General features: G+C 39.5%; 1 protein-coding gene across 1 annotated transcript; it reads right to left on the reverse strand.

Annotated features, from left to right (window-relative positions):
* Positions 1-36,453: 36,453 nt before the first annotated feature.
* Positions 36,454-119,113, reverse strand: LOC124285308 (GRIP1-associated protein 1-like). Its single transcript, XM_046721518.1, has 23 exons — positions 119,006-119,113; positions 117,901-117,954; positions 117,694-117,764; positions 116,927-116,974; positions 116,605-116,636; positions 116,379-116,426; positions 114,730-114,829; positions 114,181-114,258; positions 112,785-112,919; positions 111,815-111,910; positions 111,177-111,323; positions 108,911-109,024; positions 108,307-108,450; positions 107,929-108,003; positions 107,406-107,462; positions 105,142-105,241; positions 103,896-103,953; positions 103,362-103,431; positions 102,299-102,353; positions 102,134-102,192; positions 98,366-98,459; positions 79,916-80,076; positions 36,454-37,786 (listed from the first exon to the last, which is right to left on the reverse strand). Exons 1-23 carry the CDS (start codon positions 119,088-119,090, stop codon positions 37,658-37,660), a joined length of 2,010 nt encoding a protein of 669 aa, XP_046577474.1. The 5' UTR covers positions 119,091-119,113; the 3' UTR covers positions 36,454-37,657.
* Positions 119,114-124,463: the final 5,350 nt, after the last annotated feature.

Genomic DNA, 124,463 nt, shown 5'->3' on the forward strand with positions numbered 1-124,463 from the left:
ATAAATTAGATTTAGAAGGAAGGAGGGATTAAGGATAATCTTTGTTTTGTTTGGTGATGAACACCGCACTCAATATTCCGACTGTAAGACACCATGGGATATGATGACATGCATCAGGTAAGTCAGTGATCCAGACCACAGATCCCGTTAGTCACCTTAGTGACAGACATGGGTTGTGGAAGGCAAATTCTAACCTGGATCTTCTCTGGAAAGTTTGTAACTTCCGCGCTGTGGTCAAGATAAATTCTTGAGAGACAGGTAATCCGTGACTTACTCCATTATTTCTTTAATTACTTTTAGTCCTAGTGCCCGGGTTTCTGGTGACATGCGCAAACGCGTGTTAGGAAGACTATTTACTGGAATGACGTAACCTTAACCATTTAGACGTGAACAGCGTTATGCGTTTGTATGACGTTACGTTGTGCCTCTTTGGTGAAAACAACGGACAGAACTGACCACTCACCATGAAGCAAACATTACAACTCTCAGTACGAATATAACCGATTTAAACCATACCTATTTCCCTCTGGGTGACAGTTATGAAAATAAATTCCGCTGGTAATAGTATTTAAAATTATGGACAATTTCAATTTTTGTTGAGGTCTTTTGTAAAAGTCCAACACGACAGCAACAATACTGGGCGTCACACTTTGTTTGTCTTCATGTTAAAGCAGCACTGTTCCTTACATCCAGTGGTTGATGTTATGAACACTAAGTTACGCCAAGGAATCTGATGTCCATACAACTAATATTGTTCAATAGGGTCCACTTGCCAAAATCATTGATTATAAAAGAACTACTTTCAGTACCACACTACACCGACGGAATCGCATATTGAACCAAAAACAAGATGAGAAACACAAATGGAAAATATTTATGAACCATTTTTCACCAAAGAACAAGACCACAATGTTTTCAAAATCAAAAACGTGTTTATTCGTATTTTTAACCATACCGTAACGTTATAACTAATGACTTCGTTTAGACTTAATAATACGATTGATTTGTAATTGAGTCCCACAAGTTATTTCTAAAGTAATACTACGATCTGAAAATGTGCTGGCATTTCCTTCATCCTGTTTCAAGGTTGAATTGTTTGATGTAAAAAAATATCGAGTGTTCATAACGAATTAATCAACAAAACTTTGATGTTTAATACCGAGCGGAGTAGGTCAGGCCAAACCAACAAAGCCAGCCAGTCGTCGCTAAATCGGGTCTTGGATGTTGGCCGCTTCATCTCGGTCTATAAACCGCGAGAAGACCTTCATCAGCATCTCTCATCAGATGCTGGAGATTTTATGTGGAGAAGAAAAACTGACTGGCTCTGCTGCCATCACCGGACACGAAAACTGAAATAAAGATCATGATTAGATTACTAACATAGGTCAACAGTACTTTAACAGTAACCGTGTTCTTCTTATAGAGAGGGATAAGATGGAAAGGAGTTTAATGTCGCGTTCGAGATAATTATACCTATATAGCGAGTGTATGGCTTCTTGTACTATGGTCCGTTTGCTGCAAAATCGTACTGATGAAATGGCAAAGACTGACTGACTGACTGAGTTTGGTTTTACGCCGCTTATAGCAATATTCCAGCAACATCACGGCGGGGGACACCAGAAATGGGCTTCACACATTGTACCCATGTGGGGATTCGAACCCGGGTCTTCGGCGTGACGAGCCAACGCTTTAACCACTAGGCTACCCCACCGCCCCAAATGGCAAAGAAATATACATTCATAAGCAACAAATATTCATTAATGGCATGAAAGTTAGCCATTTTTCCATTGCATTGACAAAGTTGAGACCGAAATCGAAGCTTCATATTGGGAAAATGACGGTTTACATCATTCAAGCGGTCAGTCAAATTGTTATTTCAGTTGACAGTCACAATGAAAATATTTTAGACTAAAAGTTTTGAGACTCTCCCTGTGTTCCGCGATACCCTTCAGCTGTTCTGTTTATTGTGCATACCCCCTTGTTACAACAGTCAATTACATGATCGTTTGTTAACAAGTTTTCCTCTTCGTCATGCCAATGTCTGAAATTATAGTTCCGATTTGGTATGAACTTTCATGCCTTTTAAGACGATTTGTTGCTTTTGAATGTATATTTCTTTGCCATTTCATCGTTACGATTTTGCAGCAAACGGACTAGTCCTGACTTATGTCGGTTTCATGGTGCTAGCCAACTGAGATACCATGGGTCAGTCGAACTAGGATATCCCATACAGCTGACGAGACCTTGTTTTATCCCGATACACTCGAGCACCAGGCAGGGTGTCAACAAGTACCATGTTTTGGTATGAATATGTTTTTACGCCGCTTCTAGCAATATTCCAGCAATACCCAACTCCAGATTCCAGAAATGATCTTCACACATTGTACCCATGTAGAGAATCGAAACCGGGTCTTCGGCGTGATTAGCGAACAATGTAACCACTAGGCAACCCCCAACGCCCCCGTTTTGGTACGACGAGGGATAGAACCGACCTTCCGCTCTCCTGGCAAACGCACAATCCATCAAGCCATAGAAAACCGCCCTTTTGTACGTAGAGGCAGATATGGCTGATAGTCGTTTGCGTCATGTCATAAATTGGCCAAAATATAACGTTCAAATAAATTGATGTAGACTACTCCCATTCCACATCATTGTATTCGATCTCCAGCTGCTGGCTTGAGATACGAGCTGCCGATGTTGAGACCACGTATGTGCCGCAATCCGCTGTGCAGAGTTGCGTCCCTTAGGCAATCTGTGATTGTGGTTCGAAGCTAAGATTATGATTCTTGGTTTGTCAGCACCAAACGTCTGTGAAATTCACTACATCGGGCTGGTCCCCGACCGCGTCATACCAAAAGACGTTAAAATATGGTACTTGTTGGTCCCTGCCTGGCGCTCGGCATTAATGGGTACAACAAGGACTGGTCGGCTCGGAGTCAGTATAATGTGTCTGCGTGGGGTATCCATGCTTCACTGCGGCATGGTATCTCAGTGGGCTAGCACTATAAAACCAGCTTAAGTCTGGGCTAGTACAAGCAGCCGCACATACACACACACACGCATGCACGTGGTCATATGAGCGAAATATTCTCAAGCACGACGTTAAATCCAATTTCACCTCACCTCACTACATCGGGCTGTCCCACGTTCAGCTAACAGGTCGTATTAGAAACAAAGTACAGTAACAGTAAAAAACAGCGCTAAACCTAGACTTGCTCCAAGGCTGTGCTGATTGCTGAGCCCATGCATGTATTAGTAAGTCTACCCTTTAAAGATACAAGTCTAGATAAGGGCACAGTAAAGTCGCCAGTCTGTTAGAGGTATATTATGGTAGGGTTTTTATAAATTATCTTTTAAACTATTAATTATTACCTTAGAGACGTATGCAAGTCTACGCTAAACCCAACTCACTAACTCACCAGCTCTCGCCTGGCGCCTTGCTAAGAACGCTATAAAGAACACTCATGGTCATTGTTTTATGGGACGGACGATGTGTCAAGATTAGGCCTCTACCGTCACGTTTTTACTAATATTGACCAGGCGTACTTGACTTCCAAAATAGAACGAGACATCTTGCATCACACTCTCCTTGCGAAGATATATGAAGGTGTTTGACGCTGTCTCGGAGGTTAGCTATTATCGTGCTTCCCTGCCGACTAATCAAGAACTAAGCGAAATATCAGTGGCTGTAAATACGAACACCAGCCCGCGCCACGCAAACATCGAGATAAGACAAATTAACACATACAGACTATGTGCTCCTATCAGAAGTCGATAGGAAAACAGTAGGTCGTTAGCGGGGCATATCGCTCACTGATACTGTCCAAATGTTAGCCATGTTGATTGTATCGGTAGCTGATAAGGAAATTACACCATATAGACGTTCTATAACGATCTACGTTCTACGATCCCGTCAAGTTATTCAGCCCGCTAGTGGCGAATGAATGTCAACTAATTACGATGACATAGGGTGTACAGTTGGCTTTTAGCATAATTCAGTTTGCCTTAATAGACTTGAGGCTTTTTTTCCCTTATTTTTTATCGTGGCAATTTGACATTCACGAAATGAGGGAGTCACTTGGATGAATGAAGGCTTTGCTGCTTACATTCTCACATAACACATGCGTTAGTTGAGGGTTCGTGTAAAGGTATATTGTCCAAATGCTTTTAACTGTGTCAAATCCAAATGTTTGTGATACCGTATTGTCCAAATGTTTGTGGTATTATATTATCTAATTGTTTGTGATACTCTATTGTCCAAATGTTTGTGGTATTATATTATCTAATTGTTTGTGATACTCTGTTGACCAAATGTTTGTGGTATTATATTATCTAATTGTTTGTGATACTCTGTTGACCAAATGTTTGTGGTATTATATTATCTAATTGTTTGTGATACTCTATTGTCCAAATGTTTGTGGTATTATATTATCTAATTGTTTGTGATACTCTATTGTCCAAATGTTTGTGGTATTATATTATCTAATTGTTTGTGATACTCTATTGTCCAAATGTTTGTGGTATTATATTATCTAATTGTTTGTTTGATTATATTATCTAATTGTTTGTGATACTCTATTGTCCAAATGTTTGTGGTATTATATTATCTAATTGTTTGTGATACTCTATTGTCCAAATGTTTGTGGTATTATATTATCTAATTGTTTGTGATACTCTGTTGACCAAATGTTTGTGGTATTATATTATCTAATTGTTTGTGATACTCTGTTGACCAAATGTTTGTGGTATTATATTATCTAATTGTTTGTGATACTCTGTTGACCAAATGTTTGTGGTATTATATTATCTAATTGTTTGTGATAATCTGTTGTCCAAATGTTTGTGTGTATTATATTATCTAATTGTTTGTGATACTCTGTTGACCAAATGTTTGTGGTATTATATTATCTAATTGTTTGTGATACTCTATTGACCAAATGTTTGTGGTATTATATTATCTAATTGTTTGTGATACTCTATTGTCCAAATGTTTGTGGTATTATATTATCTAATTGTTTGTGATACTCTATTGTCCAAATGTTTGTGGTATTATATTATCTAATTGTTTGTGATACTCTATTGACCAAATGTTTGTGGTATTATATTATCTAATTGTTTGTGATACTCTGTTGACCAAATGTTTGTGGTATTATATTATCTAATTGTTTGTGATACTCTGTTGTCCAAATGTTTGTGGTATTATATTATCTAATTGTTTGTGATACTCTATTGTCCAAATGTTTGTGGTATTATATTATCTAATTGTTTGTGATACTCTGTTGACCAAATGTTTGTGGTATTATATTATCTAATTGTTTGTGATACTCTATTGTCCAAATGTTTGTGGTATTATATTATCTAATTGTTTGTGATACTCTGTTGACCAAATGTTTGTGGTATTATATTATCTAATTGTTTGTGATACTCTATTGACCAAATGTTTGTGGTATTATATTATCTAATTGTTTGTGATACTCTATTGACCAAATGTTTGTGGTATTATATTATCTAATTGTTTGTGATACTCTATTGTCCAAATGTTTGTGGTATTATATTATCTAATTGTTTGTGATACTCTATTGTCCAAATGTTTGTGGTATTATATTATCTAATTGTTTGTGATACTCTGTTGACCAAATGTTTGTGGTATTATATTATCTAATTGTTTGTGATACTCTGTTGACCAAATGTTTGTGGTATTATATTATCTAATTGTTTGTGATACTCTATTGACCAAATGTTTGTGGTATTATATTATCTAATTGTTTGTGATACTCTATTGACCAAATGTTTGTGGTATTATATTATCTAATTGTTTGTGATACTCTGTTGACCAAATGTTTGTGGTATTATATTATCTAATTGTTTGTGATACTCTATTGACCAAATGTTTGTGGTATTATATTATCTAATTGTTTGTGATACTCTGTTGACCAAATGTTTGTGGTATTATATTATCTAATTGTTTGTGATACTCTATTGACCAAATGTTTGTGGTATTATATTATCTAATTGTTTGTGATACTCTGTTGACCAAATGTTTGTGGTATTATATTATCTAATTGTTTGTGATACTCTATTGTCCAAATGTTTGTGGTAAATGTTTGTTTGTGATACTCTATTGTCCAAATGTTTGTATTATATTATCTAATTGTTTGTGATACTCTATTGTCCAAATGTTTGTGGTATTATATTATCTAATTGTTTGTGATACTCTATTGACCAAATGTTTGTGGTATTATATTATCTAATTGTTTGTGATACTCTATTGACCAAATGTTTGTGGTATTATATTATCTAATTGTTTGTGATACTCTATTGACCAAATGTTTGTGGTATTATATTATCTAATTGTTTGTGATACTCTGTTGACCAAATGTTTGTGGTATTATATTATCTAATTGTTTGTGATACTCTGTTGACCAAATGTTTGTGGTATTATATTATCTAATTGTTTGTGATACTCTGTTGACCAAATGTTTGTGGTATTATATTATCTAATTGTTTGTGATACTCTATTGACCAAATGTTTGTGGTATTATATTATCTAATTGTTTGTGATACTCTATTGTCCAAATGTTTGTGGTATTATATTATCTAATTGTTTGTGATACTCTGTTGACCAAATGTTTGTGGTATTATATTATCTAATTGTTTGTGATACTCTATTGTCCAAATGTTTGTGGTATTATATTATCTAATTGTTTGTGATACTCTATTGACCAAATGTTTGTGGTATTATATTATCTAATTGTTTGTGATACTCTATTGTTTGTGATACCAAATGTTTGTGGTATTATATTATCTAATTGTTTGTGTGATACTCTATTGTCCAAATGTTTGTGGTATTATATTATCTAATTGTTTGTGATACTCTGTTGACCAAATGTTTGTGGTATTATATTATCTAATTGTTTGTGATACTCTATTGTCCAAATGTTTGTGGTATTATATTATCTAATTGTTTGTGATACTCTGTTGTCCAAATGTTTGTGGTATTATATTATCTAATTGTTTGTGATACTCTATTGACCAAATGTTTGTGGTATTATATTATCTAATTGTTTGTGATACTCTCTATTGACCAAATGTTTGTGGTATTATATTATCTAATTGTTTGTGATACTCTGTTGACCAAATGTTTGTGGTATTATATTATCTAATTGTTTGTGATACTCTGTTGACCAAATGTTTGTGGTATTATATTATCTAATTGTTTGTGATACTCTATTGACCAAATGTTTGTGGTATTATATTATCTAATTGTTTGTGATACTCTGTTGACCAAATGTTTGTGGTATTATATTATCTAATTGTTTGTGATACTCTATTGTCCAAATGTTTGTGGTATTATATTATCTAATTGTTTGTGATACTCTATTGTCCAAATGTTTGTGGTATTATATTATCTAATTGTTTGTGATACTCTATTGTCCAAATGTTTGTGGTATTATATTATCTAATTGTTTGTGATACTCTGTTGACCAAATGTTTGTGGTATTATATTATCTAATTGTTTGTGATACTCTGTTGACCAAATGTTTGTGGTATTATATTATCTAATTGTTTGTGATACTCTGTTGACCAAATGTTTGTGGTATTATATTATCTAATTGTTTGTGATACTCTGTTGACCAAATGTTTGTGGTATTATATTATCTAATTGTTTGTGATACTCTATTGTCCAAATGTTTGTGGTATTATATTATCTAATTGTTTGTGATACTCTGTTGACCAAATGTTTGTGGTATTATATTATCTAATTGTTTGTGATACTCTATTGTCCAAATGTTTGTGGTATTATATTATCTAATTGTTTGTGATACTCTATTGACCAAATGTTTGTGGTATTATATTATCTAATTGTTTGTGATACTCTATTGTCCAAATGTTTGTGGTATTATATTATCTAATTGTTTGTGATACTCTATTGACCAAATGTTTGTGGTATTATATTATCTAATTGTTTGTGATACTCTATTGTCCAAATGTTTGTGGTATTATATTATCTAATTGTTTGTGATACTCTCATTGTCCAAATGTTTGTGGTATTATATTATCTAATTGTTTGTGATACTCTATTGACCAAATGTTTGTGGTATTATATTATCTAATTGTTTGTGATACTCTGTTGACCAAATGTTTGTGGTATTATATTATCTAATTGTTTGTGATAATCTGTTGTCCAAATGTTTGTGGTATTATATTATCTAATTGTTTGTGATACTCTGTTGACCAAATGTTTGTGGTATTATATTATCTAATTGTTTGTGATACTCTATTGTCCAAATGTTTGTGGTATTATATTATCTAATTGTTTGTGATACTCTGTTGACCAAATGTTTGTGGTATTATATTATCTAATTGTTTGTGATACTCTATTGTCCAAATGTTTGTGGTATTATATTATCTAATTGTTTGTGATACTCTGTTGTCCAAATGTTTGTGGTATTATATTATCTAATTGTTTGTGATACTCTGTTGACCAAATGTTTGTGGTATTATATTATCTAATTGTTTGTGATACTCTATTGACCAAATGTTTGTGGTATTATATTATCTAATTGTTTGTGATACTCTATTGTCCAAATGTTTGTGGTATTATATTATCTAATTGTTTGTGATACTCTGTTGACCAAATGTTTGTGGTATTATATTATCTAATTGTTTGTGATACTCTGTTGACCAAATGTTTGTGGTATTATATTATCTAATTGTTTGTGATACTCTATTGACCAAATGTTTGTGGTATTATATTATCTAATTGTTTGTGATACTCTGTTGCCCAAATGTTTGTGGTATTATATTATCTAATTGTTTGTGATACTCTATTGACCAAATGTTTGTGGTATTATATTATCTAATTGTTTGTGATACTCTATTGTCCAAATGTTTGTGGTATTATATTATCTAATTGTTTGTGATACTCTATTGTCCAAATGTTTGTGGTATTATATTATCTAATTGTTTGTGATACTCTATTGACCAAATGTTTGTGGTATTATATTATCTAATTGTTTGTGATACTCTATTGACCAAATGTTTGTGGTATTATATTATCTAATTGTTTGTGATAATCTATTGACCAAATGTTTGTGGTATTATATTATCTAATTGTTTGTGATACTCTATTGTCCAAATGTTTGTGGTATTATATTATCTAATTGTTTGTGATACTCTTGTTTGTGGTATTATATTATCTAATTGTTTGTGATACTCTGTTATCCAAATGTTTGTGATATTATATTATCTAATTGTTGATACTCAAATGTTTGTGGTATTATATTATCTAATTGTTTGTGATACTCTATTGTCCAAATGTTTGTGGTATTATATTATCTAATTGTTTGTGATACTCTGTTGACCAAATGTTTGTGGTATTATATTATCTAATTGTTTGTGATACTCTATTGACCAAATGTTTGTGGTATTATATTATCTAATTGTTTGTGATACTCTTTGTCTATTGTCCAAATGTTCGTGGTATTATATTCTCTAATTGTTTGTGATACTCTATTGTCCAAATGTTTGTGGTATTATATTATCTAATTGTTTGTGATACTCTATTGACCAAATGTTTGTGGTATTATATTATCTAATTGTTTGTGATACTCTGTTGACCAAATGTTTGTGGTATTATATTATCTAATTGTTTGTGATACTCTGTTGACCAAATGTTTTTGGTATTATATTATCTAATTGTTTGTGATACTCTGTTCACCAAATGTTTGTGGTATTATATTATCTAATTGTTTGTGATACTCTGTTGACCAAATGTTTGTGGTATTATATTATCTAATTGTTTGTGATACTCTATTGTCCAGATTTTCGTGGTATTATATTATCTAATTGTTTGTGATACTCTGTTGACCAAATGTTTCTGGTATTATATTATCTAATTGTTTGTGATACTCTATTGACCAAATGTTTGTGGTATTATATTATCTAATTGTTTGTGATACTCTGTTGACCAAATGTTTGTGGTATTATATTATCTAATTGTTTGTGATACTCTATTGACCAAATGTTTGTGGTATTATATTATCTAATTGTTTGTGATACTCTATTGTCCAAATGTTTGTGGTATTATATTATCTAATTGTTTGTGATACTCTGTTGACCAAATGTTTGTGGTATTATATTATCTAATTGTTTGTGATACTCTGTTGACCAAATGTTTGTGGTATTATATTATCTAATTGTTTGTGATACTCTATTGACCAAATGTTTGTGGTATTATATTATCTAATTGTTTGTGATACTCTATTGTCCAAATGTTTGTGGTATTATATTATCTAATTAGTTGTGATACTCTGTTGACCAAATGTTTGTGGTATTATATTATCTAATTGTTTGTGATACTCTGTTGACCAAATGTTTGTGGTATTATATTATCTAATTGTTTGTGATACTCTGTTAACCAAATGTTTGTGGTATAATATTATCTAATTGTTTGTGATACTCTGTTGACCAAATGTTTGTGGTATTATATTATCTAATTGTTTGTGATACTCTGCTGACCAAATGTTTGTGGTATTATATTATCTAATTGTTTGTGATACTCTGTTGACCAAATGTTTTTGATATTATATTATCTAATTGTTTGTGATACTCTATTGTCCAAATGTTTGTGGTATTATATTATCTAATTGTTTGTGATACTCTATTGACCAAATGTTTGTGGTATTATATTATCTAATTGTTTGTGATACTCTGTTGACCAAATGTTTGTGGTATTATATTATCTAATTGTTTGTGATACTCTGTTGACCAAATGTTTGTGGTATTATATTATCTAATTGTTTGTGATACTCTGTTGACCAAATGTTTGTGGTATTATATTATCTAATTGTTTGTGATACTCTGTTGACCAAATGTTTGTGGTATTATATTATCTAATTGTTTGTGATACTCTGTTGACCAAATGTTTGTGGTATTATATTATCTAATTGTTTGTGATACTCTATTGACCAAATGTTTGTGGTATTATATTATCTAATTGTTTGTGATACTCCATTGTCCAAATGTTTGTGGTATTATATTATCTAATTGTTTGTGATACTCTGTTGACCAAATGTTTGTGGTATTATATTATCTAATTGTTTGTGATACTCTATTGTCCAAATGTTTGTGGTATTATATTATCTAATTGTTTGTGATACTCTGTTGACCAAATGTTTGTGGTATTATATTATCTAATTGTTTGTGATACTCTATTGACCAAATGTTTGTGGTATTATATTATCTAATTGTTTGTGATACTCTATTGTCCAAATGTTTGTGGTATTATATTATCTAATTGTTTGTGATACTCTGTTGACCAAATGTTTGTGGTATTATATTATCTAATTGTTTGTGATACTCTATTGTCCAAATGTTTGTGGTATTATATTATCTAATTGTTTGTGATACTCTGTTGACCAAATGTTTGTGGTATTATATTATCTAATTGTTTGTGATACTCTGTTGACCAAATGTTTGTGGTATTATATTATCTAATTGTTTGTGATACTCTATTGACCAAATGTTTGTGGTATTATATTATCTAATTGTTTGTGATACTCTGTTGACCAAATGTTTGTGGTATTATATTATCTAATTGTTTGTGATAATTCTATTGTCCAAATGTTTGTGGTATTATATTATCTAATTGTTGTGATACTCTATTGACCAAATGTTTGTGGTATTATATTATCTAATTGTTTGTGATACTCTGTTGACCAAATGTTTGTGGTATTATATTATCTAATTGTTTGTGATACTCTGTTGACCAAATGTTTGTGGTATTATATTATCTAATTGTTTGTGATACTCTATTGTCCAAATGTTTGTGGTATTATATTATCTAATTGTTTGTGATACTCTGTTGACCAAATGTTTGTGGTATTATATTATCTAATTGTTTGTGATACTCTGTTGACCAAATGTTTGTGGTATTATATTATCTAATTGTTTGTGATACTCTGTTGACCAAATGTTTGTGGTATTATATTATCTAATTGTTTGTGATACTCTGTTGACCAAATGTTCGTGGTATTATATTATCTAATTGTTTGTGATACTCTATTCACCAAATGTTTGGTATACTGTACTGTCTAAAATATATGTTTGTGACAGTGTATTGTCCAAATGCTTGTTATACTATATTATCCAAAGTGTGTGAGTATGGTTTTACGCCGTTTGTAGCAATAGTACAGCAATATAACAGTGGAGGACACCAGAAATGGGCTTCGGATCCCACGTGGGGAATCGAACCCGGGTCTTCGGCGTGACGAGCGAATTCTTTAACCAATTGGCTACTCCACGTTCGGTTTACTCCCATAAGAACTACATCCCAAATTAACTACAGGGATTAATTAGGGATTAATTATCTGAGTAGATACACCCCCATGGCATGTATTGAGCACAGCCCATCAGCTCTCCCAGAAGAACTACATGCTTAAACTCCTATTGACCAGTAATTATGTTGCTGTACAGGTAATCTAATAACCAGAAAGTAAAGGACAAGAGAGAAGGGTATGCTGTAGTTAGTGAATGTTCTTGTATTCATATGATAGAAAAAAAACAAGCTTAGTATATTAGTAAGTGAGTGAGTGAGTATGGTTTTACGCCGCTTTTTAGCAATATTCCAGCAATATCACGGCGGGGGACACCAGAAATGGGCTTCACACATTGTACCCATGTGGGGAATCAAACCCGGGTCTTCGGCGTGACGAGCCAACGCTTTAACCACTAGGCTACCCCACCGCCCCTTAGTATATTGGAGTAAAGGTAAAGGTATATTGGAGTAAAGGTGAAATACAAACGAATGAGTTTTTTAAGTTAAAATAATATTGGTATAGACTGCAATCTAGTACCTCGATGCAGATGGCTACTTATTGAAGCTGCGCTAAACTAATTCTACATGGATCAGATTGAACACCGAGGATGAAAGTGACACTCAATTATCACACTAAATATATAAGCCTATCTATAGATGAACTATCTATACATCTATATATAAAACTCCAGACTTTATCTGCACAAAATCTTTCGCCGTTCAACGGCTCTTCATGTGTACAATGAAACTAAGTGTCGTCATAGGCGACGCAAAACGGCAGTAGCTATGTCGTCATCATGCGTATGACGTTACAGTTAGTGACAATAGGTAATATGTAATAGATATATAAGACACAATTATCTTCTTAGGTAGTTGAAAATGCTGTTAATAAAGCAGTAAAAGTTCCAAGAGAGACACTTATGAAAACAAAAGACACAAATACAGAGATGGACATTCTTCCATTTGTTTGTACCTACAATCCTAATAACTGTACAATTATGCCCATTATAAAAGCAAATCTTCCAATTTTGTATGAAAAAAAGGTTTATCAGTCAGTGTAACAAAATGTCAAACACCTCGATGTGGAACTTGTTCAATCATAACTGAAGACTGCAAATTTACATTTTGTGAAGGCAAACTGTTTACTGTCAAAACCAACATGAACTGCCGCAGCTAAAATGTTATACTAGTATATGTTTTATTTGTTTTCTGTTGGGCAAATCCATTAAGCAGACGCAGATGACAGCATGTAGTTAATCTGTGCACTGGACCATGACACGTGGTGTTTTAAGCTGGAGTTCTTATGGGAGGACACCACTCCACCGCCCCCTCGTAATATTGTTATATAAGCTTATAATGATTGTTTTCCAAAGGCTTGTAAGGCGTATTGTCCAATGAAGTGTAATCGGCATTGTCCCAAGGATAGGTGTGAATAAATCATACGTGTGTTCGACAGAGCCATTCGTGACTTAGTGTGCGCCGCTTAAGTTGACCTTGACAACAGCTTTTGCTGAATCAGCAAACGATCACCAACGCCAGCTGGGTCGCAATCAGTAAACGAACAGATTGCGTTACTTTGGCGAATAGCATTGACTTAACCATAAATGCGATATACTACACGCACAATATCCTGTTTATACTAGGAAACTGATACACGTCTCGTAATGAAAAAGTTGATGTATAGGGATAGAAATTACTGCTGACAAACCCGTTGTTTAGCGTACATCGTACGATGTGTACAGTTGCGTCCCTTTGGTTCCATGATCTGCTAATCGTGGTTGAAATCATCCACACACATACATACATACATACATACATACATACATACATACATACATACATACATACATACATACATACATACATACATACATACATACATACATACATACATACATGAATAGAACGGTGTATGATTGGATGAATAAATAATAAATAAATACACAAACAATCGAAAGAATAAATAAATAAATAAATGAATATGATATGAGCAATAAAAGAACCTCGACAGTAATTGGACTTTATGGTTTGAGTTTTGTATGATTTTTTTTCAGTTCGATTCCAATTAAGTAAATGGAAAATTACATTCATTCAGCAACGGTTGATGTTAACCTCCAACAGTCATGTTTGCAAAGACTTCGTTCAAACGGCCATATTATTAAGGCCACAAGGAATACCATTGTTTTGGCTACAGCTGTTATTAAGCAAGGTAGGAGGAGGAGGTAGCTGTCTTGAACTGAATCAACCATTACACAAAATCGTGCATTCGTGTTTGGCAGCCTTACAATGGTATGGCGCTTACTGCCAAACTCCCGAATCAGCGTTATCTAAACAGGGTAATGGATGAACGCTTAACGTTATGGAGTAAATGAGGTGAAAACACATGTGTTATATTATTCGTTGGTTCATTTATAAGTGGTACAATCAGTTACAATGTATGAATGAACTTTCCTTGGTGAGGGAGTGAGTATGTTTTACGCCGTTTTGTTAATATGTCAGAAATAATACGGGAATATCAGTGTGGCCTTCACACACCACCCATTTCGGGAATCGAACCCAAACCTTCGTCGTGACGATCTACCGCCTAACCCACTTGGCTACCTCATTGTCCCTTTTGTATGTCAGAAAACTTGCATACCGACTTTTAAGAAATTTTTCAATCAGCTTTTATCTTGCAAAATCAAACCATAAATTTTCTTTGTCAGTGGAAATTCAAACAATTCACACACATACTTACACTCATTCGCAACCATGTCAATACATTCAAACGAAAGCCATCCCCTACCGCAATCAAAGTTAATAAAAAAGAAACACGTCTCATCAACTATTACGCTCATGAGCAAAATATTTTCGATTTATTTCACATATTCAGTGCAGACTTTTAAAAAGGTATATAAAAACTGTCTCAATGAACCCATCAGGAAAAGTCAAAGAATAACTGACCCCAGGGTCAACAAGCGCGTGAAGATGAACGCTGAGCTTTGATGCGGGTGATGCCGGATGACGTATTTACTCAACTGTGGTGATACGTTCGTCTCCATCTCGAGGCGAGACCGCCTTCACACATAAAACTTCCTTATTAGGAACTTTATGAGCCCCTGGACTCAGATTCAGGTGGGATGTGTGTGCTTCGGGAACGGAAGCTTATTTATTATCCAATTTATTAGAATGTTTGCGGTATAAAGCTTCTGATTTATGCCTTCATTGACGCAGGCATGGGGGATCGGTGGAATGTGTAAACGTAGTGCGTTCACTCAATGATCATTTGAAGGAGTCGGACAGATTCTGATTGTTTATGAAAGGGGTTTCAGTGTTACGTCAAAACACTGCAATCATTATCATGGATCGTGTTGGGAACCAAGGAGAAGATGGTATTTTGTAATAACTGGTGATTGAAGGCGGCAGCTAGTGTGTTGGAATAGGTGGGGGTGGTGATCGGGGTTTTGAAGGGGTGGAGCATGGGATAAAGATGGGAGAAGGGGATTCGGAGGATAGATGTCATGTAAAGTATATAGGCCAGGAGCCAGGAGCTGAAACTTCACATATTGGTTCCACTCAGAGGGACCAAAGGTTTTAGTGTTTTCTATATTCCTTTATGTCTCAATTTGGTAGCTCAAACTCAGAACGAGGCTAAATCCAAGATGGCTGCCAAAAAAACCCAACATTTTCAAAAAATAAACAATTCCAAGCTTTTATCATTGGAAGCATTCAGCAGATAGGTTGGAAAAGTAAAAAGGAGGTAAAATGGTGCTAATGTGATTAAAAGTATTAATTAATATCAAGTTTTGTTTAATTGATACCTTTAAATCATATTTTTTTCCTGATATTTAAGAGTCGAAATTGTAAGCTCTAAGAACTTTTTCGAAAACTCATCATTTCATTTATTCTGGAGACAGCTCTTTAACTTCAAATAGCAAGAGCACCTTCAGGTTCCTTCAATTGGTTTGTGATAGTCACTGTTCCGCATCATAAACGCCAGCTTCATCATCAGTGTCACTCTTCGGCATGTCATGGTCCTCGCATACCATGCAGTCTGGTTCTGAAATCTCACAGTGCATTTCAGTCCATTGGTAAGGCATTGACAACTTGGCAGTTTACAGACTGTTGTGTACTTGCAAGAAATGAACTCAAGAAAAGCATCTCGAGCAAAAGGTCCTGTCATCCAGCAAATCTCTATCTGATCATCTTGTTCCACCCATCCATGACCATCTGTTGCCCGTGGAGTTGGATATTCAGCTTCCAGACAGTTGTACCATATTGCAGCTTGATAGTTTGCTGTCAGGATGTGCATAGATAGACAATCAAAGCAGGGTGGCAATTGTCCTGATTCAATTGCCCCTTTTCTCACCTTAAATAAGTGGTAGTGCAATTGATTGACAGCCCATATTTAAGAACTTGAGGCATACAGGCGGCATGTGAATGCTTGAAGTTAGTTGATCAAATCTGGTAGCACAGTCCACACATTCCCAACCTTTGTGCTCACACACACACAAAAAACACCTCGCACGTACGCATACACACAGAAATATATTTAAAGGACTTTAAGAGCGGTATAAGAGCTTGAATTATATGAGGTAAGTCGTGTCTGTGGATGAGTGAGGTAAGGGTGGGGTGGGTTTGCGATGCATGTTATGAGGGTGTCGGAGACAAGAGGGTTGTGTCAGAGATGCAGTGAGGGTCAGAGGTGAGGGTCAGAAAGGTGACGGTCTGAGAGAGGTTAGAGTCTGAGAGGGTGAAGGTCAGAGAGAGGTGAGGGTCAGAGAGATGCGAGGGTCGGAGAGAGGTATTGGTCTGAGAGATGTGAAGGTTAGAGAGAGGCGAGGGTCTGAGAGGGTGAAGATCAGAGAGAGAGGTGAGGGTCAGAGAGAGGTGAAGATCAGAGAGAGGTGAAGGTCAGGGAGAGGTGATGGTCTGAGAGGGTGATGGTCAGAGAGAGGTGAAGGTCAGAGAGAGGTGAAGGTCAGGGAGAGGTGATGGTCTGAGAGGGTGATGGTCAGAGAGGTGCGATGGTCAGAGAGAGGTGAAGGTCAGGGAGAGGTGATGGTCAGAGAGGTGCGATGGTCAGAGAGAGGTGAAGGTCAGAGAGAGGTGAGGGTATGAGAGGGTGATGGCCAGAGAGAAGTGAAGGTCGGGGAGAGGTGACAGTCGGCGAGATCTGAAGGTCAGATACTCATATACCTCTGATACTCATCCCTCTCTGATATTCACCTTTTTCTCTGATACCCAGAGTGTCAAAAACCGGTGAGTGTCAAACAGATCTGAAAGTCGACAAGAGGTGTTCTTGAGAAAAGAGGCGAAAATAAGAGAAGGGAGAGAGTCCGATTTTGCTGAAAGGCAATTTTTTAGTAGTTTGCACAGCCCCCACACCACACGTCACAACTTGCACTGTATGAAAAAAATACCATTGCAGCATTCGTGGACTCTTAGCAGAGTGGTGTCTCTGTATTTACAGTGTCGACAGTTATCATATGCTCTCAAATTTGCGGATGTTATTGGATATTGGAAACGTGCAAAATTCATTTGAAAACCAATGGCGTTAGCCGAAGTCCATCTCCTTGGCCAATCTTCGGTAGTTCACAAGGAAGAAAAATAAATCCAGTATCTGTCAAGCACTTGGCTCTCGTTCTGTAGATGATTAAGCCATTATTGGGGGTATTTCTTTACTTTTACAAAACCTTAATAAAAGCTGAAACCTCTCATATCGATCGTGCCAACTCGCCAGGCATAAGTCTCGGAGCCAGAGTTGTTAACAAGTAGTCGAAATGTGGTGTTACTTCACACCCACTTGAGCCAAATTAGCTCCAATTGAGACTCGCCATGAAGAGGCTGCCAGAACCCTTCGTGTTGGCCATAAATACGTAACGAAAAAGCTCCACACCCTAGCGGGGGTGCCTTGAGTGATATAAGACGTGGGGTAGATGAAAGATTTCAGGGCGAGTGAGAGTGAGATGGGTTTTATTCTACTTTTAGCAATATTCCATCAATATCACACCAAACTGGACTTCATTCATTGTACCCATGTGGGGAATCGAACGCGAGCCTTTGACGTGACGAGCGAACACTTAAATGCTTGCTTTTTTCACGGCTCAGGATATTCAGAGAAAGGTTTCAAAGAGAGAGTTCAGAGGGGTGGGGGTGGGGGTGGGAGGTCAGATAGAAATGTCAGTGAAAGGTTCTAAAAAGAACGGGTTTAAGTTAGTGAGGGGGTTCGGATGGGTTTCAGAGAATGGGTTTCAGGATGAGACAAAAGCCCATAACGGGTCGAGAGAATAGGTGGGCGGTGTAGCAGGGAAGGTTCAGAGAAGGGTTTCGGGGTTTGGTGGTGGTGTGTTTACGGTTCGGGGAATGTCCCAGCACACACGCTTCCCCAGACTTCCCCAAACAATCAGCCTCACGCCTGATCTCAACACCCTCTCTTCAGCGCACACTTCAGATCTGACACCGTCCATCCTACAGCTGAACATTGACTTCCTGACACAGGACAGCATCTTCAAATACACTCAGTTCCAAACGAAACGCGAGTCACGTAATACTGTGATACAGTAGAATAAAGAGATTGGCGTTTACTTATGAAAACACGCCACACATGTGAACACACAAATTAACTTTATTCGTAACCAGATGTGTTTCGTGATAATGTCAATAAGATGTCGTTAGTTTGCGCCATTTGGTAACGACATTTATATGTCATGGGAAACGACATTTCAGGATCGAGTGTGGCCTCCACTAGCGGCCACTTCGGTGTCATCAGAACACTCAGCTGACGTGACAGGCTATCTGAGCATCACTTCTCCTTGATCCATGTTTTATTTCAAGTAATTGCAAACATTTACAATGTTCGCGTTTCTTTGGAAGTTCGGTATAAATCTAAACCGCGTCTTCCTCCGAACATCAGCTGGCTCAGATTTGAACACCAGTTTCCACAGACTTGAACACCAGGTGTCAAGAACACAACCGTCATCGTTCCACCTGAACAACCAGGAACCTGTCTTCCCCAAGTGTTCTTCCAACGCCTCGTGTTCCTGTAGGGTGCTGGAATATCTCCAGTTGGATGTCCATGGCGTGTCGTACTAAAGATATCGTGAAAACCTCAAGAAAGAGGAGTAGTGGTCATTGATTCGAGCTGGAACCTGTGTCGCGTGTAGAGATGAGGACAAGGGGCGGGGGGAGGGGGGAAGAGAGGGGGATTTGCTTCCTTTCATCAGTTCCGACACGACTGTCAATATGCAGGATTTATAGAAGCTGTGGATGAGTTCCAGCTTCATTAGTGGACTTCCATCAGTAGGATGCCGGATGAGGACATTCAAGCATTACAATCGTTGATCTTCGGTGATGTCCGGCTCAGAGGCCGACCCTCCAAGACATCATCCACTCACACCATAACACTATACACGGACGGTACCATTAGGCAAAATTAGGGCCAAGAAAAGAGAGTTTTAACCAGCTCGGTGTATTAATGACATCTTATGGATATATGTAAAGCATCAATCATGGTTTATCAAGTCTTGGGGCTGAACTGCCAAGAAGTAAATCCACCGTGTCTTTCCTTCACTTCCGTGCACAGGGACTTTAATAATGATCTTTTTATTCAGACGCTAGTTACGGGCACATGTAAGCAAAATGGTAGTTACACACCTCCTGGTGGTTTGGGGTACAACTTCTGTATGTTTCATTTCGATTTATTGTGTGTGTGTCTTTCTTGCTGTTTTGGGTGTTTTCTGAGTAAGAGAGTTAGCGTATTTGTGGTGATGTGGTTTCATGTCAGTAAGTGTCAGGTGCGTCATTCTCTCTCTCTCTCCCCCCCTCTCTCTCTCTCTCCTCCCTCCCTCTCTCTCCTCCCTCCCTCTCTCTCTCTCTGTCTCTCTCTTTCTGTCTCTCTTTGTGTCGCTCCCCTCTCTCTGTCTATCTCTTTCTGTCTCTCTCTGTCTCCCCGTCTCTCTGTCTCTCTCTGTCTCTTCCTCTCTCTCTCTCTCTGTCTCTCTCTCTTTCTGTCTCTCTCGGTCTCCCCCCTCTTTGTCTCTCTCCCTCCCTCTCTCCCTATCTATCTATCTATCTATCTATCTATTTCCCTCTCTATCTATCTCTCTCAATCTCTCTCTTCCCCATGTCAATAACTGCTACGTTATCCGCTTTGTACACATAACGACACAAATATTGTCGTTGTGCCATTCGTAACTACTCGTGTCATTCCGGCAAGCTGGATGGCGTCTCGTACCCCACTCGTGGCCATGTTTACAACTGGGCCCTGTCTAAGCGCAAACGGGCATGGAGATGAAAATAGTCTAGTACTATTACCAAGGAAAGATAACTCTGAATTTCCAAACATGGCTCCTAAAATATCCTATATCCCATGGGCAAAACAGCAATAGTCATTCCCTTTGTAAATATGTTTCAGTGTTTAAAGTTGCTGATCCTTCATCTCAAAGTTTATGTTTAAAGTGTGCTTTGCATAGTTTAGCGAAGTTTCAAAGTTCAACGGTGCCGCCATTTTCATGCTTCGAAATGCGTTTTACTACGCGCGATTTGATTGGTTTGCCACGATTCTTGGCAATAATAGCGTACGATTGGGGTACGAGTCTTCTTGTAGGTCACGGAAAGAGGCGAGTAGCTACGAATGTCAAGGAACAAGACAAACAAGAACAAATCAAGGTCAAGGTCGACCTACCGGAAACATTCAGGTATTAGACTGGTCGCTTGCCAACATATACCATCATTACCTGCAACACACACAGCTTTTGAGATATTGTGTGAAGCACGTGTTTTACATGTTCATTCCAGTATGCCATGCTATGATCGCCCGTTTGTATCAACATTTTAACATGTCCCTTGGTGCTTAATTGATGCTCATGTGTATATAACCAGGGATAATCTACAACACGTTATATAGTCTCCCTGATATAACAAACAAACATGGCGGCAGATCGAAGTATACGGATATTATGTCAATATTTGATATCACGTATCACCTGAAAAATGACACTGTTCCTACGTCCTGTACGTACACTTAATTGATGGCCTTAAAAAGATTTTATTGAACAGATCTCACTGAAAATAATTATTTGTCACTTGTGCAGTGAACAATGATAAATTTGTCAGTAGCGCAGTGTAGTGGTTTTCAAATGAGTGAATATTGGTTAATGCAGCTTTATGACGGCGTAATGTAATCTTCGAACTTTCCAATTGACTGAATCGTTGGAGCAACATTTGTCATAATACACCTTTGTGCATAGTATACATTTACTTATATGTCTCCTGTACATACAAGAGTCATCCACACAATTAATCGTTAACTATTCAATTGATGGATCCAGACAAAATAACCGTTATCATCTTCGTTCGTAAATCTAAATACAAAATGTACCTTTAAATACAAAATATATTTTTTAAATGTCAGTACAAGTTATTATTCGGGTTCGTTAAGCAACAGGTCATTTAACTTGGCAACTCGCGTCTGCCTCCCTGCCATCTATCTCCTGGACCATCTGAATCCTAGTCACATCTTATTGCCAGAAGACCAGAAATCTCAGCTCACGAGAGCGGCGACCGATACCCTTTATTGATTCCATAGCTAACCTATTTCTTTTCTCATCGGTCATGCTAAAGATGCTTTTATCCAAAGATCGGCAAATCTGCTTCTGGGACAGTTAATGTGCCGAATGAAAGAAAATGTACCGAGATGCCGTATTACGAAGAGTTGTGTCCCCTTGTCTTGACACGTGACACACGGTTTGGGACAAGTAAATTATATTTCATATTATTTTCAAACTTCCCAGAACAGCATCAAGCGGATATTGTTCCATTCGCGTGCACATTCGCTCAGTGCGGTTGCTTGTCAAATGAGCAGATGACCTGTTTGTAAAAACATTTCACGCAAACACATAACCGAAGCATTATGCGTCATTGTTAATCTTACCGATCTGTTTAAACAGAATGATCCATAAATCTGGCCTGGATTTTCCGAGTAAAGATTTACCCGTTAGGCTACCGAGTGTATATTACGCGTCAATAAATTGTAAGTGATTCAGTGTCATTTGCTGGCTACCCAAGCAAAGTAATTTGCGTTTATGTTTCATAAACATCCCAAAATAGACCACGTAAACTTACAGACTACAATTTCCGGACTTGCTGATTATATACTCACGGAAAAAAGTAGCGCTTCGGGTTCAATGAAAATACATTTATTCCGAAATACATAATGCATCTTCCAATACATGTGCATGACATCTCCTCGATTTTAAGGTCGTGATTCACAATCACTTTGCATGGCGCAAAATTTAGATGTTTGTGTTTTTGATGAGAGGATGAACAGAAAGTATTTGACAAGTTGAATTGATACCATCTGGATTCGTAAAACATTTAAAGGATTCGATTGACATTTTAGAATTTCGGCAAAGAACTAAATTTGATTCTTTCACAAAATTTAATGCTTCAGCCACCATCCCACATGACGAACTTCAGGAACAACTGCATCCCTTGGGTATTGGGTTTTTGTTACAAAACGTGGTGAGCATACATCTTCATATCTATGTTCAGGGGCTGGGGACATTTTGACCTGAACATAGAGATTCAGTCTGACAAAGCCTATCCACAAGGCTGCATGACAAGAGGGATGACTTCGACTTTCCAATAATCATCTTCCCCTTTATGTCTAGCAATGTTCCTGAGCTCTAGCCTGAAGTGTTTACATTTCACAACTTTTGAGGTACCCTCGAGAATGTTCCTTGTACTAAGATTTGAAAGATCCTCCTACGACTCTTGCTTAGAAGTTGTTTGATCTAGGTTAAATCATCCAAGACCCGAGTAAAGCTTTCAAAAAGTTATATGGTAAACATGTGGAGCATAGTGTCTTTCAGTGGCATTTAGAAGTTGTACATTGATGTCCGAGATATTTTTATGGATTAAACTTCTTTTTAATTTCTCTCACGACGTTTTGAGACCATTCCAGGTCCCTTCATCAGGTGAACTCACAATGTGTTCATGTGTTCACCTGATGAAGGGACCTGGAATGGTCTCGAAACGTCATTTGTCTATTTCACCACACGTTCTTCTTACCGAGTCACTTTCTCAGTTCGATACTTAAAAGCAATGTCATTATTTAGCGTTGACACAATTTCTAACTGTGATATAGATATGTCGTTGTCACAGACAAAACTCAATGTCTTGTTTTATTGACACCTGTGTGTCTGCCTGCCTGTCTGCTAATGACAATATTCAATACACAACTGCTATCACTGACCACATGCAATTTGAACTTAACATCAATCAGGCTATACACCATAAACCAAACGCATTGATTTATGGCCCGAGTTCGGTCACTGTCACAGTATGTAATTACACAGATAGGCAGGTGTGATAGTTGAACACATGACATGTTATGATGTCTGTTGATTGCAAAATGTTATACACAAAAAATGAGCATGTATTTACAAAACCCAACATCTCTATATATACACACACAATGTGTTCATGTGTTCACCTGATGAAGGGACCTGGAATGGTCTCGAAACGTCGTGAGAGAAATTAAAAAGAAGTTTAATCCATAAAAATATCTTGGACATTAGGAGCATAGTCCAAATGTGTTTCACCAGTAACAAAGTAAGATGTCTGATGCGTTTCTCTATTTTGACTTGTACTATATGTTTCCGTGTGTATTTCAGGTGAACAATTGTCTACCGTTGGCATTGAGCGCTTTTGGCACCCACTTAGAGGTTGGATTTAGCGTAACAGTTGTATAATTTTTCAGTATTATTATTTGTTATTTGTTTATAACGGGGACGCCGCTTACCTTTTCGCAAACACCTGGTATCGTCATAATTTAATCGCTGTTCAAAAACACATTATCATATCACCAGAATCGTAATATTGACACTTTTAGCATTGATTTCTTATGGATGGTTGAAATCTTTGCGGCTTTATGAATTTGATAATATTACGCTGACCGACGTCACAATTTTGCACTGATGTCTGCAGTACTGTTGTTTGTTACTTAATGAGTTAATACACAGACTTTGAAGTTATTATTGTTGCCATATATATTTATAAGCTGCCCTTATCTGAATCCAAGTTATTGTTCGTTAAAGAAACCCTTCAAGACAAGCAGGCTTAACTTTGTAAGAATCAGTGATCACCGCCACAGTATAGGTTTCTCCCCGTTTGGAGAACTGGTTGCGTTGTGTTGAATGTTCACACATGCGTTTCACATAAATCTTTCGCCGCAATCCCATTTCCTGTGTCATCTGAGCCGGGAACCTTTGGCTGGAGAACTCCCCGAGGTCTTCACTTCGGCCTCAGTTTTCTGTTTCTATATCAGATATATATAATCACAGGAGTAATAGAATATCTGTTACATGCAGGGTCACGCTTTCTCACTTATAGGGGAGGTCGATGGTCATTGGTCACGATATCTTGGGATGACCTCTTTCTGGAGGCGTTTTAAGTCGTCCTTTGGGATTCTTCATGAACTGGTCCCACAATAACTGCCACATATTTTGCTGTTCATTAAATGCCGGATAAGGTGTATCTTCTCTGAGGAAAGAGCGTCGACTACTCTTTAACAAAGTTTAGTTTAAAGAGTGTTATTACTTCTTACAGAAACTAGGTAATCTAATCTTTAGCTGGCTGAGTATGGTTTTACGCCGTTTTTAGCAATATTCCAGCAATATCACGGCGGGGGACACCAGAAATGGGTTTCACAAGTTGTACCCATGTGGGGAATCGAACCCGGGCCTTCGGCGTGACGAGCCAACGCTTTAACCACTAGGCTACCCCACCGCCCCTCTAATCTTTAGGATGCAGCTAGGGTATATCATAGAACCAAGAATGTTATGCAACATGGAAGAATCTACATCTGCAACACCATAGTCCTCGTAAAACTGCAGGTTGGATTGACGAGTGTCTGAAACGATTAGCAATCCAGTTCGCTGTGTCGGGGACTAGCCAGATCACAAACATGGCCACCAAGTTTGTCACCTCTCAGGATGTTCTGTAACCCAGTCTCCACTAAATTCTTTAAGTTCATAAACACGTGAGAATCTGTAACGCGTTTCCCTGAATATACTACGGTAACTACAGTGAAAACGAACAGTAAGTTTAGTTCTCATAACCGTTCGCTATATGCAGGGGCGGTGGGGTGGCCTTGTGGTTAAAGTGTTCGCTCTCATGCGGAAGACCCGGTTTGATTCAAAAATTGGGGACAAAATGTGAAGCTCTTTTCTGGTTGCCTGCAGTGATAGTGCCGGAATATTGCTTAAAGCAGGTAATACTAAACTCTCACTGTCCCTACATGCCTTTTAACTAACATTAACAGCCTGGAGAAGAAAAACAATTTGTTATATGGGTCAGTTCTGTATAAATGTGTTTATTATAAAGATAGTTTACTATGCATCCATTTAATGATTAAACAAGCAAAATATATTTCATATATTTTATTTCTGTCAACAAGCACCACCAACAAAGACATTTAGGTCACATACACTGAAAAGACGAACAAATACAAAACATCCATGACAATCAAGTTTGGAATAAATTCTGGATATAAATAGATGACAAAATTGCAAGTCAAAACAAGCATATAGTGTATGGCCCCATATCCAACAGCATCTCAGACCAAGCCTACAACATGTGTCTAAGGAAAATCACAAAATTCATTCAAGGGATATAGATTGCTATGTTTTACTAAAACAGGATGACAGATTTCTCACATGGCTGCCCAATTCTGCAAGCAGGATCAGAAAGTGCCAGTAAAATGTCCAGATCTGTCTGTTTCAGATGGAATGTAGTGTCAATGTGAACAGGTTGTACAGTGAGTCATGTCAAAGGCAGTCGACCAGAAACACAGACTGTCAACTTTCCTGAAGATTAATGATAGCCGCGATTGATGAAAGAATAATTCTATTTTTTAAAATAACCATCAGAACTCTTCCACCTAAAGGATTTTTTATTTGCTTGAGATATCTCTGCACCTGAATTTTGTGCAGAACAAAAGATTATTTATTTTCTTTTGGGTTTTGTTAGTTTTGTTCAGACAACAACTAAAAACATCCAAAGACCAGCTGTTTTCTGGATGTCACCTAAATGATGCTGTTTTAGATCATTAAGAACCATCACAGCTGGGTTGTAGGCAGGGGCAGGAATGAGGAAACATTCGGGCTGCAGGCTGGGACAGGCATCATTATCTTGGACAGCAGTTGGGGAAAGACATTATAGAACAAACCTTATGGATAACAACTTCTTTTTATTCGTGAGTGCGACGTAAAAAGAAGTTGTTATCCATAAAGTTTGTTCTATATTGTACTTCCCAACTTCTAAAATACCACTCAAAGAAGTTGGGGAAAGGATTTGATTAGGGGCTTGGACAGTATTGCAGCAGGTACTGGGGCAGTGATAGGCGAAGGGGAGGGGAGTGGACAAGATAGAGGCTTGTGCAGAGACAAGTCAGGAGTGGGAATGGGATGTGGGGAAAGGCAGAGCAGGGCGGGGATGGGATCAAGGGGCTTGGACAGTAACAGGCGTAGTTCTGGGGGCAATGGGACAGGACAAGGGTAGAGGCTTGTGCAGAGGCAGGGGAAGGGCAGGGCAGGGCAGGGGTTTGGGCAGGGCAGGGCAGGGCAGGGCAGGGCAGGGGCAGGGCAGGGGGCATGGCAGGGTAGGGCAGGGCAGGGTTGGATGGGCTTGGACAGTAATGGATTAGAGACAGGGGCAGTGATGGAGCCTGGGGAGAGGACAAGGGTAGAGGCGTGGGCAGGGGGAAGTTAGGAGTGGGAATGGAAACAAGGGTAGCATTCAGTGACAGCCATTACTCCAACAGTACCCCAATCAATAATATTTCATGAACATAAAACATGTGAGTGTCAGTGACAATAAATATCCACTGAACCATGACGCCACAGTCCTGACTAAACATGAACAACATGAAACTGATTACTAAAGAAACTAATCCAAATAAAACATATCTCTTCCACGCAGCTCCAATCCCTGACTCTCTTCCTACATGTATCATATTCCTTGTATGATTACACTGAGTCATGGCCTCATACGTGATGCTAATCACACTAATGACACAAATAAATGCCTGATTTAATAATCATAGTTAATGAAACAATTGCCGATAATAAATACTACATTACTTAAAGGACTTTCCCAGTCTTGCGCAAGGCCTGTTCTGGGATACACTGCAAGGAGCTGCTCAGCTGGCGTTCCCTCCGACCTGGATCCAGCAACAGTAACGTCCTCTCCCAGCATGACATTGATTCATCATCAGGAAAAACTGCTGACACGGCACATTTTTAAAAGTACAGTTGACCATTCCTGACATTTCTCACAAGAATGTAGGTCACAAATAAGCAACAGCTGCAAAGCAAATGTTTACAACCTTGGCTCAGGCCACTAATATGATTATTCAAGCATATGGTTGTTAAACAATTGTTGGTTTTGCTCACACAGGTTACAATGATTACAGTACCATGAACTTTGCTAATCCTTATGCATGCTTGTTCATAAGAAGAACCATCTAAAGAGATAAACAGACATTTGTGAGAGCAGTACCATGAATTCATCATCATCTCATGAACAAATTCAACACAGTATAATGAACTTCTCAAAAAACAATACAAGGAAATTGGATTTATGACATTTATCTGAAATGAAAAATAGAGGGAAAGATCATTATCCCTGAACATAAACTGCCAATTCAGATGAAGGATGCTTAAAATATTACTTCCAAACTTTATAATATTTGGGTAGAAAGTTAAATAATTACAATTAGATATATGTATGAAAAGTACTTTCTAACGGTATATTTTCATTGTATAACAGCATATAAGAGATCAACAGCAGCAGCATGTTATTTGGGTCCAGAAGCAGGGAAAACTAAGATGGCCTGATGATCCAGGACTTATGCTTGTCTGTTTCTTTGCTAAATGATGGACGACCTAGAGAGTTTCCCAACCTTGGTTTTGAATAAAGAGAGCAGGGTACTATTTATTAAATGGTAGAAACTCCTTCACGCAATTAGACTAACAGATACTAGGATGCAGTTATCTGGTAGTGCTTGTACTTTTACATTCCACCAACCCATGAACATTTAGATGTCAGAGTCTAACAGGATGATCTGGACGTACAAAGAAGCGTGACACTGACTAACATATACAGAGCTGTATAGAATGTAACCACCATGTTTGGACATTGTTAGTGATAAATAACAGAATTAAAAGACCACAACCGGTTACATGTCTTGCTGCAGATCTTTTGTTGGTGTCTGGAACTCTTTTAATAAACCATTAGACAACAGGAAATACCAGTAAAATGGGTCCATGCTAAAACACTCGAGGCTGCCATGGTTCTTGCCTATCACTGGTATTGTTAGTTTGAAAGATACTCAAAGATAAATTAATTTTGGTTTAGAAAACTAAAGTCTTATATTTTAGTTATATATATTAATATAACTGTATGTTAGTTGGTATAGAAAATAAAATACCAAAAATCATGTTTGACTATTAATTATTAGCTGATTTATTTTACAATTAGCTGGTGTTAAAGGAAGGGGCAGTATCATCTATATATACTGAGGAAAACAAATAAAGGAACACCACTTCATGCAGTGTTCCTTTATTTAATCTCAGATTTCCTCCCACAGCGCTATTCAAAGCTGGTGATGAAAACAGGAAAATATTAAAGGAACACTTGAATTTTCCTGTGTTCCTTTATTTGTTTCTCTCAGTATATGTTTGAAGAACTACAATTGACAAATTGAACTCCTTTTGTTTATTTTTTAACACCAGATTCAACAATGCTCGAGCTATTCCAGGCTGCAAATATTCAAATCTGGACCAGACAATCCAGTGATATGGTGACCATCACCCTACACAACTAGAACCTGATGACATGCACCACGTAGCAAGCCGGATCACTGATCCTGTTAGTTGCCCCCTACAAGCATGAAGACCAGATCAGGACAGGGAAAAACTCCTTTAGAGTTTGCATTGAAAAATGCAAAACACGCTGATTTATCTTACACTAAGTTAAATTCCATATGACATTATCTGCTGATTACTGTTTCTTCATTATGTGTGAATAGTTCACGTAGGCGTTTAGATTAACAATTAAAAAACAAATTCCAACCAATAGTTTTAAATTGGGGTCCTTACATTTTTAAATCAACATCTAAAAAATGAAAGGCCCATGATGTATTTTCTTTTCTCCCCATCGTGGTACATTTTACAAAGAGGTTTACAGTGACCGATAATGGGTAATTCTCTTCAATATGAAACCTCCTGTGATCTCTCGCAAATATCTGATTTCCTCCATCACGTCTTGACATTACAATCACAACTTGCCCCAAACCACGAGTAAACAACTCCAGCATTCATGGTTCCATTGAAACATTGCCATTTCCACTGCTACAAGTGTCCTTTTTTCAAACAAAACCTTGAATTAAAATCCTCTTTTTACCTGAATGAACAGCACATTCAACATTCAACACCATTCCCCTTCACAACCAAAGCAGAAAATTCAAATTTATGTTGGAAGCAATCTTTAGAAATCAATTCCCCTTGTGAAATGTTGCACAGTCATTTATTTTGTGAGGTTTTTGTCTTTGGTTGGTTCGCTTTTTAAGAAAGCTATTTTTTGGCATGGCTAAACCAGAGTTAAAATGAGCGTACGGCTAATTGGTAAAGACTCCCTTCTCTCAGAAGGAGGTCCTCAATCAATAGGAGAATGTGTCTTCCAGTTTATTATCATAAAAACCCACTGGTTGTCCTCGCTAATCAACTTAGTATCTCAAGGAAGGACTGCAGAAAGAGGACAAAAAGCTGACTCGGCCAAGCAGTGCTCAAACAAAATCACAGTTATCGTGTCAATCATATTTCTGTAGTGCTGTACAGGGTTCTCATATCCTTAAAATTACATTATAGTCAATACTATCAGAACAATGGGCTTGTCTCTAGTTGGTGGCAGACTGAACATTCAGGAATATGTAATTCCTTCGTTCCAGGAGATGCTAGAGGGGTTGCCAGGAGAAGAGAGTGGGCTTTAACATTAAGTGCAGTAGTATTGCAACTTATACTGCAACTTATATTGCAGAGTGCATGCATGTGTTTGACGCTCCTTTTACTAATCTATACATATGCCTGCTGTGTGCTAGCACATCAAGTTACCATACCACTGTGGACTATGAATTTTGTTTGTTTGTTTGTTGTTTAACGAGGTACTCAGCAATATTCCAGCCATATGGCATCAGTCTATAAATAATGGAGTTTGGACCAGACAATCCAGTGATCAGCATCATGAGCATCAATCTACACTACTGGTATACAATGACATGTGTCAACCAAGTTAGTGAGTCTGGCCACCCGATCTAATTAGTTCGCTCTTATGACAAGCATGGGTTGCTTAAAACCTATTCTAACCTGGATCTTCACAGGTCGCTATGAATAGGCACTTATACTGTCTCCCTGTCCTTGATTCATCCTCTTAATACAGCTCCAGGCAGGGTGAAAACAAGTACCATCTTTAAATGTCTTGTGATACAGTGTGGCTGGGGATTGACCTACAGACTTCCTGTTCTGGCAAACCCTCCACCCACTAGACCAAGGGGCAGTAGCAGCATGATGACTCAAACCAATAAGTCATCCTGGTGCAACATCATGTCTATATGATATCATCAAAGAAAACTGCTGTATCAAAACCCTTACATACCCTGTCAATCAATCCTTAATGCATCCATCAATCTCGCCTCATGCATCTTGTCGATCCAGGCCTTACACACCTTGTCAATCTCGCCCTTACACACCTTGTCAGTCTAGCCCTTAAACAACCATCTTGTCTTACAAGAGTTTGAAATATGAAAGGGTGAAAAGTGATGTTTGACTGGATGCTCATAAAGCTTCCCCAAACATCTTCAGTATTCCACTACCAAGGGTTCAAAAATCCCATCGCCCGACGCCCGGGACAAGTCAGTTTTCATTTCGGGCACTCAAATAATGGTATCTTACTTGTCAGTGGGCTACTAGATAATTTCCACTTATGGTTTCAAACTGCAAATAAACTTGGATTTAATTTCATATCTGCTCAAATTGTAGCTTTTAAATTTCGCAATGATGATAAAGTAGTGCTATTTATCACTTTTCAATAAATAGTCCAGTAAACATTAACATCAAATACCATGTTGATTTATTCTTTCATAATTACATCATCATGATTATGTCATAAAATCAGGGCAAGTGGAAATTTGGTCAGGACAAGTTACTTTCTTAAAGTCACTTGCCCTGTGGCAAGTGGCTTTTTAAAATAATTATGAACCCCTGACTACACTTGTGGACTACCAATAGGATCTACTGTAGATAACATTCAATATATGATCACCCAAGATCTGACTCTTACCATGGCTTCTCAAAATAACATTAATACACTGAACATGCATATTGACTGACTGACTGAGTTTGGTTTTACGCCTCTTTTAGCAATATTCCAGCAACATCACGGCGGGAGACACCAGAAAAGGCTTCACACATTGTACCCTTGTGGGGATTCGACCCGGGTCTTCGGTGTGACGAGCCAACACTTTAACTATTAGGCTGCCCCACTGCCCCACATGCATATTGAACATATACTGTAGGTGGTTACTTTGGAAACCTAAAAATAAACCCAAAAGTGAGAAAATGTAACATGCACACAGGGCTGTCTGACAATATTTAGAAATTTGGTCAGTACTTAACACTCAAGCTGCCGAAAAAGCAAGTGAAGTGAGGTGAGTGAAGTCGATGCACTCGGAGTACAAAGAACGATGACGGTGAGGGAGATGACGGTGCCACATCATGACAGTATCGTTCCATTTGTATCTAATTATCCTGACACAACATTTTTCATTTTTACGCCAGCTATGTACAAGTAATCGAACGCTGTGACAGGCTCCACTCATCTGTGAGCTTGCTCGGACTATAAATGAACAAAGGTGATAGGCTTGTTTATGCCTGAATTAGGGAGAGATACTTATTGCTAAACCAGATCACCTCGGCTTCACCACATAATCAGTTTCACACATCGCTATCCTCTGAAGGGAATTCATCAAACCCGGGACTGTATGCTAGTCTTTCATTTTGATTCTCAATTTGGATTAAATCAATTCCTCTTGGTGTTTAAATATAACCATAGATATTTAGACTTAGGTAGGGAATGCATTCATAAAATTTCAACAAAGTTAAGGAATAAATAACAAAAATTTTAACAATATCTGACATCAAACCAAATATTTTTAAATTTGAACTTCCTTTGGGATATAAATTATCAGATGGATTATCATTTGTGGAGTTTCATGAAAGAATACCAACATTTGTTACAGATCGATGGGCAAGCAGATCACAGTATCAAAAAGTGCATAAAAGACTTACCCTTGTACTGTTGACATAAAAATTGAAAATTAAAAAGTCAATTCCAAGAAAGAATGGTAATGATGTTAAAGAGCTTTGAACGGTAGCGTGTCATATCAAACCACATAAAGTGCGAGGTCAAGTAAAGGAAACCCATCAGCACAGATATGCATGGTTGTCACAGTCCATCAATCAGAATCAAGGAAGTTGAGGTGTTTCTAGTACCAGGAATATAGTATAGGATATTCCCAAGCAGACAGTTTAAGGACTATAGTCAAGGATGTTCTGGAGTTCACAGACCAAGGACTATAGTCAAGGATGTTCTGGAGTTCACAGACCAAGGACTATAGTCAAGGATGTTCTGGAGTTCACAGACCAAGGACTATAGTCAAGGACATTCTAGAATTTCACAGACCAAGGACTACAGTCAAGGGTGTTCTGGAGTTCACAGACCAAGGACTATAGTCAAGGGTGTTCTGGAGTTCACAGACCAAGGACTATAGTCAAGGATGTTCTGGAGTTCACAGACCAAGGACTATAGTCAAGGGTGTTCACAGACCAAGGACTATAGTCAAGGGTGTTCTGGATCAGACAGACCAAGGATGTTCTGGAGTTCACAGACCAAGGACTACAGTCAAGGATGTTCTGGAGTTCACAGACCAAGGACTACAGTCAAGGATGTTCTGGAGTTCACAGACCAAGGACTACAGTCAAGGGTGTTCTTTAGGAGCTGACAGACCAAGGATCTTTCAAGTCATGAGACTGGAGCTGACAAACAGCAGAGACTGCTGCCTTAGAGATGCAACTCTCTGCCTTAGAGATGCAAATCTCTGCCTAATACCACTTGAGTTCCAAAAGCAAATGAAAAGACAAGGTATATCAAAGGCTCTTTTTAGTCCACAAGATCTAAAGTATTTAGGACAACCATTGAAATAATTGTGACAGTTGTCATGTGTATCATCATATAGATAATAATCAGTCATTGTTCATTCAAAAATGAAGATGAGTGAGTTGAGTTGGACAACTGACATAAGCACAGGAATGGTGCTGAGAAACATAGACGTAAAATCAGGTTTCATTAGTTTCTGGCTTACCCAAAGGACCCAGCTCTTCACAGCAAACTACAGCTCGTCCATCCATGCCCCCAAGATGCAGGTGAAGGCTACAGAGTTATTGTTACTTGTATTGACATGTCCAGCAACTTAATAACAATATTACAAGCTTTATTGTTTCAAATTTGACACATCCAGTGGCAAACAGAGCCCTTATAATACCTGATCTTCTGTAATGATAACAAACCAGATACATATGTATGTAGACCAGATGCCAATATATTCTACAGCACAAAACACAGTGAGGACAGTACTAGCACTTGCTGATGTCAGCAAACAAACTAAATATAATATAATATAGAGTGTTTTCAGGTACATTGCACAAGGAACTACATCCAACCCTGCTGGCCATAATACAATTGCATCCCACAGGCAGAAGGTGATTGACAGGGTCTTCAGTATAACTGGCCTTCTCATATCCTGAAGCCAATGGCTCAAAGCAACTGTTTCTGTGACAGTTGTTGGTGAATAAAGGTGATGGGCCGGAGAGACTTAATCCTGAGTGAGTGAGTGAATGACTCACTGAGTGAATGAGGGCAATCGAATAAGGTTCTTTGCAGATAGTTGCTGATGCAGCCCTAAGCAATAACAAGCTTCCTCACAAGTCCAAGCTTTAGCCACTAGACTACCAAATTGACTCATGAAGACTTATGACTTCACTTCACAGTTCTTAGACCTTGAAACTGCCTTACCTTAACACACACCACCTACAATTGTCCCTATATGGACTTGTAATACTTGTAGATTTATCTACATTTGACACCACTGCACATTAGCAAGGCTATTTTTGTTGTCTTATGAATATGCATGAGTAGTTGACAATGATTTTGTCTGCATCAGAAAAGGTTAAATGCAAGCATAATTTTATTGAATAAATTACTGAATCTTCACACATAGCCCAAGAAATATATGTAATAGGATAGGTATTATCAATTTCAGCTTTTAACTTGATCATTGTACACTTGAGTCAGTTTTCACATCTGATAAATAATGAATTTGTCAATGTTAATGGTGCTTAATATGATATACATTTGCTCTTTGACTGAACCATATGTAAAACTTTGAAGGTAAGATTGTTCATGGAATGTTCCTGTCAACTTCCCCCCAGTTCTGTCGTACATTCAGTTAGTGACTAGGACTGTGAAACACACCTCTGACACCAAACACACACAAACGTTACATACAGTGGTGTACCTGGAATGTATTCAACAAGCAGCATTGCACAATTCCTCAGTGTATAACACAGGCTCCCATCCCGTAATGAGTATATACAAAATGCCTATAAACAGAAGTAGTACTTTGTGCAGAGCATAACGGGTAAGGGGAGATATTGCTCGACATGAAAACTAAGTCCCATAACTCTCCCTGTTTTTATGCTAAATCTTGTATACCGGATCAGTAGTATTAGCAATATCATTCCTAATATACAGTGTTATCCAATCGGGAATTATAAATAGATTCAAATTATTCAATGTCCTCTACTGCTTGGTGAACAATCTTATAACTGAATTTATATTTCAAATAAATGCATTAAATATTTTGTTCACAAATTTGTTTAATTGACCAGTTTTTTGTTTTAATCTTGTTTTAAAGTAAATAATCAATAGCTAACATTACAAAAGCTAACTAAGTTATGTAACTAAAACAATGTACTTCACATGAAATATATATCTTACATTCATTGTTTACTTTATAAATTTCCCATCTAATCAATTGTTATGTATTTTCTGTTTGTCTCCCACATTAAAACTGTATAATAAGAAATATATAATAGAGCACACCCAAAATCACTTATTTCAGACATTTTCAATCATATACAAACATCACAATTTAATATCAAACTCAAAATACCCAGAAAAATATTAACTACTCTCTTCAAAACCACCAATGGCAGTTCACATGACCATCTTACAATACAATGCACACTAGCCTCAAACACAATACAGTCTCAACTGTCACATCTTCTGTAGATGAGTATAAATCTACCAGGCAGTCTGAGACTTAGAGTAACCTAAAGAAAAATTGATAGACTCTTAAAAGAGTAAAAAATCTATACAAACCTATGACAATATACAATGTTTCTATGATAACAGTTATATATATATATATATAGTCTGGGAGATAAATATGGTATCACAGCAGTGTCAGTACGCTTCAGATCCTAATGTTTCTAGGACGTGCCTAGTGCCATTACACATGCAATATTAAAAGAAAATACATAGTTTATGGCAATACTACAATATATACATAGTTCTATGTACACAAGAAGCCTATTACCAACCTGATGCTGTAGCAGTTATTACATATTGGTATTTGTGAACAATGGATATCAACATTAACATTCAAAACAGGCTGAAGAAAATGGAAAGTCTGTTAACATTTATAATAATCAGCTCAAAGTGAGCTATTGTCATTGTTTGCAATTCAGATTAACCTTCACAATTTCATTTCAGTCAAATACTGTCAAGATGTCTTAATCATTTCACATATTTAACTATATGTGACATATCGATCAATATTTGTAACATTACATTTAAAGCAAGCAGGTTTCTGCTCAGTTTGGAGTGAGTGAGTGAGTGAGTGAGTGAGTGAGTGAGTGAGTGAGAGTTATATTCACATATGGGAAATCAAATACCTGGTCTTCGTCTATAATGAACATTAAGAACAAGGCAACAACACTGACTCCTAAATAAGCATTAAGAAATGAAAGTCATTGTTGAATGAATTTAACAATAACATATGATAAATCTCCATAAAAGACTTTAAACAAGGAAGATAATAACCATATCAGATATAATATCACAAGAATATTAAAGTCATCACTGATACGTATAGAAAAAGCTCCTGCACTAAATCACCAACATCAATATGATGCAGGACATGGTAGTCAAGTCTGTAGACCAAGATATGGCTTCTTCTATTGTCAACATGAGCAAGTGATGGGCAAGTTCTCATGCAATCCAAGCTACAGTTAACAAGTCAACAAACACACTGTCATCTTCAGCTGGTCTTGACAAGGTAGTGTAGTTCATAATTGCTACATATTTAACTGAATATACACTCATGGTCTTACATAAGAAGCACATGCTCATTTGATTTTTACGCACTTTATAGGAACAAATTCTTCAAGGCAAGTTCTTGTCCAATACAGAACAACAAAATACTTTATTATCCAAAATTTGTTTTCAGAGGTGATATTGATTGACATTTCAGCAAAGGCCCTGCAGACCATCGTGACATCATCAGTTACCACAATGACACCACTAATGTCTCTGTACCTGTACCTTGGACAGTGAAGGCCCTGCTTATTATCAGGCAAACTCTAGCATTTCACATTATAAGCTACATGAGTGACATTCTCCATCTCTCCTGAGTTGGTTTATGTGATATGCTCCTTACATGGGATCCTTTAGTGAGATAGAGCATCTTTTTGGGTGTGTAGGTGAGCGAACTGGGTTTAACCACGCTCTGTCTCCCCATGATATGACAATGTGGGTGGTATGCCTGAAGTGATACAGATCTCAGATGTCTACACCTTTGGGGATACCTACAACTCTAAATATAACTCTGACACACCCAGAAATATAATCAAGGGTTAAAACCATGATCATACATCTCTGGATTGTTCAAGGGACACAACTCTGCAATGCAAATTGTGAAATCCATTATGTTCCATATTACTCTGACCTGACACTGGTTGTGAACTGTAGCAGAAGGAATACATTCCTGCCCATTTAGCTCCTACCTTCTCAAGACCGCAGACACTGCCTGTCTATAACAACAACAAGTTCTAGCCCAATGTGCTGAGCATCGTAACATGATAAAGAATGAAGTAACAATATTCATGGTGGCGTTAGATGCTATGAGGAGGTGACATCTCCGGCATCAGTGATGTCCATGCCATCATCCTCAGGTGGGGTTTGTGGTGTTGTCTGGGAGTGACTGAGCTTGCTGAGCCGCACAACTTCTTGGGACATTATCTCCAGATCCTGAAACAAAGAGTGGGTGAGTGAGTTTGGCTTGACATTGACCTTGACCAATAGGTCAGTTCTGTGTGAGCTCCTCAAAGGAAAATAGTTATGCAGGCTGTTTGTATATACAATGAACATAGTGGATTAATGTTGCCAGATGCATAGCAAGCCAATTTTATCGTGTAAGCCTGATAGGTTGCAAAGCTTTATATTTACATAGTACTGAGGGATTGCCCAGCCTTTTTTAGCAAAAATCATGTGTAAGCCCGGGCTTTTTATTTTTTATTGGTAGCTACGCCCCTGGTTGCAAAAGGATAATCTCCGATATTCTAACTGTATCATCCATTTTGGACAAGGCAAACCTGTGACTGACAACATGGGCAACGATCCACACCATCAATGACACACAATCAATCAGTCACAAATCCTGACCAACTAATCCACAGTCTCTCTTCTGAAAAGCATAAGGTACTTGGAACATATTCTGACCAAGGATCTCCACATAAACTGGTGATAGAAAGAATTCACTAGAAAAATGGATTTGACAAAAACATCGCAAAGGTCATTTGTAGGCTGAAACTATTGCTGAACCACTGCAACTTAAGGTCCAGGGAGCCATTGTGCAAAGCGATCTTAGCGCTAAGGTGACCGGAACTCCCATACCTTAACATAGACTTAAGGTAGTCTTAGCGCTAAGGTTGTTTTGTACAGTACAAAGGCACCCAGGGCCTCCTTTCACAAAGCACTAAGGTGACTGTAAGTCACTGAGGTAACCTTAGTGCAATGTTAAAGAATGGGAGTTAAGGTTAACCTTAGTAAAGGTTGCTTCGTGAAAGGAGCCCCAGATCACACCCATACTGTCCACATCAGATACACTTGCACCAAATAACCCTTTATAGTTTGGTTCATAATTTAAGCCACCATGAAAGATGGATGCATACTCTCTTTTGCCTAGCAGTGGAGCAGCACATGGTTTGGTTGGCTGTTTATTGTTTCAGCAACACAACTCAGCAATACTTAGGTGTATAACAGTTGTCTCTAAATAGCCAAGTATGGACTAGACAAATATCAAACAAGTGCTTGACACACAAAGATCATAATCTGGATTTGAACTCATGTGTGTCTTGGAATGCAAACGGAATCAGCTTGGTGAAACATGGTTTATCATACCGCTGGGCCACCCACTGCCTCCCTACTGACATACATACAAACATTAGTACACTTAGTACACTTAGTGACTTAGCGTCAGGGATTTGCCAAAAGTGCTGCTAATTGACACAAACATCATCACAGCTGACTAAGTGCTTGGCTGGATTTAGGTCACATCACGATAAGGATTATCATAACACACTTTAGCACACAAACCCCATTCTAAATCTGGAACGAAAAAAGAGGAGTAGCGCCCACTGTTTTTCTATTTCAATTAACACAGCCTGGACAACCAAAATCCCAATGCCAGCTTGAAGCTAAGTTAATATGCTAATCTAATTAGCCAACCCTTTACCACATGACTACAGGCATTATCACAAATAATATGTGTTCATTTACCAGATGATCAGCACCTAATTGTTCATCTTTATTCACGGTAGCCCTTTTCATTTTTCAAAATCCGAACTTAGTAAAAAAATTATGGATTCTGTCGAATTACAAGGACTTATTTGCTAAATATAATTGATTAGCTAAGCCATACCCTTCAACACAACTAACCATTAAGATTGCTAAAAGGTGTATGATTTGCAACTGGTGGCCAACCCTAAGGGTTGTGAAGGTGTCAGACAGGGGTACAAAACCTTTATAATCGTAAAGGGATGCTTGATTCGAAAGAGAATCCAAGGGATAGGGTGGAGTGTAACCTCTCCTAACCCTTCCACAGTAACATTAAGCACTAAAGTCAGGCTCATGAGATTCCATATAGCTGGAATATGCATGAGTGCAGCGTTAAGCAACAAATAAACAAATGCAATCTCTAAAATTGTTGTCATCAAAATACTGGAGTGAAGAGATGGGATGATATTGTCCTAGTATTTTGTTCACAATCTGGTTTAATACAGCACTGAAGTACAAAGAGGCCCCAGCAAGGGTCTTCATGCTGAAAAACATCCCACTCAATGTCCTCAGAAGTAAGCCTAATGTATTGGTCATTTCATCAAAATCCCAGTCAGAAATGCAGTTAAATGAAGTAATTTGTGGGCCATTATGTCGAGCTGATATACCAGAGACCGATTACAGACACCATGATGGATGCAGTGGCCCAATATTTGGCATGCAGGAACGTCAGTGGAATAAACAAGCAGCAATTAATTCCAGGTTCTTATATGACAGGGTTACAGTTGACATTTTATTCGAGGTACTGGGAACATATAGGGCAGGATGAGGTCATTGCAGTCCTCATACTTCCCTTCTCCAGACAGGAATGTAATCAACCAATCACAGAAAGGTTTAACTGACACTGGCTGTCAGAACTCCCTGTCACCTAGCCTCTCAGCCAATAAGAAGTCTTGTTTCAGTTCTACCTGAGAAGTGGAAGACAATTGCAAGACAAAGCTGACAAGAGTATGTCAATCCTGGGTCATAATGCCCAAGGGAGATCAGAGGTGTTATCAATGACATGACGATTCTATCATGCAGAAAAAAAGGTAATTGATTATTTTAAAATAATGAATCATTTTAACTCGCTCTACTGACAGAAAGTGTCACATCTAGAGGGGAATTTTATCAATTATTGTCAAGATCCACACTCCCTGGTGCACAAGGGACATGATTTGACAACCAATGTGGAAAGTCGGTTCTTGCCTGGCATTTGCAGATCTTTAAATAGCTTTTAATGTAATAATCAATTCGTAGTTCAAGGACTTAGGATAAAGACAGAAACAACCGAATTTCTGTATGAAAAGAAATCTGTCAACCAGATCTATAGGTTGAAAGAAAATGAAAAGACTCCACTTCCGATGTATGAGACAATGGGTTCTGTAGCTCACCTGTCACAAAATACAGTCAAGATAGGGTCAACTATGAGTGAATGAGTGAGTTGAGTTTTTACACCACTTTTAGCAATATTCCAGCAATATCACGACAGGGGTCACCAGAAATGGGCTTCACACATTGTATCCATGTGGGGAATCAACCCTGGGTCTTTGGTGTGATGAACAAATGCTTCAACCACTAGGCTACCCCACCACCCCGGGTCAACTTTCAAACGAATGAGACAATTGTGACATGCTGACAAACACATCACTTATTGCTGAAAGGATACTTGCTATATGGCTCAGAATCTAAGAATAATTTTTCATCACTGGGAAGATTTCATTGATGATGCAGAACATAGTAGAATCTTCCACAATTCTGAAAATCTCTTTGACATGTGTTGGGCAAATGGTGAATACTATTGGAACACATTTCGTTGAGGCAGTTTGCAAAATCGTTCCACAATAGTCTAGCTGTTTAATACTGTTACAGGCATTATTCATATGCACTGAATCACTGACACAAACTACAAGTAACAGCATAATGAAATTGCATATTCAAAGACCAGCGCCTACCGCACAACCAGAACCAAAATGTAAGTATTACTTCTCACAAGTATATTTCGAGACATATTACAATAGGCTGATGACATGAATGAGTCAATGAATTATTGGACATAGGTTACCGACTCTCCATTTCTGAAAAACATTGTGTACCTAAGCCTTTTATATTTGTGACACCTTGCTTTTGAGTTCGCACACAAAAGTATCAAAATCAATCCAACCATTAACCACTAATGTTGTAGCACAGCAGGGTTGGGCAAGCCAGCTATGGAACACAATTCAAACCTTTGAAATCCTTTTTACACATCAAGAACAATATGCAAAAACTAATCAGGAAAGTCATGTCCCTGACTGAAGTCATGATTATGTCAATATTACAGTGTTCAGATTTCAACATGCCTCTACTGCAAAACTCCTTTCTCAGACACTTTCTCTCACAAGTGATACTACAGAATATTAATATTGACTTAACTAACATATCATTTTTGGGGATTCACCAACATGGAGGATCTACATTCAAATGATAAAAGTACAATACCATTTTTTTCATAAAGTGTTATCATTTATATAAGCCAGAAGTAATATTTCATATTACCATTTCAATAACAAAAAACATTTTGTGGTTATTTCCTGTTTCAAAGATCGGCTAGCACGACACTTCCTGAGAATGGAGATTTCATATTTAATGCCATCAGGGCTAGGGCTAGAAATTCATACAGCCAACCTGTTATCAGTAGGAATCATTATTACAGCTGTTGTGTTTCTATTATCGGTCCCTTCGCTAATTTACAATTTGTCTTCTTCATTACAAAAATTAGCTTTCTGGGCTGCAATTTGAAGCATCAATAACAACCTTGGCTAGGAGACTGATTTATCAAATACCTAGAAACACTGTAGACAGGGATAATTATATAACAAAGTATGATAAGAAACTAATAAGCTTTTGGGTGTGTGCTGATAATGAATTGTACAGTACAAGTACTGTAGCATTTAATACACATAGGAAATTGAAGTACACTGTTATATTTCTATGTATTTTAAGAGGGTGAGTGCACTTTGAACATGTGAGTTAGGTTGTTTGGAGGAAAGTCTAAGGGACCGTTCATAATTTATGGCTAGGTGCGTGATGATGATTTTTATGGAGAAGCATATACAATGTCAGTGACACCCCCCAAAAACACCCAAACAAAACTGAAAAACAAAACAAATTTATGTACAAAGTATGTGTGTCATGTACAAAATCAATGACCCCCCCCTCCCCTTTCCCATATTTTTTAAGCTTAATTTTAAAATATATTTATGCACAAAATTGCTGAGAGGCATAGTCCACATATTTCCATAAAACTACTCCACCAGTTGTCCAATTTATATTGTGTTGTTTGTGTTTGAAGGACTTATTGTTAGATACAGGAAACAACCGATGCTTTGTATATTGTGATGTGGAAAAAACACCTGTTGCTTTCATTGAGGTAGGTATTTCCACTCTCAAGTACATACCATATTTCATTCACTATTGTCTACACAGATTTCAGCAAGATTGTACGTGAACATATCAGCAGATCACACCAATTCATTGTTGGTTACAAAAACCATTAGTGACTTCTTGAAATGAACCCCAGTTTACAGGGAATCGATACATTTAGCAAAAAGACCATATTTTTACAAATTAAATGTATCAGTATGTCGCAAAAGCTGTAACTTAAATAACAAGATACTGGAATTATTTTTCCAGGTCAAAGAATAGTTTCAGATACAATTTCTTCCAATCAATGCATCAAAATTCTTTTACTCTACATCACTGGTTCTTAACTGAATGCCTGAACTCAGGGAAAATGTGTGTACAGCTGATTGCTATTTCTGGTTTAGTTTCAAAGAAAATTGACACAATAATCGCAATCTCTGCACATAATACAATGCTTAGCAGAACGGGAAATGCAATTTGAATGGTAAACCATCATGTGTAGCGATGTTTTATTGCAAATTTCAAACGTTTTTTTACCAAGTTTGTTATCCCTTGTTCATTAAGATGAAAGGATATGAGCAAAGGCCAACAGTCAATGTTGAGATATAAAGGCAAAAATGGTCATCTTACAACAAATCACCATCCCAGTACTTACAATGTCTGCACGGTGCAACACCTTGTTATTGTGCAAACACCTATGTATGAAACATTACGATGTCCGAAAACATGTAATCCAACAATAACCAGACTTTGAAAGAGGTTTGCTGAGAGTCCCAGCAAGGACTGAACGTAGTGATCATTCGAAGACGTCATAGAAACAGCATTCAATGTTGGTGCAACGGACTCAGTTTCAGTATCATTACACTTGATAAGTATTATGTATGACATTCCCTTAAGCTGCTGTTTTAAGTTTTGTATCAATGTGAACATCTCAGTATCCTTATCAATAATAATATACGATCAATGCCAAGACACTGCCTACTGTACAGATGTCTTATTAAATATACAATGATGGCAATAACATTGTCATAACCTTTAGTGACATCTGATGATATATACAATCACAGTGGTAACACTGTTACAACTTGTACTGATATCTTCTTACATATACAATCACAGCAGTAACACTGTTACCACAACTTGTACTGATATCTTCTTATATATACAATCACAGCAGTAATCACTGTTACCACAACTTTACCACAACTTGATATCTTCTTCTTATATATACAATCACAGCGTAACACTGTTACCACAACTTGTACTGATATCTTCTTATATATACAATCACAGCAGTAACACTGTTACCACAACTTGTACTGATATCTTCTTATATATACAATCACAGCGTAACACTGTTACCACAACTTGTACTGATATCTTCTTATATATACAATCACAGCGTAACACTGTTACCACAACTTGTACTGATATCTTCTTATATATACAATCACAGCAGTAACACTATTACCACAAATTGTACTGATATCTTCTTATATATACAATCACAGCAGTAACACTATTACCACAACTTGTACTGATATCTTCTTATATATACAATCACAGCAGTAACACTATTACCACAACTTGTACTGATATCTTCTTATATATACAATCACAGCAGTAACACTATTACCACAAATTGTACTGATATCTTCTTATATATACAATCACAGCAGTAACACTATTACCACAAATTGTACTGATATCTTCTTATATATACAATCACAGCAATCACAGCAGTAACACTGTTACCACAAATTGTACTGATATCTTCTTATATATACAATCACAGCAGTAACACTATTACCACAAATTGTACTGATATCTTCTTATATATACAATCACAGCAGTAACACTATTACCACAAATTGTACTGATATCTTCTTATATATACAATCACAGCCATAACACTGTTATCCCACATAGTGCAGATAGCTCAAGCTTGGGTAAAGTAATGGCTGTTGATTGTTAGAATACCACATACCAGGGCTGGTTCCTGGCATACCAGGCCCGGCATTTCAGTAATGTGAAGAACTGTGCATACTGTGCCACATGTTACACCACCCATGTGCAGCAGCCTTCATCCCATACACACAGATTTGTGGTCCAAGAACACATGCTGGATAACAAACATTATGAAAACTGCAAAAAGTATGAAAAGTCAAGTTATCTAACCACCTGCCATAGCTCATCCACACATTCCTCTGTCCAGTTCACAACCAGGTCCATCAGACAACAGGTTTTGACCAGACTTGATTTTTCAAGGGCATTCAATATGTTTGCATACAAAAGTAGTTCTTCTTATCCTGGTGAACACCATATTAGTCATTTATAGTTATTCGATACTGTTTTCTGTACAACTGGCATGGTGGTGATATCTAAACCTCTGCTGACCACAAGTGACGGATGTGCCGTAAGTTTTAAAACAGCACAAGATTTTTTAGAGACTGATATTTCCTGCTCTGAAGCAAAACCTTCCTTTCTTACTCCTTCTCAAACACAGACTCTGAAAGCAAATCATTTTGATGCTGAATAGACTATATTGACAAAGGTAACAGTCCATCAGTAAACAATAAATGTAGGCAGGTTGAAATTCATTCAAAAAAGATGTAATGCAGATAATAAGTCAAGATCAGGAAGTACTTTCCCCTAGTACAATGGAAGGTGATCTACTGGGAGAACAATGTTATTTGCTGTTGGTAGCATAGTAAGACTAAGGCTTGGTGGAGGACAGATTGAGAAAACAAATCTAAACAGTGTGAAACATCTCTGGTCATTCTGACATAACAACCTAGTGTAATTTGCAGAAAATGTCCCTATCTAGATCTAGAACAATCTTGTTTGGTAATATAACTGTCTGTGAGCAGTAGCATGTGGTCAGCAGACATGCCAGAGTTCCTCCCAACTGCTCAGCTTGACGTAGCAGTAACCTTCGGCTATAAACAAGCAAATCTGGTGCCGAGCCAGTAAAGAGAAACTACGTCTGCATCACACACATATTGTATTCCCCTAAAACATCAGCAATCTGGTCCAAACTGACCTAGCTGGCTAGTGGACTGTGACTAGTACTGGCTGGAACTGCACTGTGGTGCAGATGGAAGAACTGAAGGAAATGGTATTTGAATACTATATTTCCACATACTTTCTGCAATTACCAAAGCTGTAATAATGGATAATGGCATGATTTGGCAGTTGGTACACATACAGAATACCGGATACCTACCAACCATTCTTTAGTGCCATGTGCACTTCCTGTTATACGGAAGCACGAGCTATAAAATTGAAAAGAATAAGGGATATCAAAATAAAAAAATAACCATTAAAATCAGAATATTTGGGACAACTTCCTGTTAGTTGAACTAACCAACGATTTTGAAAATGAAAGATAAGTTATCACAAATATAAAATATATATGTCTTTGAAAAAACAGAGCTACAGAATTCTGGTGGTTGGAGCAAATGTGCATGCTAACCCTAAACCAATCCTAATCCTAGTCCTAACCCTAACCATATTCGTTGAACTAACATAAAGAAGATAGTAACGGATGTCCAAGGGTCAAAAAAAGTAATGTACACTAAGATAACAAAGTACTAAAACCTCAAGTTGAGTTGCACACATAGTTTACGCAGTTCTAAAGTTTTCAAAGATGGCGGAAGGTATCCGGTATTCTGTGGTCTTTCCGGCAGTTAATGAAATAACTGAGAAGAGATTCGTCCACAAGACAATGGAGTGAAACCTCTTCAGTCTGGCACTGTTAACCTCTCCTCCTGGATTATATGTATAAAGGAACATCTATCGGAATCTATGTTATATGTTATATGTTTAGGAAGGGTCTCTTTAGGTATCATGGAAGTATGTGGCACGTAGCATCTGTGTTCTGGGTGAGTGGGACCTTGGTGACAATAAATTCATTTGAAACTACAGTGGACTCCCTCTAAACCAGCATCCCTCTAATCTAACATTCCCTGTAAACCGAAATATTTATTTGGTCCCGAATTTGTCCCTATATAATATCATATAAGAAACTCCCTTTAATCTGACATCCCTCTATTACGAATTCCAACACTCAAATCCGGTCTCAAAACATGTTTTTAGTGCAAACTGATTCTCTCTAAACTGACATTGTAATTTCACAACAGACTGCATCAGCCAAAACATGGTGTGTATTTAGCAATCAACACACTTGTACGAGAGGTGGCCTGCAAAGGCGTAATAGAATTAACTGTTAATTACTTTCTAATTACTCACCCACTTCTAAAATGCCAATCAAACAGATAATTACTTGTTCAATGGATTCACAGATTGGTGAAATCACATGTTAAGTGCTTGTTATGAGTTTCTAAAAACACCCTCTAAACCGACATCCCTCTAAACCAACATTTTTCACCGGTCCCGAGCGATGTCAGTTTAGAGGGAGTCCACGGTATGTTAACCCATATGAAACAGCTAAGATTGCAAATGTGATAATCGAGACTCTTTCAGCTGAAAGGTATCTGTTCAGAAAGGTTGACTTTACATATCATAGAAGTAGCATGTAATATTTGTGTTCTGGGTGAGTGGGACACTGGTGGCCATAAATTCCTTTACAACTAAGGTGAGGTGAGATGAAATTGGGTTTAACGTCCTTTAAAACTATGTTAACCCATATGAAATAACTAAGGTTGAAAATGAGGAACTAAATGGGTTTTATTAATGCTTAAAAGTACCATGGGTTTTACGAAACCTGTAACAACAACATTCCCGAAATATAAAGGCAGGAGACAAGAATGGTGTTCACACACTGCACCCATGTGTGGATCTGAACCTGTCTGGTGAGCAAATTCTTCAAGCATTAGGTGAAGCCATCCTATATGCTTGAATGGTGGATACAGCAGGCATGAGATGTGGGAATGAGGAGTAGTGGCATGGACAGAGCTAATGAAGTGGGCTTGCTTCCAATGTCATGGCTCCTGAAACTCAGTGCAGGAGGTGCTAGTGAGAATTCTTATCTTCCTGGAATACACATACCTAGAATAAGCAGTTGGAGAGCAGGTAATGTATACCTAGCACTGGCAGGTTTATTGCAACTGTACTTGTAACTCCATCTTGCACCAGACTTATTTTATTTGTGTGAAGGTGGGGGTGGTATGGATTTCTCTACAAAACTTCAGGCATGAAAGCTGAAGAAAAACCAAATGAAAATATTTACATTTTTTTTTTTTTACAATTTCCTCCAAATGTTATGTTGGGGGTTGGGAATTTCTTCATATAATTTACCAACAGGTTTGAATTAGTGAATAGTGAATAATTATTTTCTACTGATGTTTATACAGTAAATGAATTATTTTTAACATTTACTTTTTGTGGTCTGCAAAACATAAAACCAATTCACTGTTTTCAGTTTTCTTTTTCACATTTAACTGGGTTTTTTTCATCAAGGATAATAAAGGACCAACCTTTAAAATATGTATTTTCTTGGTATTCTGAGGTTCCAAACTTGCTTGATGACTTCAGTCTTCAGACAATATAAGGGCATATGCCCAGGGCATGAGCCTTCCTTCTGTCACACCAAATCATTCCAAAACATACAATTACTGGCTGGTTGGTTGTTTATTGTTTTACGCCGCACTCAGCAATATTCTAGTTATATGGCAGCAGTCTGTAAATAATCGAGTCTGGACCAGACAATCCAGTGATCAACATCATGAATATCGATCTACGCAATTGCAATACAATGACAAGTGTCAACCAAGTCAGTGAGCCTGACCACCCGATCTGACTAGTCGCCTCTTATGACAAGCATGTGTTGGTGAAGACAGCTTCTAACCCGGATCTTCACGGAACCATACAATTACTGAAACATTTTGGTTTTATATTCACAACAATTTGTTAATGGGCCATAAAATATCTTTCTGACAAGATGCGACATAACTGAAACATGTTAACAGCAGAAATACACCCTTCTCACTCACTGTGAAACATTGTACATGAGTAAATCTTGGCCCACAGGACAAGAATAACTAAAAACAAGGGAAAGATTTACAAATCATTACGGAACATATGATGTGATCAAATGTATGAGCATTTGACTTTGATCATGTCAACACTATCTTGTTTGTGACAGGATTAAACCTTAAATGCACAGGAAAGGCCAACTATACTGATTTTAAAACAGATTCTTCTGAAGTTGGAACAGGAGACAAGTCTGTGACCCAAGGTGAGTTGTGGCCTTCCAGAACCAATAATCATGGGTTCAAATCCCAGATTTGCCAGTAATGCTTCCAGGTTTGTCTGCACCATACCTCATGGGTTCCACCAAAATGGCAAACATCTGAGACCTGGCTCTCCTCCCATATCCATCTGACACCCCGTCATATAACCGGCATACTATTCAAAGCGACATTAAACCAAACTCCTTCTCTCCCCCATATCAGCGTGGACTCTACACGATAATCAACATCTTACAGTTAACAGAAGGTAAGAGAGAAAACAATAAACCTTTCAGCAGGAACGTGAGCCTAATGTGACACACTGCTCCCACAGCTTAACACAGTTAATCAAAGAGAAGCTTTCATGCCAACCTTATCCCTGTAGCCAAGATACCTGAGAGGTTGGCCAACATGTGCTGGAGTTCCTGACACAGATGCTACCACTTTCTGATGTGTGAGTCCATGTTCTGCAGAACCGGGCCCCAACAGGTGGGGGCAATCTAGCTGCCAGTGTTCATTTGTTAAGACCCAGCTTAACGCAAGTCCCATCAAGGCTAGTAATATGTCTGATAATAGTGGAACACACCATTACAATTATATCATGTACTTGGTCCCCTGGTTACCAACTTTGGCCGGCTACTTGGAATGATATTCAGTTCAATAAAGAACATTATTGATGACAGGCTTACTTGTGACGAGAACAGGAGCTTTCCTAGCTTTTCTTTCCAGCAACCCTAGAGATTGGGAATTAACTAAGTTCAACAAAGACGTCAAAAATGAAAAGTTATCATACCAAACACAATGAGGAATTGTTAGATGGAGAATATATGATTAATGGCGACAAGCAGAATTGGAACCAAACATGCGGGGACCGAAATAACCTGATGACGTTTTCCAGAACGTTTGTTCAAAGACATGGAAAATGGTGCCTAACATGTTATCGAACAGATCACATGATGCGGGATTATAGATGCAGTATGAATAATATTGCTTAGGAAAATAGTTCCCTTTTAGCCAGCTTAGCTGTATTTCTTTGATAACTGCAAGCTGCTCATGAATCAAGTGTCTGCTGCTGCACACTGGCTGAGACGACCTGATGCGAAACATGGGAACACATGGACGAGGTTGATTATAACCCTAGCTGTCAACCTGCCCCATTTCTAGCCATAAGTTATAAGATCAAAACCAATTAATGCCTTGTTAGGTCCATCACTTTTCATGTTTTTATGACAAACTGTTATTTTCTGTTCAGAAATAGATGACCTATATCTTCAATCAACTCCAACAATGGCTGACTTCTCACCACAAGAGCTAATATTAAAAACAAACAATACTTCCAGTATTAGGCATCGAACACATCAGTAAAACATTCACAGCAATTATTACATATTTTCCGAATAATAAAGGTCATGTCTTCAAGATTTTGAGTGATATTTTTTTTCCAGATTGAACTAGGTACTGTAGTTCACCACACAATACATAAGAATGATTAAGGCTTACTGCTGTAATCAGTGTTTCAGTTAAACGGGCATACTTTCTTAAAATGAAATATGTGATGACACATGGTTGAAAAATGTCTTGTATTGTGTTAATAATCATGTGTGAGTGACAGAAGACAAAACATATTCTGTGATGAGATATAAGGATATTAAAGATACTGATAAAATGACCCTGATGTAAACAGAATACTATCATGCTCACCTTTCACATATAATTGAAAAGAAACGGACAGATTAGACACAGCCATATACAAATTCCAGTTGAACACAGATCTAGATAATACTACTAACTAACTATCTGAAATCAACAATAACCCAAACTCAAATAACCAAAACTCTATTTCATCTTCATTAGAACAAGCAAATCTTTAGCTCCATGGGAACATCAACACTCTCTTCACTAAAACAACAACCAAATCTCAATGAGACTCCATCTTCATTAGAACAAGACCAACAAACACTACTAAAACAACAACCAAATTCAACTCTCCATGAGACCAACAACTCTATTTCATCTTCATTAGAACAAGCAAATTTTTAGCTCCATGAACAAGAGACCAACAACTCTATTTCATCTTTAGCAAATCCATGGGAACATCAACACTCTCTTCACTAAAACAACAACCAAATCTCAACTCCATGAGACCAACAACTCTATTTCATCTTCATTAGAACAAGCAAATCATTAGAACAAGCAAATCTTTTCATTAGCTCCATGGGAACATCAACACTCTCTTCACTTCAACAAAAATCTCAACACCATGAGACCAACAACTCTATTTCACAAACATCAACACTCTCTTCACTCAACAACCAAATCTCAACACCATGAGACCAACAACCAAATCTCAACTCCATGAGGACAGCAGAACTGTTTCATTTCCATGGCAACAAATATCACTCTATGAAAGAAAATAACTGACTTGATAATTAAGATATCTGGAGCAGTCATAAGAAGATGGTGGCAGGATGCATGCTTCACCCTGGACATGTCATAATGAAAGCAACAAACACTGTGGGATTTCTTGGCTTTGATAATTTCAGTCCAGTATGCTTTAGCATGATCCTGTCAATCAGGGTAGTTTTACACTGATCGTGTTACTGTTGATTGTTGCCTTATAACGTACACAGTCAACACTTGTGAGACTCAAGTCTATCAATGTTATTATTTAATAACATCCCATGTGAAACTGAGTCAAAGGCTCCCAATGGTATCACTGAAGAAATCAATCAGCATACATCTACAAATTGCCACAGCACTTATTGGCCATGAATCCTTCTGAAGCTGTCCACAAATCATAACTTGGATGGCTGCTCACTTCCACAAACGTATTCCCAAGCTGATGTCTGCACCAGTCTGCAAGTGCTCAAGTGGACATCCATCACATCAGGCTGTCACCTGACACCAGATAAACCTATTCAACTCCTACATTGACCACAACATAAATCATCTTGTCTTCTATGCACGCCCATGACCTCATTCAATATCTGGACATAGTTTCATATACACCCCAAACAGCCAAGATCAGAGGAACAACTTGTTGAAAAGACAGGACAGTCCATTTGCTTACAGAAATGACAAATCTGTATATCTGAAACAGATTACTCCATTAATCCTCTGTTGACCATGTCTGGCTGCACTTTCATGTTCTCATGCTATAATAAGGCATAATTACACATATACTGCAAGTAATGAATGATCAAAAGACTGACTCCCTTAAGACAATGCAGACAAAGTGCTAGGACAGCCACATTCCATCTGAAGCAGACCCTTCTGTCAGTGAAAGAGTTGGTCCTTCAATTAATGTAGGGGGAAAGCCATTCAGGTTTTAGAGGTTTACCGCTCTGGTGAAATCCAGGACTACTGGCAGGGTGCTGACAGGCCTAGGATCACATTCAGGGCAAATCTGAGGTGAGATCAAGGTAGACTATGAACACTACACTCCCAACTGTGGTTCTTAGACCAACAGGCCATTCATTGCCTAGTCTGTCTCACAGTCTCTCAATAAAAATATTTTCCATCCCACCTAGCCACCTCAAAATGTCAAAATAAGAGAAATCTACACTTTCCTTTGTTTCTGATTCTCTCGTCTCACTGGGTTTTCTTCAATTTAAAAGAAGCCCTTATTGCTATCAAAATTTCCAGAAACCAAGTGTCAGTCTATTCATTCCCCATCATTGCATTATCAGGAAGGTGACCCCTCTGAAATTCTCAAGAGTTACCTCAAAGGTCTGAGAATGCCACTATGGACAATAATTACTACCTCAGCTCTCCTTGGTGTGAGGAGGTGGAGGTGAATGGTTGGGTGTACGTCAAACCCCGAGGGAAGGACCCAGAGACACTCTACCTCCACAAATATTTGTACATGTCATAACAAGGAACTCGAGGATTATGGATGGTATTGGGGAAATTCTACTATGGAACTGGCAAATATTTGTTCCATTTACTCATTCATATCAGTAGGCTTAATGTCCAGGTGCTTCTGATGATATTTGGTAGTCGGTGGAATGACTTTAGTTGTACGTATAACTGTATGAGTGAGTGAGTATGGTTTTACACCGCTTTTAGCAATATTCCAACAACATCAAGGCAGGGGACATCAGAAATGGGCTTCACACATTGTACCCATGTGGGGAATTAAACCCATGTCTTTGGTGTTTCGAGCGGATGCTTTTAACCATTAGGCTGCCCCATCGGCCCTGTAAATGTATGATCTTTAATCATTTTAGCAGAGTTTTCACAGAGGACAGATGAAACAGACACTTTTCTTGATACATGTGGTGTGGTAACTTCTCAAGAGCAATTTCTTTCATAATTCTGCCTAAATGACATAATTTGATAGCTAGTTTATGGTCAAATCTTTATTATCAAGCAGCAACAGATCTGGATAGGTTTTATAGTTTGTTGTTTAACACTACAGTCTGCAATATTCCAGCGATATCTGTAAATAATCAAATCAGTGGTTGACACATCCAAGCAACAATGACAAACATCAATCAATTCAGCAAGCCTGACCACCCCATTGCCTTGGTAGGTATCTATGGACAGAGACTGGAACGCATCTTGGTAATTAGTGAAGGTTGAAATTGTGCACATTGCCATAACACATAGAGGCATAATGACTTTACCATCTTCATTTTTCTACTTGAATGGTGTTACCTTATATCCATAACAGGGTGATATCTACAGTCTTTGCTAAAAACATTTAAGTTTACTTGACTGCTATTGACTTATTAGATCATTATCAGATTTTAGTGCTAATGTACGGATATCATTCGATTGTTTTTGATTTGATTTGTTTGTTGTTTAATGCCACACATGGCAAAATTCCAGCCACATGGCGGTGGATTGTTACCGTAATAATCAAGTCTGGACCAAACAATCCACTGATTAACACCACAAGCACTGATCTATGCAATCGGTATCCGACGACAAGTGTCAACCAAGTCATCGAGTCAGACCACACAATCCCGTTAGTTGCCTCTTAGGACAAGCATGGGTTGCTGCAGACCATTCGAACCTGGATCTTCACAGGTATATATTATTTGCTGGGCTTACCAGGCTAAACATTATTTTATTTGATTGGGATGTGGACTAAAGACTAAAGTCAGAGGGCATCTAAATGTCTGGACAACAGGCTTTGTCATACTGTCAGTTAACCGTATGTCCATGCATAATTACATGAAGGAAAGAATTGATCACCCATCTGTAGATCAAGCAGTAACAAAAGACGTTGGACGGCTTGATTATCCTGTCCAAAATGACTGAATCACTTGACCAAACTGTGCATACACTGGACAATATATCTCGTTCAATGTAAACAGTATTATGCAGGCCTGGTACAGTCTCCAATGTTTCCTAACACTCCTGCCACCACTGTCTGATCTTTCTATTTCTGACCAGCAGAATGTTGACTTGCTGTCTTCCTCCTTCCCGAAATATACCTCCCAGGCCGTCTCTGCTACTGGAGAGCTCTGGCAATGATAACAATGTATGTTATCAGGCCACTGCTATGCACGGGGCGGCCAGTAATGGACATCCTGGCATTTTGTGTTCCTACAGAATTCCTGGCTTGACTCAATGCTGTTACAGCAATAGAGAAGGGTATCTTGGGGCATGCTTTACTTGCTGATACCACGGCTGGGAATAGGGGGAGACCACAGTAGAAAGGTTAGGGGCAAATGTAGTTTATGTCATTTCATACTCTAGTTCGATCTGCATGCTCCCAGCTACATTAGCGTGAACACCATTACTGTGTTCGAAATGAGGTCCTTATCAAAACACTGGGGTTTTAAATGAAACATTTTAATGAAATCAAAATTTTGTTTAGAAACCTTCAATGATGTCGTCTTCTGTTTCTAGAGGTTTGTAATGTTCTTATAATGACATGTAAATATATTTATAGCGGTACAGCTATGCATTTCACCTCTCAATAAATTTCAATAAAAATTTCAATAACTTGTACTTAAGCTGAAGTAGGTTTTTACAAACAGTATAATAACCTGATACCTGCCAAAACAGATCTTTTCAAACTGCAGCAGGGATAGATTTAAGATTCCTGCTTGCTTCAGATTTTACAATCCCAACCAAAAACTCATCGGGTCCTATGTCAAATTTTATCACCTGTCTCCAAGCAATATTGACACCAAGGGTAATGAAAGTCAAATAGTTTTTCTAACTGTTGTAAAATATACTGTTTCACTGTGGTGAAAAACCTGAAGGATCCAAGGAATCCCTTAAATTTGTAACGTAAGCTTTAAAAACTCCCTTACCTTAGCACACATTAATTACAGTGACAGCAATAACATCCATTTGTGTGCATGGTGCTCACTGGCTAATATTTGTTGCTGGCTCAGACGACTGCTGTCCATTAGGACGTCACATTCATACCAATTCATTATTATCATTATTTTAATTTTTATTTCAGTTGAATTACTTTTACTGAACATTTACATGAACAGCAATGCTCCAGATTTTGAAAGAATCATGGACTACTGACTGTTGAAAACAGTAACTGACAATCAATTTCTCAGCAATAAGGTACAGCTAGCCCTTAAAGTTAGGCCAGGCATGTAATGCATCACATAACCTCTACAAGACAGTATCCAAATAAATGCTTCAGTTATTTGCTAGTTATCAATGTTTTTTCATACATAATTACGTCAAATAACCAGTCACATTACAACACAAGACTGACTGACTGACTGAGTTTGGTTTTACGCCGCTTTTAGCAATATTCCAGCAACATCACGGCGGACACAACACAAGAACATTCAAGATTCAGAATAACAGAATATGATGTGATGACATAGTAGCATTGGGTATTGTTTCCTTTCTTTTGAAACAATGCCACTGGCCACTGTCAGGACTGAGATGTGATTGTACAAGAGATCAACTGAAAATCCCTACTAGTGCTGGTACCAATCTATTTTTATATTTATATGGTTAAAAGTCAGGCAAATGCAATTATATGACCAATAAACATTCTCAAAACTACTAATGTATGATAATATAAAGTATATTTAAATGTTAATAGTATTTTGTACTACATAAAACACGGAAATTGCCGATCATATCGGGTGAACCGCTTTGCGAAAAGTGTACCGCAATATATGGTATTGTGAAGTTCGAATTGCAGTATACTGGTTAACCGGTATTATCGCCGACCCCTAGTGGTACTTGAGAAGGTATCCAGCAAACACAAAAACAACCAGTTACAGAACAAGACTCCCAACATGTACAATACTGCAGAGGGATGACGACAGTTTTAGTAGCACTATGTATGTATACAGTGAGTGAGTTGGGTTTTACGCTGCTTTTAGCAATATTCCAGCAATATCACGATGGTGGACACCAGAAATGGGCTTCACACATTGTACCAATGTGGGGAATCGAACCCAGGTCTTCGGCGTGACGAGTGAACGCTTTAACCACTAGGCTACCCCATCGTCCATATGTGTTCAGCATCACGAACGTAGTGCACAATGTGAAGGAAGTCTGATACTGGGGTCTATACAAAATGGTATTCTTCCTGCAAATAATATAATGGGTAGTCTCAGCATGAAAACATCATGGCACATTCATGCTCTGTGTGGAAGGGGTTACATGAAAATAAACACTCAGACTCCCCCTGGGATGGGGAAGAAGTGCCTCTCAGTAACACTGAATATACCATACACACTGATATGAACCCTCCATTGATGCTAAGAATAATTATTTACATGAAATACTGTGAGCAATTCATAAACTTCATAAAAGAGCTGCTCTTTCCTTAAATAAGGGTTATATAGCATAAGTTACTCATTACTGAACTGCATCAAACTCGCAGTGATTAGAATTAGGTATGAATATCAAGAGGTCCATGACTTCTATCAATGTTAAAAGTCAGGACTTAAATCCACAGCTAGGAGACCTCAAGAACCTCAAAATCTCCCTTAATATAATCACTAATTAAAACAAATATCATACTACCATCAAATGTACGTTGATGAGTGAGTGAGTTTAGTCTTACACGCTTTAAGCAATATTCCAGCAATATCACGGAGGGAACACCAGAAATATGCTTCACACATTGCACCCATGTGGGGAATCAAACCTGGATCTTTGGCGTGACAATCGAATGCATTAACCACAAGGCTACCCCACCACCCCTTCAGTTTGTGAAAAAGTAAATGTTATGTTATGCCTGAGTCAGCAATATTCCAGTAACCTGAAATTCAAGTCTGGGTCTGACACACTTGTGGTATATAGTCAATGCACTAGAGATGAAGAATGCAGTTGAGGTAACTTCACACGCTACCATCCTCATCAAACATTTTGTCCACCCAATCCACAAACTACCATACTCTTATCACAAGCATGGAGTGCTGATGGGATTATAACCTTGAACCCTTGAAAGGTCGGGGAATATTATTGGTGCTCTGCTTCAACATGGTCACAGCAACCAATCCATCATTAGAGCTGGCTGTCTTCAGACTCCACATCTAACAGTCAGTAATTATTCAAAGGCTGTTTTACCAACCTGCAGATGATTGTGTCATCTTGCTTCAAGGGGAAGACATTTGTAATAACCCTGCCAAAACTCATCACAGCATGTGCAGCAGAATCAGCCAAGTCAGCAAGTACCATTGAAATGGGTCAAGTTTGATACTGGGTCCGTGTGCCCAATTATTATCATTTGTCTTGGTGAGTTGAGTTGAGTTGAGCTGAGTTGTTTATGAGGAACATGTTTACAATGGACTGCTTTCTGGTCATTTCAGCCAAATTGTATCTAACAAACTATGAGCATAACAATAGATTTAGTGGTCCCTTTTAGTTCATTACAACTGTATGTTACATTTGACCACTTTCAAAAAGGCAGAGTGTACTCATATCTTGGTACAATGAAGTGAGGGAATAAACCATCTACCCCTCTCCCTGAGGCCGGTGCTCTATCTACTGGACCATTGGGTGGTCTGGAGCCATGATGGCACTAGGTGTAGATAAATCAGTACTGACATGTAAGCAGTCTTTTGCTGAGACGGATAAAGCGGAGTTATGTAGATATTTTGTGGTGAGTGAGTGAGTTTACTTTTACGCCGCTTTTAGCAATATTCCAGCAATATGACAGCAGGGCACACCACATGCGTTGTAGCCATGTGGGGAATCGAATCCGGGTCTTCAGCGTGACGATCGAAGGCTTTAACCACCAGGCTACCAACACCGCCCCAGATATATTGTGACCTTTGTGACATGTCATACACTTGGGCTTGCTAATGAACAAAAGCTAATTTTATAACAAACGGCATTTTAAACAAAAGAAATAAGAAAAGATAGCAATATTTCAGCAACATCACGGCTGGGGACACCAGAAATGGGCTTCACACATTGTACCCATGTGGGGATTCAACCCAGGTCTTCGGACACCAGAAATGGGCCAACGCTTTTCAACCACTAGGCTACCCCAACCACTAGGCTAACCCACCGCCCTCTGGACCTAAGGATGTGAACAAATCCTATAATACTCAATAAACATAAATACTCACAGTGAATGGGAACATGTGAGTCAATAACGATTTGAACAAGCATCTTGAGCTCAGATAATGTTACGGTGAGAGCAAGATGATGAAAGTGAATCTTCTCGTGGCAACTACAGGTCATGTTGTGTGTGGCTTGATGGGCAATCTGCATCACAGAAACACTCAGGTGATGATGGGCCTACTTGCCACATCCCACTCCCTGCTCATGTGGGAGGTCACATCAGACAGCAGTCAGGCTCCTGGGACACTACCTTGTCTGTTCTAGCAAGTACCCAATACCATCACAAGGGATCATCTGACTCTATTTTTATTTTGTTGACTGGAGTATAATTATATAATTATACGCCTTGATACAAACAGAATTATACATATATATCGGTTTTGTTTGCTTGTTGCTTAGCATCACACTTGGCATCGATCCATCTCTATCATTGTTGCCTGTAATTAATTAAGTCTGGACCAGACAATCCTATGATTGATATTCCTGAACAATACACGACATATGGGCACGATGACACACAATCAAACAAGCCAGGCCACCTGATCCATTTAGCCTTGCATGAGAAACATGGGCAGCTGGGGACCTATTCCAGAGACCACAGTTAGCTTTTATAAGCTGAAATATCGAATGACAAACTTATTGGAAAGCCCAAATGAAGTCTCCCAGCAACAATTTATAAGGGTAAAATAGAAAATATAGTTTTTAATATCTACATCTATTGTCATATTTTTTACTAGAGCTGGTGATACCTACAATAAGTCCTACATGGCTGTCATTTTTTAAAGTACATGCTAACTTTCACCTATTTATCAACATGCTAGTTGTCACATTTTACAAAGAGTTCTCTCCTGCTCAAAATGTTCACAGGGGTCAGTGAAGAACCTAATGATTGACACATGATGAAGGTGAACCTTGAATCATGAAGTATTTGATGAGAAAGACACTGAAAAATAACAGGAACGAAGAGGCAAACAGATAGACTCAAAACTTGTTAAACCCGAGATATTCTCAGCAAATCCCTCTTTGCTGAGTTTCAAGAAGACCTACAACTCTCAGACACTTCATACCAGTGGAAATTAACACCACAAAGAGCCCACAAAGCACATAATCTCGGAAAAAGATGTCAGGCAAAAAGAATTGGAAGATGAACTAGATATTACAGGAATTTTCAAGTGATTATGAATAGAAAGGAGTGAACAGTTCCCGGTAGGCAAGAGGGTGATTTGGAGGCAAATCAATATTGTTGAAATCAAATCAAACAAAGCTGGGAGTAGGCCTCAACTCCAGCCCAACTAAGACGTCCTGGTAATGACCATCAGCGAAGGCATCTGCTAGCAACCTCCTGCCTATGGCAAAGATTACCCATGACTACATCTCATCATTCAAACTTGCTCTGTGTGCTTGCCTTCCCCTAAGTTGACCTTTCTTTCCCATGTTTGAACACTTTTCCACATTACTATTTTGGGTTGATCGATGTCCACACAATTCCTATCAACTTCTATGAATCTAAATATTGTTTTTAAGTGAACTCCAATATAATCAGGACAATTTCAGCTTAAATTATCAATAACCTGAAATAGTATCATCACAAGATATCCATTACCAAAAGTTGGATTTCAATTACATGGGGATAAATATTTCATTCATCATTTCGTTCTATGCCGTGTTGATGAATGATGTGACAAGTTTAAAGAAATCATCCAGTAACTTGGAGCCTGGAGAATTACATAAGGTTGAGATGAAGACAGCTCCAAGACATGGTCAAACTTGCCACACTTCAGACTGAGTTTGTTTCCCAGTCCAGTGTGTGAGTCTAATTCCTCTCTGACCAATATTACAATTTTCTTTCACTCTAGTGTGGGAGGGAGCCCCAAGAGGTTCAGGTCTCTGATGTTTATTATTTTAGTGAAAACCACAAAGTGGTACGGTGCTGACAAACCTGCCTCATGATCAGGGCAAAACTAGGATTTGAACCCCCAAAACATAGGATTCTGGTTTGCTATAGGAACTCAACACAGAGAATTGTAATGCATAAGACAATAGAACCACCTTTCTTATCTCTCCAGGGAACTTAAGCTCAGAATCCATGGAAGAAATGGTATGAGTTGTATGTTTGTAGCAACGTCAATACCGTGGTTAAGATTGGCATCTGAACCGGTTGGTAAGAATATGCTAAAGATGGTTTTGTAGACCTAGCCCACTGAGTAGTCAGGGTGTATGCTAAAGTCAGTGGACCAGTGTGCACAACCCAGGCTGACTATGGGTGCTAGAAAGTTTACAGACATATAACCATTTTTTCCCACCAGGTACGCATTCACTGCTGGGTGAACTGAGGCATTTTTTAACAAAGTCACTTGCCAAGGGTGGGACAACATGTGTTACATGTGACTTCGCTGTGGAGCAGGACTGAAGTCCCTAGAAACTCTTAGGAGTTGAGCTGTCAAACATGGTCATCCATCCAAGGACTCTCCACAACCAACGTTGCATAACTTCCACTGATTTGTGCCTGTAGCTCTTTGCACAGCACCACACAGCACCACAAACATGGACCCTACTCAGAAACAGTACACTGACTCCAAGCTAATTGATCCTTGTTTCATTCCTTTGGTCAAACACCAGTCACGGAAACAGACAAGTACCATCTTTTAACACTTCTTGGTACCATGTTGTTTTGAAAGACTGACCGTCTCTCCCAGCACAGGTGCGCTATTTACTGCACCACTGATTTGGTACTTTCAAGATAGAATCACCATCAACAACCAAACCTGACAAGCAGGTGCTTGACTGGTGGATCCAGAAGGGTGTACATGGCACTCTTGACACCCCTTCATGCAGACAGCTGCCAACTTACTCTGTGTCTTTACTCAAGACCCTGGTATACTGTACACAGTGAAGAAAAAGAAATCCATCAAAGAATTTTTTAAAAGCCATTGAATTATTATATTAACAAGCATTTAAAAAAAATTGTCAGATGTTGACTCAAGATCAGTATCTATGTTTTCAGAAAACGTATGTTTTCAGGATCCACAGATGACAAAACAAAAGATCAAACAAAACATACAAGAAATACATCACTAAAACCAGGAACCAATCTGAGATAAAAGTACATATTTCCATGTTAGGTTTTAGATATAAAGTCACATATTCATGGACAATTTATTATTAACATCACTCTTACATAAAAACCAGAATTTCAGTAAGTTCAAGAAAACCAACATCAAGTCTTGTTATTCATCTCATGTTGGGTCTCAAAGAAACAAAACAGCCTTCATCAAACCCCAAACTGGAATCTCATTTCTTTGAAAATTGCTTCCAATCCCTTCAAAATCCTCATTCGGGATCCTAAACAAGACCCCAAATTCAAAACAGTTTTCCTACAAAAGCAAGTGTTTGCCAACAAGTCGGTGTGAGCAGCTGCACACGTTATTGCTCCATGTTGTGTATACCGTGAGGTAATATAGCGAAGGTTAAAAGTCAGCCAAGGGATCAGAACCTAGCAAACACAGGAACTGACTGAGGAAACACAAATGTTAGAGGAGGATGGACCATTTCCAGGGAGGTGCGATCTATTTCTGTAGTCTGCCCATATCACAGCCTGGTGTCGGAATGCCTGTCAGAGGCCATTTGTTGCCATGTTTCTCCCCGTCCAAGGCCTGATACACATGCTACAGTGTTTAACAAGCACAGAGACCTCATCCAAACTAATGTTACCCCCAACTAGTCTCACTAACAATCTGCGCTCAGACAATAACCTTCTCTAAATAAACACCTTCATAAGATCCCATTAAGCTTTCAGCCCCTAAGAAAATGGCTGTAACTAGAGATGGAGTGGCCTTGCCTCCCTCCCTCAATCCTCCCCCTCCTTTATTCCAGACAGGACTCTTCTGGAAAAATATTTGTAGAATATCACCAAATTGGTCAGGGAAATAGCGATCAATACCATCATTTGTTTTCTAATCATTAGGACTTCCAAATAACCTTCTTCAGACTGTGTGAGTAAGTGGGCAGTCTTATCATAGCTGGAATCAGCTTTCTGTAATCAAGGATGTATAAGAAATAATAGTTTAACTTGTAGTGTGTATTGATTGATGCTTGTGGTGTGGGATAAAGGTTTCTCCATTGATTATGCCTCCAATGTCCATGATGGACTGAACAAACACTTTTGTAGACATGATTTAGCGAGTGCAAAGAAAATATTTAGTTGATTCCGATTAGGCTCATAAGAGTGAAGACTGTAATCTTGAACAGATGAAATCAACAGTAATTTGTTGTTTTTGTTGAGGGTTTTTAAGGAAATAATATGAAGATCTATCAGAGATAAAGTTCATTTCTGGACCAATCATTGCTAAATACAAAAAACATTCATATACTTTATCTCTGAATGTGCCGTTTACTCTCTTAAAACCTATTACTGAAACAGTTTCTGCATACTCTTATCAGCAGTTAAACCCATCAAATTCTGGCCCATTTTCTCACTGATGCACCACCCTATGCATAGTGTGTATTCATCAATCTTCAGGCACTCACAGGGTCGGTGGGGTAGCCTAGTGGTTAAAGCGCTCGCTTGTCATGCCAAAGACCCGGGTTCGATTCCCTACATGGGTACAATATGTGAAGCCCATTTCTGGTGTTCCCCGCCGTGATATCTCTGGAATATTGCTAAAAGCAGAGTAAAACTAAACTCACTCACTCACTCAGGCACTCACAGACCCTTCCTTGCCTCCTCTCACTAATACACTGGTTGTAAACACTTCATGATATCTATTGTGCCCCACAACCATGGTCATCATCAGACTAACTTCCATCACTTCCAATCATCCATCTCCTGAACCATCTCAGTCTTGTACTATAAAAACCTGGGTTATTTACAATCCCCAAGCACAATCACACATTGTCATACAAAACAATTAACATGCCCCAACACTGTCATACAAAATGATCAACATGCACCATCACTGTCACACAAAACAATTAACATGCCCCAACACTGTCATACAAAACAATTAACATGCCCCAACACTGTCATACATAACAATCAACATGCCCCAACACTGTCATACAAAACAATTAACATGCACCATCACTGTCACACAAAACAATTAACATGCCCCAACACTGTCATACAAAACGATCAACATGCACCATCACTGTCACACAAAACAATTAACATGCCCCAACACTGTCATACAAAACGATCAACATGCACCATCACTGTCACACAAAACAATTAACATGCCCCAACACTGTCATACAAAATGATCAACATGCACCATCACTGTCACACAAAACAATTAACATGCCCCAACACTGTCATACAAAACGATCAACATAAACCATCACTGTCACACAAAACAATTAACATGCCCCAACACTGTCATACAAAACGATCAACATGCACCATCACTGTCACACAAAACAATTAACATGCCCCAACACTGTCATACATAACAATCAACATGCCCAAACACTGTCATACAAAACGATCAACATAAACCATCACTGTCACACAAAACAATTAACATGCCCCAACACTGTCATACAAAACGATCAATATGCACCATCACTGTCACACAAAACAATTAACATGCCCCAACACTGTCACACAAAACAATTAACATGCCCCAACACTGTCATACAAAATGATCAACATAAACCATCACTGTCACACAAAACAATTAACATGCCCCAACACTGTCATACAAAACAATTAACATGACCCAACACTGTCATACATTACAATCAAAATGTCCCAACACTGTCATACAAAACAATTAACATGCCCCAACACTGTCACACAAAACAATTAACATGCCCCAACACTGTCATACAAAATGATCAACATGCACCATCACTGTCACACAAAACAATTAACATGCCCCAACACTGTCATACAAAACGATCAACATGCACCATCACTGTCACACAAAACAATTAACATGCCCCAACACTGTCATACAAAACGATCAACATGCACCATCACTGTCACACAAAACAATTAACATGCCCCAACACTGTCATACATAACAATCAACATGCCCAAACACTGTCATACAAAACGATCAACATAAACCATCACTGTCACACAAAACAATTAACATGCCCCAACACTGTCATACAAAACGATCAATATGCACCATCACTGTCACACAAAACAATTAACATGCCCCAACACTGTCATACATATCCAACAATCAGCATGAACAATCACAATCATACCCCAACAATCACCACAAACAATCACCATCACTGTCATACCCAACAATCAACGTGCCCCAATCATCATTCAACCCAACACATAAAATGTCCCAACACTGTCACACCAATCTATCACCCTAACCGTCATACCAACCAAATACCATGCCCAAACACTGCCATACCAAACTATCACCCTAACCGCCACACCCACCAAACGTCATGCCCAAACACTGTCACACCCAACTATCACCCTAACCGTCATACCCACCAAATACCATGCCCCAACACTATCACACCCAACAATCACCCTAACCGTCATACCCACCAAATACCATGCCCCAACACTGTCACACCCAACTATCACCCTAACCGTCATACCCACCAAATACCATGCCCCAACACTGTCACACCCAACTATCACCCTGAAACCGTCATACCCACCAAATACCATGCCCCAACACTGTCACACCCAACTATCACCCTAACCGTCATACCCACCAAATGTCATGCCCCAACACTGTCACACCCAACTAACACCCTAACCGTCACACCCACTAAATGTCATGCCCCAACACCGTCACACCCAGTTATCATCAAGGCTATTCAAAACACACCCTTCCCACTACACAGGGACCTTGACCGCCCCTAATAAGGTTATGTTAACATGTCATCCACTCACTCCTACCCTGACAGTAGATCGATCAAACTCATTCTCCACATCCAGCCCCCTTGCCGGTTCTTCTTACAGTCTCCCTTCAAATCTCCCCTTTCACATTTGGAACAGAACATTATAACCACTGCTGCAATATTTCATTGCTATGTAGTTTTTATTCCAGTTCTATTTCTGGCAGAACATGAGTTACACGATATCAATACTGCTCTCTCTACAAAGAGAATATCTTCGGACAGAGAGGAATACATCAATGCATTTACAGCATTTGTTCCAATCAAATGTTTTTAGAGACAATATTACGGATCAAATTAAAGCTATGCTGACAGACTATACTGCATGCTACATTTTAGTATGATTAATCTGATAAACTGCTACAGCACTTAATAAACTAAAACTGAAACCCATAAATATGACATTTCCTTCTTGGAAATATTCACGACAAAAAATATTCATTACATCAGTCACTGGTTTCCACACATTCTCAGCCACTCAATCATTCCGACTTCAAAATCTCTACATATATAAAACATAAAATTGCATTATCAATCTTAATCAACACAAGAGGACGTTTTTCCTCACAACTGATGCAAGCTCGATAAGTCTAAGGGAGACAACTTAACATGAAGGAGGTTTCTTCACACTTAACAGAGGGGCAATACTTCTTCCATGTTCAGATATCTTCTCATATATTAATTACCATTTTCATTTCAGAGTGTCAGTAAGTCAAAACATGAACATAAATTAATCTGTAAAACTAACCCCCAGGATTCAGGGTTAGAACTGTTTGGGCAACCCAGGTATCGGAGGCAACAAGATGGACAGGGTCGGGGGTTTACCCAGTGCAGAGATGTACATCTAATGATACACACACAGAGACATAGAATGGATGCAAATATATTGTGTAATAGTTATTGGGATAAACATAATTAATAAATCTTCAAGTGCAGTATTTTAAAACATTTCAATATTCTATATTCAAATTTCTGAAAGGATCCTTGAAATGAGTAACTCAGGGTATAAGACAAAATATACTGAAACGCAAAAGAAATGTCGTAATATTGGAAATGACATTTAAGAATCAATGGAACATTTGAACCTATTTTTTAAAAATAATACGCCACTGAAATGCAGTACCGACTTTCATCAGAGAAGATAACCCGTCTCCATTGTCCCCCACGACAGTTTTGCCGCTGTTGTGTCCACTTGGATACGTTCCCAGCGGTGACGTTGGGTGAATATGGGTCTCCTGGCAGGACATCGACAAAACAGGTTCCTGGCTTGGAGACGTCGCCGAATGGTAGGTCACTGACTGGTCGCTGGTGGTTTCCTATGGTCACCCAAGCTGTTTCTCTGGCCCTTGCGAATAGGTCTTGCACGGTTGATGGACTATATGACGGTCCTGGCGACGTTGTTGTTACATCGGGCTGACTACTACGCGGACGGTCATCAGTGCTGCTGGTGGCGCTTGTATCGCGACTCTAAGACGCTCTATCGCTCATACACTGCAACTGAAGTCATTAGCAATGACTCGAGCATGTTGACCAGCGCAGCAGACGCCCAATAGCTTGTTGTGGTTGATCTCTCGTTAACCTAGTCATAGCTGCTGTGTTCAGAAAACAAGTGAACGACATCCATTCAAGCGGCAATTTATGCCTGAATGCATTTATGATGCACGCAGATCTCGATTTCAATGTTGTGTTTGTGGGAACTTTTCCCTCTCCAAAAAACAAAAACATTTCTAACTTCAATCTCAAACAATACTTTATTGGGCAATGCAGGCTATACGACCACGATTCATGTTTCCTCAAACTTGACTTCTGGTGTATAATTAAAAACATAGGTTCAAATACTCCATTGATACTCAAATGTCATTTCTAATATTACGACGTTTCTTTTGCTTTTCAGTATAGTATGGATGTCAACTTCTTCTATATTGTATAGACAAAGTTTCTGGGCTTTTCCTTGCCCCTTCATCAGGTGAATGACTCAGGGCTCTCTGGACTTCTAATTTGGGTTGGTCAGGGTGGGCTGTGGCATCAGGGATGACAGGGTGGAAGAGGACTGAGTCTGTTAGTATGGACAGTATGTTTTAGTCACTGTTTCTAATTCTGACAAGGAAAATCTGATCAAATTCATTTTTACAGCTCATTTGGTACTTGTAACACATCTAGTATGATGGGAAACAAATCTATTTTGTGAGACCTGGGAACACACTGTTATTTTTTAGTTTTTACTGGAACAAGATATATTTTTGTTTAAATTCTATGTGCTCCTAAGAATATAAAAAAGCCAGTCCCAATAGGAACACAACATCAGCTACTAAACACTTGTCACATTATTAATCAGATAATTAATGTTATGAATATAGTCCATTGAATATGTTTTGTATGAAGAAAGTGATAAAAATAGTGTATTATTCCTGACAGAATTTTTCAGCAGCAATTTCTCACAGCATAATACATGTAATAAAACTACTAATCTTGAGTATAAAGAAGGGTATTAAAACATTAGAAAATGCAATCATAAAAACTATATCTCAACTATTGTAACTCAATCCAAAGATAGGATTTAAAGAAGGATTAACAATATTAAATAATTTCACAACAATTACCCAAAACAAGCTCAGGAATACTTGATTCTGTCAACTGATGTTACAATACTTTATCTGCCAAACATTTTATTCTTTCATATTACTATAGACCATCTGTTAGCCCATGAGAGTTGTATGATAAAATGTTTTTTTCTGACCTGTTTTTCTGTAGTTAAGTGAACTGTTAACCTTTTCAGATACACAAATTGTCACTAGCCCACAAGACCAAGACACTTTGTTCTATCTTAAACTTTTACTTATCCTAAGACTGACTGACTGAGTTTGGTTTTACGCTGCTTTTAGCAATATTCCAGCAACATCACGCGGGGGACACCAGAAATGGGCTTCACACATTGTGCCCATGTGGGGATTCGAACCCGGGTCTTCGGCGTGACGAGCCAACGCTTTAACCATTAGGCTACCCCACTTATCCTAAGAGCTAGCAGCATACACACAGACATAACACCCTTATATATTATCACAATTCAAACTAGTAACTGTTTAAGAGGATGTCTGGTCCAGGTATTTATAGACCGTAAAGCTGGAATATTGCTCAGTGTGTGTTAAACAGCAACCAAAAATAACTGTGTGCGGTCAAAATTCACATATCACTACATACTAAAAATTTGGAGAAAAAAACACAAACTGTATTAAGAAAATACATAACCAATACACATGGTCTAATATGTTATTTTAATACTAGGAACATTTTTAATTCTGTTTTAAACTAAAGTAATGCACAGATACCTGACATACTGAAAATTTGAAAATTCACAAACTGTATTAAGAAAACACATAATCAATGGCTTAAACTGTTATTTTAATTCAAGGAACATTTTATTCTGTTTTAAACTGAAAAAACATCTTGTCTGTAACAACATTTCAAACATAAATGTTCCATGGCTTTGTGTTCTTTAAACTTTCAATTGCCCAACAAAGGCTATTTTAAACTGACACCAGTTATTTAGAGATATTCACTGCAACAAAGCCTATGAGAACCACCAAGATTCCAAAGATCCTGGAAATGCAGAAAATAATCCCTTCCATGTTTCCCCCATTTAAATCCTGCTGTATTTCCTTAGCTGATGACACTGACGGAGCAAGAAGTAAAATTCATCACTTTAAACATGCATGTCCAGTTCAAAGGTCCTCCAAGTGATATAATCTTTCAGGACAAAGCCGATAGCATACAAACTGTCCCTTTGAGCAAACAGCCAGTGTTGGCAATCATTAGCGCCAATTTATCATTTCTTGACTTGTCCGATACATCACCAGTTAATGGCATCAAGTCCTCAGTCTGTGGGTTAGGGGGAAACATGGACTGTGGACTGACAGAGATTGGGGGAAATTAAGCAAGTAAACAGCTTGGCATGAACTATGCTGGACTCTGTCCCTGGGAATCCATAAGCAAGGTAATCAGACCGACACTCTGTTCTGGGATTTACAGAAGCGTTGGCAGTAGGGTGAAAAAGGGCTAATTAACACTAAATCATGCTTTGCATGCCATATATAATGAATAAATATTCTTCAACTCCATCAGAAAAAAATGTTCTCTGGCAAAGGTTTTCAGAGGAAATTTTATTTCCTCATCAATCTTTAAAGACTTTTTGATTTTCGGAAATATTCATGTTTGAAAATCTAAACATTTAAATCGAAAATTAGAAGTAGAAGTCTTTCTAGAAGTAAATAAATTGTTTAATATAGCAGCAGATAAATTATCCATGAACCATGTTTTATACTTTATTTCCATACATGCACATACTAATATGAAAGAGAAAAGAATGGACTTAATTGGTAGAGTAAAGACCATGTATTCTGTCCTTCCTTGGTGCTGTGACTTTAAGCAAGACCCATCAGTGCCATGATATTTGTCAGTGATAATCAAGCACAGCTGTATATTGTCGCTATTCTCAGAGATAATAATTTGGTAGTGTATAGCAGGCCAGCTCTACAGAAGTTGGTATGTGATACAGCTATTGATTGCATGACGAGAAATACTATTTGACGAAATGTTATTAACTTTCATTGCAGAGGAGATTGCATTACTGTGACGCTTTTAGCAACAGGGAGCCTGGATGAGAAGTGTCCTAACCAAATCAATTACTTGCACAAACTGACTGACAGTCGGGCTGGACACCAGCGGATGTTTCATGTTCACAGCCACTATGTACAGGAGCTGTGATTTTTGTGAGCAAAATGTCAGCCTGTCGGGTGAAGACACAACAAACACATTGAAGAGGGGGTTGGTGTTGGGAGAAGGGGTGGGAGGACAAAATCATCAGCCTGATGTCGGGTGAAGACACAACAAAGACATTGAAGAGGTTGGTGTTGGGAGAAGGGGTGGGGGTGGAAGGGACACTCAGTAGTAGGAGATGTGGGTGATGACACAACAACGACAGAGGGAGAGAGGGGTTGGTGTTGGGAGAAGGGGTGGGAGGGGGAGAGATATGGGTGGGGGTGGAAGGGACACTCAGTAGTAGGAGATGTGGGTGATGACACAACAAAAGACAGGGGAGAGAGAGGTTGGTGTTGGGAGAGGGGTGGAAGGGACACTCAGTAGTAGGAGATGTGGGTGATGACACCACAAAGACAGGAAGGAGAGGTTGGTGTTGGGAGAAGGGGTGGGGAGGGACTACTCCAGTAGTGGAGAGATGGGTGATGATGACACAACAAAAGACTGAGGTGTAAAGGTTGAGGTGTTGGGAGAAGGAGGTGGGGAGGACCTTGCTCCAGTGAAGCTGAGGAGGGTGTGATGTGGGTGGTGGGGAGGGACACTCAGTAGTAGGAGATGTGGGTGATGACACAACAAAGACAGGAGGAGAGGTTGGTGTTGGGAGAAGGGGTGGGGAGGGACACTCAGTAGTAGGAGATGTGGGTGATGACACCACAAAGACAGGTGAAGAGGTTGGTGTTGGGAGAAGGGGGTGGGGAGGGACACTCAGTAGTAGGAGATGTGGGTGATGACACCACAAAGACAGGGGAGAGGTTGGTGTTGGGAGAAGGGGTGGGAGAGGACACTCCAGTAGTAGGAGATGTGGGTGATGACACAACAAAAAGACAGGGAGAGAGGCTGGTGTTGGGTGAAGGGGTGGAAGGGACACTCAGTAGTAGGAGATGTGGTGGTGACACAACAAAGACAGGTGAAGAGGTTGGTGTTGGGAGAAGGGGTGGGGAGGGACACTCAGTAGTAGGAGATGTGGGTGATGACACAACAAAGACAGGTGAAGAGGTTGGCCCAGAGATAATAATTTGGTAGAGGTATAGCAGGCCAGCTCTACAGAAGTTGGTATGTGATACAGCTATTGATTGCATGACGAGAAATACTATTTGACGAAATGTTATTAACTTTCATTGCAGAGGAGATTGCATTACTGTGACGCTTTTAGCAACAGGGAGCCTGGATGAGAAGTGTCCTAACCAAATCAATTACTTGCACAAACTGACTGACAGTCGGGCTGGACACCAGCGGATGTTTCATGTTCACAGCCACTATGTACAGGAGCTGTGATTTTTGTGAGCAAAATGTCAGCCTGTCGGGTGAAGACACAACAAACACATTGAAGAGGGGGTTGGTGTTGGGAGAAGGGGTGGGAGGGACACTGTTGGGAGAGAAGGGGAAGAGGTGGTGTTGGGAGAAGGGGTGGGGAGGGACACTCAGTAGTAGGAGATGTGGGTGGTGACACAACAAAGACAGGTGAAGAGGTTGGTGTTGGGAGAAGGGGTGGGGGGTGGAAGGACACTCAGTAGTAGAAGATGTGGGTGATGACACAACAAAGACAGGTGAAGAGGTTGGTGTTGGGAGAAGGGGTGGGGAGGGACACTCAGTAGTAGGAGATGTGGGTGATGACACCACAAAGACAGGAGGAGAGGTTGGTGTTGGGAGAAGGGGTGGGGAGGGACACTCAGTAGTAGGAGATGTGGGTGATGACACAACAAAGACAGGTGAAGAGGTTGGTGTTGGGAGAAGGGGTGGGGGTGGAAGGGACACTCAGTAGTAGGAGATGTGGGTGATGACACCACAAAGACAGGGGAGAGAGGTTGGTGTTGGGAGAAGGGGTGGGGAGGGACACTCAGTAGTAGGAGATGTGGGTGATGACACCACAAAGACAGGGGAGAGAGGTTGGTGTTGGGAGAAGAGGTGGGGAGGGACACTCAGTAGTAGGAGCTGTGGGTGATGACACCACAAAGACAGGGGGAGAGGTTGGGAGAAGGGGTGGGGAGGGACACTCAGTAGTAGGAGATGTGGGTGGTGACACAACAAAGACAGGTGAAGAGGTTGGTGTTGGGTGGAGGAGGGATATTGCAGTAGAGATGTTGGGGTAAAGAGGATGTGGGTTGGTAGTAGATGGGGTGAGATTGTTGGAGTAGCAAGGATGTGGGTAGTTGAAAGTGAATGAGGAGAGTAGGGAGGGTGTTTGGTAGGGCTTTAGTTTTGAGTAGATGAAGAGGGTGAGTAGTGCACAAAGAGTGGTTGTGAAGGTAGACAACATGTGGGTATGTGGGTAGCAGATTGTTTGGATAGGGAAGATGAGGGTGGAAGGTGGGTGAGACAAAAGGAAGGTTGGTTGGGAAACAGAATGGGAAAAGTCTGGAGATATGTGAAGACTTAAAATTATGGTTTGTTTTGCAAATGTTTTCTCTTTGTGATCTAGAAACACTATATATCAGACTGTACCAAACATAATCAAAGAATTCTTCCAAATAAACTGCTTGACAAAATCATAACAATTTTTCCCAAATTGAAAAAAATAATTTATTCCCATAAATTTTAGCAACTAATGTCAACATATCTTGACAATAATGAACAAAATTGTATATCCAATGTATGTGTCTGTGTAGATGTGTGGCAGACGTGACTGCATGCGTATACATGTGACATGTGTCTATGTGTGTGTACATGTGTGTACGTGTGTTTGTCCAAAGACCATCACTATCGTTGAATATACCAGTGTCGTCGCTGTGAACTTTAAGATATAAAGGTTTCCTGTTTTTTTTAAATCTTCTGTTTTCTGCATACTCATCGTGTGCCAACTCATGCCTATTAGCTTCATTTCGGTAATGAAATAATTTTCCAATAACTGTATCCTATTTCATCTTATTATTATCACATAGGGAACCTGAGTGACTGTTCAGAATAGCTGCCTGCCTGCTATCTAACTGCACTAGTCCCATTTCTGTAAAGCTTAATATGTTTTATCATGTCTAAATGACTGATGTGCATGAATATGCATCTTTAGCGATGCATGTAAAAGTCTATGAACCACGACAAAGTCAGGCAAACATACACTACCAAGGATCTTATCACTTTAATTATTTAGCGTAGTAACCTCAAGACTTAGTTTCACATATATTGCAAACAGTGACCTGCATAAAGTAGGGCAAACAAAACACAATAAAGGCTTGCAACATTTGTTGTTTTCAAGCCCTCCCATCTAGTGAACTTTGGAACTAATTCACATAGTGCAAGGACCATACATCAACAGGCAAGAATAGCAAATACTTCATCCAAATCATGGCTGTTCAGGGAATATGTCACCAGGACTGCTAGTAGAAGAACCCTCTGTCAATTGCTCCCAAGACGCATCTTATGGAGGTCATGCTACAGTCGGTTTGTGTGAAAAGAATCAGCAACGATTCACTGCAATTACAAGAAACTACTTATCTCTAACCGTTTTCTCCATTGTGACGGCACGCCATGAATACAGACTCACTAAGTGTCCATTTTTTCTACACATCATTAAAGTGACCCAGCGTCAGTATTTTGGGGCAAATGAAGGAAGTTTGACAGGGACATTGCCATCCTAAAGTGATACTTTCTCACACTCGATCAAACTGTTCACAACCATTGCTATGGCAATCCCTAATATTTACATTTTTTTGGTCACATATTGATGGCCCTGACTGGTCGAACCCATGACCTCACAGAACTCAATCATTAATTCTACGACTCACTAAAAGAATTTTCCATTTCTATTAAAGACTGTTATTCTAGTTCATAAAAATGATCAAGTGTAATCTGTTAAAGATGCATGATTAATCTTGTCAATCTAAGTTCCTTTCATTGCATGGCCTGACAAAGTAAACATTTGTGCAATCAAGAGTGAAAATATTTGGAAAAATTTTGACAAGCGAGGTGATAAACCAATTGTTTGGGATTTAAGCTGCTTTCAGAAATATTTCAGTTATATCAGGGCCAGGGACACCAGTAATCACTCAAACATTGTACCCTTGTAGCAATCGCCCCTGAGAGACTTCTTAATGATGAGAGAATGCTTATACCACAAGGCAATTGAAGACATTTGGAGCAAGTTTTTATTGTATGGTTAGATATTAAAAATGTGCTCACACCCTTTGCTGTCATATTGTGCTGAACAAAGTCACAAGGTTACAAGGCGGTGTTGTTGGGATACCCTATGTCTATGATAATACAAGCAGTCGTTGGGGCTAATATTACTGATATATTCAAAACAACTAACTGTGTTAATGGAGTCACTAATATACAAAATCCTGAAAATATTTCTTTGAGTGGCATTTTAGAAGCTGGGAAGTAGAATATAGACAAACTTTTTGGATAATAACTTCTTTAATACGAGAGTGCGATGTTTCGATACAGATTCTTGACCGTTGTCAGGCGGTACAAGAATCTGTATCAAACATCACACTCTTGTAATAAAGAACCTGTGAACATTGTGCATAATATGCACACTATTTTCTAGGTTCATAATTACCCTACCTATAAAATTCACCTTTCAGAGGGATCATTATTATACATGTATATCAGTATCATAATTACCCTACCTATAAAATTCACCTTTCAGAGGGATCATTATTATACATGTATATCAGTATCATAATTACCCTACCTATAAAATTCACCTTTCAGAGGGATCATTACTATACATGTATATCAGTATCATAATTACCCTACCTATAAAATTCACCTTTCAGAGGGATCATTACTATACATGTATATCAGTATCATAATTACCCTACCTATAAAATTCACCTTTCAGAGGGATCATTACTATACATGTATATCAGTATCATAATTATTCCTACCTATAAAATTCACCTTTCAGAGGGATCATTACTATACATGTATATCAGTATCATAATTACCCTACCTATAAAATTCACCTTTCAGAGGGATCATTACTATACATGTATATCAGTATCATAATTACACTACCTATAAAATTCAACAATTTTCAATGTTGTGGTGAAAGTCACATAGTGTATATTTGCAGGTTTGAACTCCTGACTACGACAAAATCAAGGCATCCATATGATCATTAAAAGACATTTTGTTGGAATCCACCCTCCATGTATCACTGTATTATATTTCCATTACCATCTGCAATGGCTGAAATCTGAATCTTGAAATGTCATAAAGAACATTAAATATCTCAGTCTTCATTCAAATACAGTCTTTATATTCCAAGTCCAACGTAACATTAACAGTTTCCAAATGCTGAGTCCATTAGTTTCCAAGATGACTGAAACATTATGAATACAAATTATTTTCTTTTAAAACAACAACAATCCCCACCCCCACCAAAAAAAACAAACAAACAAACAAAACAAACCCTCATAAACACATTCCTAAAATGTTTATTTGATGTCATGAACAAATGCTGTTCTGGAACTGTCCTTGTAATTGGATCAGCAAAATTAGTCAGTTAAAAATTCAAATTATTTTACTTTCAAACAGCTTTAAACTCAACATCCATCTTGGTTACATAAACTGTTAATTGCAGCCTGTCATGCAACTGTCATAAAACTAAACAATGAAATCATATAATCTGACCTAAAATTGCGATTACAAGTATTAATAATAATTTGAGAATTCTCAAAAGCAAGACAACTTTCATAAACAAATTCTAATTTGTGCACTATCACAGCTATGTAGCCTTATTAAGAACCAAAATATCAAAATTGTTCATCAAAATGTATGAGACTTTTGTATACTTCTAACCCTCGGATGATATTTCCCCCTTTTAGATAAAACGGAAGAAGTTACATGACTTTAGCATTTGACGTTATCTCCTTACAAGATATATTTGAAATTAAAATGACTACACTTTTTCGCCAGCATTCAGTTCCCGTATTAGATTTTATTATGAGAAATGATAGGAATATACCACTCTAAATGTCAGAGTGTGAGACTATGACGTAAACTCACCCTATTCCCAGATTAAATTTTATTAAGTCATCACACTACGTACACAAAGTCTCCCACAGAAACAAGAAATTCACTTCATGATTCAAACGCTTCCTGCCCCGCCTGGTCAAAGTCAATCAGATTTCAACAGCCTGGTGTAAAGGCAGTTAAACTGATTGTGATATGTCTTCACTTTTTTCACTTTTCATGAGCTCCCTTTTCAATAACTGGGTATTGATCGGGGGATCTATTTTGAGGCAGCATTCCTGTACATTGTGCTTCATAAGCCTTGGTAGGAGAGTGTCTGACTGTCAAAGGGCATGAGAGAATGAAGGCCAATTTATATTCAACGTTTATAGGACATTCTGCCAGGCATTATGGGCACACAGACATTATTAGAGCCACTCTTCCTCTCACAGTAAACACAAATTCCAAGAATCCTGTCAAGACCCACAGATCTCTGCCATGTCAAATTGGGGAGCAAATAAATGAAACTAGATTCATGCAATGGTTTGATTACAATGAACAAGTGCCGATATGGCAATAGACAGCCTTCAACTCGTGTCATCGGCATCTCAACATGGCGCTAGTGGTCCGCATTGATCACGTCAGATTTGTGTAAGTTGCCACTCTTGTCACTTATTCTGCGTGTGATGTTGAGAAAGATGACTTCACCAAGTTAAAATCCCTCTCTGAGAAAAATCCCCTTGTTTGAATAATACTCTCTATTAAAGGTGAGATGACTCAACTGCATCAATCGATTGAACTTCTGGGAAATACCTAATCTTGTTTCTTGCCATTTTACACCTAAATTGTCCCATGCTTACACATTTTTCAAGTAATTGATATCCACTTTTCAAGAGTAAAAAGAGCTCCCTGAAGAAGTCCCATTCAATTTAACAAGTCATCCATAATGCCTCCTAACACTGTCACACAAGAAAACCATTTTTCAAAAGAAACAACTGAACTCAACACCAGCACTTTTGTTGATGGTGTTCTGTGCTTTGAAGAACTTCTTTCTTCAGCCCTTTCAGATTATTTAGCACTGGGCATGTGAAATAATGTAGTTTATCTTCGGTGTAACAAGAAACGAGTCTTGCATTGATCTCGTGTGCAACTCTGAACCAAACAACAGATAACGGACATAACGAGATTGAGGAAGAAACCGAGAGTCAACACTTTTCACCAGAAGCCCTGGCAGGATACATGGTCAGAACTGGTTTCCAACAACCTATGCTGGTCATGAGGTGAGGTGAGGTGAAATTGGGTTTTACAGATATGACGATGTGCATGCGGTTCTTGTACTAGCCCAGACTTAAGCTGGTTTTATAGTGCTAGCCCACTGAGATACCATGCCGCGAGTGAAGCATGAATACCCCCACTCAGACACATTATACTGACTCGAGAGCCAGGTAGGGACCAACAAGTACCCTATTTTAACGCTCTTTTGGTATGACGCGGTCGGGATCGAACTCACGACCTTCCGGCCATTCTAACCACTACACCACGGAGGCGGTCATGCTGGTCATGCGAGGCACCCATATGATCAGGTGGCCAAGCTGCTTGGTTCCTGAGTATACAGATACAAGTAAATCAGCTGGAGATGCATGTTTTAACACAGGTGACACAAGTCCTACCTGCTGGAGATGCATGTTTTATGACAGGTGACACAAGTCCTACCTGCTGGAGATGCATGTTTTATGACAGGTGACACAAGTCCTACCTGCTGGAGATGCATGTTTTATGACAGGTGACACAAGTCCTACCTGCTGGAGATGCATGTTTTAACACAGGTGACACAAGTCCTACCTGCTGGAGATGCATGTTTAAAACACAGGTGACACAAGTCCCTGGACCTGCTGGAGATGTCCTATGTTTTATGACAGGTGACACAAGTCCACCTACCTGCTGAGATGCATGTTTTAACACAGGTGACACAAGTCCTACCTGCTGGAGATGCATGTTTTAACACAGGTGACACAAGTCCTACCTGCTGGAGATGCATGTTTTAACACAGGTGACACAAGTCCTACCTGCTGGAGATGCATGTTTTAACACAGGTGACACAAGTCCTACCTGCTGGAGATGCATGTGTTTAACACAGGTGACACAAGTCCTACCTGCTGAGATGCATGTTTTAACACAGGTGACACACCTGCTGGAGTGCATGTTTTAACACAGGTGACACAAGTCCTACCTGCTGGAGATGCATGTTTTAACACAGGTGACACAAGTCCTACCTGCTGGAGATGCATGTTTTAACACAGGTGACACAAGTCCTACCTGCTGGAGATGCATGTTTTAACACAGGTGACACAAGTCCTACCTGCTGGAGATGCATGTTTTAACACAGGTGACACAAGTCCTACCTGCTGGAGATGCATGTTTTAACACAGGTGACACAAGTCCTACCTGCTGGAGATGCATGTTTTAACACAGGTGACACAAGTCCTACCTGCTGGAGATGCATGTTTTAACACAGGTGACACAAGTCCTACCTGCTGGAGATGCATGTTTTAACACAGGTGACACAAGTCCTACCTGCTGGAGATGCATGTTTTAACACAGGTGACACAAGTCCAAGTCCTACCTGCTGGAGATGCATGTTTTAACACAGGTGACACAAGTCCTACCTGCTGGAGATGCATGTTTTAGGTGACACAAGTCCCACCTGCTGGAGATGCATGTTTTATGACAGGTGACACAAGTCCTACCTGCTGAGGAGATGCATGTTTTATGACAGGTGACACAGTCCTACCTGTGACATGCAAGTCCCCACCTGCTGGAGATGCATGTTTTAACACAGGTGACACAAGTCCTACCTGCTGGAGATGCATGTTTTAACACAGGTGACACAAGTCCTACCTGCTGGAGATGCATGTTTTGACACAAGTCCTACCTGCTGGACATGTTTTAACACAGGTGACACAAGTCCTACCTGCTGGAGATGCATGTTTTAACACAGGTGACACAAGTCCTACCTGCTGGAGATGCATGTTTTTAACACAGGTGACACAAGTCCTACCTGCTGGAGATGCATGTTTTAACACAGGTGACACAAGTCCTACCTGCTGGAGAAGTCCTACCTGCTGGAGATGCATGTTTTAACACAGGTGACACAAGTCCTACCTGCTGGAGATGCATGTTTTAACACAGGTGACACAAGTCCCACCTGCTGGAGATGCATGTTTTAACACAGGTGACACAAGTCCCACAGGTGACATGTTTTAAGTCCTACCTGCTGGAGATGCATGTTTTAACACAGGTGACACAAGTCCTACCTGCTGGAGATGCATGTTTTAACACAGGTGACACAAGTCCTACCTGCTGGAGATGCATGTTTTAACACAGGTGACACAAGTCCTACCTGCTGGAGATGCATGTTTTAACACAGGTGACACAAGTCCTACCTGCTGGAGATGCATGTTTTACCTGCAGGTGACACAAGTCCTACCTGCTGGAGATGCATCTTTTAACACAGGTTTGCTGGAATGCATGTTTTACAGGTGACACAAGTCCCACCTGCTGGAGATGCATGACACAAGTCCCACCTTTAATGCACAGGTGACACAAGTCCTACCTGCTGGAGATGCATGTTTTAACACAGGTGACACAAGTCCTACCTGCTGGAGATGCATGTTTTAACACAGGTGACACAAGTCCTACCTGCTGGAGATGCATGTTTTAACACAGGTGACACAAGTCCTACCTGCTGGAGATGCATGTTTTAACACAGGTGACACAAGTCCTACCTGCTGGAGATGCATGTTTTAACACAGGTGACACAAGTCCTACCTGCTGGAGATGCATGTTTTAACACAAGTCCTACCTGCTGGAGATGCATGTTTTTGGTGAGGGTCTCTTCCAACATACGCTGAAGCTTCTTGTTCATATCTTTAAGTTCCTGGTCATCTCCCTTCTTAATGACCTCCAGGATCTTGTTGAGGGACAACTTATCGTCATGGTTGTGGGAATGGGATGGTCGTCGATCTGAAATATACATTCAAAATTAAATTCCAAGAATAGGAATGTTCCTAGTAGCTCAACTAACTCAGACTTTATTCACTGAATGGGAGTCTAATGTAAAGAAAGGGATTTAGCTTGACCCATGCAGGAAAACCAAGGTCTATGGATAGTCAACTTCTTTATTGCAATGAGTGCAACGTTTTGGTGTAGGTACTAACACCATTATCAAGCAAGTGATACAAAGAGTTGTAACATGGAGAATATATACATAGCTGCATAGTGCTTGATAACGGTGTTAGTACCTACAATGAAACATCACAATCATTGCAATAAAGAAGTTGACTATCCATAGACCTTGGTTTTCCTTCATCTATACAACTTCTAAAATGCCTCTCAAAGAAGTTGACCCATACAACTGCCAAAATTGGAATGAGAAAGGTTTCAAGCCCATGTTACAGTTATAAGGATACTTTGGCTTTGTCGATTCACCTTGACTTTCACTGATAACACTACAAACAAAGAGGCAGAAGCTTTAATACTTACTGCAATATTACATGAAATTATTGAAGTACCTCTGAACTTTAAAAAATAAGAACTAATAGTAAATAAGTGCAATTCTTTGGACTCAGACAAATAATGAAAACTTGAGACAGTCCATTTGTTGGTTCATCCATCTTGGGGTTCAGATACACCGTTGAAATTTCAAGCCAAAGTTTATTAAAGATATGGCCCTTAATCATCATAATTTGAGTTCATGTTTTCAATTTCATTCCTAATTCTGATACCATGAAGAAAACTTTTGTCATCAGGAAACCAAAGATGTAACAGTCCCAGAAATGTCTTCGAAATATACAACTTAATCAAACAGCATGGACACCATGCAACAGACAGGCCAGACATCAAACAGCATGGACACCATGCTATAGACAGGCCAGACATCAAACAGCATGGACACCATGCAACAGACAGGCCAGACATCAAACAGCATGGACACCATGCTACAGACAGGCCAGACATCAAACAGCATGGACACCATGCTACAGACAGGCCAGACATCAAACAGCATGGACACCATGCTACAGACAGGCCAGACATCAAACAGCATGGACACCATGCTACAGACAGGCCAGACATCAAACAGCATGGACACCATGCTACAGACAGGCCAGACATCAAACAGCATGGACACCATGCTATATGGACAGACAGACAGCCAGACATCAAACAGCATGGACACCATGCTACAGACAGGCCAGACATCAAACAGCATGGACACCATGCAACAGACAGGCCAGACATCAAACAGCATGGACACCATGCACAGACAGGCCAGACATCAAACAGCATGGACACCATGCTACAGACAGGCCAGACATCAAACAGCATGGACACCATGCAACAGACAGGCCAGACATCAAACAGCATGGACACCATGGACACCATGCATACAGACAGGCCAGACATCAAACAGCATGGACACCATGCATACAGACAGGCCAGACATCAAACAGCATGGACACCATGCTACAGACAGGCCAGATGATCAAACAGCATGGACACCATGATACAGACAGGCCAGACATCAAACAGCATGGACACATCAAACATGCTACAGACAGGCCAGACATCAAACAGCATGGACACCATGCTACAGACAGGCCAGACATCAAACAGCATGGACACCATGCTACAGACAGGCTAGACATTAAACAGCACACCCATGCTACAGACAGGCCAGACATCAAACAGCATGGACACCATGCTACAGACAGGCCAGACATCAAACAGCATGGACACCATGCTACAGACAGGCCAGACATCAAACAGCATGGACACCATGATACAGACATGCCAGACATCAAACAGCATGGACACCATGATACAGACATGCCAGACATCAAACAGCATGGACACCATGATACAGACAGGCCAGACATCAAACAGCATGGACACCATGCTACAGACAGGCCAGACATCAAACAGCATGGACACCATGCAACAGACAGGCCAGACATCAAACAGCATGGACACCATGATACAGACAGGCCAGACATCAAACAGCATGGACACCATGCTACAGACAGGCCAGACATCAAACAGCATGGACACCATGCAACAGACAGGCCAGACATCAAACAGCATGGACACCATGCTACAGACAGGCCAGACATCAAACAGCATGGACACCATGATACAGACATGCCAGACATCAAACAGCATGGACACCATGATACAGACAGGCCAGACATCAAACAGCATGGACACCATGCTACAGACAGGCCAGACATCAAACAGCATGGACACCATGCTACAGACAGGCCAGACATCAAACAGCATGGACACCATGATACAGACATGCCAGACATCAAACAGCATGGACACCATGATACAGACAGGCCAGACATCAAACAGCATGGACACCATGCTACAGGCAGGCCAGACATCAAACAGCATGGACACCATGATAAAGACAGGCCAATTCAAACAAAGTTTTTGTAAACTTTTTAAATCGCTAAAATATAGTAATGTTGAATGTGATGCCATGAATACTTTATTAACAAAACTGAAGAGAAACAGTAGCACGACATGTTGACAAAAAATCCTATTCGGTCGAACGAGGGACCACATTGTGCAGAATTGCAAGCCTGACACTGAGAAGTATGGACAGAGGTTTGAAGCTTACTACAATATGGGGTTGATGCGCTACATCCCGATATCAAATTTTCAAGATTAGACTCATAGTGACGAAAAACATTATGTACCAAAGCCTATTCGTCTCCCTTCGCCTCCATCTTTGATGATTTGTATGCCGTTTCGGGATGCTATGACTGCCGTGTTGGGATGCTATGAATGCCGTTTTGTACGCTCAGCGACCGTTCTCGCGCGCTCTTGTAGCTGATATGAGAGTTTTGTTTCCATTTCAAATGATTAGTCTTCCATAACAGATGTATTGTTTCGGTTTTGGAGGATATTGTTGCAGTTTGGGAAGTTTATTTTCCTATTTTGGTGATTTTTGTTCTGTTTTGGTGTATATCAGTGTCTTTCAGTGTTGTCACAACCCCTAGTGTACAGTACACAACCCTGTGCACTTAAAAGAACCCACGAATCCGTTGGTATATGACCAGATGGTGGCCACATGAATACGTGCAAACACCTAGTTGCGGGTACAGCAACGTGCAGTGAACTTGGACAAAGTACTGTGACTATGTGTCCCAGTCCACCCAGCTGTGAATGGGTACCTTGTTAGGATGAGAGAGCCACATTAACTTGGTGCGCCTAGTGGCTGCAAGAGTTGTATACTCCCCAGGGAGTTGAGATTGATAATACGGTGTGCCGTTGAGATTGACATCCAATGATCGAGGCGAAAATACCAGCGCCTTGAGCATGCACTTGTTGCCTGGATATGTGCGCTATATAAATATCCTATAATAATAATAATAATATGAGTTCAGTTTGTTTGTTTGTATGGTAGGCCATATAATAATATGAGTTTGATTTGTTTACCGTTTGTATGGTAGGCCTGCAATTGTTCAAACTGGTTTCAGAGAGCTAGACCACTGAAATCCGCCCGTTTGGCATGGATACCCTACACCGACACAAGCCAATCAGCCCTCGTTTCACCCAGCCAATGCCTAGCACAAGGCAGGGTAACAACAAGTGCCATCTTTAACATCTTTCTTTATGAGGTGACCAAGGTTTGAACCACAGAAATACACCGAAACATTTCATCCAAAGGTGAGCCATAATTACAATTCAGAACATAAACAATTATAGCTGAATTCCGTTGTCAACATACTTCTATTGATTACTTTGTTCAATGACATTAACAAAATGTCATCACAAGCATCAAGCATTTGTTACAATTATAGTCCAGTCAAAAATGCAAATAGAATGGAAGACATCAAACTGAATTAATCTGCGTCCTCTCCACCTAATGAAGTCATCCATAGCTATCCCCTACAGCACTACACCAGAAAATGGCCATGAGAATCACACAAAATTAGACGTTTCATCACAATCAAACTCTAATATAGCTCAAGAATATTCTGGGTACACACAGGTCGGTCTTAATCAATTGCAAATGCTCTTCAGACTGTATTAGTTCCTGAAAATAACTCCAAATCCTAAACCACTAAAACTGAAAAATGATTTTCTGATAAATCTTAAAAGAAAATGTTCTCGTCAACCCTTTAGAAGTACATGTTCTGAAAAGGAAAACTACAAACAGGTATTAACGACCTGCAATTTGTCCTAAGACATAAAGTTTGTTGAGTAAGGCCTATCTCCAGAAATAAGACTTGAAAGAAAAAATGGAATGGAAGGTAATTAAATATTAGACAATGACCCATAAATAAGTAATGTTAAGTATGTCAATGCTGAGATGATTAGACTGAAAGTATGCATCACTGAAGATTTTCAGACAGAATTTGTGTTATAGAATTCAGGTTCAAACATCAAAAGCACTTTTAAGCTCTCTGTATGTTCTTTTAGGTCTGCAGACAGATGTTGAGTAAAGTACAGGTTTTAATGTTACTGAAGGCAGTCAGTGGTCAAAACAGGAACCTGCCCATAGACCTGTGGCAGGACGATTTGGTGTCAGACCCGATGTTTCAAATTATTTAGGGTCCTTATTAACTGCACTAAATTTAAGTGTCAAACAATGGTAATGCTATGTTCACACTATCATGATTCGCGCCACGACTGAAATCGTGGTCTTAATTATGGACTAATCATAGTGATCCTATCAGATCTTATCAGATCTTGAGGTCAGTCGTGGCAATCGTGTTGATCACAGAAATATTTTGGACAGTTCAAATATTTTCTACGATCAACACGATTAATTGTCAATCGTAATCATTGAATCAGATCGTACTGAATCGTAACAAAGCGCAACATATGGCGTTTAATTGTGCTTCCAAATTGTGGTGATCGGAACCAATCATGGTTGTGGTTGTAGTGTTCATTCTGTTAAAGTTCAAGAAACAGTGAAGTCCATGGTCAGTCGGGCTGTATATTAATATTTACCCATCGGGGTCCAATCATATCTCAAATCATGATCACCTCGATCGTGATCGTAAAGACATCGCGACCACAATCGTATCCTATCGCAACAGAGTGCATCGGTTCGTGATGAATGTATCGGAATGTACCTGCACGTACCACATTGTCCCAAGCCATGATGATCGTGTCAGATCGCGACCCAATCACGAGTCAATAGGGACAATCCTATCACAACGTATATGATCGTATCTGAATGGGAGATCAGATCGTGACAATATCGCATCCAAGCACAACAAATCGTATCAAAATGTATCGACTCGCATCACCTCGTATCCAAACCAGAAATTTCAGAGAAGTTCCACAATCAGCTACAAATGGCCAATCGTGGCATTCATAACAAATCATACGACAGTGTGAACTTAGCATTAGATACAATTTTTGTAATAGTGAGAAATAGTGCAGCAATATTCCAGCAATATCATGGTGGGGGACACCAGAAATGGGCTTCACACATTTTACCCATGTGGGGAATCGAACCCAGGTTTTCGGTGTGACGAGCAAAGGCTTTAACCACTAGGCTTGTAATAAGGTCCTGAAGAGTTTAGTAGTAAAGGAAGTAAATGCTATTATTCAAGGACACAGTAGAGATGGTTGACAAGTGGAGGATATTTCAAAATTTGGCACATTGGTGACAAAAATGAGATCCGATGTAAACTCATATTTTGACTTGTGTTCATGTGTTCAGGTTTTTGCATTGCCTTTGCATGTGTTTGTGACAGGTGCGACCAATGAGGCACGTTATGCTCACCTTTTGGCAAACACCTGGTATCATCACAATTTCATGACACAGTTGAGTGAGTTTAGTTTTACGCCACTTTTAGCAATATTCGGGCAATATCATGGTGGGGGACACTAGAAATGGGCTTCACACATTGTACCCATGTGGGGCATCGAACCTGGGTCTTTGGTATGACGAGCCAACACATTAACCACTAGGCTACCCCAGCAGAGTTGAAATCATATATATAAGGAACTCAATACTGATTGGTTGGTTTGACAGTTCAACTCTGTCCTCAGATTTCCACACAGAAATGTATTGTGTGCAAGTAAAAGATCCTATTAAGTCTTTATGTTAAATTTGAACCTTGATAAGCCTACCATAAACATTCCTAAAGTCACAGTAATTTCAGATACACAAATACTTGCAAATACTCCAAATAATCTTTTGTTACCTTGAACCAATTTGAAATATTTCACAATTCTAATGATTCAGAGAGTTGAACTTCAAATGTCAAAAAATGAAATCTAATATCCGGAAACAGAATACAAAACCAGAGGCTTCAAACACATTAAACCTAATCACATTCATCCAACAGAACACTTCCCTCTTAACTGTGTTTACACTTCCATGTTAACAAAACAAATACCTGAAGTGTTAAATCAATAAACCCAATCAATCAGACTTTGTAATGATGGTTTCATTCAAATATTCTCAGATGTAATCAGTATCAATAGATGAACATTCTCATCAAAATTCAAAAAGACAAATATATTTATGAGCTAATGAATTCCATTAAGATTTTATCCATATTCAAATTATATTTGCAAATTTTATCACATTTTCAACTCCTTGGTTTTAACAATGTTGACATTTTGGAGCTATAGGCAGCAAAGAAAAGGCTTGTAATTTTCTTGAATCTTCATACAATAAGGCTTACTCATGGTCCGGTAGCATACTTGTTTGTAGGTTCCTATCTGGTAACAAAATCAATATTGAATGCCACTTGCCCTCTGAAATATATCATTTTTGATTACCAACCATAAATACCTCGATCTAGTCGGTTGGACTGACAAGCTCAGTGCATTATTTATTACCACAGACAAGATATTTTGCCTTATTTCTGTTGTCCAGATTTGGTGTGACTCCACTGTTGTGTTACAGAGTTACACGAACGACGACACTGACAGACATTCCGCAAGATGGTGATAATCACAAGACATGTTTTCAGACAAAACAGTGGCTGTGTGTTTTGAGACAAGGACAGTACAAGAATCACTGAAATTGGCATCAGATGAATTGGCATTGGTAAAGTGGGAGTCTGGTGGTCAGGTGTCAAGTTGTTCTCCAAATTCATTAAATGCTGTTGCAGTACAGGTTACCCTGACTTCAAGATTGACGCAACAAAGAAACCTAAATCAATGAAAGGCGGCGGGAAAATGCTCAGGTTTGCTGTTGTGATTCTGATGTATACTATGTATGACTCGACAGTTCAATCAATATAGAGGCACAGGATGTTTAACTGGGGGTTTCTACATTCTCCACTGATATTCTGTTGAAGTTGGAGGCCAAAGGTGAGGTGAGGTGAAATGGGGTTTAACATCGCACTTGAGAATATTTCGCTCACATGACAATGTGCATGCGTGTGTATGTGCGGCTGCTTGTACTAGTCCAGACTTAAGCTGGTTTTATAGTGCTAGTTAACTGAGATACCATGCCACAGTTAAGCATGAATACCCCACTCAGACATATTATACTGACTCCGAGCCGACCAGTCCTTGTTGTACCCATTAATGCCGAGCGCCAGGCAGGGACCAACAAGTACCATATTTTAACGTCTTTTGGTATGACGCAGCCGGGAATTGAACCCGCAACCTTCCACTCTCCGGGAAGACACTGCAACCACTACACTACAGAGGCAGTCCGGAATGCCAAAGGATACTGAATCAGAGCTTTGTTTGTTGTTTAGTGTCAATGTATATTCATGACTGGACTGGAAAAACCAGTGATTGATATCATGAGCAACGATGTATGGAACTTGATACAATGGCATGCACTGACCAAACCTGAAGATTTGATTTTGTTAAGTGTAGATAAGCACTGACTGCAACCCAGGTCTTCAGGAGGAGAAATGCATGGGTTGCTGCCAACCCAGATCTTCATATGAAGACATGCATAGGTTGCTGCAGACCAATTCTAACCCAGATCTTCATGGGAAGACATGCATAGGTTGCTGCAGACCAATTCTAACCCTGATCTTCATGGGAAGACATGCATAGGTTGCTGCAGACCAATTCTAACCCTGATCTTCATGTAAAGACCTGCATAGGTTGCTGCAGACCAATTCTAACCCTGATCTTCATGTAAAGACCTGCATAGGTTGCTGCAGACCAATTCTAACCCTGATCTTCATGGGAAGACATGCATGGGTTGCTGCAGACCAATTCTAACCCTGATCTTCATGTAAAGACCTGCATAGGTTGCTGCAGACCAATTCTAACCCTGATCTTCATGTAAAGACCTGCATAGGTTGCTGCAGACCAATTCTAACCCTGATCTTCATGTAAAGACATGCATAGGTTGCTGCAGACCAATTCTAACCCTGATCTTCATGGGAAGACCTGCATAGGTTGCTGCAGACCAATTCTAACCCTGATCTTCATGGGAAGACCTGCATAGGTTGCAGACCAATTCTAACCCTGATCTTCATGGGAAGACCTGCATAGGTTGCTGCAGACCAATTCTGCAGACCAATTCAGACCAACCCTGATCTTCATGTGAAGACCTGCATAGGTTGCTGCAGACCAATTCTAACCCAGATCTTCATGTAAAGATGTAAAGACATGCATGGGATGCATGATCTTCATGGTATAGGTTGCTGCAGACCAATTCTAACCCTGATCTTCATGTAAAGACCTGCATAGGTTGCTGCAGACCAATTCTAACCCAGATCTTCATGGGACCTGCATAGGTTGCTGCAGACCAATTCTAACCCTGATCTTCATGGAAAGACCTGCATAGGTTGCTGCAGACCAATTCTAACCCTGATCTTCATGTAAAGACCTGCATAGGTTGCTGCAGACCAATTCTAACCCAGATCTTCATGGGAAGACCTGCATAGGTTGCTGCAGACCAATTCTAACCCAGATCTTCATGTGGGAAGACCTGCATGGGATTGCTGCAGACCAATTCTAACCCAGATCTTCATGGAAGACCTGCATAGGTTGCTGCAGACCAATTCTAACCCTGATCTTCATATTCATGGGAGACATGCATAGGTTGCTGCAGACCAATTCTAACCCTGATCTTCATGTAAAGACCTGCATAGGTTGCTGCAGACCAATTCTAACCCAGATCTTCATGTAAAGACCTGCATAGGTTGCTGCAGACCAATTCTAACCCTGATCTTCATGGGAAGACATGCATAGGTTGCTGCAGACCAATTCTAACCCTGATCTTCATGTAAAGACCTGCATAGGTTGCTGCAGACCAATTCTAACCCTGATCTTCATGGGAAGACCTGCATAGGTTGCTGCAGACCAATTCTAACCCTGATCTTCATGTAAAGACCTGGTTGCTGCAGACCAATTCTAACCCTGATCTTCATGGATTGCATGGGTTGCATGCAGACCAATTCCAGGCAGGATCTTGGGATGTTGCTGCAGACCAGTTCTAACCCAGATCTTCAAGTGAATAAATGCCTGGACTGCTGCAGACCAATTTCAGCCTGGATCTTCATGTTAAAACAGAATGGGATGCTGCACACGAATTTCAGCCCAGATCTTCATGTGAAGAAATGCCTGGATTGCTCCAGACCAATGCCAGCCCATATCTTCATGAGAGGATGTCAATGGATTGCTGCACACCATTTCCAGCCCAGATCTTCATGTGAAAAAATGCATGGGTTTCTGCAGGCCAATTCCAGCTCAGATCTTTACAGGGGTACAATGAGACTATGGCATCACTGCAGTGCATACAAACATGAGCCACAATTCTTAACAAAAGCTATTAAAATATCATCACTATGCTGTAATGTGGCAGTATTCAAGGTGGAATGGTATTTGGAAAAGGCCAGCATTTACACACTTGATGAAGATGATGAGGAATGATTCATCCCATCACTTTGGCTATCCCACCATTCCTTAATATTTCACAGTCTGGTGGCTCGCGAACACAGCTCATCGCTGTATGGATTATTCAATAATGCTGAGAGATTTTAGAGTAGGTAGAGCGAAGGAGATGTACATCAAGGCTGTAATCCACTAACCCACTGAGTAAATAAAGAAATTAGAAATTATGGGTTTGGAATAGTTTGACATTAAGAGATTTAGTAGAAAACATCCTGAACTCAGTCGCCTGGCTGTAGATTTGATTTTGATGCCAAAGGATTTTGAACAACACTGTGATGAAAAATCTTTTTTGGTTGATTTACAATATTTTCCCATTTATTTTTAATTTCAGGGGTTTAGAAAAAGATTATTACTTTTTAGCGAGTTTAAGCCAAATATGAGCTTGAAGGGAAAGGTTTTCATACCATTTTGTTCTTATCTCAACATTAATGGCTTGGCTGTAAGTAGACTTTACACCCATAAAGTTGATAGTAGGAAGGATGAGGCATCCCATGTAATATTTTAGGCACATATCAATAAAAATACTTTAATAATTTCAGTAATAAAACAATCATTAAGTACAAATCTTAAATGATAACCGATCAAATGCATCGTTTCTGCAACCATGTAATAGAAACAAGAAAGGATTTTCAGAAGAAAATACATTTACATACTACTGACACATACAAAATATCTGAAGAGGAGTTTGTGAGTGAGCTGTGGACGCTGTTTTGAACAGCATTCCAGGAATGTCGCAGTACAGTGATGCCAGTCTCAGACATCTACCACTTTGGTGAAAACAATGAGCATCATGGCTATGGTTAAACCTGGACACATACCCCTGATAATCCAGGACTCCAACCCACAATCATCAGAGTGAGTGAGTGAGTGAGTGAGTGAGTGAGTGAGTGAGTGAGTGAGTGAGTGAGTGAGTGAGTGAGTGAGTGAGTGAGTGAGTGAGTGAGTGAGTGAGTGAGTGAGTGAGTGAGTGAGTGTGCTCTCTGTCTCTCTGTCTCTCTCTCTCTTTCTCTCTCTCTCTCTCTCTCTCTCTGTGTGAGTGAGTGAGTGTGTGTGAGTGTGTGTGTGTGTGTGAGTGAGTATTTACCCCGCCTTTTAGCAATATTCCAGTAATATCACAGTGGGGGACACCAGAAATGGGCTTCTCACAGTGTACCCATGTGGGGAATCGAACCCGGGTTTCAGCATGACAAGCAGATGCTTTAATCATTATGCAACCCCACCGCCTCAGGGTGCAACTCTGAACAGAATCTGAAACTTTAAGATCACCTTTAGCTTGATATTGGTGTAAGAATCTACACCGAAACGTTGCTCTATGCAACTAGCAGTTGTTGACCATCAAGTCTTACATTTTGTTATTGACTAAATTTTGATCAAACATTATTGAGTTAATAGTTTTACAACATTGTTAGAAATTGGCACTAGTGCTAATCCTTCATTATAGGGACAAATATTAGCTCAATAGGCTGAGTCAGTATTCACTTGATCAAGGCAAAGAACCCCCCAATGTTTGTCAACAATAGAGAAGTTATCCATTAAAAAGTCATGTTCTCCAAAACTAACTGGTTAGAAAAACTGAAAGGCCTTTACCTAAAAATAAACCAACCTTTGAATTGTTTAGTTCTGAAGTACAAACCAATTCATTTTTAACCCCCAAGTAAAAGCGATGTGATGCGGTTAGCATGTTACAGAACGTGACAGATTAGCTCCAAATGTCAAACTGTGTTGATGTGACTGAATTTCACAATACTTTATCTTTGTCATTGTCAAATTTTCTCCTGTTATAATGCCACACAAACATTAAAAATCAACAAACTACCAGATGGTATTTCACAACACTTCTTACGTAAAACTCAAAATTTGAAAAGGGATTGAAAAAAAGCTTTCGAACCCATTTTTTTCATTTATGGATAGCAAAAGAATGAATATCTAAAGAATGATAATTGTTAGCAGACTAAAATCCATGGAATCAAGATGACAGATTCTAAAATGTTGTAGTACAATTTAAAAATTTGGGAAAGTAAAGAAATCAATTTTTAATACTTATTATTCAGCAGTAAACAATTTCAAAAGCAAATATCGACAAATGTTTGGAGCATTCACCAGTAATGTATATTTAACCTGACTATCTTTATATGTGTACCATATATAGAGCTTTTTTATTCAATTTTAATGTGTTTTTCAAATTACCTAGAATGTAACCTGCATGAGAAACATATTTTATCTAGATACTTTTTACATGTGTAAAGAAGTGATAAAATGATCAAAATTGAATTAGAAACTTTAAAACAATCTCACTAAACAACCCAAACTATAAGAGATTACATGTCAGCGCTTTAAATTCATACAGACAACATGCATTATTGTTCTCCAAGGAATAATCAGTGAGAGATTAGTTTATTTGTGGATTACTGATGAACTTAACAAAGTTTCTTCTATGAATGATACAGTCAGAACTAGACAATCCAGTGACTGAGATCATGACCATTAATCCAAACAGAGATGATGACATGTACACGGGAATGAGTGGTAACGGGCGGGAACGCCCCAGAGCACCCTTATTGATACCTACTGACGAAATAGATCCACCTCGAACGACACCTGCATACAACTGGGGAGATTACTGTGGAATATCTGGCTCCGTCGAGTATCACTGCAAGGGGCTTTGATCCCATGAAACACTGCTCATCGAAGTGTTTCTCCCGGAGATAAACAGGGAGTACCTGGACAATCGTATCTGGTCGCATCTAGAGGAGAAAGTCCCACGCCTCCCCTGATCACTGGTGCCTCCCCTGCTTCAGACTATCTTTATATTTGTACCATATATAGAGCTTTTTTATTCAATTTTAATGTGTTTTTTTCAAATGGAAAGAAATCACAACAAAAACACACTACCTAGAATGTAATTTAAAGTCTATCACACCATAGACAGAACAATTGGACAGGATGTATATATAATATACATCTTCACATGTGAGAAAGAAACATATTTTATCTAGATACTTTTTTACATGTGTAAAGAAGTGATAAAATGATCAAAATTGAATTAGAAACTTTAAACAATCTCACTAAACAACCCAAACTATAAGAGATTACATGTCAGCGTTTAAATTCATACAGACAACATGCATTATTGTTCTCCAAGGAATAATCAGTGAGAGATTAGTTTATTTGTGGATTACTGATGAACTTAACAAAGTTTCTTCTATGAATGATACAGTCAGAACTAGACAATCCAGTGACTGAGATCATGACCATTAATCCAAACAGAGATGATGACATGTATTGAGTGAGTGAGTGAGTGAGTTTTGGATTACGCCGCACTCAGCAATATTCCAGCTATTTGGCAGCGGTCTGTAAGTAATTGAGTCTGATCCAGACAATCCAGTGATCAGCAGGATGAGCATCGATCTACACAATTTGGGACACGATGACATGTATCAACTAAGTCAGCGAGCCTCACCACCGGATCCCATTAGTCGCCTCTTACAACAAGCCTGGGTTACTGAAGATAAATTCTAACCTGGATCTTCACAGGCCGATATGTATGGACCAAGTCAGCTTGCCTGACCACCTGATCCCATTAGTTGCCTACGTGAGCATGGGTTGCTATGGGCCAATTTTAACCCAGATCTTCATTATGAGACCAAGGCAACACAGCAGCGCTTTCAAACTAAGAGCCACATTTCTCCAGATAATTTATTCAAGTACAGAAGTTCAACAGAGCCAAGGCTATTAAGATTCAGGAAGGAACATAAAAATATGACAGTTGTGTGCCAGATCACTTTTACAGACTGGTGAAAATCAAAACTTTCTAACCCTGACAAATAGTGTCTTATTTTGAGTCAGTAATTCATTAAATTCCTATCACAGCAGTCCATAAACTAAACAGTCTAGGGCAAGCACACAAATGGTCAATAACATGAGCAACGACCAATTTAAAAAGGGTACATAACATTGTTTGAAATCAACATTGCAACTCAAGTCACTCTGTCATAAGGCTCATGTGAAAAGGATCAAGACATCGAGGTGCCTAGATTCAAATACCATAGCACAAATGACCTCCTTAATTTTGACACTGGTTCACCACAATCAGCAAAGTTACACATTTTGACCTCATGCACCTCATTTAACACACTACAGTATGAGCTGCTTCAGTGAGTCAGTGAGTGAGTTAAGATTTATAGTCACATCGGCAATATTTAAGCCATATTGTAAACCAAATTCACTGTGTTCTTTAATCTGATTGGTTGAAAAACGTGATCAAATGGTATTCGATTCCCGGAAATTCGCTGCGTATTAATACATACAAACATCGCTCATACCATTGTATTGTTACGTCGTCAGCTGAGATGACGTCATTCAAATCATATTGTGACGTAAAGTCCGAATGACGTCACAAATGAGCAGTTCTAGATGCTACTATGGAAACCAGCTGAAACGGCCGGCTGATGACATTGCACTGCTGTACCGGTACTCTATGTCAATGAGTGCAGACACAAAAACGTGTGGGGACCTTTGGTTTACTTTTAGTTTACAATGTCGATAAACATCATAGGTTGACTATTTGAAGCATCCATTTGAAACCTCCGACTGCCGTCGGTTCCAAATGAATTCCCGCGGCTTCAAATACTCAATAACACCCGGAAATTCGCCAACACATGATGTTTATCTCCTAATCGTGACTTTGAAAAATCATAAATTCATATAAATGGATGAACTGCTTGAGGCTACAAAGTGTCAAGCACTATCTCAAATGGCCAACCTTAATGCCTGGACCACCCTCTGTGGTTGTGGATGAAAGATGCCTTGTGGTCTGAAGCTCTGCCCCCAACGGACACAGCTTCATGAAGTGACTCCGCCATGAGCTGTGACCATGGTTCATGTGGGGCAGTCAAGACAACAGGCATGCCAACCAGTAGGTCATTAGTGAAACAAATAGACTCTCATTAGTTTAATGTTTGTCTAATATCAAAAGAAACTCAGAACTAGTTCAGCACAATGCCCACTTACTTCTTTGACACTGTAACATGATCAATATTATCAGTCTTATTAACCCTTCAGGTAAGAATCACTTTCAATACAACAACTTAACATGAAGTAGAGGACAGACACTAACGGTTTTCCTACAATTCTGCCCACAGTACGTTTACAAAGCATCAAACACACAGAGCTTTTTTCATATTGATTTCCAAAATCAGCATCTCCAGACAATCATTCTCAGCATCTTGCCGACGTAATGGAAAACAATAAATTCAGCTACAAAGCATCTGATTTCATAAAATGGAAAGTGGGATGAGGTTGTGGTATCAGTTCAAGCTGTTGATCTAGACACACAAATGGCTTGATATAGAGCTCAGTAACAGTGGGATGAGGTTGTGGTATCAGTTCAAGCTGTTGATCTAGACACACAAATGGCTTGATATAGAGCTCAGTAACAACAGCAGAACAAACATAAGGCCAACAGCTGGCGAAACTTGGTCAATAATCGCAGGATCGAAAGTCATTTCAAAGTCAGTCATCTACATAAGTGAGTGCATTATACACACATGGTCAATTCCTTTCACATTGGGTTTGTAGTTAAAGCACCTGGCCTATTCATGTCACCATTATCAAAAGCCAACTGTCCTGTCTGTCCAGCAAGCATATTCAGCATCATTTCATCACTAAACATAACCTACTTCTAAATGGATCCCTGATTTAGCCATGACTGCAGTGGCTGAGTGAATGATGTGATATTCAGCATTATTTCATCACTAAACATAACCTACTTGTTAATGGATCCCTGATTAGCCATGATTATTTGACTGCAGTGGCTGAGTGAATGATGTGATATTCAGCATTATTTCATCACTAAACATAACCTACTTCTAAATGGATCCCTGATTTAGCCATGATTATTTGACTGCAGTGGCTGAGTGAATGATGTGATATTCAGCATTATTTCATCACTAAACATAACCTACTTCTAAATGGATCCCTGATTTAGCCATGATTATTTGACTGCAGTGGCTGAGTGAATGATGTGATATTCAGCATTATTTCATCACTAAACATAACCTACTTCTAAATGGATCCCTGATTTAGCCATGATTATTTGACTGCAGTGGCTGAGTGAATGATGTGATATTCAGCATTATTTCATCACTAAACACAACCTACTTCTAAATGGATCCCTGATTAGCCATGATTATTTGACTGCAGTGGCTGAGTGAATGATGTGATATTCAGCATTATTTCATCACTAAACATAACCTACTTCTAAATGGATCCCTGATTTAGCCATGATTATTTGACTGCAGTGGCTGAGTGAATGATGTGATATTCAGCATTATTTCATCACTAAACATAACCTACTTCTAAATGGATCCCTGATTAGCCATGATTATTTGACTGCAGTGGCTGAGTGAATGATGTGATATTCAGCATTATTTCATCACTAAACATAACCTACTTCTAAATGGATCCCTGATTTAGCCATGATTATTTGACTGCAGTGGCTGAGTGAATGATGTGATATTCAGCATTATTTCATCACTAAACATAACCTACTTCTAAATGGATCCCTGATTTAGCCATGATTATTTGACTGCAGTGGCTGAGTGAATGATGTGATATTCAGCATTATTTCAGCAACATCCTTGCTATCTGTGAACCAGTGGGGAACTGAGAGAGCAGGAGTTATCCTTTGCTTGCAAGGGGAGGTGGGGTAGCCTAATGGTTAAAGCATCTGCTCATTACGCTGAAGATCCGGGTTCGATTGTCCACATGGACATAATGTGTGAAGTCCATTTCTTGTATCGCCCACTGCTGGATTGTTGCTAAAAGCAGAGTAAAGCCTTCCCCACCGCCCCTGGAGGCACAGTACGAGTCATAAGCTAAACTTGTAGAATCAGAGAAAGATCAATTTCAGCAAAAGGTAGGTGATTTGGTTGGTGGGTTGGTCTGTTGTCCAATGTAGCACTCAGCAATATTCCACCTATATGTTGGCTGTATGTAAATAATCCAGTCTGGACCAAACTATCCAGTGATTAACAGCATGAGCATCGATCTTCACAATTGGGATCCGATTACATGTGTCAACCATGCCATTGAGCCTGACCACCCGATCCTGATAGTCATGTTTTAAGCATGGGTTGCTGAAGACCAATTCTAACCCGGATCTTCACAAGTAAACGGTAGGTGAAGTGAAAAAGGGTTTAACATGGCGTTCAAGATTACTTCACTCAATTACCAACAATCATGGGGGTGTTGGATCAGCTAGTCAACAAATTACCAACCCTAGAGTCCCCACACAAAGTGTTTGCACTAACATGGCAATGTCCCTCACCGCTAAAGATGAATGAAAAATAACATATTTACTAGGTTTTATCTTTTGGTCACATAGAACATTACCTTTTGTATGATGTAGTTATCATGTTAACAAGATGTCATGTGACCTTGAAGATAAGGTCAAGGTCACCCAAATCGACTGTAGGCTGTCAACCATTTCGATGATATTGGGTACAACAATGCATGAGATATTGCATTTTGATAAGTTTGAAATGTGGTCAAAGTGTTGTCTGCGTAATCCCCCAAAGTAGGCTGTCACCAAATTTGAAGACTTGGGTTCATGAGATATTGCATTAACAAGAATCGGGACGTATGTACGCATGCTGCTGAATGCATAGTCCCCTGTTGCACGATGCGACGAGGGACAACTTAACTTGAGGAAGAATGACATTTTGCTGGACCAGACTTCAGAGGATAGGCTAAAGTGTGTGCGCTTGTTGTTTGCTTATGTACTCCACAATATTACAGCTGTTGAAGGCTCCCAGTAAATAATCACGTTTCGACAATCCACAGTGGGTATCATGCGAGTGTATTTTGGGATGGTAAACACATTTTTAAGGGAAAGACAAGGATTTCTAACACAAAATATTCACCATCATACATATGACTTCAAAAGGTTTTTGATTGTTTGGGTTTACAGTCACAGCAATCAATATAGTTCCAACTGAGACATGCTCTTTAGACAGTGGCATAATAATTGACCACATAAATCTTTTCTATTTGCCTTTCAAGGCAATCCAGGAGCTGCACTGTATCCAAGGGAAGCTACTCTAACCCAAGTCTATGGACTTGTGTACGGTTTGCCTGTCCTGTCATTAGGTTGTGAAGTGTCAGATGTACACAGTCACAAAATGACCAGGTAACAGGTCAGAAATATTTCTGGTCAAATCAAGGCTCCATCCACCTTCATGGTCCAATCATGGTAGAATGTTCTGGTTGAATGAAATCATTGGGAAACAAAACAATGTTTGATGGGATCCTGGTATGCAAACAAACAACTCTGAACAGTGAATTCACGGGCTCAAAAGTCAGGGCCACACAAGTCTCCCATGAAGAAAGAAAACATATGAATTACCTGATCTGCTGTCCATGACATAGTAGCTAATGATGGCAGTCTTCTTCAACAAGTCATCAGCCATGCATGCATTGCTTGTCTCCAGATGAGAGACCTGAAATATCACAGACATTAAACACTGGAGTAACATGTAATCACCCAACCCACAGTGTACCCACCCTGATACAGTGTACCCATCCTGACACAGTGTACCCACCCTGATACAGTGTACCCACCCTGACACACAGTGTACCCATCCTGATACAGTGTACCCACCCTGACACAGTGTACCCACCCTGTACCCATCCTGACACAGTGTACCCACCCATCCTGACACACAGTGTGACACAGTGTACCCACCTGACACAGTGTACCCATCCTGACACACATGACAGTGTACCCATGTACCTGACCTGACACAGTGTACCCATCCTGACACAGTGTACCCATCCTGACACAGTGTACCCATCCTGACCCCATGACACAGTGTACCCACATCCTGACACAGTGTACCCATGTGACTCCATCCTGACACACAGTGTACCCATCCTGACACAGTGTACCCACCCTGACACAGTGTACCCATCCTGACACACAGTGTACCCATCCTGACACAGTGTACCCATCCTGACACAGTGTACCCACCCTGACACAGTGTACCCATCCTGACACACAGTGTACCCATCCTGACACAGTGTACCCATCCTGACACAGTGTACCCATCCTGACACAGTGTGTAATTCCACCCTGACACACAGTGTACCCATCCTGACACAGTGTACCCATCCCGACACAGTGTACCCATCCTGACACAGTGTACCCATCCTGACACAGTGTACCCATCCTGACACAGTGTACACACACCCTGACAGTGTACCCATCCTGACACAGTGTACCCACACAGTGTACATCCTGACACAGTGTACCCATCCTGACACACAGTGTACCCATCCTGACACAGTGTACCCATCCTGACACAGTGTACCCAATCCTGACACAGTGTACCTATCCTGACACAGGTGTACCCATCCTGACAGAGTGTGTACCCATCCTCTGACATTAGTGTACCCATCCTGACACAGTGTACCCATCCTGACACAGTGTACCCATCCTGACACAGTGTACCCATCCTGACAGTGTACCCATCCTGACACAGTGTACCCATCCTGACAGTGTAATCCATCCTCCTGACACAGTGTACCCACCCTGACACAGTGTACCCATCCTGACACAGTGTACCCATCCTGACACAGTGTACCCATCCTGACAGAGTGTACCCATCCTGACACAGTGTACCCATCCTGACAGTGTACCAATCCTGACAGTGTACCCATCCTGACACAGTGTACCCAACCTGACACAGTGTACCCATCCTGACACAGTGCACCCACCCTGACAGTGTACCAATCCTGACAGTGTACCCATCCTGACACAGTGTACCTGGATACAGGGTACCCATCCTGACACAGTGTACCCATCCTGACACAGTGTACCCATCCTGACACAGTGTACCCATCCTGACACATACAGGTGTACCCATCCTGACACACAGGTGTAATGTACCCATCCTGACAGTGTACCCATCCTGACAGACAGTGTACCCATCCTGACACACAGTGTACCCATCCTGACAGGTGTACCCCATCCTGACACAGTGTACCCATCCTGACACAGTGTACCCATCCTGACACACAGTGTACCCATCCTGACACAGTGTACCCATCCTGACACAGTGTACACATCCTGACACAGTGTACCCATCCTGACACAGTGTATTCATCATGACACAGTGTACCCATCCTGACACAGTGTACCCATCCTGACACAGTGTACGCATCCTGACAGTGTACCCATCCTGACACAGTGTACCCATCCTGACACAGTGTACCCATCCTACAGACACAGTGTACCCATCCTGATCCTGACACAGTGTACCCATCCTGACACAGTGTACCCATCCTGACACAGTGTACCCATATCCTGACACAGTGTACCCATCCTGACACAGTGTACCCATACAGACACAGTGTACCCATCCTGACACAGTGTACCCATCCTGACACAGTGTACCCATCCTGACACAGTGTACCCATCCTGACACACAGTGTACCCATCCTGACACACTGTACCCATCCTGACACAGTGTACCCATCCTGACAGTGTACCCATCCTGACACAGTGTACCCATCCTGACACAGTGTACCCATCCTGACACAGTGTACCCATCCTGACACAGTGTACCCATCCTGACACAGTGTACCCATCCTGACACAGTGTACCCATCCTGACAGGTGTACCCATCCTGACACAGTGTACCCATCCTGACACAGTGTACCCATCCTGACACAGTGTACCCATATCCTGACACAGTGTACCCATCCTGACACAGTGTACCCATCCTGACACAGTGTACCCATCCTGACACAGTGTACCCATCCTGACACTGTACCTATCCTGACACAGTGTACCCATACCACAGTGTATCCTGACACAGTGTACCCATCCTGACACAGTGTACCCATCCTGACACACAGTGTGTACCCATCCTGACACAGTGTACCCATCCTGACACACAGTGTACCCATCCTGACACAGTGTACCCATCCCACACAGTGTACCCATCCTGACAGTGTACAGTGTACCCATCCTGACACACAGTGTACCCATCCTGACACAGTGTACCCATCCTGACACAGTGTACCCATCCTGACACAGTGTACCCATCCTGACACAGTGTACCCATCCTGACACAGTGTACCCATCCTGACACAGTGTACCCATCCTGACACAGTGTACCCATCCTGACACAGTGTACCCATCCTGACACAGTGTACCCATCCTGACACAGTGTACCCATCCTGACACAGTGTACCCATCCTGGACACAGTGTACCCATCCTGACACAGTGTACCCATCCTGACACAGTGTACCCATCCTGACACAGTGTACCCATCCTGACACAGGTGTACCCATCCTGACACAGTGTACCCACCCTGACACAGTGTACCCATCCTGACACACGTGTACCCACCTTGACATAGTGTACCCATCCTGACAGTGTACCCATCCGGACACAGTGTACCGATCCTGACAGTGTATACCCATCCTGACACAGTGTACCCAACCTGACACAGTGTACCAGTCCTGACAGTGTACCAACCCTGACACAGTGTACCAACCCTGACAGTGTACCAACCCTGACACAGTGTATCCACCTGCTGACATAGTGTACCCATCCTGACACAGTGTACCCACCTTGACCTCCAGAGTACCCATCCTGACAGCTGTACACACTTCTACAGAGTGTACCCATCCTGACGTGAGTGTACCCATCCTGACACCAGTGTACCCACCCTGACACAGTGTACCCACCTTCTGACACAGTGTACCCACCCTGACACAGTGTACTCCCACCGACATTCACTGTACCCACCCTGACACACTGTACCCACCCTGACACAGTGTACCCATCCTGACACAGTGTACCCATCCTGACACAGGTGTACCCACCCTGACTGAGTGTACCCATCCTGACAGTGTGTACCCATCCTGACACAGTGTACCCATCCTGACACAGGTGTACCCACCCTGACACAGTGTACCCACCCTGACTGAGTGTACCCATCCTGACAGTGTATACCCATCCTGACACAGTGTACCCAACCTGACACAGTGTACCCACCTTCTCCTCCAGAGCCCACTTCTGCTGCTGTACATCAGCAACCCATGCCATCAACTCCCCATATTCCTGCTCCACCTAACTACCACTCTACCACACAGTGTACCCACCTTCTCCTCCAGAGCCCACTTCTGCTGCTGTACATCAGCAACCCGTGCCATCAGCTCCCCTATTCCTGCTCCACCTAACTACCACTCTACCACACAGTGTACCCACCTTCTCCTCCAGAGCCCACTTCTGCTGCTGTACATCAGCAGACCCGTGCCATCAACTCCCGTATTCCTGCTCCACCTCACTGGTGAAACTGAAGTTGGCCGTGTGGTTGGGTGACTGCAACACAAAACACCTGTCAGTCCTCACCTTACATCTATATGTAACAGAATGCCAAGCCATGGAAATATTCTGCCTTTGATGGATTTGGATAGTATCCTAACAAGGTAGACTGCAGTATTTTGGTCCCCAAACCGGAAAAAAGTTATTATGCATTTACAGAAGTTGTCAAATGAAAAACAGCCGAAAACATGCTCATTTCCTTATTTACGGATGAATAAAGCAAGAGGATTTGTCACCTTCCATTGTTTCTTGTCAATGCTGTGTCACATTTTTCAAATAAATCGCATGTTGGTACGTTCATTCCTGAATGCAATTTCTGTTCATAGACACATGATGACTTATTCAGCAAATCTGGTGCTCCACATGACAAATTGCTGCACCTTAGATAACAGAGCCAAACAGGTTCGCTATGATTATATGCTTTCAACCAAGTGACAGAACTTAACTCCGATTCATTTGGTCGCCAGACTCAGAAATTCCAGCAATTTGATGGCAGCAAGAAAATAATCAAATCTTGACCATATGATCCCGTGGTAGATATTATGAGTACTGATCCACACTGTAGGGTACACAGATATACATTCAACAAGTCACTAAGGTTGACCTCTCAATGCAATCAGTTGCCTCTTACAGCCTGCAGCAGTTACTGGAGAATACTTTTAAATCAGAACACTCAAGAATTGATCTTCAGAAACCCATGCTTGTCAAAAGAGGCGCCAAACGGGATCAGGTGGTCAGGCTCGCTGACTTGGTTGACACATGTCATCATATCCCAGTTGCCTAGAACGATGCTCATGCTGTTGATCACTGGATTGTGACTCACTTATTTACAGACCACCGCCATATAGGTGGAATACTGCTGAGTGTGGCGTTAAACAACAACTAACCAACCAGTGGAATACTGCTGAGTGTGGCTTTAAACAACAACTAACCAACCAATCAATCTAAGTCCCAACCCCCACACAGATATTGACTGAATGAATCACAACATGAGTCAATACCCACCTGCGGCCCACTGGCCATGGAGTCTTTGGTTCCTAATCCACTGGCTCCTGCACTCCAGGACGACACAGAGCTGAAACAGATGTAAATCCCTGTTAATATATTTCCAAGTCAGGAACAGTTTGAACTATACTGAATGGATTTCTTTTATTCATGAGGCTATTAGTTGCTGAGACCCTTTAAATGAAATTGAATTTCTGGAAACATGTTTTCCAAATACACTTCAAAGTTCAACTGTCTTCTAAATGTTGCCATTAAGGCAATGCAAAGAGGCATTCAAAAGTACATTTGAAAGTTTGCTACAGTCAGTTCTATGCTCACATTTTTACATTACCCTGTGCAGTTTACAAAACCAATTTAACAACAAATAGTACCAATACATTAGCAAATCAAGTATGTCTGGTGTAAAAATGCCCTGCTTTCTATGATAAGACACACACTTTTGTGCAAATTCCACACATCTAAGCTTGGCCAGTACATTGCCATTGTCACCCTTTTATGGCCTAGTATTAAAATTCAGGACTTTCTCCTACTCACCTGCTGTCTCCCCTTAGTGGGTCTGACGGGTCGACAGGCCGGAACAGATCCTCTATACCTGCAACATAAAGTGATTTATGAGTCAGGAATGCTTGCCTGCAACATTTTCTTCCATCCTAAATCCCAGTGGTGCGTTTACACAGATCTAACAAGTTTTGGCTAATCATTGCTTGGATTTCAAGACATGGCACATCTTATTTTACATCCAGATATCAACACATAGAGATTACAAGGTGGATGAGTTGACTCAAAACACTGCTTTGAATGGTACTTCACTCAGCAGAATCTTAATTAGGGTGGAAATCAACTACGTTATGCCAGTTGCAGCTGTTAGTCAATTTGGTGAAACCTAGCAGATTAGCATGGTGCTGAGACCCTCAGGATCATAATCAGGGACAAGTTTAGGATCCTGGCTTAACTAATGGACAGAACTCTGTTTGATGTCAGCTTGGTGAGCAACTCACATCCATCAACGCAATGGTATACTCAGACCTGCAGATAATTCTTTGAGCCATTGAATTGTATATTCAGGTTACTATCTTCAGTAGTTATCTTTGGTTTAAACAATGACATCACTGCATCATCACACTGGCTATTATTGAGGGAGTTGAGATAATCCACTGGCATCAGAAAAGGGTATGTACAGGTTAGCTCCTTCCTCAAGGACTGAATGGACTGCAAATTGTCCGACAATAGGAGACTGTGAAAAGGGTACCTAGGCCCGACAATCCAGTGACTGACATGAGCAGTGATCTGTGCAATTTGGAGACGATCACATGCATCAATCAAGTCAGCAAGCCTGACCACCTGATCCCATTAGTTGGCTCTTACAATAAGCATTGGTTGCTGAAGACCAACGCTCACCCAGATCTTCACATGTTGCCCTCAGTGAGGTCCTTACAAAGAATAACAACCTGCCCATACAATGAACTTAACACACCTAAACAGTATAAAGTGACATACATGCCTTTGTAGTGTGAAATAATTGACAAGTCCACAGCAACTCCCTATATTAATAATTTGGATAGCTATAGCGTATGATTATATTTCTAATAATACCCAACCTAGAAAAAGTTCAGGGCCAAGTTTCACAAAGCTCTCGTAAGCCTAAGATCTCGTCACAACGAGAGCTTTGTGAAATGGGGCCCTGTTCTGCAAAACAACCAAATAGCACATGGTTTTGACTAGAAGGGAACAGGGCACCAGATGAGTGTATGTGCCAGATGTGTTTTATATCAGGACTCACTCTGTCTGTTCTTGGTATCAGACAAGACATCCTGCAGCCTCTCCTGCAGTTTCTCTGCCCTCTTCCTCTCAGCATGGAGCTGCCGCTTCAGGTCCTTCAGCTGAAACATGAACTCACCACTCAGCCACACATCACATATCGTGGTCAATCACTCCTTTCAGTGGCATTTTAGAAGTTCAATATAGACAAACTTTATGGATAACAACTTCTTTATTACGAGATTGCGACGTTTCGATACAGGTTATCGTACATATTTGCTATATAGTCGTCAGTCAGATCCTATACACTCTCACCATCACCTCATGATTACAGGTCATACTGGTCTTTGGGAACAGCTTCTTATCAGTGATTTCAACATAAGTTAATATCAGAAAGGAATATCCTATATCCCGTGTCCCTACATGTTCCCTTAAGACTATCATTAACTGTACCATAGAAGAGTCATTTATTGATAAAAACATGTAAAAATATTCAATGATCTATTTTTATATGAAGATAATCTTCAGATTGCATGACGTCAGTATTGATCCATGCCATAAGGTTACAGTTACCAACCACAAACTCCAAATAGGTTCTATGGCAGCTGTGAAGCACAAAAGCTGGCTATCAGATGAATATTTTAATCCTTTAAGTTCAGGTGCGGGTTAATAGGTCTGCAAGTATTTCATTCACCAATCACCATTAGGGTTTTCAGAGAGAAGTTTTCCACTCCAGTACAAGGGAAACACAGGGGAACATATCTTGTCCAGGAGTTTTACGCCTAAGCTGTGTTACCTCCCCCACTTTTGTACAGATGCCTTTATTAACTATTCGCTAACGGTCCCTCCAAGAGGAACATGGAGTACAGGAGGTGAGATGTAATTGGGTTTAACGTCGTGCTTGAGAATATTTCGCTCATATGACGAATGGAGTACAGGAGACCTATCCTGTACAGGAATTCTGTATAATGAGTTTGTATGCACTATTGTCTGAAATAACATGACCCTCGATGGGTTAACAGAGTACTGAGGACCTATCCTGTTCAGGAATTCTGTATAATGAGTTTGTATGCACTATTGCCTGAAATAACATGACCCTCGATGGGTTAACAGAGTACTGAGGACCTATCCTGTACAGGAATTCTGTATAATGAGTTTGTATGCACTATTGTCTGAAATAACATGACCCTCGATGGGTTAACAGAGTACTGAGGACCTATCCTGTTCAGGAATTCTGTATAATGAGTTTGTATGCACTATTGCCTGAAATAACATGACCCTCGATGGGTTAACAGAGTACTGAGGACCTATCCTGTACAGGAATTCTGTATAATGAGTTTGTATGCACTATTGCCTGAAATAACATGACCCTCGATGGGTTAACAGAGTACTGAGGACCTATCCTGTACAGGAATTCTGTATAATGAGTTTGTATGCACTATTGCCTGAAATAACACGTCCCTCGATGGGTTAACAGAGTACTGAGGACCTATCCTGTACAGGAATTCTGTATAATGAGTTTGTATGCACTATTGTCTGAAATAACATGTCCCTCGATGGGTTAACAGAGTACTGAGGACCTATCCTGTACAGGAATTCTGTATAATGAGTTTGTATGCACTATTGTCTGAAATAACATGTCCCTGAAATAACATGTCCCCTCGATGGGTTAACAGAGTACTGAGGACCTATCCTGTACAGGAATTCTGTATAATGAGTTTGTATGCACTATTGTCTGAAATAACATGTCCCTCGATGGGTTAACAGAGTACTGAGGACCTATCCTGTACAGGAATTCTGTATAATGAGTTTGTATGCACTATTGTCTGAAATAACATGTCCCTCGATGGGTTAACAGAGTACTGAGGACCTATCCTGTTCAGGAATTCTGTATAATGAGTTTGTATGCACTATTGTCTGAAATAACATGTCCCTCGATGGGTTAACAGAGTACTGAGGACCTATCCTGTACAGGAATTCTGTATAATGAGTTTGTATGCACTATTGTCTGAAATGACATGTCCCTCGATGGGTTAACAGAGTACTGAGGTCCTATCCTGTTCAGGACTTCTAAATCATAAAGTTTGTGTATCACTAAGCTATAGTTGTGTATTAATATGTTTGTATGCCCAATTACCTACAATAACATGTCCCCCTAAGGGATAACAGAGCACTGAAGACCTATCCTGTCCAATAATTCTATACCAAAAAGATTGCATCACTAGGCCTGACTTGACCTTCACTGTTGTCAACCCTAGTACCCAGTCTGTGTGTTTGACAACTCACCATAGTCATGCCTTTCTTTTCATGGATCTTCTTCTCACCTACACTGTCTTTAATTTCCTGCAAGAAATGTCAAACCAAGGATGTACACATGCTTGCCTCGTGAAGCTGAGAGTACAAGTTACAGTCCACACTACCCTTTAGGAAGTAAGAAACATTTACCTTAAACAAATAGTGTAATGCCAAATATATCATTTGTTTCACTGACTTATGGCTCCAGAGAGTATCTAGAGCTATTGCAAATATTTGTAAATGTGCACAAAGTAGACTGAATCTGGTGACTACACAGACTCTCAACTCCTGGGTTTGGATGTAGAAGTACTTCTTTATACTTTCCAAACACCTACACTTTTGGTTACAGGCTTGAAGAACTAAATAATATATGTATGTCATATCGCATTCAAGATATCAGATATCCAAAGGATATGCACTGAGATCCAAGATAACAAAAGCTTTTACTCACAACCTTTGAAAAGCCTGAACATTATCTGTGATTTGACTAACTGTTTTAAAAGAAAATGTTTACCTGTTCTAAAGATGTAATCCTTTCCTTCTGGCTTCCAATCTCTTCCATTAAACTCTCCTCCCTAGTTTGCCATTCCTGAAAAAGAATTATGTTAGAAATTTTTAACTTTAATTTGCATGATTATAATTTCTCTTTGAGATGGAATCAGTTTTATTCCAGATATAGAAAAGTGATTGCCTTTATCAAACTATAAACAAGCACTGTACCACCACTTTAGTTGTATACTGATTATCTTAGAAAACAGGGATATTGAATAATACAGTATCAGCAATTGGGTCAAAAATAACTTCTCATTCATTTTATTAATAATTCACTTGAGACGTTTCCTGATTTGGAATCTCCTTCTTGCTAATAAGAGAAACACAGAAACAGACTTACCTTAGTTTCTATTTGTTCTTTTTCGTGTATTGCAGTGACCTCCTCTTTGTGGGCTGACCTGAGATTCAGCATCTCCGTCTCCTGGCTGGACTTCATCTCACTGATCACTTCCTCGTGACTCAGCTTCACCTGCTGCATGTTCTCCTGGATGATAGGGAGTGCACAACAGTGTCAACAACAACTACAGAACAACACATGGAGACACTAGCTAAGTGTGTTATCGTAATATCAAATATTCAGAAAGAATTGTATTACTGATAACTATTTGCATTCTATAACTTGTTTGTCGACTTATATACACCCATTCTGTTGTGAAACATTCTATCAATTGATTCAGCACTAGATGTCTGTTGTTAATGCTGCACTCAGCAATATAACAGTATATGATGGTGGCATCGAAATTTTCGAATTTGGGCCAGACAATCCAGTGACTGACATCATGAGCAGTGATCCATGCTATTGTGGTATGAGGACGTTATCATTTACATCAGTGTGACTGAATACCAGATTCATTTGGTCGTCTCCAACAACAAACATAGATTCTTGGGGATCTTCTCTAACCTGGAATCAACTTGGGGCACACAAGCATATAATTCAATCTCACCTCTGTTTCCTTCAATCGTCTCTCCAACCAGCCTTTTGCATCTTCAAGGGACTTAACTCTTGTCTGGAGTTCATCGCACTGATGTTCATATTTCTGTAACTGATCACATCTTAGCTGGAAAAGATTAAAGACGGTTCAAATCAACCCTTTCATATCAATTCTTCATTTGAATGCTTTAACACACAAAGGACACAATTCCATTCTTCACTCATTCAATACCTAGCTTGAGTTCAATAATTCTACATGTCAGCTCAAGCTATACAAGCGAGTATTCTCAGTAACATCACATGACATAGTTTATGTTGCAAGTGAAGGTGAGATAAATGTTACAAGCAAAGGTGAGCTACATGCCACACCCAGAGGTAGTTAACCCATGTTCATTTCACACAAGGTAAGCTACAGTTTACATTTGAAGGTGAGCTATATATTTCACACTGAGGAAGTCATCCCCAGTCACATGTCACTTGTGAAGGGGAGGTACATCTCACTTGTGAAGGTGAGCTACGTGTCACTTGTGAAGGTGAGCTACATGTCACTTGTGAAGGTGAGGTACATGTCACTTGTGAAGGTGAGCTACGTGTCACTTGTGAAGGTGAGCACTTGTGAAGGTGAGCTACGTGTCACTTGTGAAGGTGAGCTACATGTCATTTGAGTGAGGTAACGTGTCACTTGTGAAGGTGAGCTATGTGTCACTTGTGAAGGTGAGCTACATGTCACTTGTGAAGGTGAGCTACATGTCACTAGTGAAGGTGCTCACTCCATGTCGAAGTGAAGGTGAGTGACATGTCATTTGTGAAGGTGAGCTTACGACACTTGTGAAGGTGAGCACGTGTCACTTATGAAGGTGAGCTACGTGTCACTTGTGAAGGTGAGGTACATGTCACTTGTGAAGTTGAGCCACGTGTCACTTGTGCAGGTGAGTTACATGTCACTTGTGAACTTGAGCTACATGTCACTTGTGAAGGTGAGGTACATCTCACTTGTGAAGGTGAGCTACGTGTCACTTGTGAAGGTGAGCTATGTGTCACTTGTGAAAGTGAGCTACATGTCACTTGTGAAGGTGAGCCACATCTCACTTGTGTGAAGGTGAGCCACGTGTCACTTGTGGAGGTGAGCTACATGTCACTTGTGAAAGTGAGCTACGTGTCACTTGTGCAGGTGAGCTATGTGTCACTTGTGAAAGTGAACTACTTGTCACTTGTGAAGGTGAGGTACATCTCACTTGTGAAGGTGAGTTCACGTGTCACTTTTGATGTTGAGCTCACGTGTCACTTGTGAAGGTCAGCTACATGTCACTTGTGAAGGTGAGCTACATCTCACTTGTGAAGAAGCGAGCTATGTGTCACTTGTGAAAGTGAACTACATGTCACTTGTGAAGGTGAGGTACATCTCACTTGTGAAGGTGAGCTACGTGTCACTTGTGGAGGTGAGCTACATGTCACTTGTGAAAGTGAGCTACATGTCACTTGTGAAGGTGAGCTACGTGTCACTTGTGCAGGTGAGTTACGTGTCACTTTTGAAGTTGAGCTTCACGTGTCACTTGTGAAGGTGAGCTACATGTCACTTGTGAAGGTGAGCTACATCTCACTTGTGAAGGTGAGCTTCATGTCACTTGTGAATGTGAGCTACATGTCTCTTGTGAAGGTGAGCTACGTGTCACTTGTGAAGGTGAGCTACATGTCACTTGTGAAAGTGAGCTACATGTCACCTGTGAAGGTGAGTAACATGTCACTTGTGAAGGTGAGTTACATGTCACTTGTGAAGGTGAGCTACGGTGTCACTTGTGAGGGTGAGCTACGTCACTTGTGAAGGTGAGGTACATGTCACTTGTGAAGGTGAGTTACATGTCACTTGTGAAGGTGAGCTACGTGTCACTTGTGAAGGTGAGCTACATGTCACTTGTGAAGGTGAGCTACGTGTCACTTGTGAAGGTGAGCTACGTGTCACTTGTGAAGGTGAGCTACGTGTCACTTGTGAAGGTGAGCTACATGTCACTTGTGAAGGTGAGCTACATGTCACTTGTGAAGGTGAGCTACATGTCACTTGTGAAGGTGAGCTACATGTCACTTGTGAAGGTGAGCTACGTGTCACTTGTGAAGGTGAGCTCAGAGTTACACATGACCTTACTTACCCAAGTACATTATGCATGTAACAGAGACCTTTTTCATAAACATGCCGGCAGATGTCCCTAGTTTATATTATATGTTCAGGTGAGCTACATATCACATGTTCAGGTGAGCTTAGTGTAACACATTAAGGTGTTTACCCCTAGTTCCTCTATGTGTTTCTGCAGTGCCTGCACCTCGTCCCCATGCTTCTCCTCCACCTGCTTGATGTAGGCGTGATGAGAGTCACAGTCCTTCTGGTACTTGATGGCCAGCTCATCCAGTAGGGATTTCCTCTTCTCAGCAATCTGAGGAAGTGAAGAGATGGGTGAGTGCATTTACTTACTGTCAGTAGTAACTCCCTTACATCATAAAAACCCTTAAAGTGTCCTATCCAGTGTGTATTTAGTAATTTTAGTAAAAATGTCATGCAAGTGATCTATTCTGTCTATCTAAACATGTCTCTATCAGACATGTGATTTCTTCCCTTAACATTCGCTAATAATCATAACAGTGCCAGTTCTATTCTTTCTTGATCTTAGACAACATCAACTACAGGGCTAGACTGATGTGTTAAAAGTGATTGCAAGCATCTAGAAGTGGTCAACAGGGCTTTAAATTCTACATGATTTTTTCAGTGTTTTACACGCTACTAAATTGTGCCCCTTGCAGTCACCCAAATCCAGTCAAGCCAATCAAATGCCACGGAAACACTTACTATTATATTTTAAGGTTATGCACTTGGCTTGTATTGAAATGAGGTCTGCATTATAAAGATTTGAGATGAGCGTGTACTGACCTTGCTGACCTCCTGTAGGGCCTGTATCTCTGTGTCTCTCTCCTTCTGGGCAGCCTGGAGCTGGTCCAGGGTCTCCTGGCTCGCCTTCTGGCTCTCCTGCACAACAGATAGATCATTCTCAACCACCACACATCTTCAATTAGTAGCCCTGGTCTCTTCAAGTTTTTGCCAAGTCAGCTCAAATAAAAGCTAATTCTGATATCTAATGATGTAAATAAACAATTTCAGGCTGTCACAACTTCAACATTACCATCTAGTGATTGACATTGTGAGAGTATTGTGAGAGTTGGGGTACAAAGACATGATCAAGGTGCTGCTCAATCCATTGGGCCACATTTTACAACCAGGTTTCTGTGACCAATTCTAACCCAAAATCCTGATGGGAGATAAACAAAGTCCACTGAACAATTCACCGACTTCTCACAAGCAGTACTGAATGCCAGATCTAGAGACCAAGTATAACCCAGTCTCCCTATGTTCATAAACATAATACATAAACTGAAAGAAAGAGGTGAGGTGAGGTGAAATTGGGTTTAACGCCATGCTTGAGAATATTTCGCCTCATATGACGACGCGCATGCATGTGTATGTGTATGTGCGGCTGCTTGTACTAGCCCAGACTTAAGCTGGTATTATAGTGCTAGCTCATTGAGATACCATGCAGCAGTGAAGCATGAATACTCCACTCAGACACATTATACTGACTCGAAAGCCGACCAGTCCTTGTTGTACCCATTAATGCCAGAGCCAGGCAGGGACCAACAAGTACCATATTTTAATGTCTTTTGGTATGACGCTGTTGGGGATCGAACCCGACCTTCCGGCTCTCCGGCGGACGCTTCTAACCACTACACCACAGAGGCGGTCCTGAAAGAAAGAACGAACCAACAAACCAATGAACCAACTAACAAACAATGAAAAAGAACGAAATGAAGGCAGACAGAGTGGATGACGTTGCTAGTGTTCCTACCCTCAGCTGCAGCTGCAAGTCCTCCCTGTGCTGTGACAGCTGTTCCACTTTGTTCTGTAGCTCTGTGACCTGTTGCTCATACTTGCTGCTCTGTTCCTGGAGCTGCTGGGAGCCCACAATGCCAGCAGCATCAACCTGATGTCAGAAGACAACACTACAGTCAACATCTTCACATGTAGGACATTTTGTACTGAATTCTAGTAAGAAAATCATCACTCATCTAATACGCTTCACTTTTGGAGTAGCAGAAAATTAAAATGTCAGGAAAATTAGGGATAAGTTCATTTAGCCTTTAGTCCAGTGGAGCTCGAATCTCTTAATGCCGTTCTAAGATTATGCAGGCTGTTTATATCTGCTGATATACACACTCATCATTAACAAGAACATTACGAAATTAAATCTGTCACATAAATATTAATGTTTTGTGTGTTTTGTTTTGTTGTTGAACCACAGTCAGAAACACTATAGCTATGTGATCGCAGCCTGTTCCATCAGTAAATAACTGAGGCTGGACTAGACAATCCACACGTTGTTATCATGAGCATGCATCTAAGCAGTTGGAATAGGAAGACTGTATCAACTATTTGATCACGTCAATTGCTCTTACAACAAGCATGGGCTGCTGAAGACCAATGCTAACCCAGCTTTTCACACTACACTCTGAACTATGAAAAATAGACAGATATACAGTGAAACCTGTCTAAACGGGCACCCCACAGGGCCGAAATAAAATGCCAGGTTTTGACAGGGTGCCGGATTAGACAGTGACGATCATTTTCCAACATTGCTGCCATTTACACTTGTCAATCCCTTATCTCTATAATGCCTTTGACCTTTCGTAATTGTGCAACAAATCAAAACAATGTTGATGACAGATAATTATTCTTTATTCAGCACAAAACATTGTTGAAAACATCACGCTTTTTCACAATGTCCAAAACCCATCATGACACACAAAGTGACTGACGAGTCAACAAAACCAATGCCTATTTATTTACTCTTTGATTAATGCAATCCCCAAGTGTTTATTAAGTATAACCGTGGTAATCCTACGGATTGGACTGGTCTTACCCATGCCGGCTTAGAGCGTTTGATTCACCGCGCAATCACTATTTTCTGATTATCTAGCATGACAAGAGGATTACTTAGTGTATTGGACTATGGGTCCTTGATTGGACTGCTCATACCCATGCCGGTTCAGACAGTGTTAATTAGTTAAAATTGCTTGTTGGGATCAGAAAGTCATGCCGGAATATGGAATAGACAGGCGCCGGATTAGACAATGTTTTAATTATCATAATATCGTTGTAAAATGGTGGGACCAAAATGACAGTGTGCCAGATTAGACAGGTGCCGGTGTTGGCAGGTTTCACTGTACAATAAATGAAGCACCAACCTGTGACTGAAGAGTCTTCACAGTTCTCTGTAGATCCTGTATCTGGTGATCTGATGAGGACTGCTTACTCTCATCAGACTGTACACACAGGAAAATACTGGCTGTCAATCATCCTGAATTACCTTGTGTACCATATGTTATTCTGTTATAATGTATACATTGAATAAAGTTACAGCCATACCTCCATACTGAGTCTATTTCAGATGACACAATTCTAAACCATGCATAATACAAGGTACATCTAGTGTGGATAAGAACTTTTGATTTATTACATTAGCAACATTTTATGTAGATTCTTACAGATTCTGGTAAATACTGCATAGCAATGGACAAATTCCTTTGGACAACATTACACCTTTCATATTGTGATATATAAACCATGGGAGTCCATCATCTCGACACACTGACTTTGTCTCTGAACAAGTGTTTTTTTCCTGTTTAGTAGTCCAGGAACACTATTACAAACACTGAATATTACTACATCCTGAACAAACCATTGACACAACCTGTGATTTACTAATTATTTTATCATTTAAACTCTTGACATACTTTTTTATGTTTCTCAATCTCCTGCTGCAGTTTGTTGATCTGGTCTTGATAATACTTCTGGTCTCTGTCCCTCGCTGACTGTAACTCCTCAATCTTCTTACTGTAACCATGGTAATGTACAATATATAGCTCTGTCATTTAAGCATAAGAGTAACTATGTGTGTATTCTTTAATAACTCAGTAACAAACAATCTATTTGACGACAGCCAATCCAGTGACTGATATCATGAGCAATGAACCATGCCACTGGGTTATGTTGACCTGCCATCAACAAACTGACAACCTGACCCAATAAGTTGTCTCTTATTATCAGAATAGGTTGCTGGGGACCATTTTAATCTGGAATCCCTGTGGGTTCATTAAGTATGTAATCACATTGTTACATGGTCAAGAAATATTGGCCACCATGTCTAAAACTTCTGTTAACATTTTGTTCTTTTCTACATACACTATATTCCTTGTAGTTTCCTAGAAGACATTGGTTAACGACCAGAGACAGATAACTTGATGGATAATGCACAGACAAAATCATTGTACACATTTACACTAAAGTCATAGCACTAAGATGGAATTGTGGAACATGACCATAATAATCAATTGAAAGTGAGTGAATGAGTGGGATTTTAATCATACAAAATGGCTGCAGTTGGCAAGTACTGTATAAATTATCTCCCTTTGTTGTCACTTCACCTGTCATGCCAAGCTATAACAAATAACTTTACAGTATTCATTGTGATAAAGTGCAATAAGTCTGAGAATCAGATGTGCTAATGCATTGTGATGAAGTGTGAATTTTGATTGATATTTGGACAAACCAAAGTAAAATATATCCTGAACTTCTCCACTGTGTTCAGAGAATCTGGATATATTTTGGAGATATACACCAAGATGATCTGCACACTCACTAACACGACTCTTGACCCTGACATACATCTTGCAGAAGGAGTGAGTGAGTAGGATTTAACACAACTGGGTATAAATCTAGCAGTTCTCAGGAGAAGCTCAATGTGGAAAAACAGCAAGTAATGCAGGCCTGAAATGGTTCCCACTCAAGTGGAAATCCCAAATTGTTTCTGACTAAACCACCAATCATTATCAGGATTTATCTGATATTCTAACCCATGGTTCTTGCTGTCCTAAAGGACACAGAACTTGCACCAACTGCAGCATCTCAGACAATAGGGACACCTTCGCCCTCAATAGTTACTACAGTCACCCCTCCATAACGCAGGTCTTGGGGTCCATGGTGACCCTCCATGTTATACGACATCTGCATTGTACATAACATGAAACATAGGCCAACATTTATCTTGTGCATGAAGATGTGTGATCGTAGGGGAAATTTTGTATGGGAGCCACAGATTACCCTGCGGTTTAACTAAGAATGTGGCATCGCGAAGGGCATTATGGCAAGGGATGACTGTATGAGGAACTCTGAAGATAGGAATATCTAGGTTTTTTAATCATTTCCTTCACTTCAAATAATGGAGAGCAAAAGCAAAATAGCACAAGCATGATCATAATGAGTATAGATGTGTACTAATGCCAGACAGGCTTACTATTTGGTCCAAATATTATGGTTGCCAATTTTTTTAGTCAAAAGATTTATAAAGATAATTTTAAAAAAGCTCATATGTTAAATCACTCACTTGCTTTCTTTGAATAGCTCTTCCTTCTCAGACTGTAAATTAACAAAGCTGAAACAAGATGAAAAACCAGTGAGCAACACTACATGTGGGGTCAAGGACATCTTCATTCATAACCATTCGTGCTAATATTAGTCTAATATATACATTTAAAACAAGTTGATGACAAAATATTTCACTGAGACAAAAAAGTTCTAAACGGATGAAAACATTGCAAGTATATCCTTACCTTTCCTGCTTTTTCTTTAATTTTTCAGTTACCTGAAATTAAGAAAAAATATTAATATATTTTCATTTCTAGACTGTTCATATCAAAACATATTAACAGCTGAATTTCTTATATCAGCTCACACCCAGTCGGCCTTCTTGACCTATACGATTACAGTAAAATTCGACAAGAGATGTGTACTGGTTTTCTTACTGGCATATACTCATCACATGGTATCACTTTAAACAGAGCTTACTCTTTACATATACACAATAAGCAAGATCAAGAAGCAAGTCCTTTCTACAAAGAGTATGAATGTGAAAGCATAGAATTGCAAACTCACTTTTTCAGCTTCATCCTGGAGAGTAATCAACTGATCCTTGTACTTTTTCTAAAGAAGAAAGAAATATATACACAATGTAAGGGCAAAATATTTGACTTATGAGCTAGCATTGTTAATATTTGCATTATAAAAAGAACTTGCAAAAATAGATCAGCCCCTTCAACACCAATTCATCAAAGCTTCTGACATCCGAAAGAACCACCATGTAATGCCAGTCCAAGATACAAGTTCAGGACCTTGACCTTGACCTTGACCAGGATAATTTATTAAGAGTGAGTGAGTGAGTTTAGTTTTACGCCGCACTCAGCAATATTCCAGCTATATGGCGGCGGTCTGTAAATAATTGAGTCTGGACCAGACAATCCAGTGATCAACAGCATGAGCATCAATCTGCTCAATTGAGAACCGATGACATGTGTCAACCAAGTCAACGAGCCTGACCACCCGATCCCATTAGTCACCTCTTACGACAAGCATAGTCGCCTTTTGTGGCAAGCATGGGTTGCTGAGCACCTATTCTACCCCGGATCTTCACGGGTCTAATTTATTAAGATGAAACAATAACCAGGGTTTTACAAGTGAAACTGTAGCTGGCAGTGAATATTCAACAACAACAATAAGGTGGACTTGGCACCAATGTTTCACAGGATTTGTAACAGTACATGTGAAAACATGAAATACAACATCCATACTCATAACCTGGGAATTTGTAAGGATAATTTGCTGAAGATATGGCACTGAAGGTCTATATGAATCACTGAACCTACCTCACTAGATGTGAGCTGATCCCTCAGGATCTTCTTTTCCTCTGATTCTGTTTCCAGATTGAGCTTGAGTTCTGAAATGCAGGAGATAGAAACCTATTCATAATTCAGTTACACATTGTGAGACAACAGAAAAGGGGTCATATTTATGACATATAAACAAAACAGTGCAGCAAGCGAGTCCTGAATACATTACAAAAGTCTACTTACTGCTTAATTCTTCTGCTAAGTCCTCAACTCTTCTGTTTTCACCATTCTCAGGCCCTGAAACAGACATCTCTTCTTAAACAACAATCAGAATGTTTGATTTAGTAACTCAGTCAACATATTAACAGGAGCTGAAAGTGAGCAAACATATTAGGAGACAAATGCATTTATTTTTCATAGATAGCTCGGTTATCTATAGACTCAAAGATGTCAGATTCACTTCAATACGTTCAAATCTACAAATAAATTACATCTACATTGTGTTTACCCCCATTCAGGAATGACAAAAATAAATACACTGTACACACTTTTTGGTGTTAGCTAAGACATTGATTGAAGCAGAATTTGTAGAGGCCAATGTTTTGTGTGGGTAGTCTATCTGAATCAAGGAAACACCAATAATAGCCATTAAGCAACGCTTGGTGCTAAGTGTGCTTATGCATTTTTATAAGATCAGCATATTTTACTCTCATTTAAAACAGGCATTGAAAGTATGTAACACAGCAACTTTATACACCATGAAAAAGAAAATTACGGAAAGTTTGTAAGGTTTAGTTCAATATTTCATATCACTATAATGTCAGATTCATAACGATCACTATGACTCGGAAAACATGATTTAACAATCAGCTATAGTCATTGGGGTCGGCTCCTTAGAGTGAGTCAGTGAGCGAGTGAGTGAGTATAGTTTTCCGCCGCACTCAACAATATTGCAGCTATACGGCGGCGATCTGTAAATAATCGAGTCCGGACCAGACGATCCAGTGATCAACACCATGAGCATCAATCTACGCAACTGGGATACGATGACATGTGTCAACCAAGTCAGTGAGCCTGACCACCCGATCCCGTTAGTCGCCTTTAGAGTGAGTGAGTATGGTTTTATGCCACTTTTAGCAATATTCCAGCAATATCACAACACTAGAAAAGGGCTTCGCACATTGTACCCTTGTGGGGAATTGAACCCTGGTCTTCAGCGGCATGAGCGAATGCTTTGACCATTAGGCTAACCCACCACCCATCGGCTCTTGAGAGAAACAGGAGGTATTTGGTGAGTACTTGACTGGAATCCTCACAGACCTTGTCACTACAACAATGTTATACTCACCATCTTGTACAGAAGTATTAACAGTGCCATCTGTGGCATCCTGTCCATCCACCTGGATGTCGTCTCTGGAAGAAAAGTTTAACATTCCTTTGTTTCTCTCTTGTTTTGGCTCCAGTTTAATGAGGAAAGAATATTTCAAATACAGGGGTGGAAATAACTTTAAAATTGCTAGTGTACTCCGGTACAGTGGCACATGTAAAATCACTTGCCCTAATAATTTTTCCACTATACCGTCCGTTTTCTTGTTGAATTTTTTAAATAAATAACATTATTAACATTGGAAAGTCAACTGGACACCGGTACAGCGTGATATACAATTTGCTTGCCCGACAGAAAAAAACACTGGACTCAGACGATTAATGAGTTATTTCCACCCCTGAAATAGCTGAATGTTTTAGAGGCTTAATACTTTAGTTTGTTTGTTGTTTAACACCCCACTCAGGAGTGATTAGCAGGAGAGTCTGCAGTGAGATATGTGTGGTCGTGTAGCAACAACAACTGTCTCTTTAAAAGTTGTTTGTTTGTTGTTTAATGCAGCACACAGCAATATTCCAGCTGTATGGCGGCAGTCTGTAAATAACTGAGTCTGGCCTAGACAATCCAGTGATCAACAGCATGAGCATCGATCTACGCAATTGGGATATGATGATATGTGTCAACCAAGTCAGCGAGCATGACCGACTGATCCCGTTAATCGCCTCTTACGACAAGCATGGGTTGCTGAAGACTAATTCTAACCTGGATCTTCACGGATGTGTAACTCTTTGTGAATGCCACAAGCACAGACATGATACTGACAAATAAAGGATAACAATTACGGCAACAGATATAACTGCACTAATATATACTGAACCACAAAAGAAATGTCGCACTGATAGTGGTTTCTTAAAGCACATACTTTAATTCACTCTAATTAACAATCAAAACGGAGGACTGAGTTCAAACTTGACAATTTTGGTTAACACATTTTCAGGAATCACATTTAGAGTTCACACAAACAAAATCACCAAAACTGGTACCATTAGGATATCCCAAAGTCAGTGTTGTGTGTGACCTCTATGGGCATCGATGAAATCGTTGCATTGTCTGTACATGGAATGAATTAGCCAGTCGATGAAGGCCATAGGCACTTGGGTCCATACTCTGCGAAATGCCTGATCAAGTCCAGTCGCAGTTGTCAGCCTTGGTTGGAGGTCATTCAGTCTTCTTTGAATCTCGTCCCAAAGGTTTTCTACTGGACTTAAATTCAGACGGAGTGCAGGCTATTGGTGGGTTTGGATGCCATGTTGTCTTAGGAAGTCTTATGTTGCTCTGACAGTGTGGGCACAACCGTTGTCTTGCTGGAAGATGTGATTTCTGTAACGTCCAAAATGTGGTATAACATGGGGTCTTATGAGTTAATCAATATAGCGAGCAGCTGTCACGTCATTTACTCATCCTGGACCAAAATTCTGGAACACCACAGTGTCAACTAACTGGTTCAGACCGGTTGCACCCCACACTACGATGCTTGGACCAACCCACTAGTCTCTTTCAACAATACACTCATTGGAAAACGGTTCCCCACACCTTCACCATACCATCTCTCTGCCATCGACTGTCAAAACACAATATTGACTTTCATGAGACAACAGCACAGTTCTCCATTGTCGATAACGCCAATTTTGATGCTGAGTTGCCCATTGCAGTCGGTTTAGGCGGTGATGAGCGGTGAGGACAGGAACACGATAGGGTATCTGACAGCAGAGGTTTCTTCCGCGCAAACGTTGACGCACTGTATCGGCACTGATGGGTCTGTTGTTAGTCCCAATAGCATGGCGTGCTGTTTCCATCGCTCTGGGGAAGCGATCCTGCAGATGGTGGCGCACAATCTGTCGGTCTTGACGTAGCAATGTTACTGAATGTCACCTACTGCATGGACAGTCTTGGCTGCTGTTAGTGACCTGATACCACTCCTACAGTTGGAAGATTGTCCTAACATGAACATTAAAATGATTGGCTTCCCTCTGTGCAGTCTGGACAACTTGCAATCGTCCCAGGACTTGGTTCCTCTGATCTCCCGAAAGTCGTGGCATTGTGGTTGTGTCAAGTTAAAAATGATTTCAGGCGAGTTTGGGACTCGCTGTCATTGGTAGGGTTGTCACGACATGCACGTGCATTTTCATTTTCATGAATATCATACAGAACCTTTTACCATGTCTGCCTTTTTCGGTGCATTTGGTCGATATGCTTTTTCATCAGAAAACACACAGATGTTGGTAATAACTGTCAATTTGGATTGAAAAACATTTTAAGAAAATGGTACAATCATAAAAAAAATACCACCTTGCAAGAACAAATTTTTGCATTTGGTTTTGAAAAGCAACGTTTCTTTTGTGGTTCAGTATACATACAAAAAATTTACTGAGAATTTCAAAACAATCATTTAACAGTCTGAATGTGAGAAGTCAATACCATGTTTAGCAGTAAATATACTAGTTCCAGAATACTAGTGTTGGGAATAGAAAACCAAATCCACTATCGATAACCGGAGGACTTGTGGTGAACGATTATCGATTATAATTGAAATATATATACATTTTAAATGCAATCACCAATTTTAAGGGTGTTTCCTCAGGTTTTCCTAAGTACTGTTTTTTGTATAACTAATACTGTCAAGAATGAAACTGGAAATGTAATTAAACAATAAAAGTGCTTAGAATGCTTACTGTCATTTTTCATTACTTGATTATTTATTGATATTTGCCACAGTAATGAATATGTAACTGTGCATAGCATTACGCTGTTGAGGACATGTTTGTTCATGAATATTCGTCAAGTTAATGGTTCATTCAAGTGTGTTATACTAAAAAACAAAATTCCGATTCATCGAAAAATGTAATTTTTAGAGTAAAATTGATATTTTATACTTATCCTGACTCATGCTTATTGCTTGTCTTCTTCTTCTTGCGAACATAGTGGAACACGTGTATCTCCCAATTGAAGTTCCCTTCAATTAAAAAATCACTAATTAGCACTCACCACGAGTTACCTCCCTTCGCGGGAACGAGGGCGCCACCTCAACCCATGTGCCTCACTCTCTCCTCATATACTGAGCCCAACACTTGAATTTTCAGGGAAATCCAAAGTGTTATGTGGGGAGGATGGGAGGGGCTTACCTCATGAGTCAGGATAAGCGAAAATATCAATTTTACTCTAAAATTACATATTTTTCCTTATCCTGACTCATGCTTATTGCTTGTAGAATCCAATGAAAAGGAGGTGGGAATATATAATACTTTGGATTTTAATAATTGGTGATTTGAACTGTGATGATTGTAATAACCCTATGGGAACTTCATAAAGGCACTGAACTGATGAATTCCTGCTAACTAATCATCAGCTGCCATATAAAGGTTATTACAATTTACTTATTATGATAAAAGTATATATAACATTAATACAATGCTTAAGACTAATAGACTTAAGCTTGTTAATATGATAGCATAAACTCCTTAGAGTTTGTTAGCTAAAATACTTTTATGATATAAACATAGTACTGAGCTTAAGATATGATTAAACTTAAGCTAAATATATAATAGCAAAAACTCCTTAGAGTTTATTAGCTAATATACTTTTATGAAGTAAACATAGTACTAAGCTTAAGATATGAATAAAACTTAAGCTATATATATATATAGCAAAACTTCGTGAGAGTTTGTTAGCTAATATATTTTATGATATGAGTATAGTACTGTGCTTAAGATATAATTAACTTAAGCTACCTAAATAGCCAAAAACTCTGTAGAGTTTGATAGCTATTACATTTTATAATGTAACCATAATGCTTAAGATATATGATGAAACTTAAGCTAAATATATAATAGCAAAACTCTTTAGAGTTTGTTAGCTAATATACTTATATGATATAAACATAGTACTGAGCTTAAGATATGAATAAACTTAAGCTAAATATATAATAGCAAAACTCCGTAGAGTTTGTTAGCTAATACATGTTATAATGTAACCATAATGCTTAAGATATGATGAAACTTAAGCTAAATATATAATAGCAAAAACTCTTTAGAGTTTGTTAGCTAATATACTTATATGATATAAACATAGTACTGAGCTTAAGATATGAATAAACTTAAGCTACATATATATTAAAAAAAACTCCGTAGAGTTTGTTAGCTAATATATTTTATGACATGAGTATAGTACTGTGCTTAAGATATGATTAACTTAAGCTACATATATAATAGCAAAAACTCTGTAGAGTTTGTTAGCTAACTCAATACATTTATAATGTAACCATAGTACTGAGCTTAAGATATGATTAACTTAAGCTAAATATATAATAACAAACTCCGTAGAGTTGTTAGCTTATATATTGTATGATATAATAACCATAGTACTTGAGCTTAAGATAATAAAAGAACTTAAGCAAAATATATATATAGCATGTAGCTATTTAGTACTGTTATAAGATAAGTAGAGAAATCTGTAAGATTGACTTATCTTCTCCGAGGAACTGTCAACTGTTGTGCGAGGGACCATGGGACCAATTGGTGGATACCTGAGACGTCCTCGGTGGTGATATCTCTCAGATAGTGGTTGGCAAACACCATATCGGATCTCCAGAATTAACCCTCTATTATGGTATTTCAATAGCACTTGTCGTACAGCAAGTGTAGATGTTAGCTCTAATATCATAAGGATTAGAAGCTCTTGGAGTGGTCGAGTCCTGCAGTCTTGTAGGCACGTAGTATGACAGTTCTGATCCAAAAAGGAGATAGTAGTGCATGTGAGACTTCAGTCTGATGAGCTTGTCGATAGAGGAAATAAATCTCTTGAATTTTTCCCTCCTGTTTGGCCCGGTGGAGATATATTTTCAGTGCTCTTACTGGCCATCGTGATAGATTCATTGTATCATGGGGTCCAAGTATATCATCAAAGCGTGTTCATAAACCCTCACTTGTGAGGTGTTGGAGCACTATATTCAGATCCCAAGTTGGAGCGTGAAACTTCCGCTTTAATCCTCCAATCGAAAGCCTCGTGAGCAAGCCGGTAACTGGGTTTAAGGTTAACTTGACTTCCGTTCTCAGTTATGACCAGAGCTATTGCTGCAAGATAGGTGGACAAGTTGAGCCTTTTAAAATCTTAGTATGACGTAGATAACATAAGTAGTCAGCCACTTGAGGATGAGTAGCAGCATATCTAGCTGTAAATCCTTCCTTTGCAGCATAATTGACAAAACTGTGCCATTTGTCATCGTGATAAGTTGCAAGTTGAGTTACGAGGGCAAGCTAGACTGCTTTGCCGCTTCTGGCTGAATAACTTGTTATTCAGACACGCTTTGATACAATCCATACATTGAAGTTGGAATATATCAGGCTTTCCGCGCTTGTTTGGTGTGCGGATGTATAAACAGATTCGAGCACTCTGTAAGATGTAGTATTGGTTGTCCGATTTCTTG

This window comes from Haliotis rubra, unplaced genomic scaffold (assembly GCF_003918875.1).
Source record: "Haliotis rubra isolate DU_JTF1 unplaced genomic scaffold, ASM391887v1 Scf358, whole genome shotgun sequence".
Classification (NCBI taxonomy): domain Eukaryota; kingdom Metazoa; phylum Mollusca; class Gastropoda; order Lepetellida; family Haliotidae; genus Haliotis; species Haliotis rubra.

What these genes read in the sequence shown, in the direction of transcription:
- LOC124285308 (XM_046721518.1), bottom strand. Translation starts at nt 119,090, where the DNA reads ATGTTAAACTTTTCTTCCAGAGACGACATCCAGGTGGATGGACAGGAT. An exon ending in ACTTGCAGCTGCAGCTGAGG is followed by an intron (nt 111,911 to 112,784) that starts GTAGGAACACTA and finishes TCTGTTGTGCAG; the next exon opens with GAGAGCCAGAAGGCGAGCCA. An exon ending in GGATTACATCTTTAGAACAG is followed by an intron (nt 107,463 to 107,928) that starts GTAAACATTTTC and finishes CATTTCTTGCAG; the next exon opens with GAAATTAAAGACAGTGTAGG.